The sequence below is a fragment of the Bubalus bubalis genome, chromosome 1 (assembly GCF_019923935.1).
Source record: "Bubalus bubalis isolate 160015118507 breed Murrah chromosome 1, NDDB_SH_1, whole genome shotgun sequence".
Classification (NCBI taxonomy): Eukaryota; Metazoa; Chordata; class Mammalia; order Artiodactyla; family Bovidae; genus Bubalus; species Bubalus bubalis.
The window spans coordinates 96,732,901-96,877,079 of record NC_059157.1 but is presented as its reverse complement, the minus strand read 5'-3'; positions in this window follow the sequence as shown (position 1 = coordinate 96,877,079).

The window sequence follows — 144,179 nt, the reverse complement described above, 5'->3', positions numbered from 1 at the left end:
TACATTCTTATCCTTCCTTTTAGAAAATTATGTATTTACTTTCACTCTGAAAGATGAGAATTGCACTTTGTTGTACATTCCCTATACTCAGTGCACTGTCTCTTCCTCCAGTGTAGGTAAGTGATCGTTGTGTAGTCGCTAAGTGGTGTCCGACTCTTTTGTGACCCCATGGACTGTACCCTGCCAGGCAACTCTGTTCCTGGGATTTCCCAGGCAAGAATACTGGAGTGGATTGCCACTTCCTTCTCCAGGGGACCGACCCAGGGATTGAGCCTGCACTTCCTACTTGGCAGGCAAATTCTTTACCACTGGGCCACCAGGGAAGCCCACAGTTAAGCACTAATTTTGTTCTGATCAGTACTATTTGCTGCTGCTGCTGCTGCTGCTAAGTCGCTTCAGTCGTGTCCGACTCTGTGCAACCCCATAGACGGCAGCCCACCAGGCTCCCCCGTCCCTGGGATTCTCCAGGCAAGAATACTGGAGTGGGTTGCCATTTCCTTCTCCAATGCATGAATGTGAAAAGTCAAAGTGAAGTTGCTCAGTTGTGTCCAACTCTTAGCAACCCCATGGACTGCAGCCTACCAGGCTCCTCCGTCCATGGGATTTTCCAGGCAAGAGTACTGTGTTATTATGCACATGTACATTTTATTTACAGCTGAACCATTCTGTTTTCATGGAGTTAGTCTCAATTTTTATTTGCTTGATTTTCTGAGTACTCATCACCAGTTCATTTACAAATGCTTTGTTAGAAATCTTAATCTCTTTTCAATGTTTAAACATCTCAGTATATCTCTTCAGCTCATTTCTTTTTCCTTAGAGGTATCCCTTTGGAGCTTTCTGACTCCCTGCTCCAATATGTACTGATTGCTCCATGGGCCTGCTGCACATCTGTTCTCATGGAATTGTTACTCAATGCAAGTTCATGTGGCCAACACACAGTGAGTCCCAACAAACAGAAATGTTTGAGTTTGGAGCAGAGAAAGGTTTATTGCAAGGCCATGCAAGGAGATGGGTGGTTTGTGACCCCAAACCCCCTGAACCCCTCAAAGGGATTTGTCAGAGCATTTTTTTTAAAGCAAGATGAGGGAGAGGTATAGTTAGCTGTTGGAAACTTCTTGGGGTCAGAACCCTTTGTTCTTGTAGCTGTCTATATAGGTCAGGACACGATGTTTTTGTAAACCTCCATCAAGACAAATGTTATTCTCTGTTCTGCAACTTTTCCTGTCTATATGAAGGAACACTTAAAGATCACAACCCTAAGAATAGGCTATCCTATATATTTCAGACTATAGGTAACATTTTTTTACAAAAGGTGCAGAGCCCCCTTTTACAAAAGGTCTAAGCCCAGGGAACACAGGGCAAGGGTTAAAGTAACAGGAACAGATTTAATATGAAGTCAGATTTGTTCTTCCCTATTCCAGGAGCTACCTTTACCCTCATCATTTGGATTCCCTTTTCCATTCTCCTCGGTTGAATCCCTTGCTTTCTTGATCCTATATCTTCATCTCTCTTGGTTTATTTTTGTTTAGTCAGTAAAGTGGTTTTGCAATTGTTTCCCAAAATATAGTGTACATATTTGAAATCTTAATTCTGTCATCACATTTGATTGATATTGCTGCTAAGTATAGAATGCCAATTTGAAAATCATTCAAATAGTTTTCTAGATTCCTAAAATATTTTAAAACATTTCTAACACATTTGAAAAGCTGAATGCCATTTTTATTTCCTTTCTTTTGTGTGTGACCTGTATCTTTCTCTCTGGATATATCAGTATCTTCTCTTTGTTGTGAATTTCCTGAGACATTGTGATATGTGTCTTGATGTATGTTATGGGAGTTCTTGGTTAGTACTTTTAACCTGGATTCTCTTGTTTTTTAATTCTAGAGAATCAATTGGAATCACGAATAGACCTTTTCTTGAAATTCCTTTCTCTGTGTAGAAAACTCCTATTTACATTGCAAAGTGAAATTTTAAAAACCATTCATTGAGATAGCTGACAACGCTCCCCACCTCAAAAACAAAACAAAGCAAAGAAAAATATCACTACTAACAACCTGGGGCTATTATTTTCCCTTGTACAGATATCTATTATACCCTTTTGTTATAATGATTGTTGCTGTTTGTTTTTCTGCTCAGACAATGGGTAGTTTGAGGGTGAAAGTGAAAGTGAAAATCGCTCAGTCGTGTCCGACTCTTTGCAACTCCATGGACTTTACAGTCCATGGAATTCTCCAGGCCAGAATACTGGAGTGGGCAGCCTTTCCCTTCTCTAGGGATCTTCCCAACCCAGGTCTCCCGCATCGCAGGCGGATTCTTTACCAGTTGAGCCACAAGGGAAGCCCAGTTTGAGGGTAGAGACTTTATTTTAAAAATAAATAATAAAAAAATGTATCCCTTATTCTTTTACGTATTTGTCTTATTGAAAGAAATTCAGTATTTTTGGGAAAAAGGAAATGCCTGTTATAAAACAGTAAGTACTACAAAAAAGGAAAGCACAAACTGCTCTGTTTCTTAGTGGAGTGGATAAGCTGTAGTGATGCTGTGGGTAGCCAAGTGGCTGTGAGCAACTGACAGGTTCCTGCTGCTGGATTAAAAGAGCAGAGGTTTGCTGGCTTCTATCTGCCTTCGCTTGAGTGCAGCAGAGATGGAAACCTGATTTCCCGAGGAGAACGTCTTTCCGGTGACACTAGCAGGAAGCAGATCTTTCCATTAAAATGGATAGGTTACTGAAGGACATAAATAAATAGCTCCTTATGTGAGTGAAAGAAAGCAAAGTGAAACTTGGAGACTAAAGGCAGGCAATCTAGAGGAATCCGCAGAGAAACTAGTGAGTATTTTAATACCTTGTTTCAGGAAGAATTGCTCGTTAGTAGTGTCAGAACTCTCTTACATATATTTAAAGGACTTAAAACATACCTGTCATTCTCCCAAGCCACACATATATATGAGCCCTAAAGACATCTTCAGTTTTTTGAGTTATATAACTTATTTACAAAATCTAGAAAGGAATTGTGCCCAATTCCAAAGGATACCTACATATTAAGTGATGACTAAACTTGTATCGATGCTGGGATTCCCAGTAGTCGACTTACCCTGTTTGTTCTCCTTAACACTATGAAAGAAAAAAGGGGGAGGAAGATGGGAAAAAACAAGTGACATCAATAAATTAATTTATTGATGTTTTACCAAGCAACCCAAGAACAAGCTCAATGAGTGATTCAAAACAAAAGGTTTACACATAAATTAATTGAGTTAATTCTCTCTTAAGACATGCATTTATTTTCATAACAGTTCAGTTCAGTTCAGTCTCTCAGTCGTGTCCGACTCTTTGCGACCCCATGGACTGCAGCACACCAGGCCTCCCTGTCCATCATTAACTCCCGGAGCTTACTTAAACTCATGTCCATTGAGTTGGTGATGCCATCAAATCATCTTATCGTCTGTTGTCCCCTTCTCCTGCCTTCGATCTTTCCCAGCATTAGGGTCTTTTCTAATGAGTCAGTTCTTTGCATCAGGTGGCCAAAGTATTGGAGTTTCAGCTTCACCATCCGTCCTTCCAATGAATATTCAGGACTGATTTCCTTTAGGATGGACTGGTTGGATCTCCTTGCTGTCCAAGGGACAGTGTATTCATTTTCATAACAGTGTATAATAATGGCCACAAACAAGTATTTTTAGAATATCACAGTTTATAAAACACTTTCATATATATCATCTCACTCAGCCCTTACTGGTTAAATAACACTTCAGATTATTTACAGATTCTGTTATTATCCTCCTTTCAATGACTATAAACTAAAGTCAGAGACATTAAGTGTTTTTCCATGTTCACACATCCAGTAAGTTGTTAATATTGGATCCAATTACTTTTCAAGCCTTTTCTACTAAACCATCACTGAGGTATAATTTGTGTTGTTTCATTTAATTCTTATATGCTGTCTCTGATTGAATAGTAAAAACAGTTTGTTTTGCCGAGAGTTGTAATAAGCATAGTCTCCTTCCTCTTCCTCTTTCTATTTTCACCTTTCATCTTCTGAAACATGACTGCTGCTGAGTGAATCTGACATTGGATTTCCCCATTGCAGTCCGTTCCCCACAAAGATCTCACGTGCTAGTGAGCCTGGGTGTGGGAACTACACTCTGGAAACTAGAGACATAGGTTATTCCCCTGAAGTTACTGGCAGAGTATTTCTGGGCTCTGCATTTGTACATTGGTGTGTAGATTAGTTCCTACTGTGGATTATAAGGGGAAGAAACAAGATTTACTAAACCAGCAAAGGAAGAAAAAGAGACAAAGGGGCATGGAGGTGTGGGAGCCAGGTGTTCCCTTTGTGAATCTTGTCATCACTGTCTCTTTCTCACCACATGTGAGAGAGGATCACAAGCTGACTTTTTAAAAATGTCAGTGTCATCATTAAATAAAATAAATTTGTTTCTCTTGGGCTTTTACATAAAGACTTCCATGTAATACAAATTAAATTACTCTTTTAATTTTCTTCATATCTAATAGAATATAGTACGTTAGTGGAGAAGGAAATGGCAACCCACTGCAGTGTTCTTGCCTGGAGAATCCCAGGGACGGGGGATCCTGGTGGGCTGCCGTCTATGGGATCTCACAGAGTGGGACATGACTGAAGTGACTTAGCAGCAGCAGCAGCAACAACAGTACATTAGTATATGTCCGCTGATACATTATTCAGATGATTTGCAGTGTATCATATGTGGTGTTTTTCTGTGTGCATGCTTGTGTTTCTGAATGTCCCCAGAGTCTGCCTCCTCGTTTCTCATACATGCTGCAGTTGGTTTGTTGTTCTTTCACACAGGGAATAATGAGTGAGCAAATTACAGGAGAGACATTAAACAGCTGTTTGGGTTAAACTTTCTTAGCCTAATTGGCAGAAAATGACTAGTCTCACAACATGCAGAAGACGAAGTGTTGTTAAGCGAAAAAATTCTGGAGGGATGTTTGGATAATCTGCATTTCTAGTTTGTAAATACAGTGGGTCACATATTACAGTTGGTGGCTACTGCTGTGTCTGTATACAGCAGCTTCCAGGTGTGGCTGTAGAAGGGTGTGCTTATTAGAGACCAATTATAACAGAGAGAAGATCTTAACCTTTCCTGCTGTTGCTCCCTGGTTCCTGGCATGAAGCACTGATAAATTAGTCTGCAAACTTAAGATTCTTAGAAGCAGACCCCACAGAATACCCACAGGCTTTGAGACTCTCCTATAGTGACCTTGTAATTTCCCTAGCCTTGCCTCTGTTTAAGGTCCAGAATTAACCCACATACTATAAGACTGAGCATCAAGGTTTTCTCACTGAGTTATCTGAAACATAACTGTGAAAATGCAAGACTGTGTGTCTCTTACAGAAGGGTGAGGTTTTTATTGTGGTATTTTAATACTCACCATAAGAGTGAAAAAGAAGGGTCTGCAGATGTCTAATGTATGTGCAACCTCCTGCAAATTCTAGTTTCCAAGGGCTTCTGAAATATTTCAAGGAAGAGTATGGAATGGAGGTTAAGAACACAGACTTTAGAGTCAGACTGCCTGAGTTTATAACCTTAGAAAAGTGTTTTCTCTCTCTTTTCTCATTTGTAAAATGTGGAGAAAAATAATTCATTCCTCATAGATGAAAATCATTACTTTGAACATATCTCATAGTTAAAATGCAGTATGAGTAGTACTTAGAAGTCTGGGCTTTGAACCTTCCACTGGGATTAAATGCAGGCTTCTCTGCTTGTTACTTCTGTGACCTTGGGCAAGTCGCTCAACCTTTCAGTGCCTCAGTTTTCTCATGTGTGAAATGAGAATAAAAATGTTATCTATTTCATGAGTGGTCGAGCATAAAAAGTGACAACTAAGTCAGAACTCTCCCCTCTCACTTTTACTAAGATATAATAATTGACATATAACACTCTTTTAGTTTAAGGTATATAACATGATGATTTGATATATGTATATACTGCAAAATGATTATTACAGTAAGATTAATATCCATAACTTAACATGTACAATTTTTTTCCTTGTAATGAGAACTTTTAAGATCTACTCTCTCGTTGTTTTCGTTCAGTTGCCCAGTCGTGTCCGACTCTTTGTGACCCCACGGACTGCAGCACACCAGGCCTCCCTGTCCCTCACCATCTCCCGGAGTTTGCCCAAGTTCATGTTCATTGCATAGGGGATGCCATCCAGCCATCTCATCCTCTGACACCCTCTTCTCCTTCTGCCCTCAGTCTTTTCCAGCATCAGGGACTTTTCCAATGAGTTATCTGTTTGAGTCAAATGACCAAAATACTGGAGCTTCAGCTTCACATCAGTCCTTCCAGTGAAAATTCAAGGTTGATCTCCCTTAAGATTGACTGGTTTGACTTTCAGGAGTCTTCTCCAGCACCACAGCTTGAAGTCATCAATTCTTTGGCGTTCTGCCTCCTTTATGCTCCAGCTCTCACAACCAAATGTGACCAGTGGGAAGACCATAGCCTTGACTATACAGACCTTTGTTGATAGTGTAACGTCTGCTTTTCAGCACACTGTCTAGGTTTGTCATTGTTTTCCTGCCAAGAAGCAGTTGTCTGTATAGTAGGCTCCATATATGGAATTTAGAAAGATGGTAACAATAACCCTGTGTACGAGACAGCAAAAGAGACACTGATGTATAGAACCGTCTTATGGACTCTGTGAGAGAGGGAGAGGGTGGGAAGATTTGGGAGAATGGCATTGAAACATGTAAAATATCATGTATGAAACGAGTTGCCAGTCCAGGTTCGATGCACGATACTGGATGCTTGGGGCTGGTGCACTGGGACGACCCAGAGGGATGGAATGGGGAGGGAGGAGGGAGGGGGGTTCAGGATGGGGAACACATGTATACCTGTGGTGGATTCATTTTGATATTTGGCAAAACTACTACAGTTATGTAAAGTTTAAAAATAAAATTAAAAAAAAAAAAAAGAAGCAGTTGTCTTCTGATTTCATGGCTGCGCTCACCATCTGCCATGATCTTGGAGCCCAAGAAGAGGAAATCTGTCACCACTACCACCTTTCCCCTTCTATTTGCCATGTAGTAACGGGGCCAGATGCCATGATCATAGTTTTTTTTTTTTTTTTAATATTTAGCCTTAAGCCAGCTCTTTTACTCTCCTCCTTCACCCTCATCAAGAGGCTCTTTAGTTCCTTTTCACTTTCTGCCATCAGAGTGGTATCATCTGCATATTTGAAATTGTTGATGTTTTTCTCGCCTATCTTGATTCCAGCTCGCAACTCATCTAGATGGTATTTCTCACGATGTGCTCGGCTTATAGGTTAAACAAACAGGGTGACAGCAGACAATCTTGTCATACTCCTTTCTCAATCTGGAAGCAGTCAGTTGTTCCAGGTAGAGTTCTAACTATTGCTTCTTGACCTGCATACATGTTCCTCAGGAAACAGGTAAGAAGATGGTCTTGTATTCGCATCTCTCTAAGAGCTTTCCACAGTTTGTCATGATCCACACAGTCAAACGGCTTTACAGTAGTTGATGAAAGAGAGATAAATGTTTTTCTGAAATTCCCTTGCTACTCTCTTAGAAATATTCAAATATATATTGCTAACAACCATCTCTGTATTTACATTGCATCCCTGACTTTATTTATCTTATAAGTGGAAAATTGTACCTATGACCATCTTCATCTAATTCCCCTAAATTCCAATACTCTCCTCTGGCAACCACAAATATGATTTATTTCTACAAGGTTTTTTGTTTGTTTGTTTTGTTTTATTCTGTTTTGTTTTTTAGATTACATGTATAACTGAAATCATATAGCATTTGACTTTCTCTGTTTGACTTATTTCACCTAGCAGAAAAAGAAAAATAAATACCGTATTCTAACACATATATACGGAATATAGAAAAATGGTCCTGAAGAATTCATTTGCAGGGCAACAATGGAGAAACAGACATAGAGAATAGACTTATGACATGGGGAGAGGGGAGGAGAGGGTGAGATGTATGGAAAGAGTAACATGGAAACTTACATTACCATATATAAAATATATAGCTAATAGGAATTTGCTGTATGGCTCAGGAAACTCAAACAGGGGCTCTGTATCAACCTAGAGGGGTGGGATGGGGAGGGAGATGGGAGGGAGGTTCAAAAGGGAAGGCATATATGTTTACCTATGGCTGATTAATGTTGAGGTTTGACAGGAAACAGCAAAATTCTGTAAAGCAATTATCCTTCAATAAAAAATAAATTAATAAAAAAAAATATCCTCTGAGTCCTCCATGTCATTGCAAATGGCAGGATTTTCTCCTTTCATATGGCTGAATAGTATTTCATTATATACAAGTATACCTTGTTTTGGGCTTCCCAGGTGGTGCTAGTGGTAAATAATCTACCTACAATACAGGAGACATAATGAGACGTGGGTTCAATCCCTAAGTTGGGAAGATCCCTTGGAGAAGGAAATGCAACCCACTCCAGTATTCTTGCCTAGAGAATGCCATGGACAGAAGAAACTGGTGGGCTGCAGTCCATGGGGTTGCAAAGAGTTGGACCACAAGTGAAGCGATTTAGCATACATGCATACCTTGTTTTGTTGAGCTTTACAGATGCTGTGTTTTTCACAAATTGAAGGTTTGTGGCAACCCTGCACTGAGTTAGTCTATAGGCACCGTTTTTACCAACAGCATTTGCTCATGTCGTTTCTGTGTCACATTTTGGTAATTTTTGAAATATTTCTAACTTTTCACTATTTTTTATAAAGGAATACTTCATTTCATTGGTCTTCACTTTATTATGCCTTACAAATGCTGCATTATTTACAAAAATGAAAGTTTGTGGCAACCCCCCATTGTCAGATGATGATTATAATTTTTTTTTGGAATTAAGTATTTTTAGTTAAGGTATGCATATTGCTTTTTTTTAAAAAAATATTTATTTGGCTGGACCAGGTCTTAGTTAAGGCACAGAGGATCTTTGATTTTCATTGTGACATACAGGATCTTTAGTTGTAGCATGCAAACTATTATTAACAGTTATGGCATGTGGGATCTAGTTCATACCTGACCCCCTGCATTGAGAGCATAGAGTCTGTCACTTGACGACCAGGGAAGTCCCTGTGTATTGCTTTTTAAAAGCTTAGTGCTATTGCACACTTAATAGACTATAGTGTAAGCATAACTTTTATATGCACTGATAAACCAAAAACGATTCATGTGACTCACTTTATTGCAATATTTGCTTTATTGTGCTTCTAGAACCAAACCTACAATATCTCCAAGATATCTGTATGTATACACCACTATTTCTTATTCCATTTATCTGTCAATAGACACCTAAGTTGTTTCTATATCTTGGTTACTGTAAATAGTGCTGTAATGAGCATGAGAATATAGATGTTTCTTTGGGGCATGTAGCTGAGCCAAAAATCATATAACAGCCCCTGGGACATTGGTGCTCAATGATTATTAGCCATTACTGTTAACTATTTATTCATAGAATGGCCATATAATTTATCATCCATGTTGGAACATCTCTGGAGGTTGAAAGGGGGCACTATGAATAATTATGCAGGAACAACAGAAATTAACAAGGACCGTCCCATGGCAAACAGAAATGTACCCTTTTTACTGAGCCATAAGTAAAGCACCCTGGTATCATCTTGGGATTCTTAGACTATTTCTAAGTAGCAAGTTGATCCCATTTACCTTTCTCCAAGTCTTTGACTCACTAAAAAGACAGCACTTCTCTGAGACGAATTTTGGCGCTCTTTCATTTTCCTTACTTTTCAGGAGCTTGGTGTCTATTGCCATTTATAGCTTCTCTTCTGAAAGTGAAAGTTGCTCAGTTGTATCCGACTCTTTGCAACCCCATTGACTATACAGTCCATGGAATTCTCCAGGCCAGAATACTGGAGTGAGTAGCCTTTCCCTTCTCTAGGAGAATCTTTCCAACCCAGGGATCGAACCCAGGTCTCCCGCATTATAGGTGGATTCTTTACTAGTTGAGCCACAGGGAAGCCCTGTCTTCTATATGTCTTTAATAATTGATAATGCTGTCCACATTTTATTTATAATTGTTGTCCTTGACTTGCTCAGTCACGTCCAACTTTTTGCAACCTCATGGACTGCAGTGCGCTAGGCTTCCCTGTCCTTCACCATCTCCCAGGGTATGCTCAGTCATGTCCACTGAGTCAGTGATGCCATCAATCCATCTCATCCTCTGTTGCCCCCTTCTCCTCCTGCCTTCAATCTTTCCCAGCATCAAGGTCTTTTCCAATGTGTTGGCTCTTCACAGCAGGTGGCCAAAGTATTGGAACTTCAGCATCAGTCCTTCCAATAAATATTTAGAGTTGGTTTCCTTTAGAATTGACTGGTTTTATAGTAGTGTATATATTTCAAGCCCGATCTCCCAATTTTCCCCATATGTACAGTACTATATATAAAATTAAATTTGTCTCATATATATAAGGTTGCTGTTCAGTTGCTAAGTAGTATTTGACTGTTTGTGACCCCATGGACTGTAGCATGCCAGGCTCTTCTGTCCTCCTCTATCTCCTGGAGTTTTCTCAAATTCATGTCATTTGAGTAGGTGGTGATGCTATCTAACCATCTCATCCTCTGCCGCCCTCTTCTTGTATTGCCTTACATCTTTCCCAGCATCAGAGTCTTTTCCAATGAGTTGGCTTTTTATATCAGGTGGCCAAAGTATTAGAGCTTCAACCTAAAATAGGTAACTATTGAGAACCTACTTTATAGCACCAGGAACTCTACTCAATGATATGTAGTGACCTAAATGGGAAGGGAATCTAAAAAAAGAGGGGCTATATATATAATTGATTCACTTTGCAGATTCAGTGTATAGCAGAAACTAACACAACATTGTAAAGCAACCATTGTTGTTGTTGTTCAGTCACTTAGTTGTGTCCAACTCTTTGTGACCACAGCACTCTAGGCTTCCCTGTCCTTCACCATCTCCTGGAGTTTGCTCAAACTCATGTCTATTGAGTCAGTGATGCCTTCCAACCATCTGATCCTCTATCATCCCCTTTCCCTCCCGCCTTCTGTATTTCCCAGCATCAAAAAGCAACCATACTCTGATTAAAAAAAAAAAAAATTAAAACCAGTGAATTTAGGGGAAAAAAAAAACTCACAGTCAAATCCTAAATAAGTTTATTCTTGCACATTTTTCTTCTTCCTTCAAAAATAACTTTCAAAGATATCAGAAGGGCAAAATAATACAACTTGCATTTGTGGTGTCCCCTCCATCTGCTATGCCCAGGGTAGTCCTCAGATGGCTCACCAGAGGAGGAGTGGGAGAGTGAAGTCAAGACAGCATGTGTGCACAGGCTCCATGCAGAGCTTTCTGAATCCTGTTAGAACCTTTCCCCATTTTAAAGGTGAATCAGTGAGGAGTGTGGGCTGGAATTAGACATGTCCCAGTTGATCTTCAACTTTACCTCTATGATGATGTCTTTAATAACTAATGCTGGCTTACCTGCTTATCTTCTGTATGAGTTTGAAATTTTTGGAGAAGGGGCTGAATAATCAATATCCAATCCATTATGAGGTTCTAGTATAGAACCCTCAGCACTTTCTCCAAATTGAGCAGAAGTTCCTAGTGAGCTTCAGGATTAAATTTGACTATTTGGAGCTAGAATCCACACATATTTTCTTAGAACAGCCTAGATCATAATATAATTAGTTAGAGATGCCTAGAGCCTGGTCCAAAATAGTGAAGAACAAGGAAGCCTGGTGTGCTGCAGTCCTTGGGGCTGCAAAGGGTTGGATATGACTTAGCAACTGAACAACAACAAAAGATCCTGGTCCACATGAGTAGATTAATAAATACATATTGTTACACAGAAATTCTTGATTAACCTGTTGGTGGCTTTCCAGGTGGCACTAGTGGTAAGGAACCTGCTGGCTAATGCAGGAGATTCAAGAGATATGGTTTCAATCCCTGTTTCAGGAAGATTCCCTAGAGGAGGAAATGGCACCCAGTTTCCTTGCCTGGACAATTCCATGGACAGAGGAGCCTGGTGGGCTACAGTCCATGGGGTTGCAAAAAGAGTCGACATGACTGAGCATGCACACACTGTGGTTGGTGTATGCTTTGGTCCTCCTAAATGTTTTTTAAAGTGTTGACTAAGGATATTCTGCATTATAGTTGTCTGGGTAGGTTTTTTCCTAGCTTATCACAAGACAGAAGAATCAGAATAACCAGAGATTAGTCCTGGAATTCTGCATTTTATCAAGACCCTCATGAAATTCTTATGCTAAATAGTGTTGAGAACCAACACAATAAGATGGTAATTTCCTCATACTTAAAAAATACACTGAATGACATCACTATTAATGGTAATAATAATAATGTCTAAATTTTATTGAATACTTGTTAGGTACTTAGTAATGGTAGTAAGATCTGTTACTATACTGTAATTTCACAGGTGTAATATTATGAGGATTAGAAATTGATGGACTTGACTGAAAGACACTACACAGCAATGCAGTACAATTATCCCTTTATGTCCATGATATTGTAGAGTGATTTAGTAGCAGAATTGAAAACTGAATCCAGGAAATTATTTTTCTTCCACCAAGGCTTAATAGAATGACTTCCATGAATAAAGATAAAACGTGATATTTAATACCCAGCTCCCAACATTATCTCATTTTTAACTGCTTTCTCCTCATTTTATGGGTCTTTCTCATACAAATGGCCAATTACTCCATGGCTTCTCATCTTTTTGTATTTCCCATGGAGAAGAAATGTATTTGCATGATTTTAAAAAAAACTCAATTTTTTGTCATCAACATACTCTCATCACTGCCACTTTCATGGCACAGAGGACTTATTCAATCATTAAAGTGTGAACCTTCCAATTCATTATTGTCTGATTCATAGTGAACAATTCATGAATGTGTGAACCAACCTAGACAGCATATTAGAAAGCAGAGATATTACTTTTCTGACAAAGGTCTAAGCAAAGCTATGGTTTTTCCAGTAGTCATGTATGGATGTAAGAGTTGGACTATAAAAAAATTGAGTACCAAAGAACTGATGCTTTAGAACTATGGTGTTAGAGAAGACTCCTGAGAGACCCTTGGACTGCAAGATCAAACCAGTCAATCCTAAAGGAAATCAGTCCTGAATATTCATTGGAAAGACTGATGCTGAAGCCAAAACTCCAATACTTTGGCCACCTGATGAGAAGAACTGACTCATTGGAAAAGACCCTGATGCTGGGAAAGATTGAAGGCAGGAGGAGAAGGGAACAGCAGAGGATGAGATGGTTGGATGGCATTACGGAATCAATGGACATGAGTTTGAGCAAGCCTTGGGAGTTGGTGATGGACAGGGAAGCCTGGTGCTCTGCAGTAGATGGAGTCGCAAGTGTTGGACATACCTGAGCGACTGAACTGACTGACTGAACCTTCCAAAGGTAATGAACCAACCAACTCACGATGGTGAAACTATCGAAGAGCTAGAACGTTGACGATAGATTTAATTTACTTAAATGTTCTTCCCTTTATGTATTTCCATAACTTAATTTTGTCTCTCTTATTTTTGTCAACTTTTATCCTAAATTTATATGCCTAAATAAGAAATTATTTAATTTTAACTATTTAAAAATCCAACAAAATTATTACAGACTCATAAAATATCTTATTTAATTAATATTAATGTACCGTGTTTCATCCCTGTTATTGTGGGTGCCTTCATTTTCTTTTCACTGCAGGATTAAACTGCATTATTGGAGTATATGAAAATTTTAATTTCATTCTTTCTGCAATAGGCATCTTTTTAATATTTATAGTTTTTCTCTATTACATACATTGTTTCCATAAATATACATGTATTTATCTCCTGTTATGCATGTGCACCAGAGTTCCTCAGGAACAGAAGTTCTGGGTCATAGTATATACATATATTCAAATTTATCTAAAAATACCACACTACTTTCTGCCAGCAATGTGTAAAAGACCTTGTTTATTTCATCTATTTATCTTAGTAATGTCTGATTTTAATTAGAGACTCTCTAATCTCTCCCAAAATGGTACAAGAAAATTGAAAAACTTTTCCCCTAGTCGTTCTCTCTATATTACATATTGTTATTATCTATATTTTTAATAATTTTCTCTTAAAGATATCTCTTGTATGCTGCTAATTCATAGTGGCAGTACAAGGTACAAATGAAGAGCATAGATTCCCTAGGTTCAAATTCTGGATCTTCTATTTGCCAGCTATGACTTCTTAGGCAAGTTGCTTATTCTACTTCAGCCTGGTTTTTCAATCTGTTAGTAAGTATTATACTAACTATCCCATAGATTTGTTATGAGAATTAAACTAATTAATATATATAAAACACATTAAAGAATTTGCTGTACATAGAAATACATTAGCTGTCACTTTTTTCATATTTGATTTGCTCCTAAATTTTTATCCTCAGATTAGTAATTATTGTTAGTTTTTGAACAATTAATGCTTGATTAGATTTATTCATGCTTGTTAATTTCTTTGCCTACCTCTGCTTTTTGCATCCGACAACTTCCTTTATTAACATAAATTTCTAACCTTCTCCTGAATTATGTCTTCTAATCATTTCTTTAATAAGTATGTATGAGTGATATTTTTAAAAATCTGAAAAAATATTTTGTCTTTGCTTCTGAATTGTAGTTTAGCTAAGCATAGAATTTTAGGTTGAATATTTTAACTCAGCATTCAGAAGATTCATTGTCTTCTTCCTCTATTACTGCTAATGAGCAGTATTCTAGCAGTCTGTTTTTGTTTGCCTGCAGATAACTTGTCTTTTTTCTTTGGGTGCTTAAAAAGGTGTTTTCTTGGTTTTAGTGTCTGGTTATTTCAAAATATTATGTTTATATATATATATACATATTATATATATATATTATACATATATATACACATATTTAAATATGACTCCATGTTTTCCATTAATTGTGGGTTATTTTTAGTCATTATGTCCCCCCTTTCCACAAACTAGTTTATCATATATTTCCTATAACATAACAAAGCATATAGTTGAATGATGTTAGTAGCTGAGGAAACTGAAACCCAGAAATAAATGCTTTTTCTAACAGCAGAACTAATTTAAAAACATGATTATTTAACATTAATCAATAAGTGAGTAACTTAGTAATCATGATACTGATAATTATTATCATCATAGAAATGAACTCATTTTTTTCTGAGCCAAAAAAATCCATGATTTAGTTTTATGTTATAAAATGACAAGCCAAAAAGAAAAAGTATTTGAAAGGGAGATTATCCTGAAAAAATAGATCTATTGAATGTTGTAAACAATTTTACTGTTTCTGGTGTCAGCATGCTGGAGTTATCTCGGGGAGAGATTGATTCCAGTGGCAGGTTGTGGGGAGGTTTTATAAGGTCCTAGGAGGGAAGTCCAGGCTTCCCTGGTAGCTCAGGTGGTAAAAATTCTGCCTATAATGAAGGAGACCCCAGTTCAATTCCTGGGTTGGGAAGAACCCCCAGAGATGGCTTGATGGCTCACACAATAAAGAATTTGCCTGCAATGCGGGAGACCTGAGTTTAATCCCTGCGTTGGGAAGATCCCCTGGAGGAGCGCATGGCAACCTATTCCAGTATTCTTACCCAGAGAATCCCCATGGACAGAGGAGGCTGATGGACTACAGTCCATGGGGTCGCACAGTTAGATATGACTGAGAGACTAAGCACGCACTGCATGCAGGGGCAGCAGCTCTAAGTTTTGTGTCTGAAGACTCTGGCTAGAGTTTTTTTGATGTTAGCTAACGATTTGACTTTAGGCATTCCAATGATTGTCCTCTACAATAAGCTGAATGATGGTTCCCCAAAAGACATATCCATATTCTAATCCCCAGAACCTGTCAATAATACCTGTTATGGCAAAAGACATGATTAAGAATTTTGAAGGTAGGAGCTAAGCCTAGATGATCCAGGTGAGCTCTAAATGCAGTCACATTAGTGATTAGTGTAACTAAGAGGCAGAAGACATTTTGAGACAAGAGGGTAAGGCAGGGTGACTATGGAGTGATGTGGTCATAAGCCAAGGAATGCCTGGATTCACCAGAAAGAAGAATGAATTTTCCCTTGGGGTCTTCAAAGGGAGAATGGCCCTGGAAGACACCTTGATTTCATAATTGTGAACTTCAGAACTGTGAGAGAATACATTTCTATCATTCTGTCATTTGAAGCCACCAAGTTTGAAGCAATGTGTATGGCAGCCATAGGAAACCAATATATCCCCTCTCTGAGACACTACGTATTAAATATTCTGGGTCTGGGGTTTGGCTATGGATTGAATGTTTCTGTTTCTCCTCCCCACCCCATTCATATATTGTGACCTAACACTCATTGTGGAGATTGAACCTTTGGGAGGTGATTATGTTATGAGGGTGGACTCCTCATGCATGGATTCATCCACTTATGAGATCCCAGAAAGCTTCCTTGTCTCTTCTGCCATGTGGGGTTACAGAGACAAGACAGCCATGTGTGAATCAGGTAGTGGCCCTCACTGGAAACTAGATCTGATAACACCATCATCTTGGACTTCCCAGCCTCTAGAACCATGAGAAATAAAAGTTTCCTTAAGCTATCCAGCCTATGTTTTTGTTATAGTAGCCTGCATGGAGTACTTTTTTATTCTGTATTTTCCAATGTTTCACCATTACTCCTGGTATTACTGCTGCAGCCTGGCACTGCTGAGCTTAGAGAAGGGGGTACAATATCAAATGGGGGGAATCCTCAACCAGGGAGCTTGACAGTAGGTCTGATATGAGGAGACTAGGTTGGTGTACATTGAGGTGTCTCTCACCCACATTCATACAAGGACAAAAAGGGTTATTCCATTGAGCAGCTATACATTGTGCTTAAAAGATGAGCAAAGATGAGCTGATTTTAGAACTAGAAAGGGTAGGATTATAGGTAAGAGGAATGGAACACAGGTCAGTAGAGACATATCTTGTTCTGTAGTTTGTACAAGGTCTTGGCTGCTTTTAATTGACTCAGTCTTGTGTTTGGAGACTGATATATCAGAGTGTACCTGCAAGGCACTTCTCAGACTCTCACAGTTATATCAGAGGAGAAAAAAAATGTCAGCTTCCTAAACTGGGGAGGTGGATTTATGAGTGTTATTGCATGGTTTTTGTGTCATATAAATTTTATAAATAATCGTATATGTCTTCTGATTATATATTTTTAAAATATTTTCTACTAGCCAAGGAGTTATAATAAAAATTGACAATAATTACTATTCCTTTAAAATAAAATAGCCCTTGCCTTTAACTGGACTGATCTGTATGCAGCATCATTTGCATGGTGCTTGCCAGCAAGTTTAAACGAATAATGTTAAATAATAATATCCTAGTTTGGCAAAACTAATACAATATTGTAAAGTTTAAAAATAAAATAAAATAAAATAAAAAAAAGAATAATAATATCCTCCATCCTCCATCACTGCAGACCCCAGATGTAGACTGACACTTTTACTTCAGTCTCTGATGTTGGAAGATCTCCCTGGCTCACCTCTGCAGTTATTAGGACAAGATCCCAGACTGACTTAAAACGAGCATCATGCAGAACTATCCACAAACCATGAGCATGATTTATCTACCTATGCAAGATGGTTTCATGGAGAGGCTGCACTGATTTTGTAGAAGGGTAGTATTGTATCTTGATCATGACACATGCAGTGAGCCACTCTGGAGCAAATGCACATGATTAAATATAACTCTAGTCATCACACGAAGTATGAAATAACACTAACAAAAACTATAGCATATACATAACTATTCATTTTGACAGCATTGTCAAAGATCTATGTCAAGGGGCTCAGAATGTTTTCAGAGTGAAAAGGATATAAACTACCAAGGCGTATGCCAGGATTTTGGGCATAACCTGTTGAACACTGGCATTTTGCTCTGAGATGTGACTAAGAAGACTTAGTATAGTAATTATATGGATTCTGCATATCTTTCATAGGGAAATTTGTGGACTGAGGCATCATTTTGGTGAGACATATCAAACTGTTACTAGAGAAATCAGTTCATTCCACTCTTACTATTCAAATCTTTTCCAGTATCCCCACTGAGTGATGATCCACTCTCTCTATGCATTGCCCATCTTCACAGTAGAGCTCTCAGCATTCATATTTCCATTAGTGGAGAGCTTGATGCATCTCCTTTCAGTGAAGTAAGTCCTTTGATACATCATCTCACGGTTTTTGAGAGTCAAGGGCACATCTTAGCTGTGTCCTCTGCCTGGGGACTCACAAGGCAGTAAACGAGGTGTTGTCCAAATGATATTCCTTTCTGGAGCGTGGGTTCCTTTGCAAACTTATACGATTGTTGTCAGAATCAGTTTCTGGTGACTGTGGACGGAGGTTCTTGTTTCCTTACTGATTGTTGGCGGTGACTGTCAGTTAGAGGTCACGCAATGATCCTTGCCGCAGGTTTTATCACAGCATGGCTGTTTACTTTCCCAGATATTTTTTTTTAGACAGTGCCTCTCCATCATTCTCTTGCCTTTCTTTTTTTTTGGTAGCACCTTTTAGGTGTATATTGAATTTTTTTATTGTGTTCTCCTTGTCTTTTGATTTTGTTCTATCCCTTTTTATCTCTGGTCTTCATTCTGGAAAATTTTTACTTATCTATTTCACAGGTAACTAATTCTGCCTTAGCTATGTTTAATCAGTTTTTTTTTTTTTTGTTAACCTATCCACCAAGTTTTTAATTTAAATGCCTATATTTTCCATTTACAAATATATTCTCCATTTGTTTTAAAAAGATCTATTATTTTTTCTTATGCCCCATTCTTTTTTTAAAATTTCCCCTAAATATTTATATATTTCTTACCTATAAGTATGCTTGTTAGTTTCTCCTATGATTATACATAATTTTAGACTTAGTTTTTAGGACAAGTAAATGTTAGTTATAAGGTCATTAAATTGTTTCCTACTTTAAAGCCCCAAACTAAATCTATTAAAGTAATAAATTTATCTTAAGTTAATGATTTATTTGAAATTGTATTTTATTTTGTCTAAATAAAAGCAAACTTACTATCTTCTGTATTTTCAAAAGCTCCTCTTTTTCCTAGATTTCCTATCTTGGTTAATGGCGATATTATGTACTCAGTAGCTCAGCTAGATATGTTTAAGTCATCCTTAACTCCTTCTCTATATTTCGTGTGACGTCCTTTGTTCTCAACCTTTCCTGAATCCTTGTCTATAAAAGATAAAGGACAAGCTCTTCAGCATAGCTTAAAACATCCTTCATAATATGGTCCCAAACATATTCCCAATTTGTTTTGTTAACACTAGCATATCTATGACCTCATATGGTAAATATTCTATGGTAAATATACTGTTCTGTATATCCATCATGCTTTTGAGCATCACTGTCTTTACACTTGCTATTCTCTTTGATTGAGATATTTTCCTTTCTTTTCCAAGTAGAGAACTATCGTTTACCCCTTTTTGACAATTTTTTTAAAATTGAAGTATAGTTGGTATACAATATGGGTCTTCCCAGGTGGAACTAGTTGTAAAGAACCCACCTGCCAATGCAGGAGGCGAAAGGGGTACAGGTTTGATCCCTGGGTCAGGAATATCCCCTGGAGGAGGGCACAGGAGCCCACTGCATTATTCTTGTCTGGAGAATCCCTTGGAAAGAGCAACCTGGTGAGCTACAGTCCATGGGATTGCAAAAAATTTGGACATGACTAAAGCGACTTAGCATGTATGCATGATGTACAGTGTAAGTTACAAAGTTACAATATAGTGACATAATTTTAAAAGGTTCTACTTCATTTGTAGTTATTATAGATATATTGGCCATATTCCCTGAGTTGTATGATATATCCTTGTAGTTTATTTTATACATAATAGTTGTACCTCTTAATCCCCATATCTCTATATTGCCTCTTCCCCTTTTGTTCATTCTCTAAGATCCAGCTTAAAAAAAAGTATCTCGTGAAGCTTTCCCTAGTGCCTATTCCATTCTGTACTCACATAGCACATATAAAGAACATTGTTTAACATTGTATATTAGTTGTTGATTGTCTATTTCTTCCATTAAACTGCAACACCACCATATCTTACTTTATTCACCTCTGTATCTCAACTTATTCATTTAGGGCTTCCCTCATGGCTCAGATGGTAAAGAATCTGCCTGCAATTCAGGAGATCCAGGTTCGATTCCTAAGGGGGGGAAGATCCCCTGGCAAAAGAAATGGCAATCCATCTAGTGTCCTTGCCTGGAGAATTCCAGGGACAGAGGAGCCTGGTAGGCTACAGTCCATGAGGTCGCAAAGAGTGGATGCAGTTGAGTGACTTTCAATTTCACATAGTAGACACTCCATGAGTATTTTTATTAAATGAAAACAAAATGATAACATTTAAATTAGCCTATGTTGTGTCCAACTATTGTGACCTCATGGATTATAGCCTACCAGGCTCCTCTGCCCATGGGATTACCCAGGCAAGAATACTGGATTGGGTTACCATTTTCTTTTCCAGAGGATCTTCATGACCCAGGGATCAAACCCATGTCTCCTGCATGGGCAGACTGATTCTTTACCACTGAGCCACCAGGAATGCCAATTCTACAAAGTATAAAGTACAATTAAATAGTTAATTTTATTCTGTACTCTGACACATTTCACATAGATAAATCTCTTGAGGAAAATTGTTTGTAAATGAAATTGGAAATTGGACCATAACTCCATATTTTCCAGTTTGCTAGATCTCTACTTTTGATAAATTCTCAATCATTCCTACCACAGTTGTATCTGATCCATGACAAAATAAAAAATAATCTTTAAGCAAATATTTAATGCACTGTGGGGTTTGCTATATTTAAAATAACCCTGCTATGAATCCCTTCATAAACTTCAAAATTATAATATGAATAATTACCTCAAATTGTAGCTTTAGAACTTTTTAGGCTATGGAATATAATAGCAAAATGGGCTGGGTTTACTTTTTTTTTCAGTCAGGACTGACTTGAAGCAATTTTTTGCAATGATTGATATATTGAGGACACTGAAACTCTATTCAGTACTTTAGAAATTTCTAACTTTATATCATAGAGTCTTTACTTATTGACAATAGTTTTTTTGTTTCTCACTGTTTTTTGTCTTGAAGGCAACTTATATTAAATTGGATGATTCAAAGTTCAGGTTGAAAAGTTTTGTACTTATGAAATATCTTCTCTTGTTTCAGTCTTATTTTCTTTCTTTTTCCCCCTCTCTTTTAATTCTCTTCCAAATTCAATACCAAATATGATGCCATTAAAGGGAGATTTTTTAAAACAATTGTTAGAAAATCAAAGCAGGCAATTATGTTGGAATATTAACTTCTACTGATACTTAAAATGTGAAATACCCATGTGTCTTTGTAGTCATTTGAAGAAAAGAAATATTTGAATATCAAATGAAGGATGATTTAGTACATTTTACATCAATGCAATAAATGTCAATTAGCAGATAATACTTAAAATGACTTCAAAATATGAACACTAATATTAGCTCTTAGAAACAACAGTAAAAGATGACTCATAAAATTAATCCTTAGGGTAACTGTTTTTATGTAAGTTCTTCTATATGTGTGAAAAATAGGGAACATTGCTTCCTAGCTAAAATCTAATAAAATGGTTAAAGGAAGACTTTTTGTGAAAGGGTAAACTCTTAGGTTGTTTAGGTTAAAAAAAAATCAAAAAAATGAACTCATTGCTACTGCTGCTTCTTGTAAAAATTTCATGGAAATGAATATAGTTCTCTTATGCAAATAAACATGAGATGAATTGCAAGGTTCACTATCCATTTGCTTGCTGTTGGACGTGCTGTTGTTGTTGTTGTTTTGTGCTGTAAATGATGCTAAAAGAATGCAGACTAGAAATAATGAATTTTATGCCAAGCAATCACAGAAGCAAGCAAACTTTCCCCTGTCATCCTATTTATGGAGGGATTTTTTTGAAGCTATTGATACAAAAAAGTCTGTAGAATTCATAATATTTGAATCAGTCTGCCAGGAAAAGTCTATGGTTTTGAGTATTACAGGCTCTAGTTTCTGTATCTGTGTTTATTTTGAAGATATTAGAAATTATAAACAAAGGGTACCTTTTAGGTGAGCTAATACTAGTACTAGATTATATTTAGGGGTATTTGCATAAGCACAGATCTACTGATGAAATCCCAAGTGACTTATCACTCAGTAAAAATATGCAGTAACAGCTTTTACTCTGAATGCACTGCTTCAATATGTGAAACAAATGGAACAAAATTTATCTTTTTAAGTGGGGGAAGGCGTTTTTATTTCCACAAAGAATGAAACCTAAAATACTAAGCTTACTTGTCTCAAAAAGGTCTCAAAGCTCCAAACAGCCTTTAGTCAAAAGTAATTGTTCAATACATAACCATGCCTCTGTGACTGTTCTGTGAAGGGCCAGTAACTTGATCGAATATTTTGTGCACTCATCTTAGAAACTGAAAGTTGCTTCAAAGATATTATTTTTGGATGCTTTAAACAAAGCCACAGACATGTTTTATCTGGTGGCCATAATGTGCCTGACAGAATATCTGTTTACATTCAGGGGTATTCTTTAAATGGATTAAATTTAGTGTATTTGCATATGGAAAAATTGAAGAGGAATGGAAGTAGAGTTCTACACAAATGTCGGTTCAATGCACTGTGTTAAGTTACAAGTTACAATAAAACTTTATCTGTTTTAGGTTTTTTTTTTTTTCCCCCAGTCAATCATATGTAGAGTATTTAGGTATGAGGCACTGCAGGGAAAGTAAAATAGGAAGAATATGGTCCTGCCTTTGAAAAGTTTGTGATCTAGTTGGGAAGAGTCCTGCAGAATTGACTACTTTGCTTGCTGTAAAACAAAGCTGGGCAGATGGTTTATAGGAGTACCGGTGGGTTTTGTAATGGCCACCAATTTATCAATCTCATTTGGTTTTTAATATTTGGAAAATCATTAGTCAAAGTACACATGAGATTACTATAACAACCAGCATCTTGAAATCTTAGTTGTGTGGATCTTAACTTACTCTTTTTTAGAAAAAAATTAAGTTCAGTTGATTTACAATATTGTGTTAGTTTTAGGTATGAAGCATAGTAATTCAGCATTTTGCAGATTATGTTCCATTATAGGTTGTTAAAAGATAATGGGTATAATTCCCTGTGCTGTGCAGTAAATCCTTATTGCTTATCTATTTTATGTAGAGCAGTTTGTATTTGTCAAACCCATACCCCTAATTTATCTCTCCCTCTTTCCCTTTCCCCTTTGATAACCACATCTGTTTTCTGTGTCTGTGGGTCTTTGCTGTTTTGCATATACTTTCATTCATATTATTTTTCTTTCTCTGTCTGACTTAGTTCACTAAGCATACTATTCTCTAAGTCCATCCACATTGCTGCAAATGGCAGTGAAATATTTGTCAACACTGCTGGAAGAAAGATTAATGCTATATCTATATTTTTAGATTGATTTTGGTGTAAGTAATGAGATGGCAAAATTTCAAAGAGACATAAGTGGGTTATGTTACTAAAATGCATTAGAGCGGAGAATATTATTTCTAAAAATCACTTTTGAATTAAGCACACTCGTTGGTATGTGTTCTTTTTTAAATTAATAGTTTGAAAACTAATATCCAGCATTTATGTGACCATATGCTGCTTTTGGAAGACTGATAAAAAAGCAGAAAACAAATAAGATACAATTGCATGTGTATATATTCTGCAAATGCTTACAAAACTGATTGGATGCCTAATGTTAGTGACTCATGAGTTTGCAACAAGAGAATCTACTTCAGTGTAGCATAAAGTCAGTGCAGTTTATGTGACCTAGTTGAGAAGAGTGCTGCAGAATTGACTACTTTATTTGTACTGGGAAATGGTGAGGGAGAGGGAAACCTGGCGTGCTGCAGTACATGAGGTTGCAAAGAGTCAGACACGACTTGGTGACTGAACAACGACAACAGTATTATGTGTACATATACTAACTAGGTTTATTTCTATGAACTAGATGTCATGTTATCTATCATAAGTGACTGGTCATTAATGAGGTTTGTATAACCCAAGAAAGTTTTAATAAACTAAAGGAATTCAGTTACTTTAACTAACATGATATCTAAATGAATAGATAAAATTTCCAGGAGTTGTATTAATATAAAAGAAGATTCAAATCTCATAGTAATAATATTTGATAACATAGGAAAATGCTTTGAATACAATGGAAGGAGGTAGGTATCATTTATCTCCTATCCTTGCTTTGATTTTGGCTTGTTTACAAGAATGGTTTTGGGGTTGAAGTGGATTTTATTTACATAGTTGAGGTTTTTTGAGATGAAAAATTTGGTCTGGAAAGAAAATACATGTTTGACGCCAGAACAGCAATAATAAAAAATGAAAAATACCAGTTATAGTTCACATTAGTCCTTTATTATTTTATACACATGTCACTTAAATAAATTGCTTTCTTTTTCCTTAGAGATAATTATTGCATGTTCATATAATATCTTATTTGTTGAGTTTATTTGCTCTATAAAATTATTTATTATTGAAAATGTTTTGAAATCAGCTCCTTATGGTCTATAAACTTCCTGTCTTGTAATATCAGAAGCAACTATATTGGTTAAAGAATATTTTAGCATGCATGTACATTTGAATGATTCATTATAAAGTAATGTGAAATTTTAATTTTATACAGTTAACATCATAATGCCTTAAAATCATCTTTGAATTATAGGATGAAAAGAAATGCTTTTATATTTTCTTACAAAGACTCTGAAGTTTAGCTTTTCACATTTAAACCATGAATTCATGCAAATTGTGTGTGGAAAACCATCACTGTAAACTGATGGCAATCTCATTTCCCCAGTGATGTGAAATGCCCCCTCTCTCATTTGTTGTTTCCATCCATATACGGATCTGCTTCTGGACTCTCTAGTTCATTCCATCAAGCAATTTGGTTTTCTCTTAACTTATATCACATTGTCCTAATTCATCTAACATTATAATAAGCTCTATTTTTGCTGAAAGCAAGCGTGCCTTCCTTTCTCTTTGAGTGTTCTAGGTATACTTGGCTCTTTGCTCTTCTATGAACATTTTAGAATTGACCTCAAAAAGGGATGGTATGGGGAGAGAGAAGGGAGGAGGGTTCAGGATGGGGAACACGTGTATACCTGTGGCGGATTCATGTTGATATTTGGCAAAACCAATACAATACTGTAAAGTTAAAAAATAAAATAAAAAAAAAATTACAACAAATCCTATGATGATTTTTATTGAGATTGCATTGAATCTTTGTGTCAATTAGGAGAGAATTGATATTTTTAAAACTGCCTGTTCATTCACACACTGTGTATGTTTTCATCAATTTATCGTCTATAATGTTTTTTGTACTTACATAATTTTTCTCTGTGAGTCATGAAACAATGTTTGTTAGATATATTCTAGGAACCTTACAGTATTTGCTGCTGTTGTACTATTTTTACATTTTATAAAATGTTATGTTTACAAGTAAGGCTCTTTCCTGTTTGTTCATGGGATATAAGAATGATTTTTTAATATTAATCTTATAATCAACCATGTGACTCTTTTCTCATTAATTCCTACAAATTTTGGATAGTTTTTTTAAGTTTTCTTGATTAAATTACTGACTAATGAATTTTGCCTCTTTCTTTCAAATCCCAGCTACTCATTCGTTTTCAAGCCTGATGCTGCCAGCTAGATATTCTCACTAAATGTTGAACTAAAGCAGTTGAATCTTTGTCAAATGTCTGACTTTGAAGGAGATGCCTCTTAAATTTCACTCTTAACAATAACATTTGCAATATGCTTTTGTTAGACAACAGGTTAAGTTCATTTTTTTTTTTTGCTGTTGCTAAGTTTTTATCTTGAATGAGTGTCTATTTTTCTCTCAAATGCTGTTTTTCTGCATTGATATGATCATGTTTTTCCTTTTCTATAATTTTATTTATAATGTTCAATCATTCTTGAATTTGGGATAAATCTAAATTGTTCTTAATAGATTACAGAGCTTATCCATTGTTTGATTTGGACTGCTAGTATTTTGTCCAGAATTATCATCTCTGTGTTTATAAATTGTTTTTTTTTTAAATAATATTTACTGAATCTCTATATCAAGGAGAAACTTCCAGACCAGTATACTGGTCTCACTAATTTGGGCAGTAAGCACCCCTCCTTTTTTCCATAATATGGAAGACTTTATGTAAGATTAGATAGATTTAGAATGCATATTAGAAACATATTAGAAACCATATTAGAAGTTGCATGGTAAATCACCCAGACCTGGAATTTTTTCTTTTTAGTTATTAATCAATTTTTATGATAATTCTAGACTTTGTACTTCATCTTAAAGAGTTTTCAGTTCTTGGACATCCTTCTGATTGGTTGGTGGTGAAGTAACTGGGTGATGTTTCAGGAATCTCAGTCATCAACCTTCTGTTCCAACGTCTCAGATCTACATGCTAGTAGTCAGCAGTTAACTTCTTCCAGCTGATGAGAATTTTGGTCTCTGCAAAACAGCTCAAGGATATGGCTCAGGATATTATCTATAGCCTTTGAAGAGGAACTAAAGGCCCTTGATTTGTTTTATGGCTAAACTTATTATTTTGTCTTGCTTGACTGTTTTCCTTTATTTGTATGTTTACTCATTTCTGTGATTAAATTATTTGCTCTTTATAACTTAGAAAAGGCCTAGGAAGTTAAAAATTTTCTACAAACAAGAGGCAGGGGACATAGGAGGTTGTGTCCTTGGGAAGATCTCCACAGGGTCCTGCTCAATTTCACTGACTCTAGTTAGAATTTATTGGATCTTATCATTCCATCCTCCCTGTCCAGGTAAACCTCATTACCTCAGAGATATTGCAGGTTCAACTCTGGACCACCACAGAAAAGTGGGTCACATAATCTTTTTGGTTTTCCAAAAGTTTACACTAAATGTATGAGAACATTATATCTTTAAAAAACCAATGTACATACCGTAATTAAAAATACTGTTAAAAAATGCTCATCATCATCTGAGCCTTCAACAAATTGTAATCATTTTTGCAATAGTAGTATTAAAGATCACTGACTACAATTCACTGTGATGAATATAATGATAATGAAAAAGCTTGAAATTTTGCAAGAATTACAAAAATGTGACACAGAGATACGCAGTGAACAAATGCTGTTGAAAAAATGATGCCCATAGACTTGCTTGATGCAGGGTTGTCACAAATGTTCAGTTTGTAAAAAAGGCAATATCTATGAAGCACAGTAAAGGAAAGCACATCAAAATGAGGTATGCCTGTATGTATTTCATTTTTATATTTTCTGTCCCTTTCTGTTTCTTTTTGTTGTGGAGAATTTTCAGATACACCTTTACTAATGTGTCTTTGGCTGTGTTTGTTCTGCTATTTAAGTTGTTTATTCACCTCTCACTGCTCTCACACCCAGCTCAGTTTGCTCCTTCTGAGGGAGGGATGCATGCAGTACTTTTGTGAGTACTGCATGCATCGAGAACTATGTTATCCATTATCTAGTTTATTTATTGTAGAAGAATCTCTCAGACAATTTAGTCTGCCACACTGCCAGACGGAGAATGCTCATACTCATTCTTGGAGGATGGTTGAACTAGTGGAGAATTCCTTCAGCTCTTTGCAGCTGTCATGTCACTTACTTCCTAGCATTAAGTTTTTGCTAATGAAAATTCTCCTGTTAATGCAATTATTATGCTTTGGTGAATAACCATCTTTTCTTTATGGTAGCTTTTAAAATTTGTATTCTGTTATGCCATTCAAATTGGTAGTCTTAAATTCTAGTTTGGTAATTAGAAGTCCTTTTGATTTGAGGTCTCTTTCCTTTCTTCATTTTGGGAAAAAACAATCAGCCTCTAATATTGCTTCTCTTTCACTTTTTTTTGAGGGGTGGATAAATTCCTTTTCAACCGGTCTTGGAGACTCTCAATTGTTTTCCATGTCTAGAAAGTTTCTCTCCTCCCTTTCTTTCGCCCATTGTTTTTCTTTCTTTTTTTAAATGTATTTTACCCTCTGCCCATGTTCATGGTGAATATCACTCTCTTCCAATTTAATAATTTATTAACTCAAAATATTATCTGACCAATCAAGTTTAATTTCAGTGACTATATTGTCAATTATTAAAAATGTTGATTAGTCAATTTTTATTTCTACCTGCACATGTTTTATGACATATTTTTTTAAAGTATTTGTTTTATTTATTTATTTATTTATTTTGGTATTTTTAGCATTAGTTACCTTCACATATTGTGGAGTTTTACTTAGCACCCTGTCTTCCATGAGATACTGTTTTCCTCTTTGCTCTTCTAGGCTAGTAGTTTTGTGGCTGCCACCACATGGCTCCTGGACCCTCTTCCACAAACGGGGTCTTACTTCAGCAATTCTTTTTTTTTTCTGTGAGGGCTTTTGGAGAGTTTCACAGACAATGCACCCTGTCCAGTGTGGCTTGGCTTAGGATCCAGTTTTGAAGCCATGACCTTCCTTCTTAAGTTGGTAGTTTTATGTAAGCTGTCCCCACATACACTGAAGCATGTGCTTGATGTACAGTGAGGTCCAACAATACCGAAACGTTGGAGTTAGGTACAGAGAAATAGCTTATTTTTTCAAGTTTATTTATTTTTCATTGGTGGATAATTGCTTTACAATACTGTGTAGGTTTCTGCCATACATCAACATGAATCAGCCATAGGTATACACATGTCTCTTCCCTCTTGAACCTCCCTCCACCTCCCGCCCTACCCCACACCTGGAACAGAGAAATGTTTATTGCAGAGCCAAACAAGGAAAATAGGGTTGGGGGGGTTCATGCCCCCTAAACCCCTGAAATCCCCAAAGGGTTTCAGCAAAGCAGTTAAAGGCCAGGTGAGGGAAGGGGGCCTCTTAGGATATGTGAGCATTCATGCACAGTTTTCTGATTATTTTGATCTTGAGCTAACAGGGCAGTTAACATCAATCCTTAGACCCCATTAAGTCCTGGGGGCAATGTGTTCATAATCATCAAATACTGTAGTTAATTTCTTCCATTTGGTGGTGGTCTTTAGCCTATGAAAAACTCAGGAAATATGCATGAGTTACTATTATCTGGGTCCTTCAGAGAGGAGCTAAAACAGAAGATATGGGGGAGGTAGTCTGTCTGGGGAAGGCCCCATAGGATCATGCCAGTTACATTTTCTGGAACAGTTTGTCTGCCTCCTTTAAGGCACCAAGAAGGCCAGTCCTGGCTCATTTCTAAGCAATAACTCTGGTTAAGTTTTCCCTTCTTTCCTTCACCATTTTTATTCCCTGGTGCTTGTTTCTGCTTCTGGACTCAGAGCAAGGAGGCTGCAGTTTGAGAACTATTTGCCACTTGATGTTCCTCTTCCATTTTCTGTTCACAGAAGTATTTTCTTAATTTCTGTGAAGGTATTGGGATTTAGTTATAGTTGATTTAAATATGTATATCCTGGGACATAGATAAACCATTTTTATGGCAATCTTTAATGCTTAATTTTATGATACTAATAAAATTATTTTGAAAGTGATGAAAATTAATTGACTGTACTTGCTGTGTTTAGTAAAAGTTTAAATTGCATGCTACTGTAAAAAATATTTTCAAATGTTCTTTTTCAACGTAATTACCCCTAGAGGTATCTCATTATACATCCTTGGATAACTTTATTTCGGGTGTTATCTAAATACTGCAATATGATGTAGTGAAAGCAAAAATGATTTTATTGCCAGGCAGAAGTAGGTTCTCATCTCAATTTCAATAGCCGAGGGATTGAGGAAGTTTCTAAATTGTATTTTCTTTCTGAAAAGAAAACGTCACTTCAAATATGAAAGAGGAATTAGATCAACATGCAATTTAATTTTTATTCAGCATTAGTTCATAAAAGACAGAAACTACTGTACTTGGCATTCAGATCTTCACTTATTTATTCCTCTTGTGGTCACGGCAGGAGTCACTAGTTAAGCTTTGTAGTTTCCACCTGAGCCAAGATTGACTGCAAAATTTTCAGCAAAGAGCATCTACTAGCTGATAAGAGATGACACTGCAGAAAACTGATATATGATTTTAGCGCTATCCGATCCCTTTCACCTTTATCACTTTTTTTCTAATATACTACTTTTATTTATTGCTGATATGCATCTAGCAAATAAATGTATTCATAAGGCCAGGGAAATGTTAATATCTCATATGATTTAATTTCAGATGTGTCACTTTTCTTAAACAGATTAGGCTACAGAATAAGTCATTTTACAGAATGCATTCTATTTGAGTGACAATAATTATCAACTGGTAGAAAAGATATGGATAAGAAATGGCTCAACAGAATAATAGTTTAGCATAAAAGCACTTGAGAGAGCATATTCTACAAATGGTGAATAGGTGTTGTCAGAAAAAAGTTTTTCATGAGAAAATAATTTTATGATAAAGGTCTGCATTTAATGATGTTGAGAAATTATATATATATATATATATATTTCCCTGATAAGAACTCCCAAGAGGAAGAAATAATTTTTTCCCAAAGCAGTTAGCCATGGAACACTTTTTCTTGGGATTTAAATATATACATGCCCACTATGCTGTGCTTGCCAATCCTTTCCAACTCCTGGGCAGTCAATCTTAATAGTTTTTGTCCGTTCCATACCAGTTGCTAAGCATTTTGTAAATCGCATTATATGGAATATATTTTAGAAAATGCTATTTGAAAGGTTGTGTCACTGATGAGTAAATATTATATAGGATTGGTGACATTCATTATATTTGTCTATTTTAAATAGTTTCATATTTGTTAATTTTTGCAAAATAAGTTTAACTTTGTATGTAGATTGCTATGTGACATATAAAGTGACATTCTAGGCATTTTGTTTGTAAAAATGCATTTATTTGAAACACAAACAATTCATGTTCAGTCAAGAAATTTTGGAAAACAGATAAAAAAGAATTTAAAAATTAAAATTAAAAAATCATTTTGGGATATTTTGCCCCTATTTCTTTCTTTCTTTCTTTCTTTCTTTATTTTTTTAATTTAATTTAATTTTATTTTTTAACTTTACAATATTATATTGGTTTTGCCATATATCAACATGAATCCGCCACAGGTATACATGTGTTCCCCATCCTGAACCCTCCTCCCACCTCCCTCCCCATACCATCCCCCTGGGTCGTCCCAGTGCACCAGCCCCAAGCATCCAGTATCGTGCATCGAACCTGGACTGGTGACTCGTTTCATATATGACATTATACATGTTTCAGTGCCATTCTCCCAAATCATCCCACCCTCTCCCTCTCCCACAGAGTCCAAAAGACTGTTCTATACATCAGTGTCTCTTTTGCTGTCTCGTATACAGGTAACAATAGCCCCTATTCCTTTTTGATTTTTGCTGTTGTTCGGTTGGTAAGTATGTCTGACTCTTTGGGACTCCATGGTCACTGTAGTTTGCCAGGCTCCTTCTGTCTATGGGATTTCTCAGACAAGAATACTGGAGTGGGTTGCTATTTCTTTCTCCATGGGATCTTTCCAACCCAAGGATTGAACCCTTGTTTCCTACACTGACAGGCAAATTCTTTACCACTGAGTCACCAGGGAAGCCCAGTACAACTATTAATAAAAACACTGAACATTGTATATTAAACAAACATAAGAAAACTTTGAAACATAGAAGGAAGAAGGCAGACTACCCAGGAATTTTGAGACCCAAGAAACAATATAGTGGTGAATTTCTTGGGTTTTTTCTTTCCTTTTATATCCCAGACTTAGAGCTGAAGAATACTGGAGTGGGTTGCCATTTCCTTCTCCAGGGGATCTTCCCGACCCAGGGATCGAACCCAGGTCTCCCACATTGCAGGCAGACACTTTAACCTCTTGCCACCAGGGAAGCCCACTTTATATCCCAGACTTGGAGCTGAAGAAGCAAGCCATCTGAAACTTCAAGGGCAGAGATCTAACTGAAGATCTAAAAAAACAAAACTTTTTAAAATCACTCAAAACACTGCAATCTCACAACTTTTCCGCTGAAGAGTACCCTTCTTTCAAAAGCCATCAGTGAATTCTATATTGCAAAATTTGACACGTAGTGCATTGGTTTCCCACTCATGTAACAAATTACCACAAAGTTAGTGGCTTATAGCAATGTAAATTTATTATTTTATAGTCTTAGAGGCCATAAGTATGAAATGAATCTGCAGGACCATATTCCCTTTCTCTAGGGGAGAATCCATTTCCTGGTGTCTTCCAGCTTCTGCAGGTCTTTAGTAATCCTTGGCTCATCTCTCTTTATCACCTCTCCCTCTTCACATCTCCTCTCTGACTCTGATGCTTCTGCTTCCCTTTTATAAGGACCCTTGTGATTGCATTGGGTTTGCCCAGATAATAATCCAATAAAATTTCCCATCTCAGGATCCTTAATCACAGTTATAAAATTCCTTTTGCCCTTTGTGAAGATATCATACTTAACAGTTTCTGAGAATTAATACCTGAATATTTTGGGGGGCCATCATTTTGCCTATCAAATATTACTTTCCTTGAATTCCATGACTCTATACTGCCTTAATTTATATTTCTTAAATAACTGGTCATTTCTTCTCAATTTTCTTTCCAGGATTTTATTCCCTATTCTTTCCTTATTGGATCTTTTCAGGTTCTCTTCTTCTTTTCAGGTTCTGATCTATCTTCTCCTGGACAATTTAGATCATCTTCTGTGTGAATCCTAACTATGTCTACATTTCTGACTCTGACATTGAAATTTCATACAAATGACATATCTCAAATATAGCCTATCTCAAACTGGAATCATTTTTGTACCATCAAGTTTTGTTGTTGTTGTTTAGTCACTAAGTCACCTCTGACTGATTTGCAACCCCATGAACCACCAGGCTCCTCTGTCCTTGGAATTTTCCAGGCAAGAATACTGGAGTGGGTTTCCATTTCCTTCTCTAGGGGATCTTCCTGACCCTGGTACTGACTCTGCGTCTCCTGCATTGGTAGGTGGATTCTTTGCCTCTGAGCCACCAGGGAAGACCCTATCCAAGTTTGTTTCCTTCTAATTTGTTCTCCGCATTATAGCCTATGACATTCCTGTTTAAAACCCTCCAGTGACTTCTCAATGATGTAGGATAGAGATGAAACCACGTGCTCAAACTTGGTGTAAAAACTGTATATTTAGTTCACTGGCTTTCTCTCCAGCCTCATCTCTCACTGTATTATTTCATTACAGGCGCTAATGTCTCTTTCTGTCTTTCTGCCACCATCTATCTTTCCACCTGAGGCTTCTATATGCAGTTTATGCTATGTCTTCTGTCTGAAAGATATTTTTCTCACCTGACACCTAACTGTTATTTTCTTCTCAATTTTCCAACTCTTCCGGGAAGCATTTTCGGCCCTGACTTCAGGTCACATGTATTTTCTTAAAGGCTCCTGTAACACGAGTACGCCTTGTACATTGTTCCCCTCATGCCCTTTCATAACTGCCCATCAGCAGCAGTAGACTGTAAACACTGTGAGGGCAGACTTATAGAGTTTGTAATAATTATGTATTAATTATCTGATGAAAGAAAAAACAAATTATAATATTTTGAAGTACTAATTGTGTATGAAGGATTATAAATCTTATATACTATGAAAAATAGTGGAAAGGCTCATGTTTTCTTAAAAAGAGAGGCAGAGAGGAAAACAACCAGGACGATCTTTAATATTACTTGAGATAAAGTATTAATGCAAATGTATCATTGGTCGGTTGATATTTTTGACATTTTTAACCTTGAGAAATTTAATCGTTTATGGTCTTTATCAAGGAACTTTAATACAACAAAGTATAAATAAAATTCCATGTTGTTTTTAGAGCTGACGAACCTCATTTTGAATTGCCAACTATGTAATTATGACTACCTGTAAAATGGGGATGAAATGCTTGCTGAATTTAATTGTAGAGGGCTGAAAATAAGAAACTAGTTTATCTGGGGAGAAGGCAATGGCACCCCACTCCAGTACTCTTGCCTGGAAAATCCCATGGACGGAGGAGCCTGGTAGGCTGCAGTCCATGGGGTCGCTAAGAGTCGGACACGACTGAGCAACTTCACTTTCACTTTCCATTTTCACACATTGGAGAAGGAAATGGCAACCCACTCTAGTATTCTTGCCTGGAGAATCCCAGGGACGGGGGAACCTGGTGGGCTGCTGTCTATGGGGTTGCACAGAGTCGGACACTACTGAAGTGACTTAGCAGCAGCAACATAAAGACAAAAAGCCAAAAGGTTGTTAAAGTTGTATGCTTAGTTGCTCAGTCGTGTCCTACTCTTTGTGACAAGAATACTGGAGTGGGTAGCCATTTCCTTCTCAAGGGCTCTTCCCGCCCCAGGGGATCCAATCCAGGTCTCCCACACTGCAAGCAGATTCTTTATGGTCTGAGCCACCAGGGAAGTCCAAGAATACTGGAGTGGGTAGCCTATCCTTTCTCCAGGGGATCTTCCCAACCCAGGATGCCTGGTCATAATTGTGATTGACTCTGACATAAGTCGGGAAATATTTGTCCTTAGTAATAACCATGAGTTATTTTGTAGTAAGGGCCCTGATAAGCATCTTGAGTTTCTGCCAGATATTCTGGATGCCTTTGTTAGGACAATAGTACTCAAAAGGTTTGATTCCATCCAGGCACAAAAGCCTTGTATGAGTCACACTTCCTCAGGGGCCTCCTGGTTCCATTTTAGAGAACTCTCTTGGCAATACTCCATTTTGATTTTCCTTTCATAAGACAAGATTCCATTGATTCTTATAATGATTAGAAAAAAAGTTAAGGTTCAGTATTTGCATCTTCTTTTCAGTTGTATCCTTTTCTGTAAGTCTTAGAGTGAAGGGAAGTCGCTCAGTCATGTCTGATTCTGGACCCCATGGACTGTAGCCTACCAGGCTCCTCAGTCCATGGAATTTTCCAGGCAAGAGTGGGTGGCCATTTCCTTCTCCAGGGGATCATCCCAACCCAGGGATTGAACCCGGGTCTCCCACATCGCAGGCAGACACTTAACCTTTTGAGCCACCAGGGAAGCCCAAACACATCTTAAACTGAACTTTTAAGTTTCATGAGCTTGACAGAGTTCTAAATTGTATGAAAATAGTCTGTATGTTAAAACTGCTAAGCCCTGAACATCGGTGTTCTTTGGTGCCCTATTTCCTTTGATTTGAAGTTCAGAATGAGAGATATTAAGTTCCAAATGTAAAACAAAAAGCTGCAAAAATATGCTCCAATATAAAAGCTGTTCAAAAAGAGTAATCATTCTTGAAACTCTGTAACTGTTTTGCAGATGATTTATTCACTTCCTTTCTCTAATCAGAGAATTTTCTACGCAGTCACAGAGTGAGATCGTTTCCTGAGGCAAGAAAGAAATACAGAGGTCCTGACAAATAAGATGTTGCCTTGGGGAAGGGAACTACAGTAAACACTCAGAAGTTCTTGCCTTAACAAGAAAACCTTTAAAAGTAAATGTAAAATGGCAAAAAGTAGTGTGGGTTACTGGATTTTAACCACCTGACTTAACATTTAATCTTTTATTATCTGGTCATTTAAAAAAATGTTTCATATATGTTAAAATATGTGGACAAAGAATATTGCCTGCCATATCAGCAAACAAAGAATATTGCTGCCTTCAAGTCATCAGCCACTGCAGCCACCCCTCATGGTGAATGGTGAGTGGACTCAGGATGCGAAATAGCAGGATACTGGGCCTAGATAGTAAAGGTGCATGTCAACAAGTCCAGTCTCTTGCATCTTCCCATATATAGAAAAGTGCTAAATTTATTAACTTAAGAAGTCTATGTTTTTTAATTAACAGTAATCATAAAAAAAAGTCATCTTTTGATGTTCCAACTGTCTGGTTTTTGTTGCAAAACTCCTAGTATCCAGGCACCTCCCCTACTTCTGTGAAGCAGTTCTTTAGAGCTATCTGAGAGGCTGTCTTCCCAGCCCAAGTCCTCAGAAAATCCACCGAATGAAACATAATTCTCAGTTTTTAGGTTGCACATTTTTTTTCCAGTTGACAAGTAATTATTCCTAATAATACTACTCCATTGTAGACAAAGATTATTCAGTCTTAAAATTTTATTCATAAATACACAAGCAAGAGTTAACTGAGTATTGAGAAAGTCACTGTAAGTAAATGTAGGAAAGAGCTATATTTAGAAAGGAATCATGGATACTAAGGGGCCTTTAAATTGAAAGAAATAATAAAGGCTATATAGAGGAAAAGACATTTTATTTTTAATCAAATCTTCATTACCAATGTTGGGCAAATAATTTCCATTTTTAAAAGTCAGTTTACATATCTGTAAAAGAGGTTTCTTCCTGGGAAGGCAGGAAGGATGCCTGTTTCAACTGGTGCAATAATCCCTTGTTGTCCACGGGGGTCGTTTCTAGGACCCTCACAACCCTCTCAAGTATTCTTGCCTGGAGAATCACCATGGACAGATGAACCTGGTAGGCTGTAGTCCATGGGGTCGCAAAGAGTCAAACACAACTGAGCGACTAAGCACAGCACACAGATGCCAACATCTGAGGATGCTCAAGTTCCTTATATAAAATGGTATAGTATTTTCATATAACCTACACACATCCTCCTGTATACTTTAAATCATCTCTAGATTACTTATAATTCCTGATACATTGTAAATGCTATGTAAATAGTTGTAAATACAATGCAAATACTATGTAAATAATTGCTGCTGCTGCTAAGTCGCTTCAGTCGTGTCAGACTCTGTGTGGTCGCATAGATGGCAGCCCACCAGGCTCCACTGTCCCTGGGATTCTCCAGGCAAGAACACTGGAGGGGGTTGTCATTTCCTTCTCCAATGCATGAAAGTGAAAAGTGAAAGTGAAGTCGCTCAGCCCTATCTGACTCTTCGCGACATGCAGCAAATCCAAGTTTTTCTTTTTGGAATGTCCTGAAAAATTTTTTTGAATATTTTCCATCGACAGTTCGTTGACTCCATGGATGTGAAAACTGTGGATACAGAAGACTGACTGTATTCCATTTCCTTGTTCTATTCCGAGTCAAAATATCAAGGGGACAAGGAGTGGGAGTGGAGCTTCTCTGTGAGAGGCAGTAAACATTTGCTAGATTCCAGTGGTAATAATCAAAGACATCAGTTCTAACATGTGTTTTTAACAGTTGTGAGAAAGCAGCAAAGTTAGTGTTAGCCCATATTAGCAAATGTGTATAGACTCAAGTCTGTCTTCAGCCCATCTTCAAAATCTGAACTAACTGGACCTGTGAGTACTGTGCATGTGAACAGGTGTTGGGAGGGGAAAAAAGTTACTAGTCTGGAGGGATAGCAAATAGAAAATAAATGCTTAGAGATATCTGAGATGTTTAAAAAAATAAAACTTAGATCAGGTTCCATTTGATGATATTTTAGTTAAATATCAAAGCTTTTTCATAGTTTGAAATTTCTCAGGACAAATCTCTTTAAAATGTCGTGGATGACAGGTTTGTAAAACTGTGTGAACCCATCATCCTTTTGAAATGCTAAACACTGATGATTCTAAAGAAAGTAAATGCAATTTTCTTGAATTTAATAGAAAATTTTGGTGTTTTGTTTTTGTTTGTTTTGTTTTAAGCTCAATACATTATCACATAGAGATTGAAAATTCTTAAAGGGAAAGGAAATATAGAATTATGCCAACTTATCTCAAAAGAGGATTAACTGGTATATGAAGAAAGATGTAAAAAATGGATGAATGAAGAATTAGATGTTTAAATGTGATCAGAAATATTGTGAAAAAGAACTGAGTATTGAACCAAGAGTGAATAGCTGTAGGTATTGTTTCTCAGACTGTGAATCCCTATCCTAAAACATGAATGTTTGTGTGATCACTTATTTCACAGCTTTGAAACCAACACATTCTTTAACCTAACATCATAGAAAAAGAATAAGAATTTCCTAATTTTATCATAATCAGGCCACTCTAATTCCAAATTTCTCTGGGGTTTTCTTCTTTTCTAATTGTGCTTGATGGTACCTTTAATTTTGGACTGAAACACACTGAAAATTTTCACATCTTTTTTCTCTTACTGTTGTCTTCAAGAATAGTCTTAGAGCTGTTTTTAAACTATGTAAATCGAAGACCTTGAACAATATCTGTCTCACACCTTCTCTTTGATCCTGTTTCCTATGCCCTCAGATGTGTCTGTCCATTTCAGAAAGAAAATGGGGTTTCAACTTTGTTTTCCAGTTTTCCAATATGACTTTCAAAGACATTAAGATAATCCTTTCCATTTCGCTGTTATTATTATCCTGTTTTTTCCTCCATTCTCAGTTATTATTATAAATATTCTGAATCATTAAAGTGTTTGTGTGTAATCTTACTTTGGGATTTAGCCTTACTTGTGAAAATGGTGAAAATCCTAAACTTTTTAGGAAATAAGGAATGAAGATTCCAGCCTTGAAGGGCATTGAGGTTTTCAGCATCATAACAGTTTCTAACTTCTTAATATACAGTAGTTAATTAAATCATCAGCTAGACATATCCTGTTTATTGCTCTTTTAGATTAAAATAAATTAAAGCAGAAAAGAAACACAATTTAATTGGCCTGAGATAAGTTGTTATAATGTTAGTACAACAGTTCTCTTGGAATTTAGTAATCATAATTATGCAAATCTTAATTAGGTAATTACTGTTGTGCAGTTTTTCTCAACTTAAGGGGGAAAATTCATTGGAACAATCAACCATATCATGCTGTGTCAGAAACTTTAAATCAGAAAAAATTTTAGAGTAAGTTGTAGAGTGCTTTATTATTTATAGAGTATAATGTAATTCCCTAATCAACTAACAGGAAAAGTCTGAAAATACTCCTTGCTTCGATATTTGTTCTGTTTTGTAGTTGCCAAAAGTGTTGTTCTGATTTGTCACTATAAGACCAATGGAAGGAAGACAAGTCATCATGCATGAGTGATTTTTCATTAAAGTAGACACCTGATAAAGAGGCGCATGAAGTCTTTGTTCTTTCACGAATAAATTGTGAATATAATTTGAATAAGTTTCTGTGTTAGCCCATCAGAAATTGAGTTCAGTCATTTTGTTTCTACTTTTGATATACACAAATCAAAGAAGGAGAAGGAACTGAGTGTTTATACGGTATCATTATATGCATTCCTGGAAATTTAGATATTTTGCAAAATAGAAGAATGTACAATTTTGGAAAAAGTAGAGTTAGTTAAAATAAAAATTTCTAAACAAAGTAGTAGCAAAAGCAGTGAGAGGTATTTCAGGAGATAACTTGAATAAGCCAGAAAGGCAGTTCAGCATGGAGAGAGACTTCAGTAGAGAGGGTAAAATGGCTTGTGACATTAAGACAGTAGATAGCAGCGGATGTCTGAGCCAGTAGAGCATTCATTGAGATGGTCAAAGAGGAAGAAAAACCTGCTTAGAGATTGGGTCTGACAAAGCTATAATAATGCCTTTTAGGAGATCTGTGTTTAGACATCACTGAATTTTTTTTTTCATATAGAATTAATGAATTTGCTTTATAGCCTCTTGGCTTCTTCATCAATGAGTTAAACATATTTTCTCGCTTATTCTAATTCATGTTTCTAAATTTTGAAAATCATACTTTGATTTTTTTGGAGATTGTACTAAAGATTTCCAAGTAAATACACATTGCAGAGCCCTTAAACTGCCTGGTGGCTCAGACGGTAAAGAATGTGCCTGCAATGCAGAGACCTGGGTTTGATCCCTGCCTTGGGAAGATCCTCTGGAGAAGGAAATGGAGACCCACTCCAGTATACATGCCTGGAGAATTCCATGGACAGAGGAGCCTGGTGGGCTACAGTCCATGCAGTTGTAAAGAGTCAGATATAACTGAGTTACTAACACTCAGCCCGAAAATAAACATATTTTCTTGGCTCCTGAAGCAGATCCCAAGGAGCAATGGGATTTTACTTTCATTGACTCTTTGTTTCTCCTTGCACCCCTGATTCTGTGCCTTTGTATTGTTTGCCTTTTTATTGTTCTGTTTCTGTTTTCTTACAACCTGGAAGTTATTCTTAATTTGCCATTTATGTATGTGAATTTGGTTTTGTGGGTCTATTTGTTGGTTTTTTATAGACAGAAACCTATCCTGTTGGGTGAGAGATGACAGAAAATTCTGTTTGTTTTATTCAGAATACATCAGCTTTCCACTGAAAAGATAAAGAGCATTCTGAGATCCACATTTGTGAACACTTTTGTTTGCCATGTTTATTTTAAGCGATGACTAAGGGTGTAGAATTAAAGCCACAAGACGTGTGTCTATGTGTCTGTAATTGCAAAAAGTTTTTATCCTTTATTTTGTGTTAGAAATATTCTCTTGTTGAAAAATAAATAGATTTAAAGATTTAATAAATTAAGAAGTTCTATAGTGATTGGTTTGTAGAAGCTAATAGTTCAGTTCAGTTCAGTCACTCAGTCATGTCCAACTCGTTGTGACCCCATGAATTGCAGCACGCCAGGCCTCCCTGTCCATCACCAACTCCCAGAGTTCACCCAGACTCATGTGCATCGAGTAGGTGATGCCATCCAGCTATCTCATCCTCTGTTGTCCCCTTCTCCTCTTGCCCCCAATCCCTCCCAGCATCAGCGTCTTTCCCAATGAGTCAACTCTTCGCATGAAGTGGCCAAAGTACTGGAGTTTCAGCTTTAGCATCATTCCTTCCAAAGAACACCCAGGACTGATCTCCTTTAGAATGGACTGGTTGGATCTCCTTGCAGTCCAAGGGACTCTCAAGAGTCTTCTCCAACACCACAGTTCAAAAGCATCAATTCTTCGGTGCTCAGCTTTCTTTACAGTCCAACTCTCACATCCATACATGACCACTGGAAAAACCATAGCCTTGACTAGATGGACCTTTGTTGGCAAAGTAATGGCTCTGCTTTTTAATATGCTGTCTAGGTTGGTCATAACTTTCCTTCCAAGGAGTAAGCATCTTTTAATTTCATGGCTGCAGTCACCATCTGCAGTGAGTTTGGAGCCCAAGAAAATAGTCTGTCACTGTTCCCACTGTTTCCCCATCTATTTGCCATGAAGTGATGGAACTGGATGCCATGATCTTAGTTTTCTGAATGTTGAGTTTTAAGCCAACTTTTTCACTCTCCTCTTTCACTTTCATCAAGAGGCTCTTTAGTTCTTCCTCTCTTTCTGCCATGAGGTTAGTGTCATCTGCGTATCTAAGGTTATTGATATTTCTCCCGGTAGTCTTGAAATTAAAAGACATTTGCTTCTTAGAAGGGAAGCTATCACAAAACTATATAGCATATTAAAGAGCAAAGACATCACTTTGCTGACAAAGTCCATATAGTCAAAGCTATGGTTTTTCCAGTAGTCATGCATATGGATGTGAGAGTTGGACTATAGAGAAGTCTGAATGAACAACTGATGCTTTCAAATTGGGGTACTGGAGAAGACTCTTGAAAATCCCCTGGACTGCAAGGAGATCAAATCAATCAATCCTAAAGGAAGTCAACTCTGAATATTCATTGGAAGGACTGATGCTGAAGCTGAAGATCCAATATTTGGTCACCTGATATGAAGAGCCAACCTATTGGAAAAGACTCTGGTGCTGGGAAAGATTGAGGGCAGGAGAAGAAGAGAATGACAGAGGATGGAATGGTTGGATGGCATCACCGATTCAATGGACATGAGTTTGAACAAACTCTGGGAAGTAGTAAAGGACAGGGAAGCCTGGTGTGCTACAATCCATGGGGTTGAAAAGAATCAGATGTGACTTAGTGACTGAACAGCAACACACATCAACGAAATAGCAGAAAACAAAAGTAAAAAAAAAAAATCCCATTTGAAATTGTATCAAAAAAAGATAAAAGAGTTAGGGAAAAAGCCTTACAAATGAGGTGAAAGACCTTTATGCTAAGAACCATAAAATACTGATAAAGGAAACTGAAGATGATTCCAAAAAATGGAAAGATATCCCTTGCTCTTGGATTGGGAGAATTAATATTTTTAAAATGGCCATACCACTTGAAATCTATAGAGTTAATGTGATCCCTATCAAATTACCCATGGCATTTTCATAGAACTTAAATCATTCTAAAATTATACGAAACCCTGTAAGACCCAGAATTGCCCAAACAATTCTGAGGAAAAAGAGCAATGCTGAAAGCCTAGCCCTCTACATGTAGGTCAACTAAACAAAACAGAAATTCTGGAAATGAACCCGCACACCTACAGTCAATTAATCTTTGACAAAGGGGATAAGAATCTACAGTCAAGGAAAGACAGATTCAGCAAGTGGTATTGTGAAAGCTGAAAAGCCACATCTAAGTCAATAGGTTAGAGCACTGCCTCACTTCATACCCCAAAATAAACTAAAAATGGCTTAAATACTTAAATATGAGATGACACCATAAAACTTCTAGATGAGAACATAGGCAAAACAGTCTCTGATATAAATTGTAGCAACGCTTTCTTAGGTGAGTCTCCCAAGACAAGGAAAAATAAAAGCAAGATTGAACAGTTAAGACCTAATCAAACTTAAAACCTTTTGTATAGCAAAGGAAACCATAAACAAACTGAAAAGACAACCTATGTACTGGGAGAAAATATTTGCAAACAATGTGACTGACAAGGGCTTAATGTCTGCTAAATACAAACAGCTCATACAATTTAACAACAAATAACCTATCCACAAAATGGCCAGAAGATGTAAATAGACATTTCTTCAAAGAAGACATAGAGATGGCAAATAGGCACATGAAAAGATGATCAACACTGTAATTACTAGAGAAATGCAAATCAAAAATGCAATGGGATACCACATCACATCAGTCAGAAGGCCATCATCAAAGAAATTACAATAAATGCTGGAGATGGTGTAGAAAAAAGGGAACACTCCTACAGTGTTGGAAGGCATGCCATTATGGAAAACATTATGGAGTTTCCTTAAAAAAGTTAAAGTATAGTCATTATATGATCTGTCAATCTCACTTCTGGCCCCGTATCTGGAGAAAACGTTAATTAAAAAAAATACAATTTTCTTTAAAAAGTCAATTTAAAAAACCACATAATTTTCATAGCAGCATTATTATTATTTTTTTAAATTTATTTATTATTTATTTTTTTTTAATTTTATTTTATTTTTAAACTTTACATAACTGTATTAGTTTTGCCAAATATCAAAATGAATCCGCCACAGGTATACATGTGTTCCCCATCCCGAACCCCCCTCCCTCCTCCCTCCCCATTCCATCCCTCTGGGTCGTCCCAGTGCACCAGCCCCAAGCATCCAGTATCGTGCATCGAACCTGGACTGGCAACTCGTTTCATACATGATATTTTACATGTTTCAATGCCATTCTCCCAAATCTTCCCACCCTCTCCCTCTCTCACAGAGTCCATAAGACTGTTCTATACATCAGTGTCTCTTTTGCTGTCTCGTACACAAGGTTATTGTTACCATCTTTCTAAATTCCATATATATGCGTTAGTATACTGTATTGGTGTTTTTCTTTCTGGCTTACTTCACTCAGTATAATAGGCTCCAGTTTCATCCACCTCATTAGAACTGATAGCAGCATTATTTACAAAAACCATGGCATGGAAAGAGCCTAAATGTCCATCAACAGATAAATGGATAAAGAAGATGTGGTATAGATATAAGATATACTATATCCTATATGCTATATCTTATATATATACTATAAGATATATATTAGAATACTACTCAGCCTTAAAAGAAGAATGAAATAATACCATTTACAGCAACATAGAGATTATTATATTAAATGAAGTCAGACAAAGACAAATATCATATTCATTTGTGAAATCTAAAATATGATACAAATGGGCTTCTAAAACAAAAACAAACTCATAGGCATAGAAAATGAATTTACATGTATCAAAGGGAAAAACGAGATGGGAAGGGATAAATAAGAAATTTGGAATTATATATGTTTATATATATATACAATAAACAACAAGTTATCACTGTATAATATAGGGAACCCAATTCAATATTCTGTGATAAAGCATATGGGCTTCCCTGGTGACTCAGTGGTGAAGAATCTGCCTGCCAATGCAAGAGACATAAGTTCAATCCCTGATCCAGGAGGATCCCACATGCCATGGAGCAACTAAACCCATATGTTGCAATTACTGAAGTCCGTGCTCCCTAGAGATAGTGCTCTCAACAGGAGAAGCCACCGTTATGAGAAGCCCATGCACCACAACTAAAGAGTAGTCCCCACTTGCTATAATTAGAGAAAAGCCTGCACAGCATCCACTGGAGCCCTAGCATAGCCAAAGATAAATAAATAAAATGATTTTTAAAAAAGCGTCATACAAAAGAATATGAGAAAAATATATATTTATGTATGTATAACTGATCTCTTTGCTGTAAACCAGAAACTAACACAACATTGTAAATCTACTATATTTCATTAAAAAATTAAAAAGAAATGTAGAAAAATGCCCTACATTAAATACTAATTATTTTTATGTCAATAGTACTTATCTTCTAGATACAACAGCTGAAACATAATTTTTCAGGATTTTTAATTTTAAAATATCAGATTTATATTGTTAGTAGTTGATAGCCTTTGGACTTGAATAAGCAACTTCTAAGTAGTATTCTAAAATACTGAAACATTCATCATCATGCATGGTTTTAGTGTATCAGTTCAGTTCAGTCACTCAGTCGTGTCCAACTCTTTGCAACCCTATGAACTGCAGCACGCCAGGCCTCCCTGTCCATCACCAACTCCTAGAGTTCACTCAGACTCACGTCCATCGAGTCGGTGATGCCATCCAGCCATCTCATCCTCTGTTGTCCCCTTCTCCTCCTGCCCCCAATCCCTCCCAGCATCAGAGTCTTTTCCAATGAGGCAACTCTTCGCATGAGGTGGCCAAAGTACTGGAGTTTCAGCTTTAGCATCATTTAGTGTATATACATTTTAAAATATACATATAATTATATATGTATATATATTTAATATATGTTTTATATATAAACAGTATAATTCTGTGCTTCTTAATTTTTTTATATGTCACAGAGTTGCTGTATGTTTATGTAAGAATACTGCGATATGCCATTCAGATCTTCCTTTAGGAATAAAATGCTCATCTAGGAACAGAGAGTGCTACCAATAAAAGGCTTACATGCAATTGCCCCTCCCCCTTCCCACTGGTAATTACTAGACTCAAGGATATATTGTACAACATGAGTGTATCTGTCACTCAATCATGACCGATAATGCTACCCCACAGACTGTAGCTACATCCACGCTTCTCTGTCCATGGAATTCTCCAGGAAAGAATACAGGAGTGGGTTGCCATGCCCTTCTCCAGGGGATCTCTCCAACCCAGGGCTTGAACTTGCATCTCCTGCATTTCAGGCAGATTCTTTAGTGTCTGAACCACCAGGGAAGCCCCAACAATATGGGGAATATAGCCAATATTTTGTAGTAACTATAAATGGAAAGCAACCTTTAAAATTGTGTGTGTGTGTGTGTGTATAAACTTAGCCCACTTGGAGAAGTGCCTCAGTTAAAGACACCTGACTTGTCCTTGGTCATACCTTCCAGAGGCAGCTTATATTCAATGACTAATCAAACATGAGTGTCAATCTGGGATGTCTCTCAATGACTATCCCAGTCTTGAGATGCGTGATCACCTGCAGCCCTCAGTATACCTGCATCCCGGCACTACTTCTCCTGCTGCTCAGTACTGCTTCTTTCCCTCTACTTCCACAGGACTTGATTCTAACAGCACTCCTTGATAATTGTTCTTCATGCTCATCTCTGAATCAGAATCTGTTTCCTGGGGAATCCAGACTAGGGTACCTTGGATCTATTGATATACCTACCTACTTATTATCTTTAACTTCATTATCTATTAATCTATATATGCAACTATCCACTCTAAGAAAGTGTAAAAAGGATGTGTGCCTTTATAACTTTTGACATGCTGAGTGTTTGTATGTGACAACACTCAATTACCTGTTGTCTGGTTCTCCTAAATAAAAACCAGTTACTTCATTAAATGTTGTAATGTACATGAGTTGATTACAGCCCTATGAGCAACAGTGCCAAAATTTTTTGACTGTGTATGTTGAATTATGAGATGTGTTTTTGTTTATCAAGAGAAACTAGGAGCTAATTTGTCTTATAGAAACATGTGTTGATGTAGAACAGTTTGTACCCAGTAGATCTTGAGAACGTAAAAGAAACTTTTACTGAGGAAATTGCAATCAGTAATGTAAAGACAATACTTGGCAGAAACTTCTGAAAACAAGAGTGGGGATAGACTTCTTTGGCACCTTAGCAACAGTTTATGAAGGAGGACCAATGTTAATTACAGCTGAACAGAACTTTCTTATTTCCCAGTCTCTGTCAAAGGAGGGCCATCGAGCAGTATTTATTTTTCAAAAGACAGAAAATAGATCCAGTTGGCTGAGGCTCCAACTCTGATTTATTTCTTCAGTTCAGTCACTCAATTGTGTCTGACTCTTTGAGACTCTGTGAACTGCAGCACTCCAGGCCTCCCTGTCCATGCCAACTCCCGGAGTTCACCCAAACTCATGTGCATCGAGTCGGTGACACCATCCAACCATCTCATCTTCTGTTGTCCCCTTCTCCTCCTGCCCTCAATCTTTCCCAGCATCAGGGTCTTTTCAAATGAGTCAGCTCTTTGCATTTATTTCTTACTGTTTTGCAAATATCACACAAATACAGATCTTATGACTTTCACCATTTTTATTGGAATCAATAATGATAGTTTTATAATTTATTTTAACTCAAGTTTCTTCATGGCCTGCTCTCTGTTTATCACCTTGCTATATCTCTTGCACTCTCCTTTCTGCCACGCCCTGCCACACGTACCCCAAACCACCTGCATCACTTCTGATAGTGAAATCCTCTGTGCTTTCACTCCAGTATGGTCGAGTGGTGAAGAGGGTAGACCCCTGCATTCACTCTTCCACTTCTAGTAAGTTACTTTCCCAGCTGTGCCTCAGTTTCCTCAACTGAGAATCATGTTAGAACCTCACTTGAATGTGGAAAAATTAAGTGCCGAGTGCTTGGTTCAGAGTAGCTTACATACTATTTGGTGCTACGTTATTTGATAGAAATTACATATTCTTGTTTAGGGTCTGTTCTGTTCCATTTTGCTCTTCAAACCTATTACTGTGATTGGGGGTATATTAACTGTGTGTGCTTAAACATTTCAAGTTCTACTTTATGAATATGTATGACAAAAGGAATGCATCTTGACAGAGTACTTGTACATGTAGATTAGTACATAACTGTTGAGAAATTAATGAGAATTTTATTAAAAATGTTCCTGTTGCCTAGAGACAACATAGAGGCTTGAACATATCTCTACAGATTTTGCATTGAAGGACTGAGGTTTATGTGTGGACTTGTTTCTCCCTATAAAAAAAAAACAATTAAATGTGTGGAAGGTCCCAGGACAAGTCTCTTTCTTTTTACCTTGACTGGTCTACTACAGGGAGATTTTGGAATTATCTGGCAGTCAGGTCTGAGTATGATTCCTGAAGAGGGACTGACCTGTGTGAGGAGACTGAAATGCTGGTTCACATTCAGTTCCTCACTCTGCTGTTGTTAACACTAATGGAATCACTGTATGTTCAGCCCAGGTGTTATGTCCATATCTCACACACTGCAGAAAGGCTACAGGAAGCCTTTAAAAAGCAGATATTTGTTTTTCCAGGGTTAGTGGCACCCTTCTTTGTCTAAGTAATGGATCTTACACTGTGTATTTTAAACTTATTGAGCATTACTTAAATCCTATAATACATACCAACAATGTGATTAAAGCTAATTTCTGTTAGATCGTTTGTCAGATTAATTGGTTAGCCTCCCCAGGGGCAGATTTCCTCTTCTAAGCACTAAAAATAGCATCCTTACAGAATCTTCAAAAATGCAGTATGTAAACCAGTTGCCACATCCAAAAATGGAATTATTTATTCAAATATTTCATTTGCAACTGAATGTTTGACAGTTGTGACAAATAGCAACATAAAAATATGAAGAAATGTTTTGGAAGTAATTTTTCCTCCTTTGGCCTTTAATTTGCTGTCATACATTGACTTCAAAGCCCTCAGTGTAATATACAGAATCCCCAAACATTCCTTTCATTTGTTTGTTTTCCGATTCCATGTTAGCTTTTCCTGACTTCTTACAGACACTGTATTTGATTTACATTTCTTCACATCAAATTTTTATTTTCCTAATTCCTGTGGGAAAAAGTGAACATGCAACATAGCATGCATAAGTTAACTAAAAGACCACTCAAATGTAAAAATATATACTTATATAAACATATAAATCCAAAGACTCCTCTTGTTTTTTTCTGCTCACTTAGCAAACCAGTCCCCATATTGATTATTTTCCTTTCATTCTCTCTTTACTGTCTTGGTCTGGGTCACATCTTTCCCTGCCCACAGTATTGCAATAGCTTCTTCTTTTTTTTTTTTTTTGCAATAGCTTCTTAATAGGTTTCTCTGTCTCTAGTTCATTCTCCTTCTCGGCTCATCTATTTAGTATGGTCAGTATAATTCTCCACTCTCATCTTTGTCATTTTTTCCCCTTAAAAACTGACAATGCCTAATATTTATTTGTCAAAGTGAAACTTATCAGCCTTTCTAATTAAATTCAAATACTGAGCTCTGGCCAGCAGAGTGTGGACAGAGGTGATGTTCCCACCTCCATGCCTGGACCACAAGACTTCTTACACCACTGACTTCATTCTTTCTCTCTTCCATCATCTCTTGACAGTGTCAGGAAAACAGCAGATAACTTTGAAATAATAGAGAATGAAGGAACTGATAGATTAAAAAGAGTAGGGTCTTTGAATAATTTCATGGTGCAAAGCTCCTTGTCCCTAAATCCCACTCCTGTAAGCAAGAAAGATAATTCCATTTTTTTTGGGGGGGGGGGGGTGGGTATTTGTTGCAGCAGTTAGCCAGTTATCCTAATGTGTTTCAGTTTTGCAGTAACAGTATTATTGGTACAAGCCAAGATGAATTAATTTGCTGGGGGATTATTATTTGGATTTGGGACCTTTTGTGCAGTCTTTTCATTAGTTTCTTGGATATGGCTTTTGAATGTAATTGTCTTTTTGTTTGACAAAAAGAATTATCTTGATATGGTACTTGCATATATTTTGCCCTAGGTACAAAGAGGAAGCAAAGAAAAGGTTATTTCTTCAATATACTTCTAAAAAGCTTATGGGTTATATTATAGTCTTACCTTGAGCCCATTTTCTACTAAATTTTTACACTCAGCATAGAACCTCAACAACATTATCACTCCTGTCAGAATCCCAAGTGATTAGAGTCATTTTCTGGCCTTATCTGAGACACCCAGAATTATTCTGTTGCCTGATTGTTCCTAGGGTTTGATGCTAATGGAAGCACTTTTGTTCATTTTTCCTTATTGCTTCTAAAAGAAAATTCTTTTACTGAATTCCCACTGTTGCACAAAATCAATGTGAGCTTTATTTTGCAAGCACCTGTTACTTTAGGCAGCCCTCTTCATAGCTTGAGAGCTTTGATGGCAGGACCTTGGTAAAGAAAGCACCTCCCATCGTTCCTAGAAGTTGAGTTTTTGTTGGGTAACTTGGCCTACGGACAGAAGAAGGAAGTCACATCTCGTGACGTGGTCCAGCACTGGAGTGTGTCATTTGTGGCCATTTCTCTTTCAACCATCCTTCTCTCTGCCATCTGAAAAAGTCTGTCTCTTATCTGAGGACTAGAAAATGACATTTACTAGATCACCACTTCAGAATTCACATCTTGGATAAATACAGGATGTCAAGAGGGTCTTGACACTTTATTTCAAAATCTTGTTTTGCTTCCTAATAGCATCAGTTGTTCATTCTTCACATTTTCTGCTATAGGAAAACATATATGCAAGAGCTTTGTTTACGCCTAGGTTATTTAACATAAAATTCTGAATTAACAGGTGACTTTGGCCAATGTCATTCTCAGATATGTGTAACAATCCCTGATAATATATTTTATAACCTTTCTGGGTGAGTAGGGATTGAGGCATGTCAGAAGGTCAAAAGAGGGGAGAAGAAGTTAAAAAGAAACCTGGTATTTGGTTTCTAAGCCTGTCCCTGGAACCAGACTTGAAAGCTTTAGGGACCAGCAACTGCAGAGACCACACTGCTAACCTTGTTTGTTTTCACTGTACATGTGTATTATTGGCTGTTTATGTTTGTCTTCCATGCATGAAGGAAAGGATCAATCATGTGTTACTTACCTTTGAATCTTGAAACAAACACATTCAATAAAAGTTTTGGTAACTAAGAGAGTGAATAACTAAAGTGACCTCTACATTCAACTATCATTGTAGTATAACAGGATATTAAAATCAAGCTATAGTCCTGATCATATATGAACCCTGATTTACCATTTAGGCTTTTTACAAGATAAAAGTAGTAAAGGAATAAATTAGTAGTGAGAAAGAGGAATGAAGGTCAGGATCATGTAGATGAGGAGGAATGGGTAAAGGTTAATCATTAGAAAACAGAAGAGATTTAAAGGTAAGAGGTGATAGGATTTATAGATAGGGATAGAGAAAGAGTTATGAAGAGATGAACATGGTGGAATCAGCAGGTGAGCATCCAGGATTACAGTCAAGTAGTTCTCTGACTCACTGAATAGGGAGTTGTGAAGATGTAGTACAGTAAACTGCAGAGTTTCTTAGAGGGAAGCTGTTCCATAGATAAGAAAGTCTTTTTATTTCGTATTATTATTTTCCTTTCATGTTGGGAGGATGTACCAGTGACAGTTGGTCTCCTTTCAGCCAAATAGCTCCCATATGCTACATAATGCTGCTGCTGATTAAAATCCTATGGAAGAGTCAGCCTGTGTCTGGAACAATAGCAGCCTGAATTCAATTTATCAGTCTTCTGGGGAAGCAGAGATAATCAAATTCCCCCCTTCAGCAACTTTGGGAACACACCATTTGACAAGATACAATGGATGTGAGTCACACACTTTCTGTTTGTACACCTGCTGCCTGTTAATCACAAGTTTCTGGCATTTTGTGAGTTTTTCTCTTCCCTATTCACATCGTATAGTCTTTGTCATTTAAAGGCAGGGGCACGTCTGTGAAAACTGTTACTGCAACATGTATGAAAACTTAGGGAGATCAGTAGGGAGACAAAGTTGTGGGTGATATGAGGAAAAAACCATCTTTAGTCAGAGAAATTTGGGTTTCAATATGCTTTTCACCTTTTTAGTATGTAACCTGGAAAAGTGATATAAGTCCTCTGAACTTTGATTCCTTTATCTGTAAAATGAGGATAAAGATATACACAACAGAGAATTGTTTTGTGGATTAAATTACATAATTTATGTTTGGCTATGCATTCTGGAAAAGTCTAGGTGATGAGAACTACAAGGAACCCTCGAACACTCCATTTAAAACCCTTCCCTCAGAGACTTGTCCAAACTTTAATGTGGCTTCTAGAAGCCTAAAGGCCTTGTATCCCTGGGACAACCAGCCCTCTTTGGAGTTCTCATTTGGAAAAACTCAGGGATGTTAGAAGAATGTACTGTTTGCTCTGCTGCTGCTGCTGCTAAGTTGTGTCCGACTCTGTGCAACCCCAGAGACGGCAGCCCACCAGGCTCCTCCGTCCCTGAGATTCTCCAGGCAAGAACACTGGAGTGGGTTGCCATTTCCTTCTCCAGTGCAGGAAAGTGAAAAGTGAAAGTGAAGTCGCTCAGTCGTGTCCAACTCTTTAGCGACCCCATGGACTGCAGCCCACCAGGCTCCTCCATCCATGGGATTCTCTAGGCAAGAGTACTGGAGCGGGGTGCCATCACCTTCTCCGACTGTTTGCTCTAGCCAACACCAAATCTCTTTTTAGAGGATTTACTAAGAAAGGCTTGCAATTGTGAATCCTCTCTCTGGACCTTTAAAATATAGATATATTTCCTATAACTTGGATGTATCTTTCTCAAGGACCTGAGAACTATTTCTTTGAAATGTAATAAACAGTAAGTCTGGGGTTTCTGTCTCCTAGACTTGGCAGCATAGAATCCTAACTTTAATAACTGTCAGGTAGCAGAGTCAGCTGGCGGCACTAATCATGTTTGGTAATTTTGCATTCCTGCCTACTTGCCTTTTCTCCACCCTCATTTTGCCTTTAAATCCCCCAGTCACACAGCTCTTTCTCCTACTATCTATCAGTATTTACTGAATAAAATCTGTTTTCATCAGTATTTACTGAATAAAATCTATTTTCATTTACTGAATACAATAAAATAAAATTTACTCTAATGCCTGGCTTTGTTTCTCTTTGTTTACAAAGACTGTCTTTCGAACCCCTGCCCCTAGATCTCTTAATGGTATGTGTGTGTTTTCTCCAAAGAAGAGGATGAGGTTCAGTCTTGTCAGGAAAGGTCATGGGAAGAAATTGGGAGAATGTGAGAAGGTTGTTGTATGGGTCCTGACTGTCTCTGGGGAATAGGCCCGAGGGTTAATTTCTGCTCATAAATTTTTCAAAGGTCAGAAATACAACTTAAATAAGCTTTCACTAGTTTAGCTTAAACCAAAATGGAATTTAAGGATGCGGATTAATTAAAGGATGGAATGCAGATATTTAAAGAATGCTTCAGCCACCTGAAATGTGGCTAATAGCAACTGAGGAAATGAATGTTTTAACTTAATTTTAATGAATTCAAGTATAAAAAGCCACGCATGGCTGATGGTTACTCTGTTACAGGGCACAACTCTAAATCATGCTATGTTGTTTCTCCTTGGCTTTATTCTTAGCCTGTCTCCCTGTGCTGTCAATGGCTCCTGGAAGCTGCAGAATTAGATCTTTCTCAAATAATATAATCTCACAGGAAGAGAGAAAACCGTCTCTTCGTCAGCCCTGTATGCCCCTGAAAAGGACTCAAGCTGGCCTTGATGAGGTAAGTCCTGAAGTGCATGAGGTTGGACACTGATGATCTACACTGAGTCACATCCTGTTTTGGGCCATTTAGTTCATTGCCTTCCAAAATTGCTTTGAGTTTTGGAACAATAATTATCAAATAGTGGTTAAAGCAGATGTTGACAGACTTTTTGAGAAGGGTAAAAGTAATGATACCTTGTAGCCTTGATGACAGCATGCGGCACAGGGTGAAGGAGTGGAACATTTCTTCTTTATCACAGAGAGGATTTGGCACCTTAAAGTCCTGGTCAAGCAGAAGCGGAAACTATACAATTTAGAAAGCAGTGTTCTCAAAACAGCAGCAGCAGCATCCACGACACATTCAAGAAATCTTATGTATCAGTTCAGTTCAGTTCAGTCGCTCGGTCGTGTCTGACTCTTTGTGACCCCATGAATCGCAGCACGCCAGGCCTCCCTGTCCATTACCAGCTCCCGGAGTTCACTCAAACTTACATCCGTTGAGTCGGTGATGCCATCCAGCCATCTCATCCTCTGTTGTCCCCTTCTCCTCCTGCCCCCAATCCCTCCCAGCATCAGAGTCTTTTCCAATCAGTCAGTTCTTCACATGAAGTGGCCAAAGTACTGGAGTTTCAGCTTTAGCATCATTCCTTCCAAAGAACACCCAGGGCTGATCTCCTTTAGAATGGACTGATCGGATGTCCTTGGAGTCCAAGGGACTCTCAAGAGTCTTCTCCAACAACATAGTTCAAAAGCATCAATTCTTCGGCGCTCAGCCTTCTTCACAGTCCAACTCTCATATCCATACATGACCACTGGAAAAACCATAGCCTTGACTAGACAAACCTTTGTTGGCAAAGTAATGTCTCTGCTTTTGAATATGCTGTCTAGGTTGGTCATAACTTTCCTTCCAAGGAGTAAGTGTCTTTTAATTTCATGGCTGCAGTCACCATCTGCAATCTTATGTATGCTGCTGCTGCTATGTCACATCAGTCGTGTCCGACTCTGTGCGACCCCATAGACGGCAGCCCACCAGGTTCCCCTGTCCCTGGGATTCTCCAGGCAAGAATACTGGAGTGGGTTGCCATTTCCTTCTCCAATGCATGAAAGTGAAAATGAAAGTGAAGTCACTCAGTTGTGTCCGACTCTTCGTGACCCCATGGACTGCAGACTACCAGGCTCCTCCATCCATGGGATTCTCCAGGCCAGAGTACTGGAGTGGGGTGCCATCGCCTTCTCCGAATCTTATGTATAGAGAACAATAAAAAGGTAGGAGAGTAAGGACAGTAAGAGCATGGCTGCTGTTCCATGGCTCAATAATGGGCATTTTAACAAACACTCTTTTGGAACTCTGAGAATACTAAAGATGATCTGATAGGGAGTTGGAATACCTGCAAGTAAAGGTGGAAGTTAAATATAGGAAATAAGGCTTGTATTCATATTTAAGCACTCAGAACTATCAGGTGCTCAGATTTTACCTACCATTACCATTGTATGTGCCCCCACACAGCCCACATTCATTCTTCCTTGAGTAAGTACATAGTTTTTCTGTGCTTTATTGATACTGGTGGTATGAAGAGTGATGCTAGAGTTCAGGATTTAGCATATCCTATAGAACTGTGAAGGTTCATTTTCTGAAACCCAAAGTTTTAGAAAAATCTGCTGTTGAGAATGTTGGAAGCAAATTTATAGATAAGGACTGACATTCAGCATTGAACAACATATAGACATATCATTTGTTAAATTATAAGTTATAAAATGACTTTGGATCAGATTTATCTAGCAACTTGTGTCAAGTTTTTCCCTATCCCTATTGCTTTGGCCCTTTCTGCATCTTGCCACAATTGAAGGGTTGATTACATAGGCAGGGGTCTCCAGGACCAAGACACTCTAAAACCAAGTTATGTTCAGATTGGTCAGTGTTGTTGCCAGTCATTTTTTTCTAAAATGTCAATTGCTATGCACCACCTTTGGCCTCCCAGGAAAACCCGACTATTACCTGTTCCTGTTCTACCAGCATTTTGCTTGTGTCTATTCATTCACCTACAGTGTTAATGATTTGTGTTTTTTTTCTCTTTTTAAAACATTTTTGTTTTTATTTATTTATTTTTGGTTGCACTGAGTCTTTGTTGCTGTGCGTGGGCTTCCTCTAGTTGGGGAGAACGGGCTGCTCTCTAGCTGTGGGGCGCAGGCTTCTCGCTGTGGTGGCTTCTCTTAATACAGAGCACAGGCCCTAGCTGTGGGCTTTGGTAGCTGCAGCACTGAAGTACTGTGGCTCACAAGCTGCAGAGAGCGGGCTGGGTAGTTATGGTGCATAGGCTTAGTTGTTCCTCAGCATGTAGAATCTTTTGAAACAGGGAACCAAACCCATGCTCCCTGAATTAACAGGCTGCTTCTTATCCACTGTACCATGAGAGAAGTCCTCTGATTTGTTGATTACATAGCTTTTACATCCTCTTGTGATCAAACAGGAACAGAATTTTTGATATGCTGCCTTGTTTTATGGAAGCTATGAAGCCTTTGCCTTATATCAGATGAATGGAATGAGAGAAAGGTGTTGAAATTTGATTTTGTAATGACGTAACCTACAGTGAGAATATGAAAAATATGTTGCAAGTATGTCAGGAGACCAAGTCTTTTCTGAAGAAAATTTGCCATTGGTAGCTATAAGTTAGTCATGATTTGAAACTTATGGGTGTATTGGGCTTCCCTGATAGGTCACTTGGTAAAGAATCCGCCTGCAATGCAGGAGACCCTTGTTCGATTCCTGGGTCCAGAAGGTCTGCTGGAGAAGGGATAGGCTACCCATTCCAGTTTTCTTGAGCTTCCCTGGTGGCTTAGCTGCTAAAGAATCCTCCTGCTAAGAGGGAAACCTGGGTTCGATCCCTGGGTTGGGAAGATGAGAATGGAAAGGCTACCCACTCCAGTATTCTGGCCTAGAGAATTCCCTAGACTGTATAGTCCATTGGGGTCATAAGGAGTCAGACACAACAGAGTGACTTTCACTTTAAGAATCTGCCTGCAGTGCAGGAGACCCGGGTTCATTACCCAGGTCAGGAAGCTCCCCTGGAGAAGGAAATGGCAACCCACTCCAGTATTCTTGCCAGGAAAATCCCATTGACAGAGGAGCCTGTCAGGCTACAGTCCATGGGGTCGCAAGAGTGGGACACAACTTAGCAACTAAATAACCACTACCATAGTGGGTACAAGCGACTGGGACAAAAGCTGTAATCAATAGGCTCAATCATTTGCAATATAATCACGTCAAGTCTTTGCCTACAGGTGAACATGTGGATCACAGGTAGAGAAATTTGTATTAGACTGGCCTAGGATACTCATCTTCTCTGTCAAGAACTTATATGTCAGTTGTTTAAGCTTTCCTTCAGGAAATAAATGTTCTCCTTCTTTACCACAAAGCCAATTTATGTCCATGGTTTTATTTTTATGATATATAGACCAATGTCTCATCAAATACACACACACATACACAAATTCCATTATAGTTATTGGCATACATAAGTTGGTTTAGCCAAGTCATGCTAAAATTATCTATGGAGATTTCTGTGGAGGCTAAGTAATTGAAAAGTTTGGAAAAATTTGTGGCCTTAATTCAAGGTAGATTGAATAAATAATTCTGAAGGAAAAACTATAGCTATTAATAAACCTAAAACCTTGAGAGAAACAGAATTTTTCAACTTTAGGCCACAGAGAATAAGAATATATTGTTTGGCTGTATTTTTATGGTTTAAATTTTAGAGAGCTTCTGCAGTGTAAGTTAAATCCCAACTCTTATTGGGTGATAAACTCATCATGCTAGAGATGAAGCAGTCACTTCAAATAGGTTTTTGACTTCTTTAAGCCATTGTCCCATTTGGCTCAGATATGGAACAAAACCTAGAAAAGTGAGTCTTGATTCCTCTGCCTCATTACCCTAAAACTGTGAAGAAAGTTTTAATTTTGTAAATTCCATATGTGAATATCACAGAGGTCAAGTCTAACTCAAAATCACATCACAGGACGATAATACATAAACGAGCAACTCATGAGATTAGTAAAATTTCTTTATTTAGATTTGTTTACTGAGGAAATTTTGGCATCTGTTATGACTTCTGAAAGTCCAACCTCAGCATTTGAGAGCATGTAGTGTTTAGCCAAGTAGCAGAGCAGCAAACTCATTTTGAGTAAGATATTTAAAGAAGGGAGAAATGTCATATGTCATCAGCTGGCATAATTTAACTTGCAAATCAGATGTTGGCAAGAGCTAGTTGGCAGCAGATGGCTGAACTCTTCTGTGTTTCAAACCCTGAACCTATCCTTTTGCATTTCTGTGTTGGAAATCTAATTAAAAGCCTTTTTATCACCATCAGATTAATTATAAACATGCCTTTTTATCTGGTAGGAAATTGACCTGGGCTTATCAAATTTCCCCCCAAACCCTCTATTTTCCAAGATTTTCAAGAAAAAATTTTTCTAATCCAACTTATTCCGACTAAATGCACCTAATATTTATCCCATTAGCTACTATTTAGACAAAATATGAAACACAACTGAATGAGTCACTTACTTACTATTTAGGACATAAACTGGTATTAAGAGTACTTGCTAATTTATTATTATTTTTTTGCTTATAGTTAAATTGATGAAATTAATTTAAAGACAACTTTTTTTCTAGATAAATAATTTTTCATGGCAAATAGAATCTTATAAAGCTTAATTTTAAGGTCTTTTATCATATGGTGATGCAATTAATATCAGGGGAAAGGACATGTGTTTCATTAACTTGTCTGTCACTCCATGAGTTTATGATGTGAGAACTGACACTTCTGCACCATCTGTTTACATATGTCCATAATAGAAGCCATACATACCAGCAGACTGAAGTATTTTGATAGAGTAAATCCACAGGTATGGGCTCAACATTTCAATAAATGTTAGGTTATTTCCCACAAATAATTTTGTCATTATTAGACTAATTCTTAAAATAATACATTAATTTCAAGAAAAGCTAATGCTATAAAAAGTGTCAGGAATTAGTATATTTCCTCAATATACCAAGGAACTGTGTATTTTTGTGGTTAAAAAAAGAGAAGAAGTGATCATCTGACATTTGCTTAGGATGTACAAAGATGGAAACTCCATCACTCCTACCCTTACAATAAAAAAAAGAGATTATCTTTGCACACTTGTCCTTGAATTTATCAGGGAGCTGAGGTTGTAATCAACCATCCAAAATCTGAAGAAAGCTATTTTCCAGGAAGGAGAAACAAAATATGAGCAATTTTTTCCCCTGGGATAAATGTTGAACCTCATACAAACTATTCATGAGAATTCAAATAAAATTTCTGACAAATTACTTAAGACTGACTTTGGACTAGCATGAGTTTCTAGAATATCTGGGAGTTGTAGTTGCAAGGAGAAATTGCACATATGTGCATGATCTTCATAGACCTCACCATGCACTTATAAGAGAGACCAGAGGGTGGGTGGGAGACCTGAGAAGGCCTCTGTATTGGTGAAAGTATAGGAGAGGAGAACAACTGCTCTTGTGGAAAGATGTAAAGCCTGACCTAGAATCTTCTCTCTTATCTTCTCTATGGGGTAAAAGCTTAAGTTGCTATGGGAAGGGCACAAACACTGCCACCTTCCAGCCCAAAGTGAATATTCATTGCAATTAGGTGAAGGAAAAAATGAAATAACCTCTGCCATTGGCGGAGAAACAGGAAAACACCCTGAGTCTAGACCACTTAGAGCTGGATATTTGGGGAAGGAGTATGACTACAGAAAAGATCCCATAATCAAGGAATCACAGTGCCTTCCTCAGAATGAAGTTAAATTGGAATAGGGAATGACTCCCTGTTCCCCTTTGTCCATCCTTCTTTAACAGTTATCAGCTTTAAAATACCAGCAGAAGGGTAAAGTGAAAAGAGAGATCATTTCCAGGCATAAAGGAAAAAATCTAAAATTGAGAGGTGAGTAGATCTTGAGGAAAAAATATGAAAAAGTCTTCCTCATTCTAAGTATTATACAAGTTAAAACCAGAAAATCTGAAGCTTGTGGTGCCCTGATGGTAACCGTAGAGACCAAAATAATAACAAATAGACTCAGCTCAATTCCTGACTAACCTGATGCAAAGTCTTATAATCTGAAGAGGAAAGGCACACACAGTTCCAGGTATAAACACTATTTACAGTCATCTCTACTCTTCTACATGAGAGATTCAACTTTCAGCTAAAATGCAGGGTAAAAAAAGAAGCAAGGGGGAAAAAGCCAACTATATGCTATCAAGAGATAACACAATCAACATAACCAGGTCAAATGACTCATTTTGGGGGATTTAAAATTACTCTGAATAACGGGACTAAGATTTTGGAGGAAAAAGTGGACAATGTGCATGAATAGATATGAAATTTCAGATGAGAGATGAAAACTATGATAACCAAATAGAAATGAAATAAGTTAAAGGCATGATTATAGAAGGGAGGAATGCCTTTAATGAATTCAGTACAGTCAATACAGTAAAAAACAAAACAAAACAACAACAAAACCAGTAAATTTGGAGATAGGTTAAGGGAAAATTTCCAAACTGACAAGCATGAAACAAGCAAACAAAAAAAGCATAATTCTTCTAAGACCTAAGGTACAATAGTAAATGGTATAAAATAAATGCAATTGGAATCGTAGAAAGAGAAGGGAGACAGCAGAAGAAATTTTTAAATAGATAATGACCAAGAATTTTTCTAAGTCAGTAAATTATAAAATATACAAATTTATGAAACTGAGAGAATGCTAGACAATAAATACTTCCAAACACACCAAGAAATATAACTATTCAAACTACTACAACCTGAAGACAAAGAGAAAAAATAATGTCAGCCCAGATTTCATACTCAAAGAAAATATTTTATAGAATTGAAGGAGAAAGAAAGACTCTTGCAAGAAAAGCAAGAACTGAGAGAATTTCTTACCAGCAGGCCCATTATTTATTCCTTAAAGGACATTCTTCAAAAATAAGGACTAAGATACTAAGATGTCTTAACACTATAATAGCATTAACTAGGATCTATCCAAAGAAGAGTGCTGGAAATGGCATTCAGGAAGAGAAATATAAAGTTTATTTTTCTTATTTTGAATTTCTGTAAAGAATAACTATGAAAGGCAAGCATTGTATCAAAGTATTGCATATTATGGTATGTATAAAGTAAACTGCATGAAAATAGCACAACAGACAGGAAAGGAGCTTAAGTTCTATTGTTATAAGTTCCTTATAGTGAGTGATTAATTAAACGTGGGTATTGTAAGCTCTAGGGCAGTCACTGAGATGTGTAAAACTTTTAAATAATAACACCAAATTGAAGATAGGTTAGTAGGTTTAAAAGCAATCATTTAAATAATTACATGAAATTGAAGCTGTGAAAACATACCAAATAAAAATTAGAGAAATTTTCAGATTGGATAAAAGTAATACCCAATTATATCCCGACAAGATTTACTTTAAATAGAATGAAATAGATTAAAGTAAAAATAGGAAAATGTGTGTGTATTAGTCACTCAGTCATGTCTGACTCTTTGTGACCCCATGGATTATAGCCCACCAGCCTCCTCTGTCCGTGGAATTCTTCAGGCAAGAATACTGGAGTGGGTTGCTGTTTCCTTCTCCAGGGGATCTTCCTGACTAAGGGATATGAAAATATGAAAATAAAATAATGTAAAACCCCTAACCAAAAGACAGCTAGAGTGTCTATATTAATATCAGGCAAAGTAGACTTCAGAATAGGGAATATTATTGGGGAGAGTATTCATTTGTTGTTGTGGTTCAGTCGATAAGTCATGTCCGACTCTTTGTGACCCCATGAACTGCAGCATGCCAGGCTTCCCTGTCCTTTGCTATCTTCCAGACTTTACTCAAATTCATGTCCACTGAGTCAGTGATGCAATCTAACCATCTTATCCTCTACTGCCCTCTTCTCCTTTTGCCTTCAATCTTTCCCAGCATAGCGAGGATAATTCAATAAAAGGATTGTAATCTTAAATATGTGTGCATCTAACAGCAGAGTTTAAAGTATATGGAAAAAAACTCATAGAACTGCTAAGAAAAATAAATCCATGAGCAGAGTTAGAGACTTGGTAAAGAAATAGATTGTTTCTTTATATAAAATTGGTAAATATATAAAGTTGGTAAAGAAACAGATTTTAACATTATTTACTTAATGAATCTGTTAGATACACACAAAACACTTCAAATCACAGTAGTATAATACACATTTTCTCAAGAGCATATAGGATGTTCACCAAGATACATATTATTCAATAGACCAATAAAGAATCAAAATCATTTAAGGTATGTTTTCAGTTCAAATGGATTTAAACTAGAAACTATTAACAGAAAGATGTCTTAAAGATTTCCAAATATTTGAAAATAAACACTTCTAAGTAGCCCATGATTCAAAGAGAATATCACAGGGGAAATTCAAACATATTTTGAATCGAATGAAAATAAAACTCAACCTGTCAAAATTTGTGGGATGTAGCTAAAAAACAGTTTATAGTTAAATTTATAACTTTTAATGCTTTTCATTTGAAAAGCAAAATTTAAAATCAACAATTTAAGATTCCACTTTAAGAGACTAGAAATAAAGGAGGAAATTAAACTCAAAGCAAATATCAAGGAGGAAATAATAACAGCAAGAATGAGTAGAATTAAAAACAGAAAATCACTGTAAGCAAAAGTCACTTTCTTAAAAATGTCAAAAGAATTGATGAACCTTTATTCTGGTTAACAAAGTAAAAGGAGAGAAGACAGTAATGGTAAATATTGGAATGAAAAGGGGTACATGGTACATCACCACAGACCTTATATACATTAAAAGAATAAGTAGCGACTACTTAAATAATTCATTCCACATGAGTTCAACAACTTATATAAAATGGACACATTTCTTAAATAATAAAAAATTCCAATTATCACTCAAGAAAAATAAACAATTTGAATAGGTCTATAGATCTCTGTAGATTCATGTCTATATATAGAATACATCTACATCTTTTAAACAGCCTGCCCTTTGCTTCAGAGACAGACACTGTCTCTTTCCTCCATGGCTGTTCATTATAAAAACATTCTTGAAAGATAATATGAAACAGACAGTGGATTCCTCTGCTTAGAAGATATGAATGAATACAAGAAAACCATGAAGAATTGCTGTTTCCTAAAAGGACTGAGCAGACTTAGGAATGGTTGAAATTCTGTAGACTCTGGCTCTCTTTTTACCTTATATGTAGCTCTCCAGAAATTCCAATGAGAGCCTGGGAATTTTCTAGGTCTCGTTTTTTGGCTGGTTTTGACAACAATTTCTGTCTCTTTAGCAGTGGAAGATTACAGAAAAATGAATTCTGCATTTCAACTGTTTTGTATCTAGCGTAATTTCTTGTTTCATCAAGTGTAACAAAGTGAAACCTTGCAGCATGTGGCTCAATTTTCTGGATGTCCTTTCTCTCCAGGATCTGGGATCCTTAACTCCTAGACACATTGGCAGCCATAAGTTTTTGGTGTCTGTTATCCCATGAGATTTTTCAAAGCTCTGTTGACTTCTCCGCCTCTTAACAGAAGTCATGAAACCTCTGGATCAGAGTCAAGGACAGATTCTTTTAATAACAGCAACGAGCACTGTGTCACAGCACAGTTTTCTAGATTTAGTTCTCCAGCCCCTGTCACTCAGAGGTGGACTTGAAGAAGGCCAGTTGACACCGGCACACACACATGGATGTGCAATCCCCTGACTTAATTCTTGGCATTTAGTCTCACTCCAAGAATTGCCTGAGAGAAGAAATGACCAACAAGATATCTGTGCACCTCTCTGTGGTTCCAATCAATGTCTGTGATTTTGGCTCCTCAAGCTTTTAATGCCTTAAATCAAAAGCTTCTTTATTTTTCTATTATTTGGGTCTACTTTTCCCTAGAAGACTGTTAGTTTCTGCAAGTAATTCCACCTGAGCTGCTTGCAAGACTTCTTCAATTTTGTCACACTTTGAATTCTATTACATATTAGTTTCTTGTTTATTTTCCATCCTCTTTAGAAATATGCTATGCTATGCTATGCTAAGTCATTTCAGTCGTGTCCGACTCTGTGCGACCCCATAGACGGCAGCCCACCAGGCTCCCCTGTCCCTGGGATTCTCCAGGCAAGAACACTGGAGTGAGCTGCCATTTCCTTCTCCAATGCATGAAAGTGAAAAGTGAAAGTGAAGTCGCTCAGTCGTGTCCGACTCTTAGCAACCTTTAGGAATATAGGCTCTGTAAAATTCTTCAAATGAATCCCCAGTGCCTTGAAGAGGATGTGGCAGCTGATAAGCATTCAATAATATTAAATAAGTAGACAGCTGGACCCATTAAGGTGAAAAATAATAAAATCATAATTTAAAAATTTCTAGCTGATATCTACTGACATACCTAGTAGTTTTTCCTTCTACCTGTATCTCTATTAGTATATATTTTCTCAGTAAAAACAGCTCATATTTTAGCATATAAATTTATTAATGCACAGATATGTCTTTAGCAGGGCTTCCCTGATAGCTCGGTTGGTAAAGAATCCACCTGCAATGCAGGAGACCCCAGTTTGATTCCTGGGTTGGGAAGATCTGCTGAAGAAGGGATAGGCTACCCACTCCAGTGTTCTTGGGCTTCCCCTGTGGCTCAGCTGGTAAAGAATCTGCCTGCAATGCGGGAGACCTGGGTTGGGAGACCCCAGTTCACTGCCTGGGTTGGGAAGATCCCCTGGAGAAGGGAAAGGCTACCCACTCCAGTATTCTGGCCTGGAGAATTCCATGGACTATATAGTCCATGGGTCACAAAGGGTCAGACACAACTGCGCTAATTTGGGCAAGATGCATAAATATTCTGTGAGTTTAGAAATAGTTATTTCCTTCTCTATGACCTAAAAGAAGGTGTAAATAGAGATTATTTTGCGCATGCATTCTGTTTCTTCTCCTACTTGCATCCTTTCAACTCTCAGCAGCTTCATGCTTGCTGTTTGTTTCCTCTGATCAAAATTGTACTCATTTTGGATCCATTTAAAAAGTCACCTTTTATAAGAGGTCTTCTGAGACTTTTTCACAGTGACTCAAACATTCTCATTTTCATGCTCCCACAACTCTGAATACGTTTTTCTGTTACAGTCTTTATTACAACCGTCTTTTAGTTAATTGCTTACATGGTCTAGGCTCCTATACTGAGCTCCTTTCATAAATATCTTCATATCCATAACACCTCGCACATGGTCAGGCAGAGAGAAGTATTTTAGAAAATGTTGGTTGGATGCTTTATTAAACTTAAAATTTTATCTTGCTTAGGAGCATGCACATTTAAAAAATTCAACAAAATGAAACTATTTTTGGAATTTTGGCTAGCAATCAACTATGTATGGAAGCCACTTAAGGAAAGAGGAGGCCTTCCTGGAGCCCCTTGACTCAATTATTCTGTTTATTCATGAACCTACACACTTTAAATCCTTTTTCCATGACTAATATTCTTGGAATCAGGTTTGATTTTGGGGGAAGGGTGGCAATAGGGTATCATCTATATGGTATAATTTTAAGAGAACCAGCAAACTTTTCCTCTTTCTAAGTATTTGTGTTTGGAATTCTTCATGTAGTAAACCACTGCCTTGTTTTAGTTTTGCAATCATGCCACAGACTCATCTTTAAAAATACTTTTATGTAGGGAAAGATATCAATTTATGAAATAGATAATTTCTCTTTGTGATAGAAGAAATCTGGTCAGGTGAGACCATGCATATCTGGAGAGTGGTACAAGCAGCAGAAAGGGTAGAATAGGGTTAGCAGGGATGACAAACGGGGAAACCAAAGACCAGTGGTGAGTAATTGGCACTTTTGTAAAAATTTAATCTTTTCTTGAGATGATATTTTTATATTGTATTTTCCTAATCTGCCAAAATAAGAAACAAATAGTGCTCTAAATATCTCCTTAGGTGTTTATTTAGTAGACTATTATGTGGCTCAGATTTTGAAAAAGAGCTTTGAAAAGCATATGAAGGCCATTAAATATGAGAACAAATTTACAGAGACATGAAAATATCCCAGTATTTTCTGTTTCTGACTTAACTATTCAAACCACATAAGAAAAAGGTATTTTTTTTCTGATTTTTACTCTTATTACCACTAAATGTTAAGGATTTAACATTTAAGGATAATAGCTTTAATGCAAATAATCTATTTTGGTTTGCTTTTTATAGGTTGATGACAGTTTAAGTATCTTGGACCATAGGTATTTCCATTTGGCATGATGCTGCTCTATACTTATAAAAGAATTTGCTTTTGTAAATAGACTGCTATGTCTCTCACCAGCAATATTTAGAGGCTATACAGTTACAGTTCAGTTCAGTCGCTCAGTCGTGTCCAACTCTTTGCGACCCCATGAATCGCAGCACGCCAGGCCTCCCTGTCCATCATCAACTCCCAGAGTTCACTCAGACTCACGCCATTGAGTCAGTGATGCCATCCATCCATCTCATCCTCTGTCGTCTCCTTCTCCTCCTGCCCCCAATCCCTCCCAGCATCAGCGTCTTTTCCAGTGAGTCAACTCTTCGCAAGAGGTGGCCAAAGTACTGGAGTTTCAGCTTTAGCATCATTCCTTCCAAAGAAATCCCAGGGCTGATCTCCTTCAGAATGGACTGGTTGGATCTCCTTGCAGTCCAAGGGACTCTCAAGAGTCTTCTCCAACACCACAGTTCAAAAGCATCAATTCTTCGGCACTCAGCCTTCTTCACAGTCCAATTCTCACATCCATACATGACCACAGGAAAAACCATAGCCTTGACTAGACGGACCTTTGTTGGCAAAGTAATGTCTCTGCTTTTGAATATGCTATCTAGGTTGGACATAACTTTCATAGCTAAAAGGATGGTAATGCTGAAAGTGAAAAGTGAAAGTTGCTCGGTTGTGTCTGACTCTTTGCGATCCCAAGGGCTGTAGTCCAAGGGATTCTCCAGGCCAGAATACTGGAATGGATAGCCTTTCCCTTCTCCTGGGGATCTTCCCAGCCCAAGGATTGAACCCAGGTCTCCTGCATTGCAGGCAGATTCTTTACTAGTTGAGCCACAACCAAAATTAATACTTATGAACTTTTTTCTTTACCTGTGCTTGTAATATGGAACCATGGTGGGCTACAATCCATGGGGTCACAAAGAATCAGACACAACTGAACACACAGCATGTGTTCCATACATATGATATGATTAAATAATCCTTGGCTTCTATGAAAAATACATCTATATATTTACACTGAAGAGTTTATCAACATAATGAGCTATCACATGACACCTGCTAGGATGGCTATTACAATAACAGAAAAGATAATATGTGTTGGTGAGGTTGTTGAGAAATTGGAACCTTTGTGCACTGTTGCTGCTGCTAAGTCACTTTAGTCTTGCCCGACTCTGTGCGACCCCAGAGACGGCAGCCCACCAGGCTCCCCTGTCCCTGGGATTCTCCAGGCAAGAACACTGGAGTGGGTTTCCATTTCCTTCTCCAATGCATGAAAGTGAAAAGTAGTGAATTCGCTCAGTCATGTCCGACTCCTAGCAACCCCATGGACTGCAGCCTACCAGGCTTCTCCGTCCATGGGATTTGCCAGGCAACAGTACTGGAGTGGGTTGCCATTGCCTTCTCCTTGTGCACTACTAACAGGAATATAAAATGAGGCAGCCAGTATGGAAAATAGTATGGAGGGTTCTCAAAAAAATCTCAAGTAGCTTACCATGTGATCCAGCAATTCTTCTTCTGGGTATATAGCCCAAATCATGGAAATTGAAATCTGGAAGTGATATTTACACTGCCATGTTCATTGCAGCATTATTCACGATAGCCAAGACATGGAAGCAACATAAGTGCCCAAATGGATAAAGAAAATGTAGTAAGCAAACTTAAAATGTTTTAACAGGGTAAATCTCATATTAAATGTTCTTACAAAGCACACATACATACACAAACAAAAAAGCAGAAGGACAAAAGAAAACTTTTGGAGGTGATGGATATGGTTATCACCTTAATTGTGATGGTGTCACAAGTGTTTGCCTATGTTCAGACTCATCAAATCATATACATTAAATATATGCAGTGTTTTGTATATTAATTATGCCTCAATAACATGTAGGGAAAAGAAGAAGATGCTTATATAAAAGAGTTTATCTAACAGTGGAACTAACTATTTGGGTGGAGATGGAGATTATAACTAAGCCAAGAGATTTTGTTAGTTCCTCTGCCCTCTGATAATACATGAGACTTGAGCTCATTTCCTTACCAGTTTCTTTACTTTCTCTTTTCTCCTTGGAGTTCAGAGGAGCGCACAGCCCTCACCTGCAGGAGGCAGAAGGCATTAGAGGTTGAAGCACAAACTCCAGACTTTGGCTCTTCATAACTATGTAACACTGGGCAGGAAACCAATCCTAAGAGTCTGCGTACTTCTCTGTGAAAGTGAGATTTAAAAACAACACCTATCTATAAGATAGAATGTGTGCATGCCAGTGCTCAATCATGTGTCTGATTCTTTGCAACCCCATGGTCTGTAGCTCTGCAGGTTCCTCTGTCCCTGGAATTTCCCAGGCAAGAATACTGGAGTGGGTTGCCATTTCCTACTCTATAAGGTTGTGATGAGGGTTTAATTAGATAATACACAAAGCATCATGCTGATAGACAACAAATGTATAATAAAATAATAGTTGCCATTATTATTAATAGTTAACAATAATATTTCCCCCTCATATTTCCACAAAGGATAGAAAATTAAAACTTCACTGTTCTAGAGGAAAAGTCTAGGTAGGTTTAGGCAAAGAGCCTCTGTCTTTTTTCTGTTCACTGATACCTGTAGATGAAAGACTAGATAACTTTATGTTAGGAACATTTAATTCCTAGTGTGTCCAGCCAAACTCCTTACCTTTTAGAGCCTGTTTGTCCACAGGTTATAAAATTCTGGTATTTTCTCTACCATGTCTGCCTCTGGCTTGCTGTTGTCCAGCTGTGCTAATGTCTAATATAAGATGAAGTCTAAGCAATATCATTTAACTTCAGATCTTGAGCCACATTATGTAATCAGATTTATCAGTACTAAGTGTGATGATTTTATGTCCATCTGTCTGAATTTCCTCTTTCTGTTTCGAAGATGAACACAGAAAGTGAAAGAGTTATTTACTTGCCCCTTAGCTGCAGCCCCCCTCCTCAAAGCTTTCACTCTCTAAATTGTTGCTGTGTCTTCAGTGCCATAAACTGCAGTTATCATTGTGGAATTTCTTTACATTTTTGAGCCATAGGCATTGTTTCTCCATCTGCTGGCTGCCCTCTTGCCAGGGAATAGCTATTGCCCCTGTTGGACGGCTTTCACAAATGCTTTTGGCCCTGGTCCCATCACAGCTGCAGGCTGATGTGCGGGACGGTGCTGCCTTAGACACTTTCTCAGTGTTTGCTGCTGCCCCTTCCACTATTGCCATCACAGAGATTTGGGCACAGCCAGCCTCAGGAAGGCACATTCCATACATTTTAAGAAACAGTATCTCTTAGTCTCAGGCACCACGAATTGGGTTTGGGAGCTCTCTTGTGCAAAGTATCTACCCACACTGTGAGAACGGTTGTTTCTCCGTATCCATGAAAATTTCCTGATTGAATATACAGATTTCCTCCTTAGAAGCACTCCCATCATTGTGTATCAACTCTTAATCCTTCTCTTTTAGGGTTCTTTTCCTCTATAGTGAGAAAAACTGTCCTCTCAAGGTTTAAAACAGCTGCTGAAATGAATGCCCAGTAAGAGATTGTGTGGCTGGAAGCAAAAGCATATTGTCAGTCATGCAGGAATTTCTTGGCCTATGTTTTAGACAAACAGCTGCTGCATTTTCAGTTTTGAACTTGGCAGACCTTATTTTAAATATGCATTGCCAAAAATTATGGCTCATTTACTGTATTTTCCTTCTGCCAATTGGAAAACAAAAAAGGGGTGAATAGAGATCTAAAATGGGGTCAATATGAAATTGAACCTTTAACAAATAATTCTATTTACTTATCAGTATCAGCAGTTTTGGGGGTATTCATGTGGCCCATTCCATTTATGTATGTACATGTGTGTGTGTGTGTGTGTCCAGTCGAGTCCTATTTTTGTGACCCTGTGGACTACAGCCTACCAGGCTCCTCTGTCCATGGAATTCTCCAGGCAAGAATACTGGAATAGGTAGCCATTTCCTTCTCCAGGGAATCTTCCCACTCCAAGGATCGAACCTGAGTCTCCTGCATTGCAGGTGGATTCCTTACTGTCTGAACCACTAGGGAAGATATACAAATGTTTGTATGCATATATTTGTATGTAGCACATCAGTCATAGGTTTTTACAGAGTAGACAATCACTAAACTAATGTTTTATGATGGTTTACTAATGCCTAGCAAGATTTATGGTCTAGTAAAGCATATGATCTCTTATAAGCTTGGAATAGTATTGATCTCCTTTACTAAATTTCTTATATCAGGTATTACTTTTACAATGATTACCCACCAATTGATGTGCATATGTTATATAAAAATAGGGATTCCCTGGTAGCTCAGATGGTAAAGAGTCTGCCTTCAATGAGGGAGACTTAGGTTCGAACCTGGGGTTGGGAAAATCCCCTGGAGAAGGAAATGGCAACCCACTCCAGTATTCTTGCCTGGAAAATCCCATGGATGGAGGAGCCTGGCAGGCTACATTCCGAGGATCACAAAGAGTCGGACATGACAGAGTGACTTCACTTTTTAAAAATAAGGGAGATAATTTTTGATACTTGGGACTCACAAATCCTCATCATTTTTATTGTCTTTCGTTTTTGATAACTGTAGCTGATATGGACGTGGTTCTGGTGGTCCACATTACTGAACCTCTTTCTATACCTCAGCCTCTCCCTTCCAGTGCATTTTCCGTATTACCACTGGTGATACAGATCAAAATTAAATCTGGCTATATCATACTCTCCTGTACTCAAACACTTGCTGGTTCCCTATTTCCTAGGGAATAAATCTCTTACTCTTTATCTTAACATAAAGGGAAGGTCATTCAATATCCAATGTGAAACTAGCCTTTCACCCTAGAGCTCTTCTTGCTAGCTTCTTCCCTGCTTCTTCCTCATCCATTCCTTCCCTGGTAACCCCAATTCAAATTAAATACTCTTTTGGAACATGCCATGCACTTCCATGCCTCTGAGAATTTCTTCATGATATTCAATTAAGATCTTAACTTCTAGATTCCTCTGCCTCCCTTGTCTGCTTTGGAAAAATTCATACCTGTCCTTCATACCTGTCCTTCAGGGCTTCCCTGGTGGCTCAGATGGTAAAGAATCTGCCTGAAATGCAGGGGACCCAGGTTCCATTTCTGGGTTGGGACGATCCCCTGAAGAAAGAAGTGGCTACTCACTCCAATATTCTTGCCGGCAGAATTCCATGGACAGAGGAGCCTGGCAGGTTACAGTCCATGGAGTCACATAGAGTATGACTGAGTGCCACAAAGGACACGACTGAGGGACTAACACTCACTTTTTTCCCTTCACTTAAGGACCGAACACAAGCAATACCTTTTATGAAATTCTCAAGTTAATTGTACAATATTTCTTCATTTCCATGTTTGTCTAAATAACTAACTATGAGGTCTATAAGTGTGGAGATAATACCTTATTCATTAAGTTTTTTCCCAAGATTTATGCCCACTGTATTGGAGCCGGAAGAAGGAAAGAAAAACATATGTCTATCTCCTTATAGAACTGCCTGATCTGTGGCCACAGTACTGGAAAAGGTCAGTTTTCATTCCAATCCCAAAGAAAGGCAATGCCAAAGAATCCTCAAATTACCACACAATTGAACTCACCTCACATGCTAGTAAAGTAATGCTCAAAATTCTTTAAGCCACACTTCAACAGTATGTGAACCATGAACTTCCAGATGTTCAAGCTGGATTTGGAAAAGGCATAGGAACCAGAGATCAAATTGCCAACATCTGTTGGAGCATCGAAAAAGCAAGAGAGTTCCAGAAAAACGTCTATTTCTGCTTTATTGACTATGCCAAAGCCTTTGACTGTGTGGATCACCACAAACTGTGGAAAATTCTGAAGGAGATGGTAATACCAGATCATCTAACCTGCCTCCTGAGAAATCTGTATGCAGGTCAGGAAGCAACAGTTAAAACTGGACATGGAACAACAGACTGGTTCCAAATCAGGAAAGGAGTATGTCAAGGCTGTATATTGTCACCCTGCTTATTTAACTTATATGCAGAGTACATCATGAGAAACACTGGACTGGATGAAACACAAGCTGGAATCAAGAATGCCAGAAGAAATATCAATAACCTCAGATATGTAGATGATACCACTCTTATGGCAGAAAGTGAAGAAGAAGTAAAGAGCCTCTTGATGAAAGTGAAAGAGAGTAAAAAAGTTGGCTTAAAACTCAACATTCAGAAAGCTAAGATCATGGCATCCGGTCCCATCACTTCATGGGAAATAGATGGGGAAACAGTGGAAACCGTGACAGACTTCATTTTTGGGGGCTCCAAAATCACTGCAGATGGTGACTGCAACCATGAAATTCAAAGATGCTTACTCCTTGGAAGAAAAGTTATGACCAACCTAGACAGCATATTAAAAAATACAGACATTACTTTACCAACAAAAGTCCATCTAGTCAAAGCTATGGTTTTTCCAGTAGATATGTATGGATATGCTGCTGCTGCTGCTAAGTCACTTCAGTCGTGTCCGACTCTGTGCAACCCCATAGACTGCAGCCCACCAGGCTCCCCCGTCCCTGGGATTCTCTAGGCAAGAACACTGGAGTGGGTTGTCATTTCCTTCTCCAAAGCATGAAATGAAAAGTGAAACTGAAGTCGTTCAGCCGTGTCTGACTCTTCTTGACCCCATGGACTGCAGCCTACCAGGCTCCTCCATCCATGGGATTTTCCAGGCAAGAGTACTGAAGTCGGGTGCCATTCCCTTCTCCGTGTATGGATATGAGAGTTGGACTATAAAGAAAGTTCAGCCCCGAAGAATTGATGCTTTTGAAGTGTGGTGTTGGAGAAGACTCTTGAGAGTCCCGTGGACTACAAGGAGATTCAACCAGTCCATCCTAAAGCAAATCAGTCCTGAATATTCATTGGAAGTATTGATGCTGAAGCTGAAACTCCAATACTTTGGCTACCTGATGCAAACAACACTCATTTGAAAAGACCCTGATGTTGGGAATGATTGAAGGCAGGAGGGGCAGGGGATGACAGAGGATGAGATGGTTGGATGGCGTCACCGACTCAATGGATATGAGTTTGAGTAAACTCCGGGAACTGTTGATGGACAGGGAGGCCTGGCATGCTGCAGTCCATGCGGTTGCAAAGAGTTGGACATGACTGAGCGACTGAACTGAACTGAGAAGACATTGTTTCTTCCTTCTCTTTGTCATCATAACAGGTCTAAATTATTGCCTGAGGGCCTAGCCTGTGTGGTATTGGTGGCCTCAACAGGCCCTACTGCTGAGGTACTGAGACCTAAGTGGCCTCCTCAAATATTGTTAGCCCTTGAGAGATGCTATGTCATCTTCTGACTGATGGTGTCCTCTCATGTTCTTTCCTCTGAGGCTAAGCTCTGGCCTGCTTAAACTTGTCTGTGATTAGCCTGGAGGTTCCAATCTCATCTTGTCTTTTAGGTCTCAACCATGTGGACTGAAGGCATTGTCTGTCTTTACTTAAGAGCTGGAACTCCATGCAGCTTCCTAACTTCCTTTCACATTGACTGATTTCCTAGATCCTTTCTCCTCAGTACAGATAAATTCAATCTACTGTCCTAACAATCCTATACAGTATATACTGTTATTAGCCCATTTTTATAGAAGACAAAACTGTGGAAAAATGACACAAAGTCAAAACACCCAAGTAGATGCCAGATTTGTGGTACCAGACTCCATGCTCCTAACTAGTATATATTTCAGTCTTTTATATTAAACTAAGTGCTTAAACTAAACCTCGATTATTCACAGAGATCTGCTGTCAAGCTTACTGTGAATGTTGTTCGTGCTGCAGGTATGAATGTTTACCTTTTGTGGTCTGTCATCATAACTAGCGTTTGCCTTTTAAATGAACCATCAAATTAACACATTAAAGCAACACCTCTGAGTCTCATTGAACATTTGAATTATGCACAGCAATATGTGTTTTAATCACTTATTTTAGTCATGTCCTCACCCTGCAGATTAAAATGAAAGTAACTGAAATCAAAAAGTGTGGCACTGAAAAAAGAAAGGAGCATGAAATCACTCTACTTGTTTTAGATAGATTATGGTTGTTAGCACCTAAATGGAAAGATGTTTCTGTAAAATTTTATTTATCTGTTCGTTTTGTGAGGCTTGCTCCTATAAATTTTTTTTCTGTTAAAATTTTTTTAGGTTACAACATCAGTTGGCACTAGAATATTTCTTTTTTATTTTCATTTATGTCTGGATACTGATTTTTCAGACTAATTGGCTTTCCTGGGAACTGTGACTCTGGCTACCACATGAAGAGTGAGAACTTTCCTTTCTCTGTTTCTGGAGATTTTAGTGCACCCATGGAGACAGAGCCAAGGACCAGACTTTTGGCCTAACTGGCTTTGATCCTGTGAATGAATGTTTCCCTAGCATTGGAAAGCTGGTGGCAAGATGGAAAGCTCATTTCCCACAAATGAGCTGTGGGAAAATGCATTCAATGAAGAAAACAGAATCTCTAAGAAGCCCCAACACATAACAGATAATCTTAGCATCTGTTGTGACTTATAAACCCAAATAAGGCACTTCTTTGGGTTCTGTGGCACCTTTGCAACTGATGACTTTGCTTGAATGAACATGTGGCAGTGGATACATTGACTGTACAAAAACAAACTGCTTATTCCTTATCTCAGTGCTGAAAGCTCATCTGGCTTGTGTGTCAGTTGAGACCTCAGGGATGTCAGCCAGTATCCTGTGGTGCATCCAGCCCAGTCACTGTGCCCTGTCAGTGAGTCATGCAGTTCCATTCAACAGAGGTAGAAGTTATTTTCACTTTAATTTTTGTATTTTTCAAACTTTCAAGGATGCAGCCAAATTGTATTGGCTTGTAAGAAACACATCTTGTATGCCTTGGGATGGACACCAGATATTTCTACTCTTAAGTTTTTATATAACTGTGTAAGTTTCAGCATTTTAGAATAACTGTGCACTTGATAACAGTGACTTCTCTAAAGTATTAGGGAGCCTCTTTTGTTTAGATGCTATCCAGTACTACAGATGACATAATGACTATAAGAAAAGTTAAAGTTTTGATTCATGGTTACACAGCTAATCTCTGGTAGATTTGTGATAGTATTTTGGCCTTCTGTGATAGTGTTTTTGATATCCTTTGACCTTTTGTCAGGTACTCTTTCCTTTATATTATGCTTTTAAAGGATGTTTATTGCATTTTAAAATTAAATTATTTTGGATATAAGATAGGCTACAAGGACGTATTTGAATCTTCTTAAATCAGTGGCAACTAACTGTTCTTAGCAAATCTGGAAAACTCAGCAGTGGCCACAGGACTGGAAAAGGTCAGTTTTCATTCCAATCCCAAAGAAAGGCAATGTCAAAGAATGCTTAAAGTACTGCACAAATGCACTCATCTTACATACTATTAAAGTAATGCTCAAAATTCTCCAAGCCAGGCTTCAACAGTATGTGAACATCCAGATGTTCAGGCTGGATTTAGAAAAGGCAGAGGAACCAGAGATTAAATTGTCAACATCTGTTGGATCATCGAAAAAGCAAGAGAGTTCCAGAATAATGTCTATTTCTGCTTTATTTTGGCTGTGCCAAAGCCTTTGACTGTGCGGATCACTATAAACATGGAAAATTCTGAAAGAGATGGGAATACCAGACCACCTGACCTGCCTCCTGGGAAATCTGTATGCAGGTCAAGAAGCAGTTAGAACTGGACATGGAACAACAGACTGGTTCCAAATTGGGAAAGGATTACATCAAGACTGTATATTGTCACCCTGCTTATTTAACTTATATGCAGAGTACATCATGAGAAATGCTGGACTGGATGAAGCACAAGCGGGAATCAAGATTGCTGGGAGAAATATTGATAACCTCAGATATACAGATGAAAGCATTCTTATGGCAGAAAGCAAAGAAGAACTAAAGAGCCTCTTGGTGAAAATAAAAGAGGAGAGTGAAAAAGTTGGCTTAAAACTCAACATTCAGAAAACTAAGATCATGGCATCTGGTCTCATCACTTCATGGCAAATAGATGGAAACAGTGGAAACAGTGGCTGACTTTATTTTTTGGGCTCCAACATCACTTCAAATGGTGACTGAAGCCATGAAATTCAAAACTTGATCCTTGGAAGAAAAGTTATGACCAACCTAGATGGCATATTAAAAAGCAGAGACATTACTTTGCCAACAAAGGTCTATCTAGTCAAGGCTATGGTTTTTCCAGTAGTCATGTATGGATGTGAGAGTTGGACTATAAAGAAAGCTGAGCCCCGAAGAATTGATGCTTTTGAACTGTGGTGTTGGAGAAGACTCTTGAGAGTCCCTTGGACTGCAAGGAGATCCAACCAGTCCATTCTAAAGGAAATCAGTCCTGAGCATTCTTTGGAAGGACTGATGCTGAAGTTGAAACTCCAATACTTTGGCCATCTGATGCGAAGAACTGATTCTTTGGAAAAGACCCTGATGCTGGGAAAGATTGAAGGCTGGAGGAGAAGGAAACAACAGAGGATGGGATGGTTGGATGGCATCACTGACTCAATGGACATGAGTTTGAGTAAACTCTGGGAGTTGGTGATGGACAAGGAAGGCCTGGCATGCTGCAGTCTATGAGGCTTCAAGGAGTCAGACATGAGTGAGCGACTGAACTGAATTGAACTTTTCTTAATATTCATTATCCTTTTCTTATCTAATAACAGTATTTCTAATTTTAACTTGGCACATGTTCGCTCAGAATAAAGACTGTCTGTCTCAGCCTCCCTTTCAGTTTTAGGTAACTGTGACTAAGTTGTCTCCAGTGGGGTTAGAGAAGAAATGATGTGTACAACTGCCTGGCCACACCTTTATAGGAAAGGTATAACCTTACATTTTTGTTTTTCTACTCATGAGAGTAGTGATGCAGTCATACTCCATTTTGGACCACATTTATAAGGGGAAAATCCTTAAGACAGGAAAGAAGTTAGGAACTTGGATCCCTGATACTAGGAACTGACTTACCATCCCTGGTTTGCTTATGCCTAGACTTTTATATGAGAGAGAGATACATATTTACTTTGCTGTAATCACTGATACTTAGATCTCAGTTATAGCAACTTAACATATAGTGCAATTTAATAATTTGCAAATTTAATGCCACACGTTAATATTTTATAACCACCAAATTTAAATGCAATATGTGGAGAGTATGCTTGTATAAATGTCTAGCAGTCTTGGAATTAAACTGCTGCATCACATGTTACAGGAGATGGCTTTCGATTTCACTCAGACTTCTTACAATAACATTCACAGTGTGATCCCTGACGTTACCTCTTTTACATTCTCTACAGCTCTCTCCTCTCAGTGGGCTCCAGCCATACTTAGTACTTTGCTGTTCCTAAGCATTTCAGGCATGCTTCGTATTCCTTCCTCAGGGTACATGTTGTTTTTTTTTTTTTTTCTTTTTTTTTTTTTTAAATTTTATTTTATTTTTGTTGCTATTAGCTTAGTATTCTTTTAAGCTCCCTTCTGCAGATCTCTTTGCCTAGTAATCTGTATATACCTCTGTTTCCACAGTTTTAGAATTTTGCTCAATTGTGACTTTTTCATGAAATTTTTCCTTGACTATTTCAATAAAGTTTCTTCTCAGTTGCTTAATATTTGCACCCTGTTTGCACACTTACTTTTTCTTCATTTATTTATTTCCATTTTTTCTTCTCCTTGCTGCAATACCAGCTCTCTGAGAGCAAGGACTTTGCCTATTTAGTCCATTGCTATGTTCCCAGCATACTATCTGGCATCTAGAAATTACTGGATAGATACTTGTTGAATGGGTATATGAATCAACCACTAAGTATGTGGATAGATAAAATTGATGTTACATCTATTTCAGGGTGATAATATTATCCTGATGACTCATGTTGTTTTCTGAAATATCTATAGTAGAAATATGTTGGCTTTCCTACAAATGCGTTATCTTTCAGTGGCACTATAAATGATGAAAATTTCATAGACTGATAGGAAAAGCTCATTCATTCACATATATTATTAAGTTTCCTTAACAGATTACTAACCTCTGTTGTTATTTAGTTGCTAAATCGTGTCAGACACTTTCAAGACCCCATGAACTATATTCCACCAGGTTTCTCTATTCATGGGATTTCCCAGGCAAGAGTGCTGGAATAGGTTGCCATTTCCTTCTCCAGGGGATCTTTCCTACCCAGGGATGGAACCTGCATCTCCTGCAATGGCAGGCAGATTCTTTATCACTGAGTCACCAGGGAAGCCTGTACTAAATTCTAATCTTGAAATAATTGGGAAAAAAAATCCTAAAATTGTAAGTCTTTTAGGGAACGGTTTATTATATGTACTCTACAATACAGTTACATGTTTTAATATTATATTTCCTATCTTTATTTTCCAAAGTATGAAATCTGTGCTAAATCAACCTTGAAAGTGAAAGTAAATGCTGAATAATCCTTTCTTGTAATGCCACTAACCAAAGGCTTAACATTATAGTGGGAATGGATTTATTATACTATATTTGAGTTTCAAAAGAGTCACATTATTCTACTTTTAAAAGTCAAATGAAGCCAGCTCTGAGTCCTGAGTCCTGTGGTTAGAATAAAATTTAGTATCAGGCTTTTAAGATACCTTCCTCCAATCAAGAACTCTGGGCTTACATAGATCTAGAAAGCTAGGAGTAGGGCTCATTTATAGGCTATGGGAGTTGCAATCCTGAGCAACCCAGCTCAGCTGCCGCATCAGCTGCTCTGCAGGAGTTAGTGCTTTCCCTCATAGCCATGCTCCCTGCCAACACAGCCCCACCTGTGCCCCTTTGACCTCTGCTTTCAAGTCATGGGGTTAACTTTCCCACTTCATCAACACTGATTACCTTTTCCCCTGTGAACATGTATCCACTCTTAGGGGCTGCTGCTGCTGCTAAGTCACTTCAGTCGTGTCCGACTCTGTGCGACCCCTTAGACCACAGCCCACCAGGCTCCCAGTCCCTGGGATTCTCCAGGCAAGAACACTGGAGTGGGTTGCCATTTCCTTCTCCAATGCACAGAAAAACATTGTGAAGGACTTTGAAATGGTTGAACAAGATTACTAGTTGTTCTGCTTAGTGGAGCCCTCTTGGTCATCTTTACCTTTTGTTTCCTTTGAACTGTTTTACATAGCTACTTTCAGAAAACTGATAATACACATAATTTTTGTCCCCAGAAATGCAAGTGAGATGTTTCAGGTTGAATTTAATTGATTATTGCCCTATAGATATTTGACCAGTTTTGCACCTATTTGTAAATTCAGAATTCCCCATTGCCTGCATGTGACAGTTTTGAGAATTCAAACATTACTGGTTCCCTTATTTGTGAAGGAGTTAAATAAAACATTGACATGCATTAGTTTTTTATTTGTATGAGAGCCATGATTTTATCTTTTAAAAAATCCTTTTGCCATAGAGGCACAAAGGTAATCTCTCTTTCTTATGATAGGGTCAAGGGAAGGAAATGCATGAATATTATTGTTTCTTAGAACATATGCTGCTGCTGCTGCTGCTGCTAAGTCCTTCTCCAATGCATGAAAGTGGAAAGTGAAAGTGAAGTTGCTCAGTCGTGTCCAACTCCTAGCAACCCCATGGACTGCAGCCTACCAGGCTCCTCCATCCATGGGATTTTCCAGGCAAGAGTACTGGAGTGGGGTGCCATTGCCTTCTCCATCTTAGAACATATAGTGTAGTCTAAAACAAACAGAGCAAAAAACATTAAATACAAAGAAGGACAGAAGTTAGTCAGATTTTTATCTTTAACTCACTATTATGCAGTCTTTTAATGTCTGCCAACTAAAGTATGGCTCTCACCACCTGGCTCTGCAAGGATTGAGTCCTTAGCCACTGTAGCCACTAACCTCCAACACATTCTGAGAGAAATTCAGGGTGGAGATTAGGAGTGGCGTTCTCTGTGCTCTGGTAAAACCTTACAGAACCAGACTTTCAGATGGATATTTTCAGGAGAAAAATTTTATGAACATAGATTCTTCTATCTTCCTACACTTGCTGCTGCTGCCAAGTTGCGTCAGTCGTGTTCGACTCTGTGCAACCCCATAGACGACAGCCCACCAGACTCTGCCGTCCCTGGGATTCTCCAGGCAAGAACACTGGAGTGGGTTTCCATTTCTTTCTCCAATGCATGAAAGTGAAAAGTGAAAATGAAGTCGCTCAGTCGTGTCTGACTCCTAGCGACCCCATGGATTGCAGTGCACCAGGCTCCTCCATCCATGGGATTTTCCAGACAAGAGTATTGGAGTGGGGTGCCATTGCCTTCCCCGATCTTCCTTCACTTAGAAAAGTTCTAAAACCATTAACGTAAATATCTGTTCCTTGTGACTAGCAGCAGCCTTCTACTGATAAGTATGCTTGGTTGCATGTAACCCTTTTGCCAAAATCATATATGTGCTGTGTTTCCCCCTTACCTCTTCAGAACAGTTTCTTAGAGCTCTCTGGGAGGCTGTCTCCTAGGCTATAGTCCTCTGTAAAAGACTGAATACACTCTACTCACAGATTTTACATTGTGTGTGTGTTTTTTTTTCAGTCAACATGTCAGAATTCTGAGCTTTAAGAATGCTCACGAAGACAATTGGATTAAGGTATTTTATGAAAAGAACAGTTATGTCTTGCTGAACCTTTGCCACATTCTAAGAAAAGTTTAGACTCTATCTAAATAAAATCTATAGTTAATTTGAGTTACATTAAAGAGGAACATGTGGAATTTCATTCTGAGTCTGTGCTAAATTTTACATTTGTATATAAAAGTTAACATATTTCAGTTCATTTCAGTTCAGTCGCTAAGTCGTGTCTGACTCTTGGCGACCCCATGAATCGCAGCACGCCAGGCCTCACTGCCCATCACCAACTCCCAGAATTCACTCAGACTCATGTCCATGGAGCTGGTGATGCCATCCAGCCATCTCATCCTCTGTTGTCCCCTTCTCCTCCTGCCCCCAATCCCTCCCAGCATCAGGGTCTTTTCCAATGAGTCAATTCTTCACATGAGGTGGCCAAAGTATTGGAGTTTCAGCTTCGGCATCAGTCCTTGCAATGAACACCCAGGACTGATCTCCTTTAGGATGGACTGGTTGCATGTCCTTACAGTCCAAGGGACTCTCAAGGATCTTCTCCAACACCACAGTTCAAAAGCATCAATTCTTCGGTGCTCAGCTTTCTTCACAGTCCAACTCTCACATCCATACATGACCACTGGAAAAACCATAGCCTTGACTAGATGGACCTTTGTTGGCAAAGTAATATCTCTGCTTTTTAATATGCTGTCTAGGTTGGTCATAACTTTCCTTCCAAGGAGTAAGCGTCTTTTAATTTCATGGCTGCAATCACCATCTGCAGTGATTTTGGAGCCCCAAAAATTAAAGTCAGCCACTGTTTCCACTGTTTCCCATCTATTTCCCATGAAGTAATGGGACCAGATGCCATGATCTTAGTTTTCTGAATGTTGAGCTTTAAGTCAACTTTTTCACTCTCCTCTTTCCCTTTTATCAAGAGACTTTTTAGTTCCTCTTCACTTTCTGCCATAAGAGTGGTGTCATCTGCATATCTGAGGTTATTGGTATTTCTCCTGGCAATCTTGATTCCAGCTTGTGCTTCTTCCAGCCCAGCGTTTCTCATGATGTATATTTAAAACATTTTTTAAAAGAAAATTCTTAAATATATTAATATAAAAATGGCTTTAGCTCCAAGGAGCTCTTAAAAGGTTGTTAAAGGCAGCTGGCGAAGGGAAAAGGACAGAGCAGGTAACCTCATCTTCCTTTGGTTGATGGCAAAGGACCTGTGTGGCACATTACCTCATTGTTGCTGATCAGAAGATTCCACGCTGAGCGGTCTACGTTCCTGGAGGTGGTTGTAATTGCAGATATTAGGTATTAAACCTTAGTCTGGTGATGTGTGCGTAGCACAAAGATTCCATTTTGGGATTGTTATCTCTTTTTACACAACACCATTAGGAATAGAATGGTGACTAGTATCCTAAGAAATCTCTCTTTAGTAATATGCTTGTATGAATAATGTCATATGTCATCCTGATCTGCTCATTAAATATGTTTCCAAAACTGAATGTTAATTGGTTTAATTTTAGTGGAAAGTAGAATTAAGGAATTATATGTTTTTTCTAACTTTTCTTAAAATTTTATTCTTTCTGTGTTAATGTTTATGCAGCCATGAATAACTAATACAACAATGTTTTAGTTGAGTATAATCATGACTGTAAATTCACTTAGAGTTTTTGCCATCATTTTATATAAAATCAGAATTGAATTGAAATATCTCTTATCACAATATAAAAACAAATAAAATTAAAATAGAGCATGCAGAGGTATATATGGTAAAAAAAATTATTTCTAAGGTATACCCTCCCTTTTAAAGTAAACAAAAATTAATGATGTTATATAGGGAGAATTTATATATTTTTAGTTTTTCCAAATGAAACTAAAACATATTCTCTTGACCATGTATCATTTTTTTTTTCATTTTCAGGAGTTATTTTCTAAATAGAATTCACTGATGTATTAAACATACAGGACAATGTATCCTTTACTTACACCAAAAAGTTTGTTTGCAGATCACAAAGATCAGAGGAACATAAGTACACTGTACTAAAATTAAGAATATTTGTTCATCAAAGGTATTTATTTTTTTTAATTTAGTTTTTTTATTGAAGGATAGTTGCTTCACAGAATTTGTTGTTTTCTGTCAAACTTCAACATGAATCAGCTATAGGTATACATATATCCCCTCTCCTTTGAATCTTCCTCTCCTCTCCCTCCCCATCCCACTCCTCTAGGTTGATACAGACCCCCTGTTTGAGTTTCCCGAGCCATACAGCAAATTCCCATTAGCTGTCTATTTTACATAAGGCAATGTAAGTTTCTATGTTACTCTTTCCATACATCTCACCCTCTCCTCCCCTTTCCCCATGTCCATAAGTCTATTCTCTATATCTGTTTCTCTGTTGCTGCCCTGTAAATAAGTTGTTCAGTACCATTTATCTAGATTGTGTATATGTGAGTTAGAATATGCTATCATTCTCTTTCTGACTCACTTCACTCTGTATAATAGGTTCTAGGTTCATCCATGTCATCAGAACTGACTCAAGCGTGCTCCTTTTTATGGCTGAGTAATATTCCATTGTGTATATATACCACAACTTCTTTATCCATTCATCTGTCAGTGGACATCTAGGTTGCTTCCATGTTCTAGCTATTGTAAATAGTGCTGAAATGAACAATGGGATACATGTGTCTTTTTCAGTTTTGGTTTCCTTGGGGTATATGACTAAGAGTGAGGTTGTTGGGTCATATGGTGGTTTTATTCCTGGTTTTTTAAAGAATCCATACCGTCTTCCATAGTGGCTGGATCAATTTACATTCTCACCAACAGTACAAGAACATTCCCTTTTCTCCACACCCTCTCCAGCATTTATTATTTGTAGACTTCTTGATGATGGCCATTCTGTCTGGTGTGAGGTGATATCTCATTGTGGTTTTGACTTGCTTTTCTCTAATAATGAGTGATGTTGAGCATCTTTCCATGTGTTTGTTAGCCATCTGTATGTCTTCTCTGGAGAAATGTCTGTTTAGCTCTTTTTTCTACTTTTTGATTGGGTTGTTTGTTTTTCTAGCACTGAGTTGTATGAGCTGGTTGTATATTTTGGCTATTAATGCTTTGTCAGTTGTTTCATTTGCTGTTATTTTTCTCCCATTCTAATGATTTTCATTTCACCTTGCTTATAGTTTCTTTTGCTGTGTAAAAGCTTTTAAGTTTCATCAGGTCCCATTTGTTTACTTCTGTTTTTATTTCTGTTATTCTAGGAGGTGGGTCATAGAGGATCTTGCTTTGATTTATGTCATCAAGTGTTCTGCCTATGTTTTCCTCTAAGAGTTTTTACTTTCTGGTCTTACATTTAGGTCTTTAATCCATTTTGAGTTTATCTTTGTGTATGGTGTTAGGAAGTGTTCTAATTTCATTCTTTTCCATGTAGCTGTCTAGTTTTCCCAGCACCATTTACTGAAGAGGCTGTCTTTGCCCCATTGTATATTCTACAATATAATATAGAATTTTTGTGTATTTGTCAAAAATAAGGCACCCATAGGTGCATGGGTTTATTTCTGGGCTTTCTATCTTGTTCCATTGGTCTATATTTCTGTTTTTGTGCCAGTACCATACTGTCTTATTGACTCTAGCTTTGTAGTATAATCTTAAGTCAGGAAGGTTGATTCCTCTAGCTCCATTCTTCTTTCTCAAGACTGCTTTGGCTATTCAGGGTCTTTTGTGTTTCCATATGAATTGTGAAATTTTTTGTTCTAGTTCTGCAGGAAATGCCATTGGTAATTAGATAGGGATTGCATTGAATCTGTGGATTGCATTTGGTAGCATAGTCATTTTCATAATATTGAGTCTTCCTACCCATGAACATGAAATATCTCTCCATCTGTTTATGTTGTCTTTGATTTCTTTCATTAGTGTCTTATAACTTTTGGTGTACAGTTCTTTTGTCTCCTTATGTAAGTTTATTCCTATATTCATTCTTTTTGTTGCAATGGTGAATGAGATTGATTCCTTAATTTCTCTTTCTGATTTTTCATTGTTAGTATATAGAAATGCAAGTGATTTCTGTGTATTGATTGTGTATCCTGCAAATTGTTAAATTCACTGATTAGCTCTAGTAATTTTCTGATAGTATTTTTAAGGTTTTCTATTTACAGTATCATGTTATCTGCAAACAGTGAGAACTTTACTTCTTTTCTGATATGGATTCCTTTTATTTCTTTTTCTTCTCTGATTGCTATAGCTAGGACTTCCAGAACTATGTTGAATAATAGTGGTGAAAGTGGACACCCTTGTCTTGTTCCTGATCTTAGGGGGAATGCTTTGTTTTTCACCATTGTGAATAATGTTTGCTGTAGGCTTATCATATATGGCCTTTACTATGTTGAGGTAGATTGCTTCTATGCCCATTTTTTGAAGAGTTTTAATCATAAATGGGTGCTGAATTTTGTCAAAGGCTTTTCCTGCATCTATTGAGATGATCATATGATTTTTATCTTTCAATTTGTTAATATGGTGTATCACACTGATTTGCATATATTGAAGAATCCTTGCATCACTAGAATAAACCCTACTTGATCATGGTGTATGAGCTTTTTGATGTGTTTCTGAATTCTGAATTTCTGAATGCAAAAAATTCTGAGGCTTTTTGCATCTATGTTCATCAGTGACCTGTAGTTTTGACCTGTAGTTTTCTTTTTTTGTTGTTGTCTTTGGTTTTGTTATCAGGGTGATGGGTGGCCTTGTAGAATGAGTTTGGAAGTGTTCCTTCCTTTTTTTTTTTTTTTTTAAAGGGTTTAGAAGGATAGTTTAGAAGGATGGCTTCCCTGGTGGCTCGGAAGGTAAAGTGTCTGCCTACAATGCGGGAGACCCGGGTTTGATCCCTGGGTTGGGAAGATCCTCTGGAGAAGGAAATGGCAACCCACTCCAGTACTCTTGCCTGGAAATTCCCATGGACAGAGGAGCATGGTAGGCTACAGTCCACAGGGTCGCAGAGTCAGACACGACTGAGTAACTTCACTTTCACTTTAGAAGGATAGGCATTAGCTCTTCTCTGTTGCTGCTGCTGCTAAGTCGCTTCAGTCGTGTCCAACTCTGTGCGACCCCATAGACGGCAGCCCACCAGGCTCCCCTGTCCCTGGGATTCTCCAGGCAAGAACACTGGAGTGGGTTGCCATTTCCTTCTCAATGCATGAAAGTGAAAAGTGAAAGTGAAGTCATTCAGTCGTGTCTGACTCCTAGCGACCCCATGGACTGCAGCCCACCAGGCCCCTCCATCCATGGGATTTTCCAGGCAAGAGTACTGGAGTGGGTTGCCATTGTCTTCTCTTCTCTAAATGTTTGATAGAATTCTCCTGTGAAGCCATCTGGTCCTGGGCTTTTGTTTTTTGGGATATCTTTGATCACAGCTTCAATTTCAGTGCTTGTAATTGGGTTGTTCATAATTTCTATTTCTTCCTGGTTCAGTCTTGGAAGATTGAACTTTTCTAAGAATCTGTCCATTTCTTCCAGGTTATCTATTTTATTGCCATATAGTTGCTCATAATAGTCTCTTATAATCCTTTATATTTCTGCATTATCTGCTGTAACCTCTCCTTTTTCATTTCTAATTTTGTTGGTTTGATTCTTCTCTCTTTTTCTCTTGATGAGCCTGGCAAAAGATTTGTCAATTTTGTTTATCTTCTCAAAGAACCAGCTTTTAGTTTTATTAATCTTTACTATTGTTTCTTTCATTTCTTTTTCATTTATTTCTGCTTGGATATTTATGATTTCTGTCCTTCTACTATTTTTTGTTGTTGTTCTTCTTTTTCCGGTTGCTTTAGGTGTAAAGTTAGGTTCTATTCAATGTTTTCCTTGTTTCTTGAGGTAGGATTGTATCACTATAAACTTCCCTCTTAGAACTGCTTTTGCTGCATCCCATAGGTTTTGAGATATTGTGTTTTCATTGTCATTTGTTTCTAGACATTTTTTGATTTCCCTTTTGATTTCTTTAGTTACCTGTTGGTCACTTAGAAACATGTTGTTTAATCTCCATGTGCTTGTGTTTCTTACTGTTTTTTTCTTGGAATTGAAATCTAGTCTCATAGCATGGTGGTCAGAGAAGATGCTTGATATGAATTCAGTTTTCTTAAAGTTACTGTGGTTTGATTTGTGACCCAAGATGTGGTATCCTGGAGAATGTCCCATGGGCACTTGAGAAGAAGGTGTATTCTTCTGCATTTGGATGAAATGTCCTGAAGATATCAATGAGATCCATCTCATCTAATGTATCATTTAAGACTTGTGTTTCCTTATTAATTTTTTGTTTTGATGATCTGTCCATTGGTGTGAGTGGGGTGTTAAAGCCTCCTACTGTTATTGTGTTACTGTCAATTTCTACTGTTATGTTTGTTAGTGTTTGTCTTATGTATTGAGATGCTCCTATGTTGAGTGCATAGATATTTACAATTTTTATGTTTTCCTCTTGGATTGATCCCTTGATCATTATACTCTATCCTTCCTTAGCTCTTGTAATCTTTATTTTAAGGTCTATTTTGTCTGATATGAAGATTGCTACTCCAGCTTTCTTTTGCTTCCCATTTGCATGGAATATATTTTTCCATCCTCTCACTTTCAGTCTATATGTGTCTTTATCTGAAATAGGTTTCTTGTAGACAGCATGTATATGGGTCTTGTTTGTATATCCATTCAGCCAGTCTGTGTCTTTTGATTGGCACATTTAATCCATTTACATTTAAAGTAATTACTGATATATATATTCCTTTGGGGTCAAAAATCACTGCAGATGCTGATTGCAGCCATGAAATTAAAAGACGCTTACTCCTTGGAAGGAAAGTTATGACCAACCTAGATAGCATATTGAAAAGCAGAGATATTACTTTGCCAACAAAGGTCTGTCTAGTCAAGGCTATGGTTTTTCCAATGGTCATGTATGAATGTGAGAGTTCGACTGTGAAGAAAGCTGAGCACTGAAGAATTGATGCTTTTGAACTGTGGTGTTGGAGAAGACTCTTGAGAGTCCCTTGGGTTGCAAGGAGATCCAACCAGTTCATCCTAAAGGAGATCAGTCCTGGGTGTTCATTGGAAGGACTGATGCCGAAGCTGAAACTCCAATACTTTGGCCACCTCATATGAAGAATTGACTCATTGGAAAAGACCCTGATGCTGGGAGGGATTGGGGGCAGGAGGAGAAGGGGACGACAGAGGATGAGATAGCTGGATGGCATCACCGACTCAATGGACATGGGTTTGGGTGGACTCTGGGAGTTGGTGATGGGCAGTGAGGCCTGGCGTGCTGTGGTTCATGGGGTCTCAAAGATTCGGACAAGATTGAGCGACTGAACTGAACTGAAAAATGCAGATTTATTCTATAAATGATCAAAAATTGCCCAAAAATAGAATGAAAAACTATGTTTAATCATTTTATTGATGGGGATATAAAAGGAATTATGTTGATTTCAAATATTCCAATAACTATTATGATAAGCAACATTATTAAGAGGAGACTTTCTCAATAGATAGAATTTTATGTTAAGTCCTTCAGTAGCTATTCAGTATAACTATTTGACAGTTCACAGTGGTTTAAAAATTAAAAATCTAATAAAACTGACTGAGATCTGAGCATTGTCATGAACCTTTAGAACTATTAAACAAAGCATAATAGATTGCAAAAATAATAGAGATGATTAAAATGCTTTTATTTGGGAGGAAAACTAAAGCAGAATAACTATAACTGATTAACTATTAAAGGAAAATGTCTTTCACTCAGATATATGGATTTATATGAATATGATAGAATAAATTTTTTCAGGCAACCACATAAATGAGTTTTATAATCTGCTCCAAATATATCCTGTGAAAACATGAATGCCAGCTCATTGGGATGAACTATTAGGGAATGCTTTCTATGGTACATTTTCTGAATAAAATAAATCTTTCTAAAAAAAGCTGTGTTATGTTTATTAGTATCTGTGTTTTGGAAAAAGTTGGGTGTGAATACAAGTAAATTCATTTTGAGCATTTATTGAGGATTTACTCAATTCCAGACATTAGTGAAATAATTTTTCATGTTGTACCTCATTTAATCCTTGCCATATCCCTAAGAAATGCCACTGAATCCCTCAGTCTCTTTTGATTACGCTAGTTAGTATTCTGCTTTAACTGCAGCAGCTTCTCTGGTCCATTATTCTTTTGTCCTCCATCCATCTCTCTCTTTGCTTGTGGATATCATGCATTAGATGACAATTAGAAAATAATTCAGTCTAAGTGAGATGCCACTATTTCCCCCTTTTTAAAAAAGAATTTCCTGCATCTTAATTGTAACAATTTTTACTACTCTTGAGCACATCTTATATACTAGTCACCATTCTAAAACTTTCCATACATTATATTACTTAATCTTCAGGATAACTCTATGTGATAGATGTGACTACCCCAGTTTTCTGCCTGGAGAGCACAGGGCCAGATGAGTTATGTAAATCATTGGGTGCTACAAAATGGAAGGTGGCAGACCTGAGATTACAATTCTCTTTGTCTGACTTCAAAGCTTATTCTCATAATTTTCTAAGTATACCACCTCCCTAGAAACTGGCATTATATGTCACTCCAGTTTTACACACATATGTATTTTCAGTAAAATTTACATATAGTGAGTGAACAGATCCTAAGTGTACAATTCAGTGAGTTTTGATAAATGAGTATCTGTCTAATCATCACACAGTGAAGATACAGAATATACATGTCACTTCAGAAAATTTCCTTCTAGAGAATCCAAAGTTAAATAGATAACATTGTTCTAATCTTTATTACCATGGAGTAGTTTTTCCTCCTCTTGAACTTCATGTAAATTGAATAATACAGTATATATTCTGTTATGGTTGGCTTCTTCCACTCACCATAATGTTTTTAAGATTCATCCATGTCATGTTCATGAGCAGTTCATTTTTTAAAATGTCATATTGCATATCTTTTGTTAATTTTATTATTTTCTGGTTTTACTGCTGTTTATAAATGAATTTTTCTGTCTTAAATTTTTTCTATTTGTTTATGCTGCTTGTGTTGAAATACCATTGATCGTACCCTTCAAAATTGGTAAACTCACTTATTAGTTCTGGTTATCTGTTCACTTATGGTTTTTCAAAATTATGTTGAAGCATAACCTCTCGGAACTCAAGATGACTGTATTTGGAGATAGGGCCTTGAAAAGAGTGGCTCAGTTAAAATGAGGCCATTAGAGTGGGTCCAAACCCAATTTGACTGGTGTCCTTGTAAGAAGAGGAAATTTGGACACACCAAGCGACACTCAGTAGGGACTTGCATTGTGATATGTTAGCCATCTACAAATCAAGGATAGAAGCCCCAGAAGAAACCAAACCTGTCCACACTTTGAGTTTAAATTCTAGCTTCCAGAATTTTGAGAAAATAAATTTCTGTTGTATACACAACTCAGACTGTGATATATTGTTAGGTCAACCAAGGAAAAACAATACAATTCTTGTGTATTTGGGGGTAGATTCCTTAGGACTTTGGAGACATAAGTGTTTATGCCCTCATCAAATATAGAAATTTTAGCCTATATGTTCCCTTTTCCATTTTTAAATTTTATGTAGATCTGATGTTTGATGGTGATGCATTCTTTCAACTTTGACTTATCTGAAAATAACTTTCTCACTAGTTTTTGAATTACATTTTTTTTGTGGAAAAAGGAATTCAGAATTTACATATTTTATAGGACATCAAAGATATAGTTCTCTTATCTTATGGGTTTAATTGCTTCAAGTGAAAGTCAGATTTCATATATATATTTATTCCACTGTGTTATCTGACTCTCTATGTCTATCTGCTTTCAAGATTTTGCCTTGTGTTTGATTATCAAAGGTATGGCAGTAATCTACACAGGTGTGGTTTTCTCTACATTAACTCAGATTGGATTTATTTAGGTTTATGAGTTTGCAGGTTGATACTTTAACAAGACTTGGTAAATGTTTGGCCAGTTTTTTTGAGCATAATTTTTTAAATTTCACTTTTCTTCTTTCTTTCCTTCTAATATTATTTCATATGTTAGACTGATAGATATTGCTGGACAGGTTACATAGTATCTGATGTTCATTACTCAGTCTTTTATTTTTCAGATCTTTTGATTATGTCATTTCTTTTAATCACTTTGGTTTTGCTGTCCAATTGTTTTTTATCTCCAATATGTTCTTATGCCATCAGGAAAATTTTCATATTATATACTGTAATTTTCCATTTTACAATTTCCAATTAGAATATTTATTTAGCCTCTTTTAAATAGTATCCATTTTCTATGCTTAGACTTCCTATTTTTTTATTCACTGTATGCCAAGATTTTTTTTTTTACTACATTGAGCCCAATTATAATAGCTACTTTAAATTCTTTTTCTGCTAATCCCAACATCTTAGTCATATTGTGTCCTTTTCTACTGACTACTTTTGTGTGTGAATGTGATAATTGGTTATGTTTTTCTACTTATTTAATTCTTTTTTTTTAATTTTATTTTTAAACTTTACAAAATTGTATTAGTTTTGCCAAATATCAAAATGAATCTGCCACAGGTATACATGTGTTCCCCATCCTGAACCCTCCTCCCTCCTCCCTCCCCATTCCATCCCTCTGGGTCGTCCCAGTGCACCAGCCCCAAGCATCCAGTATCGTGCATCGAACCTGGACTGGCAACTCGTTTCATACATGATATTTTACATGTTTCAATGCCATTCTCCCAAATCTTCCCACTCTCTCCCTCTCCCACAGAGTCCATAAGACTGTTCTATACATCAGTGTCTCTTTTGCTGTCTCGTACACAGGGTTATTTGTTAATATTTTTTCCTGGAAATCCTGATTTGTGTAGACTGTTGATTCTGTTATTTTCCTCTGAAAAGCATTACTTTTGTGCTATCAGGCAGTTAAATTAGTTGCCTGATCACTTTGAATTTATGGGGGCATATTTTTATATAAAAACCTTACTGTCAGATAAAAACCTGAGATGTTTACCAAGTCTCTCTAACATGGAAGGATTTGTACTCAAACTCTTATGTGATAGGAAATCCCTACGATCTCTGCTTAATTCTTTCAGCCCTCTAATTCTTGTTTTTTCTCTAAGGTTTTTCCAAGCCTTCCCTGTGTGTTTGCCATTTAGGGGACAACCAAATGTGTAAAGGAAGACTGTATAATAGTTTGGGTCTTCCTCCATTGTGAATCTCTTCTTTATGAGCTTTCTTTCCATGATTTTCACCTATTTTGATAGCCAAGAGTACTTCATTTGACACCTCAAGTAAGAAAACAAAACAATATAAAATGAAAGAAAAGTGAAAAAAAAAAAAAAAACTATAACTTTTTTGCTTGAGTTCTATTTACCAGTTTATACAGTCTTGAGAATGTACTCAGGGGAAAAGTAATATAATTGTGAGCTCTACCGTGTGTATTTCTTTTTCTTCAAGAATCAAATACCTTTTAGTTTTTGCCTTTTTTGTGACTCTCCAGTGTATTGTTGTTGTTATTATTTTATGTCATGTTCAGATATTATAGTTATTATCTGTTAGAAGAATAGTCTGCTAACAGGAAGCCACATTAATCTATTTAGACTAAATGGCTTAAGATTTGTGGTATTCAGTTATCTATGCTAGTTTGCTGTCTTTTTTCAGTCTCTCTTTTTGGTTACCTACCCTAAAGCTTAACCCTCAGGCCCACTGCTCTGCTAGGGAACCATATCTTTAAATGTCTGACTTATGGCATTTAAAGTGTTTCCAGGTCTAGTTCATCACAGTACAAAAAGGCGCAAAGGGAAACCTGGCCAATAATGCATAATTCTGGCCTTAAACATTTCTCTGAGTTTCTCTTCCTCTTTTATTTCTTTTTTTTTCTCTTTACCACAACCCAAACCCCTGAGCTATTACTGAAATATTTTTCTTACTACACTGATTTTCATTTTAAGCCCAAGTGCCACGAAGGAGACTCTTACCTACATACAAAATTCACTTTCCTATTTCTATCTTTAAACATTCTTATTTTTTCAATTAAAAAGTAATGGACAAAACAGACTTGCATGGTATGAAGAAGTGATGGTTTGCAGCCAAATTATTTCTGAACCAATAGGAAAAAAAGCAAAGCAAGCCAGACAAATGCTTTCAATATTTCTATTTTTCATTCTTATTCATTACAGAGAAGGCTGGTTTTGGTTGAAATTGTTTTTAAATCTTATTTAATATGCAGCTGTGACCTTTTACTCCATGATGAAACATCCATATTTTAAAAACTCAAACTCTCATTTAAAATGTCTAAATTGACAAGCATCCATAGGATATTTCAGGAAAAAAAAAAGAGAGAGACATATTAAAGAACTCTGGACCAGGGAATGAGGAGCCCAATATCTACATCTGATGCCATCACTAATATTCTCAGAGATTAAGGCTGGTTAGTTGGGTTCTGTTTCCTTAGTTATAAAATACAATGTGTGATGGTTAATTTTATTTGTGTACTTGACTGGCCATGAGGTGCCTGGTTTAAATATTATTTCTGGGTATGCTGGTAAGGGCATTTCTTACCAGCCTATTCTAGATTGGCATTTGAATTGGTGGACTCAGTAAAGTAGATTATGCTCCCCAAATTTTATAAGCATCATCTAATCCATTGAGGGTCTGAATAGAAAAAAAGGGAGAAAAGAAGGAATCTGCTCCTTTTTCCTGTCTCTGTTCAGCTGGGATATCTCATCCCATCTTCTCTTGCCCTCAGACAGGGATTGATGTCATCAGCTCCCCTCTTTCTCAGGCCTTTGGACTCAGACTGAATTATACCACCAGGTTTCCAGGGTCTCCAGCTTGCACCTTGTAGACTGTGAGACTACTCAGCTTCCATAATTACATGCACCAATTCCTCATAATAAATATCTGTTTTGAGAGACTGGTTTTATTTCTCTGGAGAATTATTACTTATACAGATGCACTGTATTATTTTATCTTTGAGATTCCATGACCAGAAATATACACAGGAAACAAACGTTTTAAACATCCCATTTCAATTTAAATATCATGTAGCTGAGCAAATATCAACATGTTTAGAAATAGTGTGGGGAACACCTAATGGCTGTAATATCTTTGATACAGAAAGACTGATATAATTTAAAACTTTAATTATCTTTTCATAATGAATGAGAATTGAAAATGAAAAAATTTCATTATATTTCCTAATGAGCTGGATCCACGTGTCTATTCTATTGTAGCCCTATGACCTCCAGAGAACATTTGTTTATCTTGCCATCCATTAAAAGTGTTACTGAGTCTAACTTTCAGAAAACTAAGAATCTTAACACATCAGGTGCCATCATTAGACTCACCTCCGTTGGGTTACTTCTAACCAAATGATCCTATCAGGGTGAAAATTATCATAGTTTTTGCCAGATTAGTTAGTAATCATATACATATTTCTTTAAAAATTATCTGCTGCTGCTAAGTCACTTCAGTCGTGTCCGACTCTGTGCGACCCCATAGACGGCAGCCCACCAGGCTCCCCCGTCCCTGGGATTCTCCTGGCAAGAACACTGGAGTGGGTTGCCATTTCCTTCTCCAATGCATGAAAGTGAATAGTGAAAGTGAAGTCACTCAGTCGTGTCCAACTCTTAGCGACCCCATGGACTGCAGCCTACTAGGCTCCTCTATCCATGGGATTTTCCAGGCAAGAGTACTGGAGTGGGATGCCATTGTCTCTTCCATAAAAAAATTATCTACTGCTACATTAATATAACAACATGAGTTTGAGTCTGGTTTTTCTGGGAATATTTATAATTACAATTCTGAAAACCCAGTTTTAATATTCTCAGCATCAAAGTGAGAGTGAGGGTACCTTCATTATATGGAATACACATGCATTTCACTGCAGCATCCTCTAACACTAATGGAAGAACTAGGGAAGATGGAGCCAAATTCACTTAGCTGAGAAGGCCTCAAGAAATAGGTGCACTTTCTTCTTTCAAAGCTACATGAATGGAAAACTAAATGTACTATTCTACAGAAAATGTCTGTACTTCATAAAAGGAAATTTATAGAAATTGAAAACCCAATTGCTGACGTCAAGAGATATAAGTAAAGAATAGGATGTTGGTTGTGTTAATATGCGTGGTGGGAAAGAACAAGCAGATAGGAATGTAAGGAATGTCTTGCTATGCTAGACTGTTTGCTGTGAATTCCATAACAAATGGAAGTTGACATTGCCCATTACCTAGAAATAAAACACATTTTTAGATCAAACAGCCATTTTTCAAGAGGTCACAAAAGCTCAGCCAGCAAAAAAAAGAAACAAGTAGGAGTGGAATGAGTGGGAGTACTCATATTTTAGGCTGATTATTCATTCATATCACTTGCAGTTCATAGACTAGTTAGTGGGTAAATATTGGACTAAATTATGAGAGCTTAATAATGTGTATCTAGATCAGTGAAATAAATGATACAAGCAGGAAGAATGTGTGCATCAATTCTGTTTCCCTGACTTATATCACAAGGTAAAGATGGAATGTCAGCAGCGCTAGTCATGGTGACTAGTACTTGTATCAGTTCAGTTCAGTTCAGTTCAGTCGCTCAGTCGTGTCCAACTCTTTGTGACCCCATGAACTGAAGCACACCAGGCCTTGCTGTCCACCACCAACACCCAGAGTCCACTGAAACCCATGTCCATTGAATCAGTGACACCATCCAACCATTTCATCCTCTGTTGTCCCCTTCTCCTCCTGCCCTCAATCTTTCCCAGCATCAGGGTCTTTTCCAGTGAGTCAGCTCTTCGCATCAGGTGGCCAAAGTATTGGAGTTTCAGTTCAGCATCAGTCCTTCCAATGAACACCCAGGACTGATCTCCTTTAGGATGGACTGGCTGGATCTCTTTGCAGTCCAAGGGACTCTCAAGAGTCTTCTCCAACACCACAGTTCAAAAACATCAATTCTCTGTGCTCAACTTTCTTTATAGTCCAACACTCACATTTATACATGACCACTGGAAAAACCATAGCCTTGACTAGATGGACCTTTGTTGGCAAAGTAATGTCTCTGCTTTTCAATATGCTGTCTAGGTTGGTCATAAGTTTCCTTCCAAGGAGTAAACATCTTTTAATTTCATGGCTGCAGTCACCATCTGCAGTGATTTTGGAGCTGAGAAAAATAAAGTCAGCCACTGTTTCTACCATTTCTCCATCTATCTGCCATGAAGTGATGGGACCAGATGCCATGATCTTAGTTTTCTGAATGTTGAGCTTTAAGCCAACTTTTTCACTCTCCACTTTCACTTTCATCAAGAGGCTTTTTAGTTCCTCTTCACTTTCTGCCATAAGGGTGGTGTCATCTGCATATCTGAGGTTATTGATATTTCTCCCAGCAATCTCGATTCCAGCTTGTGCCTCCTCCAGCCCAGCATTTCTCATGATGTACTCTGCATAGAAGTTAAATAAGCAGGATGACAATATACAGCCTTGACGTCCTCCTTTTCCTATTTGGAACCAGTCTGTTGTTCCATGTCCAGTTCCAATTGTTGCTTCCTGACCTGCATACAGGTTTCTCAAGAGGCAGGTCAGGTGGTCTGGTATGCCTATCTCTTTCAGAATTTTCCACACTTTACTGTATGACTGTGGATTGGATCATGAATTCCTTATTGCCAAATTCAGACTGAAATTGAAGAAAGTAGAGAAAACCACTAGACCATTCAGGTATGACCTAAATCAAATCCCTTATGACGATACAGTGGAAGTGAGAAATAGATTTAAGGGACTAGATCCCATAAACAGAGTGCCTGATGAACTATGGATGGAAGTTTGTGACATTGTACAGGAGACAGGAATCAAGACCATCACCAAGAAAAAGAAATGCAAAAAAGCAAAATGGCTGTCTGAAGAGGCCTTACAAATAGCTGTGAAAAGATGGGACATGAAAAGCAGAGGAGAAAAGGAAAGATATACCCAGTTGAATGCAGAGTTCCAAAGAATAGCAAGGAGAGATAAGAAAGCCTTCCTCAGTGATCAATGCAAAGAAATAGAGAAAAACAATAGAATGGTAAAGACTAGAGATCTCTTCAAGAAAATTAGAGATGCCAAGGGAACATTTCATGCAAAGATGGGCTCAATAAAGGACAGAAATGGTAGGGACCTAACAGAGGCAGAAGATATTAAGAAGAGGTGGCAAGAATACACAGAAGAACTGTACAAAAAAGATCTTCATGACCAAGATAATCACAATGGTGTGATCACTCACCTAGAGCCAGACATCCTGGAATGTGAATCAAGTGGGCCTTAGAAGACAGCTAGTGGAGGTGATGGAATTCCAGTCGTGCTATTTCAAATCCTGAAAGATGATGCTGTGAAAGTGCTGCACTTTATATGCCTGCAAATATGGAAAACTCAGCAGTGGCCACAGGACTGGAAAAGGTCAGTTTTCATTCCAATTGCTAAGAAAGGCAATGCCAAAGAATGCTCAAACTACCGCACAATTGCACTCATCTCACATGCTAGTAAAGTAATGCTTAATATTCTCCAAGCCAGGCTTCAGCAATACGTGAACCATGAACTTCCATATGTTCAAGCTGGATTTAGAAAAGACAGAGGAACCAGAGACCAAATTGCCAACATCCACTGGATCATTGAAAAAGCAAGAGAGTTCCAGAAAAGTGTCTATTTCTGCTTTATTGACTATGCCAAAGCCTTTGACTGTGTGGATCACAATAAACTGTGGAAAATTCTGAAAGATTGCAATAAGCATTAAATAAATTAAACATATAAATTGGTTAAGTAAATATGTGCGTACTCAGTCATGTCCAATATTTTGCAACCCTATAGACTGTAGCCTGCCAGGCTTCTCTGTTTATGGAATTTTCCAGGCAAGAATACTGGAATGGATTGCCATTTCCTAATCCAGTGGATCATCCCCACTCAGAGATTTAATCTGCATCTCTTGTGTCTCCTGCATTGAAAGTGGTTAGAACAGAGTAAATATTTAATACATTTTAGATATTGTTATTAGATGTGAAACATATTGTTTATTGAGCCTACAAAGGTTGTTCATAGCACAGCTTGTTTATGTCACAGCTTCTATACAGAATTTAGGAATGACAGTTTTTTAGATTCTGTTAATAAGTGATTTAATAGCGCATTGTCTTCATCTCTGCTAAGACATGTTTGGTCCTGTAAGTTTAAGGTGGGAGAACTAATAAATTGGACTTTTTCAGTAAAAGAGACAGAATACTTTAATCCTAAATGATTAGGAGCAAGATATAATATAGAGGATCATGAAAGATGAATGTTAACATGTAGATATACATGTAGGAAATCCCCACTGCCTTTAGTCAGGTTAATCATGTCTCCCTGGACTCTACTTCTAACCATTAACAAACTGCCTCATTGTCTCTTCTAGGGCTGACAGGCAATTTTAGTGATAAAGTTAAAGACTTTCAAAGTAAAGTTTGAATTACTTTGCATATATTTACACACATAAACAAAGCAACATTTGGCAATTTAGGATTTGTCAGGATAAAAGACATTTAATAAATTTATCACCACCTAGTTGTTCCAGAGGCAAACACTAATTTTATGCAATTAATCTAAGCATTCAAACAGTGAATTAATGAATTTCTAAGTAACTTATGGTGGCTCGCTGTTACCTTTGCAGACCTTATATCCACTTGTGTTGAAATCGCTTTCTCTCATTTAATTTCTCTCACCTCCCCTAAATTTGGGGGGATCAAAACAAACAAATAGTTAAAAACAGATGGGAAAAGGAATTTCTCACTGTTCTGAATGCAAATATACATGGAAAGGAAGAACAAAATGTTTTGATGGTGGCATATTTTTATTATTTACCCAAAGCCTAGGACAAAATAATAAATCACTTTCATGAGTCAGACATTGACAAAAGCTTCTCCCCTACTTTGTAGGGCACTATGTATGAAAAGTATTCAATAGAAAAGATGGGTAAGAACATTAAGAATAAGAGAGTTATAGGAAGGGAGTGGTAGTAGGGCACAGCTCTTTTAACAGACTGAATTTGGCAATATTCCTCTGGAGAGGCTGCCAGTAAATGAATTAATGTTATCAGCTACAAATAGAGAGTATTTAAGAGTATTAGAAAAGGCTAAGTTATCAAAACAAAGAACAGTTTGTTCTTGGAGACCAAGCATCGGACTGTCATTGAAGCAGTGATAACCTCAGGCAGTTTTAAATGTTTATTTAGCCAGCCACTTACCTTGGGTGCTCATCCTTTATAGTTTGTGGTTCCTAAATTGGTTTGGAAAACGTGAGGTCAAACAGTAGGTCATTATCTTCTAATTAGAGAAAGAAGAAACCTAGGATTGAATTGACTATTTTGGGTCTTTGAAGAACACACAAGGACTGTGCACTTAGAGATCCTCCCAGGCAGTCTGGTGTACTTACACAGGATGCTAAGACAAGCTCCAAGCTAACAGACACCTACCTGACTTGGGGAGAATTTGCAGGCAGTTGGAGGCTTTTCATTCCTAAAGCACTGGTAGGTGTGAAAAAATGTTTCCCTACCACCTTTCTAGGCTCTCTGCTGGGGCCCTGAAAATTAGACTTCCAAAACACAGGATAATAAGAGAAAAACAAACAAAAGATGATTAGCATGTGTTTTATGCTTTACACATAAAGTATCCAGAGATGAGTAACTCAAAGGAATGGTTAGAACCTGAGTGTGTAGAGCATCTTAGCAGAGGAACAATATGTTTTTAGATAAGTGAAAAGACAAAGACTGAGTTTCCAGGGGTAACAAATTATAGAGAAGCAAACATATGGGGAACTATTGGAAGATAAAGTCTAATAAATAAAGTTTGTTATGGAGAGTCCTCTGGTGCCATTGGGTTGATAAGGGTTTTAAGTTGTCTCTGGTGATTAAATTTTGTCCTTCTAGGTAGAGGGAAGAAAGGGGATACCTTTGCAAATTTATGTCCTGCTTTTAGGCAGAAAGAAGGAGGACAGAGAGCTTTCCTTGTACCTGCTTCTTTTCAATTGCCTTTAGCTAAGAATAATCTTGTTGTCAAAGTGGCATATTCAGGGGTGGCATATTCTGCTACTCTCAGTTCAGTTCAGTTCAGTCGCTCAGTCTTATCCGACTCTTTGTGACCCCATGAATCGCAGCACACCAGGCCTCCCTATCCATCACCATCTCCCAGAGTTCACTCAAACTCATGTCCACTGAGTCGGTGATGCCATCCAGCCATCTCATCCTCTGTCGTCCCCTTTTCCTCCTGCCCCCAATCCCTCCCAGCATCAGAGTCTTTTCCAATGAGTCAACTCTGCTACCCTACACAGTTAAAATTTCACTCCTATGTCTAAAAGTGAAAAATCCAAACTGCTTAGGATACAGAGAAAGCAGGCTCCCCCAAATCAAATGCTTAATAAGAAAGCTTGGATAACATTATCTATTTTCTGAAGTCTAGAAAAGAAAAGCTAGACAGTGATCAACAGTATAGTATTTTAATTTAGTAGGAGAAGGTTTTAAGTTCATGTACGTCTTGTTATATTTCTCTAAAATTCTCATTATTCACCTCTTACATTATATAAATCTTATACTATCAAAACATTTTGATAATGGGTTTGAAATGTAGAAGTGAGAATAAAATATTTGCAGTTCCTTTCTTATAACTTTCCATGTCTGAGTAGAGATGACTTTTTGCCTATATATCAGTTAAAAGGCACTACTCTATTTAGCAGCAACTAACAGAGAGTCATTCAAACTCTCCTCCTGTTTTAAGTGGCTTACATCAACATGACTGGTAGCAGTGTTTCAATATTTTGCTTTAAAATTATGCCCCAAATCATGATACCACCACTACCATCATAGTTAACAATAAAAATGTATTAAACATCCACTGTTTATCAGGTATTATGCTATTTTGTGTCCCAGTATCTACTATGATCCAGTAATTGTTCTAGTATTAGGAAAATAGCAATGAACAAAAAGTGACAAAATCTCTGTCCCGGTGGAGCTTATATTTTAGGGATGAAAAACCTGGGTTTAGACAGATAAAACGATTTTCTCAAGATCACAACAAACAATAACAGCCTGTGTGTAAATTGAGATTCCAAGTCATATCTTGATGATCTCATAGACAACAGTCTATTCATGTCAAACAATTAGTCTATTCTTATGAAACCAAAATATTTTGTCCTAAAAATATTACCTATGGTATTTATTTTTTGTTTTGAGTCATTTGTCCACATAACTTGTCTTCTTTTTAAAAAATATAGTTGATTTATGCATCATATTAGTTTTAGGTGTACTGCATAGTGATTCAGTATTTTTATAGATTATATTCCATTTAAAATTATTATAAAATGTTGGTTATATTCCTTGTGACATATACAACATATCCTTGTATCTTATTTATTTTCTATATAGTAGTTTGTACCTCTTAATTCCCTATCTCTGTCTTGTCATTCCACCCACGTCTCTCCCTACCAGTGACCGCAAGTTTGTTCTCTGTGAGTCTGTTTATGTTTTTTATATTCACTTGTTTGTCTTTTTTAAAATTCCACATATAATGATAACATAAATATTTCCAAATAATATGTCTAATAAGGGGTTCATATCCAAAATATATAAACAACTTATACGGCTCAATATCAAACAGGTTTTTTTTAAACTGTTTTTTAAATGAGCAGAAGACTTGAATAGACATTTTCCCAAAGAAGACACACAGATGGCCAACAAGCCCATGAAAATATACTCAATATCTATAATCATTAGGGAACTGCAAATCAAAATCACAGTAAGATATCACCTCGCAGTGGTCATAATGGCTGTCATTAAAAAGACCACAAACAGCAATTTTGGCAAGGATGTGAAAAAAATGTGTTAATTGCTCAGTTGTGTCCGACTTTTTGCGACTCCATGGACTGTAGCCTGCCAGGGTCATCTGTCTATGGAATTCTCCAGGCAAGAATACTGGAAAAAAATGAAATCCTAGTAAACTGTTCATGGGAATGTGGATTGATGCAGCCATCTTGGAAAACAGTATGGAGGTTCTCAAAAACCTAAAAACACAATTACCATGTGACCCAACAATATCCTCTCCTGGACATTTAGCTGAAGAAAATGAAAACACCAATTTTTTAAAGTTATTTTCCATGTGGCAATGAGGTGGATGTTTTAAAAAAAGGGGCTGACATTTAAAATGGCCTCTAGTCACTTGTTTATTGGGCATTCCAAGTGTGTGATTAAATTTCTTCTTTTTGCACTTTTGTCAGTACCCTTCAGCCAAGACCATCAGGAGCACCCTGTAGTTGAACAAATTTGGGTTAATTTACTCATCACAATGAGAGGAAACATGTACCATGGGGAACCATGAGATATCTTAGTAAGAGTGTTTCAGAAGGACTCCCTGCAGAATTTCAGCTTCTGTTAGTTGTTTTTTAGAAGGATTCAAGGAAGCAGAGCTTTGCTGTGTACTGGATGCCATTAGAAAGTAGGGGTAATTCTGTTTCTTAGTAATTCTTATCTAAAAATCAAAAAGAATGAAGCAAAGCTAAAGCTATGCTTGGTAAAGAAGCAACATTAACTAATGTTAGCCAGCATAGAAAGATGTTTGGCCATTTTTATTGTTGGAAATGTATGGGATATTGCCTGTGATCAGACATGATTTTCAGTGGTCTTGATTTTGTCTGGAGAAATCACTGATTCAGAGTGGCCTTCTCCAATGTTTGTGTTCTGTGAGACTGTTGATGTTCCACAAGAGAAGAACCTAACTAAGCTAGCAGGGAGTGCTAGTCTAGCTCTAGATTAATAGTGCTGTGCCAAACCTGACTGTCATGGGCTGCCTTTCTCTTTCTCACTATTAAGAACTTCTGAAATTTCAAGATCAGCTGTTGCTTTTAAAATATTGGTTGGTTTCACAGCAAAAGAGACACTGATGTACAGAACAGTCTTTGGGACTCTGTGGGAGAGGGAGAGGGTGGGATGATTTGGGAGAATGGCATTGAAACATGTATAATATCATATATGAAATGAGTCACCAGTCTAGGTTCAAAGCACGATACTGGATGCTTGGGGCTGGTGCACTGGGACGACCCAGAGGGATAGTATGGGGAGGGAGGAGGAGGAGGGTTCAGGATGGGGAACACATGTATACCTGTGGCAGATTCATTTTGATATATGGCAAACCCAATACAATATTGTAAATTTAAAAAATAAAATAAAAAAGAAGTAAAAAACCTTAAAAAATACAGTATTGTAATTAGCCTCTAATTAAAATAAATAAATTTAAATTAAAAAAAATAAAAAATAAAATGTTGGTTGGTTTCACTCTTGAGCACAAGAAATATTGGGAAATTAAGATTTCATGAGGTAAGATGAGCAACACATTTCTTCCTCAGACCCAATTTTTCATTTGGTGAAACAAGAAGCAAAGTGCACACATATTAAAGGGAAAACTCTGAAGCATTCTTGTGGGTGTGTCTTTGTGTAGCTGTGTATGTGTCATACATTTAAAACATGCGTTGATTACAGCTGAGGTCAGATGAAGACAGTCACAATCACGCTGCACACTGGTATCACGCTTGAGCATTTTATTACCCAGTTGACCCTGGAACACTTTTCAGTGTAAGGAGATCTCTGCAATAGTCTTAGTTACTACATTTTGGATGGACTTTGATAATAAGTTAGGATGTAGGCTGCAGAAAAAGAAAGTGCATTAGAATTAAGAGGCCCAGATTTTAGACTTTACCATCAAAACACTGTATGACCACAGGCACACATCTTTCCCTCACATTTTGTTTTTTAAAGTTGACATGCAGAAGTGGTTAAATTTTTGTTTTTTAGCCTTAGAATTATATATTTAAAAAAAATTCCATAGAGTCCCATTAGACAAAATAAAAGAAACTAAAGTGTTATCTGGTTGCAGTGGTTGAAAATGGGAAGAGGCTGGGTTACCAGAGAGTTGAGTAACACTCACGTGGCCTCCATCCTGTCTCTGAAGCAGTTGTCAGACTTCTTAGAGAACGTTCAAACTCAAACCATATTGATAACTTCTGAACCAAATAATCTGTCCGAGGTCTCCTATATTTCAACATGCTATAAATCCATGATTCTCTTCAGGAATGGAATTATGGACTAGAACTTGACAGTAATAATTTGAAAAGGGTTGATTGTGCCTTTTGTATATCAACAGGCCCATATAATGCTGAGATTAAAACAGTAGTGATAAATAACTACTACAGTTGATTTATCTGATTGCTTTAAGGAATAGCGCATAAAATGGATTCTAATTCTAAAATCTTTTGAGAAGAAATTGAGTTAGATGGCACTTAATCCAAATCGCATTATATATTTGGATGTTATTTTATAAAATCAATGCAATGCTTCTGTGTCTACTGATTTTCTCTTAGCTTCATGGCAACTTGACGAACACATAAATATAGTCCCTTCAGTGCAGGAGGTACTTTCATTAGGATCCTATTGTGCCTTTAGCTATGCTGTCTCTTTAGGCTCCTCCAGTCTGTGACAGTTTCTCTGATTTTTTGTACCTTTCATTATCTCAATACTTTTAAAGGTATTGGTCACTATTTTCTCCCTTAATTTGGATTAGTCTGAAATGTTATTATGACTAGATTGAGGTTACAAATTTTTGGTAAAACATCACTTCTCAGCAAACTATTATCAGGGATAACTTGTGATGTTACCCTTGAACACTTGGTTAAATGCTGTCTGTCAATTTTGTATATCACTTTTTTGAACAGTTCTGTTTTTTGGCAAATGCATAGAGATATATTTCTACCACCCCAATAATGTATAGAATCATTTCATCACTCAACATTTTTTCTCATGCTTCTCCTTTGTCCCTACCCCTCTTCCCACCTCTAATCTTTAGCAAACACTCATGTTTCCATCCTTATAGTCTTACCTTTTCCAGAATGTCATATAAAGAAAATCATATATTATGTAGCTTTCTGTGTCTAACTTCTTTCAGTTAAAAATGCATTAAAACAAATGCACTTCAGACTCATCCATGTTATTGCATGAATCAGTTGTTTATTTTTTATGCTAAATAATGTTCCTTTGCATGGGTATATCACAGTTTATTTATTAGATTTTGTCTTATAAACACAAGTAGATGAGAAGGAAGTAAAAACAAATGGGAAGTTTTTTTATATATTATCTTGTACATATATTTCTTTATGACTGTTCTTGTTTGGCACTTTAATAATGTAATTTTTCTTGGAATAAGTGTCAATTGAAGAGAATCCAAACTTAAATCTATGGAGAATTTAAAATACTCCACATGCATATCAAATAGAATCTTTGCTCTTCTTATAAAAAAGAGGGTTCTCAGTAATCTATGTTAATAGTTAGGCCAATAGACTGTTGACTAAATGTACCCTAATATGTCTCACCATTGCCTAGGGTCAGTTCTTTGCATCGGGTGGCCAAAGTATTGGAGCTTCAGCTTCAGAATCAGTCCTTCCAATGAATATTCAGGACTGGTTCCCTTTAGAATTGAATGGTTTGATCTCCTTGCAGTCCAAGGGACTCTCAAGAGTCTTCTACAACACCACAGTTCAAAAGTATCAATTTTCTGGTGCTCAAGTTTCTTTATGGCCCCAATCTCACATCCATACATGACTACTGGAAAAACCATAGCTTTGACTAGACAGACATTTGTCGACAAAGTAATGTCTCTGCTTTTTAATATGCTGCCTAGGTTGGTCATAGCTTTTCTTCCAAGGAGAAAGGGTCTTTTAATTTCATGGCTGCAGTCACCATCTGCAGTGATTTTCAGTTCAGTTCAGTTGCTCAGTCATGTCCAACTCTTTGCAACCCCAGGACTGCAACACACCAGGCCCCCCTGTTCATCACCAACTTGCTAAGTTTACAAACTCATGCCCATTGAGTCGGTGGTGCCATCCAACCATCTCATCCTCTGGTGTCCCCTTCTCCTCCCACCTTCAATCTTTCCCAGCATGAGTGTCTTTTCAAATGAGTCAGTTCTTTGCATCAGGTGGTCAAAGTATTGGAATTTCAGCTTTAACATCAGTCCTTCCGATGAATATTCAGGACTGATTTCCTTTAGGATGGACTGGTTGGATCTCCTTGCAGTCCAAGGGACTATCAAGAGTCTTCTCCAACACCACAATTCAAAAGCATCAATTCTTCGGTGCTCAGCTTTCTTCACAGTCCAACTCTTACATCCATACATGATTACTGAAAAACCATAGCCTTAACTAGATGGACTTTTGTTGGTAAAGTAATATCTCTGCTTTTTAATATGCTGTCTAGGTTGGTCATAACTTTTCTTCCAAGGAGTAAGTGTCTTTGAATTTCATGGCTGCAGCCACTATCTGCAGTGATTTTTGGGCCCCCCAAAATAAAGTCTGCCACTATTTCCACTGTTTCCCCATCTATTTCCCATGAAGTGATGGGACCAGATGCCATGATATTTGTTTTCTGAAAGTTGAGCTTTAAGCCAACTTTTTCACTCTCCTCTTTCACTTTCATCAAGAGGATCTTTAGTTCTTCTTCACTTTCTGCCAAAAGTGTGGTGTCATCTGCATACCTGAGGTTATTGATATTTCTCCTGGCAGTCTTGATTCCAGCTTGTGCTTCATCCAGCCCAGTGTTTCTCATGACATACTCTGCATATAAGTTAAATAAGCAGGGTGACAGTATACAGCCTTGACGTACTCCTTTTCCTATTTGGAACCAGTTTGTTGTTCCATGTCCAGTTCTGTTGCTTCCTGACCTGCCCCCAAGATAAAGTCTCTCACTGTTTCCATTGTTTCCCATCTATTTGCTATGAAGTGATGGGCCCAGATGCCATGGATCTTAGTTTTCTGAATGTTGAGCTTTAAGCCAACTTTTTCACTCTCCTCTTTTATTTCCATCAAGAGGCTCTTTAATTCCTCTCTGCTTTCTACCATAAGGGTGACATCATTTTCATATATGAGGTTATTGATATTTCTTCCAGCAATCTTGATTCCAGTTTATCCTTCATCCAGCCCAGCATTTCACATGATTTATCTGCTGAGATTATCTTAGACCTGTCTAATTTACTGAATATTCCACTTCCTAGTTATTCACCCTCAAATTAGTAACGTTTTTTACTGTTAAAATGGTCAAACAAAATTACCCATAGAGGTGGACAGAAAAAGTAGAAGAACTGAATATATCATTTAAGAATATACAGTTTAGGAAAAACTTAATATTAAAATGACCATGTAAACATAGATTGAAACTGGAGAAAACTTATGTTTTATGAATAGTTTTTGTAAGAAATCTTAGCAACGAGTTCTGTTCTTTTTTTAGTCCTCCTACTTATAATGTTAAGGGTTTGTCAGAAATTTCTTTTAAGGTAAGAAATTGGGCTATAGATTGTCTTATCAATAACCCTTGTATTAGTGTGCTGTGATAATATGCATTAACTTGATAGACAAGCAACCATTACAGTCTATCACTGCAGTGATCCATACAGTGAAGACTCCCTAAGTACATGTTGACACAATATTGCAGCAGTGATCCATGAATTAAATATTCTTTGGATCCGAGTCATTACAAGTTTAATGGGGAAATGCACCAATTCCCCTGAAAAATGCCAGTTTTGACGTTCTGATCAGTTCTTTCACAAACACTTTTCCATTGTTTCTCAGTAAAGAATTTTCTTCCTAAACCATTTGTGCTTATTGTTTAGTGTCTTCATCAGCATTTAAAGTCCCATTTTATATTTGCTATATTTGAAACTCCTTGAATGTCTTAGAAGAGATCTATGGAGTAATTGCACCATAGTATCCACACAAATGTAATTCTTTTTGTGAATAGTGGAAAGCACTATTTCATGCTTTTTAAGGACCAGGCATAAGTACTCAATAAGACTAAAATGAAAGAAAATTAAAATTTTATTTGGGCCATTATTCAGTCCAACCTTCATCATAAAGTGTTCATGAAGTTGCTTTCATGGCAGAGTGAGCACAAGAAATGTGACAGTATTCCCTGGTACTTAGCATTTATTCTTTTTATTCCATCATTTTTTACATATATTAAATTTTTCATAATACCTGTTATACAAGATAAGAGCAGTAGTTTTTCAAATATTTATAAAAGAGTTGTTATATGTATTAGACTTACAAACACCATTTACTCTGCTGAATATACTGGCCATTACTTCTAAAGAAAAAAGATGCCAATTATAAAAACAGAAATTGAAGAAAGGGAAAAGGACTGAAGAATGAAGAAAGTTTGAAAGCATAGTCCCCAGAAGAGCTGATCCAGATGTTCATCAGAAATGGGAGGAGGGAGTTAAAAAAAGAGGTAGAAGAGTAGAAAACAGTGAGAAGGAATTTAGGCAAGATAAAAATATGTTCAGTGGCCTCACTTTAATCAATGGGCCAGGGAATGGTTTATTGTGCCTTGAAGGTGTGTGCAGAAGCAGGGGCCTGAAGACCATGGAAAATAATTTAGATGTCTCATTGTGAGGTGCTTCCTAGTCTTTTCCCACTAGAAAGTCCATTTTCCAATCCTTCCCCAAGCAACTGTCACTCAGTTTCGTATTTTCTGCTCTCCTTTTAGGCTGACACTTTGCTCAGTTGGTAAAGAATCTGCCTGCAATGTAGGAGACCCTGGTTCGATTTCTGGGTTGGGAAGATCCACTGGAGAAGGAATAGGCTACCCACTCCAGTATCCTTGGGCTTCCCTTGTGACTCAGCTGGTAAAGAATCCACCTGCAGTGTGGGAGACCTGGCTTCCATCCCTGGGTTGGGAGGATCCCCTGGAGGAGGGAATGGCTACCCACTCCAGTATTCTGGCCTGGAGAACTCCATGGATTGTATAGTCCATGGGGTTGCAAAAAGTCAGACACAACCGAGTGACTTTCACTTTCCCTTCCAATCCTTGAGTTTTTGAAAGCAAAGCAGACCAAAAAGCTGTTACCTTTATTTTTAATTTAATTCCCATTTCATTTGCTTTCCTTGTACCTCTTCTGACTGTGTCATTTTTTTTTTTCCTATCCTTATCTCTGTCCTTCTTTGACTTTTCTTCTCTTTACATTTTCAGAATCATAATATCTGGGATATTTCTGTGGGCATTTGTTCAGGTGGAGGATGTGCCAGGGATCTGGCTGCCCCTCTAACAATCTATGAGTTCCAGGGACGATTCCACTATTATATCTCATCTGCCTTGCCTTTCTCAAGGCTGAGGTGTTGAGAGGAGTAGAAGAGAATCAAAACTGGGATGTGTGTGTGTGAGAGAGAGAGGGAGGCAGTGGGGCAAGAAGCAGATGTGGAGAGTGAGGGTATCAATGCTTCTGGTGCCATGGACCCAAGATGGGCATGCAGTTAGTTGTCAGCAGGTGTGGCACATTCCACAAAGGTGAGAGATGAGGGGGCTGACGACTAGAACAAGAAAGGGAGAAAAAGCAGGTGGCAGGGGTGGTAAGAAGGGTGAAATAATGCATAAAGGATTGGAATCACTTAAAAACGCATTTCTTACCTGCTCACTATTTTCCAGGGATTGTGCAATGTGCTTTCACATACATTATCTCAGTCATTTTTCAAAACAACCTTGTAAGATATGTGCTGAGTGTCTTGGCTATGAAATTTTCAATTTAGGTAATATTAGCAACTGAACCTCCAAATCTCCTTGGATGCCTGACACTAAATGAGAGCAGTGATGACTGAGCAGAGTCCCACGAAATCTCAGCAGTGAGAGGAGGAGGAGGAGAATATCACTAGGTTGGGGGATAGCTGGTAACCTAATCTTTGGTGAAAAAAACTAAAAACATAATGGTAGTCTCTGGGAGAAGTGGGGATTAGCTGGGAGGGAGCATATGGTAAATTTTTGGGGTGATAGTAATAATCCACCTCTTGATATTTCATATCAAAGTACTAAGAGGATATCTTTGAAAAATAGGTGATTAGGTCATACAGGTTACACGTCCGTCAAGACTTACTTAATGGTGCTGTTAAGATTTGTACATTTTGTGGCACTACATTTAACCCTAAAATGATTTTTTGAAGAGTTGTTTATTTTTGGTTGCGCTGGTTCTTTGTTACTGTGCAAGGGCTTTCCCTAGTTACAGAGAGTAACTGTAACTACTCTTCATTGTAGTGTGCACACTTCTCATTGAAGTGACTTCTCTTGCTGTGGAGTGCAGGCTGTAGGCTTGTGGACTTCAGTGGTTGTGGCTTTCAGGCTTAGTTGCTTCTGGGCATGTGAGATCTTCTTGGACTAGAGATTGAACCTGTGTCCCCTGCCTTGGCTGGCAGACACTCAACCACTACGCTACCAGAGAAACCCTTAACCTTAAACATTTGAAGATAAAAATGATATATTTGCTGAAGGTTTAGATGGGAAATATACTGGTGCCTGCAATGTGTTTTGAAATGTATTCAAAATATAGGTGGGTTGATGGATGCATAGAGGGTTGGATAGGTGACTAGATATATGATAAAGAAATCTGGAAAAATGTTAATTATGGAATTTTTGGTGACTAGAATAAGGCTATTCACTTAATTTTTCCCCAATTTTACTGTGTTTTTGGAAATTTTTATTAAAAGGTAGTTGAAAAAAAATGGAGGTGGTCAAAACCATCTTAGATTTTGTCTCTTAAAACTATTCAAACCATTCCCTGGCTTGCTGTGATGTCAAAGTGCCAGTTTTGTTTATTCATTGAAAGCTGAGGGTCTGTGTTGAGCTTGTACAGGCTCACTTGTAATACAGGGATTTTTCTAGTGCTAAAGACTGAGGAAAACTGACCAGCTTGAATTTACTATTATACCACCTCTCCTTTCTTGCAATCCATCATGGTCTGTTTAATGGCCTAAAATGTCTTTGTTTTATGTGATTAAGGCATGTGTGCTTTTATGAAGAAATATATTTGTATTCTGTAACCATTAAAGACTTAACCTGACTAAACCATACCACCTGGAACTAATGTATATCTATATATATATATATAATTTATCTATTGGCTTTTCATTTCATCCATGTGCACCCTGATTAAATTATAAATTCCTCAATGTAGGATCAATCTTCTATTTATTTTGCACTCTCTATCCAAAGAATATTGTACAGTGCCATAGACACAAGGGATACTTAAATGATGATGGTGTTAGTTATGTAGATCTATAAAACATTTTTGAAATATTTAAGTAAGGCCAGGACCATCACCAAATAGTATTAGTTCACACAGAGTCAATAGTACAACTAATTCACTCAAATACACAATCTTTGATGTTTTAAAAATTTATTGTAGAATGTACTAAATAGCTTTCACATTAGGCACTGGTTTTATTTTTATGCAGGAGAAAGAATCAGTGGCTAATGATGTCCATTTTGGACATAAGGTCCCCCTACACTCCCAACACAGAGAAGGCAATGGCACCCCACTCCAGTACTCTTGTCTGGAAAACCCCATGGACAGAGGAGCTTGGTAGGCTGCAGTCCATGGGGTCGCTAAGAGTCAGACACAACTGAGTAACTTCACTTTCTCTTTTTACCTTCATGCATTGGAGAAGGCAATGGCAACCCACTCCAGTGTTCTTGCCTGGAGAATCCCAGGGACGGGGATGCCTGGTGGGCTGCCGTCTATGGGGTTGCACTGAGTCGGACACAACTGAAGTGACTTAGCAGCAGCAGCAGCAACACTCCCAATATATCTACCATGAGCTTGCCCATGAAAGGTAATAGCCTCTGGGGAAACAACCATCTACTTACCAGTGAGCCCCAGGTAACAATGATGAGATGAAATTACAAGTTTTAAGTAGTCATAGACGAGAGGAAAGTATACATGGACTCATAGCCCTAAAATAATGATATTCTCTTAAACATGTGTTTATCTTTTTAATTGCTAGGGTAAATGCTTAAAATACACAAAAGGAGGCATTATTATCTATGAGTATAAGTCCTGAATGAACTTTTTGAACAATAATAATACTGTCTACCTTCTATATAAACTGTTAAGGACCAAATCTCAAATGAAAAGAAATTCCTTTACCAATAGGTAAAAATGACTATGGAATGTCACACATTTCTTCAAAAGTCAATAGGCCATGAATATATTTGAAGACCCCAAAGCATGCTTGAAAGTAAAATCAGAAAAACACCAGGGCACTTACCAAGAGCTCTCATGTTATTATTGCAAGCATTACAAATCCAAAAGGGTGAAGTCAGCTATCTTCAGAAAGTTTTCTGAGAAGGAATCAGTTCTGTACCAAGATATATAATTTGTAGACATTACTGTTGAGATTAATGAAGCTGGATGTTAAGCATCAGGAAATGACCAACAGAGAAGATGATCACTGAAAAATCTTTGTGACATGTGATGAAAATACACTGAAGTGACAGGGATATATGAAATCTAGAAAATTACACTAGAGGCAGATGGAGGAAATGAAAACTTGTTAATATTTAATTTTTATCAAATGTATTATCTAAAATATGTAAAAAGAAGTATGCATCCTGGTCTCTAGAAATTCAAAGGCACCCATCTGTTTTAACTTAGCTTAAAAGAAACAAAACATTCATTAGGACTGCAAGCATATTTTGCTCTCATGACATATTAACCAGAAAACATTGTAACTGTTAATTTGATTTTTCAGATATTGTGATACTGAGGAGGTAAAGTTGGTAGGAAATATGGACATTTGAGTCCTTTACTTTCAAATTAATCAAATTTCTAGTCCCAAACCATCTTAAGTTTGTACATTCCATGGCTATAATTTAAAATTTACATAACCCCTGGATGAAAAGATATGAAATTTCAGACTTGTGGAGTGTCAAAACTGAGCTATCACTGGCATTTACACAAGTGTTGTGTATTTATTTCTGAACTTCCCAAACAAATCAGTAAAACAAATGCCCATTTGTTAGGGTTTACTTAATATTTATGCCAATTCCAGTCATCCCCTAAAACACATAGTTTCACCTAAACCCTTTTGGGAGTGTGCACACCAATATAACTTTAATTTCCTGGCAAATAAACATATCCCTACCAATTATTTCAAATTATTTTCTACAATTGCATAAGACATGTAGTAAAATTTTTTGCTGTGAATGTAACCATAATTTTTAACTAAAAAAAAAACTAATATGAGAGAGTAATGGGATATTCTTTCCCCCAAAGCCTTCTTTACAATTTAAGGTACAGTGTGGAGATCTAACCAGTCCATTCTAAGGAGATCAGCCCTGGGTGTTCTTTGGAAGGAATGATGCTAAAGCTGAAACTCCAGTACTTTGGTCACTTCATGCGAAGATTTGACTCATTGGAAAAGACTCTGATGCTGGGAGGGATTGGGGGCAGGAGGAGAAGGGGACAACAGAGGATGAGATGGCTGGATGGCATCACCGACTCGATGGACCTGAGTCTGAGTGAACTCTGGGAGATGGTGATGGACAGGGAGGCCTGGCGTGCTGCGATTCATGGGGTCGCAAAGAGTCGGACACGACTGAGCGACTGAACTGAGGTTTGTTATTTGAAAAGACCCTGATGCTGGGAAAGAGTGAAGGCAGGAGGAGAAGGGGACAACAGAGGATAAGATGGTTGAATGGCATCACTGACTTGATAGACATGACTTTAAGCAAACTCTGGGAGTTGGTGATGGACAAGGAGGCCTGGCGTGCTGCAGTCCATGGGGTTGCAGAGTTGGACACGACTGAGCAACTGAACTGAGGTTTGTTAGTCTTACTTGTAATTTCCAGTACTTTTTCAGCAGTGAGAAGAATATAATATATAGTATCTATTGATAGTTAGACATGTGACTATTTGATTTTAATGTATCAATCATAAGCCAAGATCCTGAATTAAGTAGAACTTTATTTTTAGACTCTGGCCTTGATTGACCTATGACATGCCAGCTAGTTAAGAATCTGTAAATGAAGACTATTTAGCCCACATTGCTCAGGAAACATATTTCCCACTCCATAAATTCTATGTTTTACCTTATTTACACCAGTCACATGTGCATCCTTTATTCTGTTCATCTACTTGGAGTCTAATTTAATTTACTGAAGAGTGTGCATTACTCACTCGACCTTAACATGGACTTGATTCCTCTGTAACTATCGTAAGCTAATTGTGCTATGTTGGATTTGAAGCTGATAATGATGTGCAGTGACAGGTTTAACAAATTTTTGATTACCACATTCAATTACTTTTGGTGCATCCTACTTATCAGTGAGTAAAACACTTAATTCATTTATAGTTTGACAAAGAATATAAGATGAGATGATTCACTAGGGAGACTCCCAGGACAGGTCTTGCTCTCTAGATGTTATTAAACAACTCTTTCTATATAGCTTCAGAGGTAGATGTTAGAATCTAGTCACACTATAGAAAATATACTGTCTATTTGCCACATGTTCCTATCTGGAAATAGATTTTCCAAAATGCTGAAATTTGCATTAATATATATGTCAGCAAGTTAATGTTTGTGGCTTATGAATTCATAAGTAAAAATGAAGTTATTTTTATTTTTGATCAGTGATAATATGAGTAATTTATTATCAGTGATAATGAATGATACGAATAAATTATTTGTTTTATAATTGACTCATTTCTGAGTCTACATGTATCAACACTATCTTGTTAAAAAGAACAAGGATTTTAAAAATAAAATGATAATTTATTTTTATTATATATCTACAATTCTCCATAGGTAAGTTTAGCTAACAGGAAAATTAGAAAATTTCACCCTTTGAGCCCACAGAAAACAAAAATATTTATTAAAAGATATTTTAGGGTATATTTATAGAAGAAAAGTTCATTTTATTTTTATCTATCTAAAGATAGATAAAACAGTGGATAGTGACAGTTTGTTTTTAAAATGTATTAATGTTAGTTGCTTGGTCGTGTCTGACTTTTTGTGACCTTATGGACTGTAGCCCACCAGACTCCTCGGTCCAGGGAATCCTCCAGGCAAGGATGTTGGAATATGTTGCCATTCCTTTCTCCAGGGGATCTTTTTGACCCAGAGATTGAACCCAGGTCTCTTGCATTGCAGGCATATTCTTTACCATATGAGCCACCAGGGAAGCCCAAAACATATTAACCCATATATCAAATAGTTATATCTGCATTGGTTAGGGTCTGTTCTTGCCTTTGGAGAAGGCAATGGCACCCCACTCCAGTACTCTTGCCTGGAAAATCCCATGGACGGAGGAGCCTGGTGGGCTGCAGTCCATGGGGTCGCTGAGAGTCGGACATGACTGAGCGACTTCACTTTCACTCTTCACTTGCATGCATTGGAGAAGAAAATGGCAACCCACTCCAGTGTTCTTGCCTGGAGAATCCCAGGGACAGGGGAGCCTGGTGGGCTGCTGTCTATGGGGTCTCACAGAGTCGGACACGACTGAAGCGACTTAGCAGCAGCAGGAGTTCTTTCTTTTAACCTTCTTTATCAAGAAGTAGGTATTTGAATAATACTGACATTTATTATTTTGGTTTTTATATTTCTGAGTAATGAGATGTGTTGAAAGGGCTACTTCTTAGGTTTTGTGTGGGACACCTGGTTTGTCATGGGATATATATATCCAGCAGGACAATAGTTAAAAGTGATGCATAAAAGGTCTAAAAGTCTCTGAATAACTTTACTAAAAGGTGATTTTATTTATTTATTTGAAGCAATATAGTTGATTTAAAATGTAATTTACCATTACAAGGTGGTTTTAAAATCAACCCCACATTGGTCAGAGTGTCATGATTTATATTCCTTGAAAATATTGACTTATCCTAGAGGAACATGTAACTGATATAGTAACTAGTAATACAATGTTTCTGTCATAATTAGCAATGCATATTTTACTAGATTGTTTATTAGTTTGTTCTAAGGTTGTCCTTCTTCAAAAGTCTGCCTGCAGCCCCGACCTAGACTTTGAAACTGCTTATTTGCAAGATTTATGCATTTGTATTCTTCTAGGGAAAGTATGATTTAAAACTAATGTTATGTTCTAGACACTTGTGATTTAATGTTGTAATTTAAGATCTAGTTCTGATGCAGCATCTGGGATCATTCTCTGTGGAAGGTGCTATTGTGACTGTCCCCATCTCCTCGTCCCACAGGACCACCTCTAGCAGCTATACCTGCTGACTTTTAATAGTTCGTACGTGCCCTCTTTTGACTGACACAGGAATGCACTGATAACCCCTAGGGCTCAAGGTGGGTGCAACTCTGTGGTGCAGTTCATGCTTCCTAACTCCTCACAGCCCTTGGCTGAAATTTGTCTCTCAGACAGACCGCATTTATGCTTAGCTTTTCCTTTGCCCTATTCTGCTTTCTTCATTCCCCTTCTCCAGAGAGCACACCTCTAGTAAATCACTTTCACAAGAACCTTCATTTTATGCTGCACTTCTTCAGAATCCAATCTAGGACACTTCAGATAAGATATACAGTTTAAGAGTTAGTCAGTCAGAAGAACTTCATAATGTTCTTCATATGTATTTAGTATTGTGCAGTTGGCAGAAATAATTAACAGTGTTTTGTATATCTGGGACCCAGATTCTATGAGTGTTACAAAAATCTATCCTTAATATGAGCATGAAAATGTGTCGAACATGTATCTTTACGTTTGAAATGGTTATTTGAGAAACTCCCTCATGTAAGCCATGTTTGATCAATGGAGGCTATAAACAATAGTGAAAAAAATAGAGGCTGTCGAACAGGACTGAGCGACTTCACTTTCACTTTTCACTTTCATGCATTGGAGAAGGAAATGGCAACCCACTCCAGTGTTCTTGCCTGGAGAATCCCGGGGGCGGGGGAGCCTGGTGGGCTGCCATCTATGGGGTCACACAGAGTCGGACATGACTGAAGTGACTTAGCAGCAGCAGCATAGGCATTGAGATTGAGTCCTTATAATGGTTTTCTCTCTTTTTCTTGAATTAAAAAAATTTTATTAATCAAATTTATAGGTATATGTGGATCAGTTATATGTATACATAAATCCACTCTTCTTAAGATTCTTTTCCCATAAAGAATAGTGTGTATTTGTCAATCCCAATCTCCCAATTTGTCCATCTCCCTTTACCTCTCTGTGGTTTTCTTGATGAGAACTTTGGGCATCTAAGTTCTCTTTGGTTTATGTCACTCACCAGAAAATTTAACTATGATGATAAATAGTGAAAATTCACTCCTGATACACTATATATTGATCATTATTTAAATATTCACTAGAAATTATTTTGACAATTCTTTGGATGTATGTGTGTGTGCTTAGTCACTCAGTCATGTCTTACTCTTTGTAACCCTATGGACTGCTGCCCACCAGGCTCCTCTGTCCATGGGGATTCTCCAGGCAAAAGTGGGTTTCCATGCCCTCCTCCAGGGGATCATTTCAACCCAGGAATTGAACACACTGCAGGCAGATTCTTTACCGATTGAGCCACCAGGGAAGCCCCTTTTGGGCATAATTATCTTTAATCACAGGGATAAAGAAACTGAAGATCTAACTCTTTACTTATCACAGTGTCACAGATCTTCTAAGTGACAAAGTAGGAATTCAAACATAGATTTATTGGATTTCTCAGCCTAGGCATTCAGCATTGGAACATTTTACCTGTCTGTATGTTCTAAGTGTCCTGAGAGGGCAATTAACCTGATGGAGGTGTTGTAATAGACATAGGCTAGGACAGGAGGACAGAGCAATAATTGTCTTGCTTTTTCAATTCCTTATTTTCCACATAGTCTTTTGCTCCTCTGCTTAAATAACTGGTTTTTTTTTTTTTGCACTGAGTAGTGTTTGCAAGGAGAAGGCAATGGCACCCCACTCCAGTACTCTTGCCTGGAGAATCCCATGGATGGAGGAGCCTGGTAGGGCTGCAGTCCATGGGGTCACTAAGAGTTGGACACGACTGAGTGACTTCACTTTCACTTTTCACTTTCATGCATTGGAGAAGGAAATGGCAACCCACTCCACTGTTCTTGCCTGGAGAATCCCAGAGACGGGGGAGCCTGGTGGGCTGCTGTCTCTGGGGTCGCACAGAGTTGGACACGACTGAAGCGACTTAGCAGCAGCAGCAGCAGAGTGACTTCACTTTCACTTTTTACTTTCATGCATTGGAGAAGGAAATGGCAACCCACTCCAGTGTTCTTGCCTGGAGAATCCCAGGGATGGGGGAGCCTGATGGGCTGCCGTCTAATGGGTCGCGCAGAGTCGGATATGACTGAAGCGACTTAGCAGCAGTAGCAGCAGCAGTGTTTGCAAAATTTTCATTAGTGTTCGTAGTAATTTTTTGTTGTTCTTATAATCAGTTGCCACAGTTAGTGCCTAAAACCACCGAAATTTATTATCCTGAAATTTTGTATGTTAGAAGTCTGATACAGGCCTTATTGGGCTAAAGTTAGTGTTTACAGGGCTGGGTTTTTCTCTGGAGGATCTAAGAGAGAATTGGTTTGCTAGCTTGTTGCAGCTTTTAGAGGCTACACATATTCTTTGGCTGGTGGCTCCCTTCCTTTAGGTTCAAAGCAACATATCCCTCTGACTCTTCTTCATAATGTCTCTTTCTCTGACCATAGCCAAAAGGATTCCTGTTTTCAATGACTGATGTGGTGAGATTGATTACCACCCACATAGTGCAGAATAGGACCTTCTGATGGTCTTTTGTCTTAATCATGTCTGTGAAGTCCCATTTGCTATGAACAGTGACATAGTCAACAATTCCAGGGATTATGCCTTGGGCATCTTTGGGAAGAGGGCATTATTCTTCACAGCAATAGAAATGCATTAATATTTTTCATCAGTATATTTTTTTAGCATAATGAGACATCTAATTTTTAGAGGGATCTTTTTTCTTATCTGATTTTTTCCTAGTGTTTCCTATTCTACACCTACCTCTACCAGGCAGATATTGGGAACAAGTATGACAGTCCCAAGCTGGGTCATAATGGCATCCAATAGAATGTTCTCTTGTTTTTCTCAGGCCAAAGTCCTTTAAGGAAGCAAAGTCCAAGGGAAGAACCAATGAAACAATGTGAAATTAGACATAGTCCTCAGTATCTGCAAAGGATTGGTCCTATGAGCTCCTGTAAATATCAAAATCCACAGATGCTGAAGTCCCATATATAAAATGATGTAGTACAAGAAATCCAGTCAGCCCTCCGTATTGCGGGTTCTAATAGTACCGTTCCATCTGAGGCTGGTTGAATTTGGGGATGTGGAGCCCATGGATAGAGCTGATTCTAAGGGATTCCCTAGTAGGACTGCAGTTCTAATTGTACTCCCTGGTGAGAATCAGGTCCCTTGAATGTAGGTGAGAACTGTGAGTTAATGGGCTATTATTATATCAGTAATTAAGTTACTGTGCTTGGCAAAGGAGGAAGTATTTAGCAGGTGTAAGTAAGGTTCCTAATTGGATGGCTCTAAGTTAATCAAAAGGAGATTATCATGGGAGGGCCTGAGCTAATGAGATGAAATCTTTTAAAAAGGATCTAGAAGTCAGAGATGAAAGAAGTCAGGGAGAGGGAAGCAGCAGCAGATGTACTTCTGTCTGCTTTGAAGAAACAGATTGTGGCTGGGTTATGTGGCAGGGAACGCGGGCGGCCTTTAATTGCCAATGGTCTCAGTCTCCCAATCATGGAAACTGAATTCTGCCCAAAAAAGGTGAGCTTAGAAGATCCTGAGACCCAGGTGAGATTGCAGCTCCAACTAATATCTTGACTTCCCCTGGGGAGACACTGAGCAGAGGGTCTCGTTCGTCTGAGTCCAGACTACTGCTCCAAGGAACCCGTGAGAACATTTGCATTAAGCTACTAGGTTTGTGATGATTTACTATATAGCAATAAGAAACTAATACAGTAGCCAATATTTATTAAAGTCTTTTAATATACCAGGACACCTATGTAATATCCATTTCTGTGCAATGGATATCACATAGATAATTTTATTTAATACAGTAACCTTATGAAGCAAAATCTATTGTTTTTAAAATTTTACAGATGAGAAAATTAAGCATTAGAGAGGTCAAATCACTTGATGCAGGTCACAGAGTTGACTGATGAAGGAATTTGGATTTGACTTTGAGCTTTAATCACTTTGTTAGACTATGTTCTTTAATGTGAAACATTCCACACAATATGCAAGTCCATTTTGTCCTGATTACTGCCTTTTCAACTGTTGTCTTTATCTTGTACACATCCAACAAAATGTGATAAATACTATAGAATAAGTAGCCTTTGATGAAATCCATTTTTTTAGATGAATTCATGGGAAGATCTTTTTACAGACACTTCACCAATTATAGAAGAAAGTCTTCTGAAAATAAATCCTTTTTAAAAAAGTTACTTAATTGCTATTTTACCTAGAAGAAGAACAATCTATTTCCATCTATCAGGTGGTAATGAGAAGTCATTATCTTGCACTCTTCTTTAATTAACATCAATCCTGATTAGTCAGAATAAATTAGGCTCTTTGTCTTTTTCTGTAGTTGTGGTTCCTCTGGTACAGGAGCCATTCAATTATGTGTTATCATGTGTTATCACTTACAAAAGATGTCAGTATAATTAGATTACAGTATTTCAAATTCTAGTTCTAAACATATTTCAGTGTTAAAATGTAAGTTTTCTGTTTCCTTTTTTCCCCTTCATATATGCAGAAGTAATGTTCTATCAGTTTGTCTCATATTAAAAACAAAATACTCAAAGTTTAATAAGGCTTGGGGATTTTAATAGCTATCATTCGTTATAATATGCCTTGAACACAAGAGTAGAAATTGCAGGGGTATTAATTGACTGTTACTACAAATTGGAGGGGAGGGTTGCAGTGAAGGACAGAATTATTCTTAAAGATTTTGAACATTCAAATTTATAGTTTGGCATATCTACATGGATATTATGGCCATTATTTAAAACATTATTCTCCATTTTTTAGGGTTTTATGTATGCATTGATTTAGCCACTGTTTTGTTGGCTTTATGATTAAAATCATCCTCCCTCCCACTGATCACTAAAAAGGAAATGATGTAAATACAACTTTAGCTTTTTGGATGGGGATGGAAGTGGGTCTCAGGTCCTACATTACCTAAAATGGAAATAATTATTGGCTGCTACCCAGATACGCTAGAATGAGAACAAACACACATCATGCCCCTGCAACCTCATCTTAGAAGGATTTTCTGGCTTAGGAGTCTATCAGTTTGAACTGATTAGGTAGCGAATACATCAGTTTGAACAAAAATGAAATTGTACCATATCTAACAATCCACTGAAGATAAAACTTTACTCTCTAGACATATTTAGAAAACCCTTTAAGATTAAGAACTGTAGCAGGGGGAATTTCCAGGACTGTACAGCAGATATCAGGATAAAAATGATGCTGATATGCTGCTCTGGCAGCAATTACAAATCATACTTTTTCGTGTGGCTCTACTTTTCTTTCTATACTTCTTTTGCTTTCGCATTCTCAACAGCTTAGCATTTCTTCAATGTCTTATCAGTCACAACATCCAATCTGCCTTTCTTTAACTACAGAAATATACCTGAAATTGTTTTTGCTCTAAGAATTTCAGGTTGTGTTCTTTTCTGTGACATTTATTTGGTATTTTCAAGGTTAACTGATCATGTTGAAACATAAATGAAAGCAAAACAGTCTTCATCTTTCTTCAGCTAGCAGTGTTGCAGACCATAGACTTTTCCCAGGAGAAACCAGGCTCTTTTTGTAACTAAAATGATTTTTATTGGAATCATTTTCTCTGTGTCCAAAATATTTGACATGGCTGTCTGACAAAAAGAAATGTATGTTTGGTCATTTCAACATTATTAAATTTTAAATATTGTCTTCTCTGTTCTAATAGCAGTTATTTAGAAATAAAATCAGGGAGGGGAATGGAAGAATGCCTTGTAGATTTTGCATCCTTCTACTAATAATATGTTATTCTATTAACACAGAGAAGAAAATATCAGTGCTATTGTAGAAATTTGAATATCAGGAGTAAAACAGACCAGGTATTTAAAAGCAAAACTTACATTATAAAGCTTGAATCACAAATCTTAATCTTTAATAATTAATTCAGTGTAATAGCCATTTGAAATTTAGAAATTCAGTTTTTTTAAATAAAATCAAGATTTGTTGAGCATGTGCTTTTTACTTTGTGAACTGAGTGATTACAGTTTGGATGGGCAAAAGGATCTATATACGACACACATATTAAAAAAAAATCCCAGGATAATTTTGGAAAACATCATAGGAGACCCAAAAGAAAATTTCCTTAATTTTGTTATAGTTTCTAAACAAATGAGCCTACTTCCTGCAAGCCTGTGAGATGCCCCTGGACCTCGCACACAGCCTCATTCAGCATTCAGTCCATATTTGCTCAGTTGAAACAGCCTTATTTAAGAGGACATGGGTTTATTTTTCATAATCTTGTAACCCTAGCCTCTAGTAGAACACCTGAGACATTAATAATAAATGCTGACATATTTTTTCCAAACAAAGAAATTTGGCTATGTTTCCTGAATTCCATTTTAATTTTAAGTACAATGTGTTATTTTTCAGCCTGATTCTGAGTCTTCGTAAAATTACAAGGTACGTTAAAAAAAAAAAAAAAAATCCAGGTGGCAGGAATTAGAAAACATGTGTTAATCTTACAAGGAGACTGCTAATGAAGAAATTTTTATAAGCTCATAAATCAGTGCTTTATAAAAGTGTTGTCTGAATACCATCTGCATTGAAATTACTTGCATTACTGGCCCATTTTGGGACTGTTGAATCAGAATGTCTAGAGATAGGGCTGAAAACCAATAGTTTTTCCAGAGTCACTGGGTGAAGGTTTTGTACCCTAATGCTTTGCTATTCAAAGCATGGTCTGCAGAGACGTGGCATCTATAACAACTAGGAGCTTGCCACAAATGTTTAAGTCTCAGACCCCACACCACAGCTACTGCCTCAGAATCTGCATGTTAACAAGATCCCCAGGGTACTTAATTGCACTTGAGAATTTAGGAATCTGAAGTTTCAGAACCACCGTTTCCATCTTAAATTATAAATTGACTTACATGCTCAAGGATCCATTTATCAGTTTCTACTGTCAGAACTTGTGGATCACAACCTTGCCATGGTGAAGGGGCTTGCATAACTCAATGAAGCTATGAGCCATGCCAGGCAGGGCCATCCAGGATGTATGGGTCATAGTGAAGGGTTCTGATAAAATGTGGTTCACTGGAGGAGAAAATGGCAACACACTCCGATATTCTTGCCATGAGAACCCCATGAACAGGATACAAAGGCAAAAAGGTATGACACCAGAAGATGAGCCTCCAGGTTAGAAAGTATCCAATATGCTATTAGGGAAGGTCAGAGGGCAATTACTAATAGCTTCAGGAAGAATGAAGTGGTTGGGCCAAAGCAGAAATGACACTCAGTTGTGGATGTGTCAGATGGTGAAAGTAAAATTTCCGCTATAGACAACAATATTGCATAGGAACCTGGAATGCTAGGTTCATGAATCAGGGTAAATCAGGATGTGGTCAAGCAGGAGATGGCAAAAGTGAACATCAACATCTTAGGAATCAGTAACTAAAATGGGAATGGGAGAATTCAATTCAGATGACCATTATATCTACTACTGCAGGCAAGAATCCCTTAGAAGAAAAGGAGTAGCCCTGATAGTCAATAGAAGAGTCCGAAATTCAGTACTTGGGTACAACCTCAAAAAAGCCCAAATGATCTCAGGTAGTTTCCCAGACATACCATTCAACATCACAGCAACCCAAGTCTATGCCCCAACCACTGATGCCAAAGAAGCTGAAGCTGGCTGGATCTATGAAGACTTACAACACCTTCTAGAACTAACACCAAAAAAAGGTGTCCTTTTCATCATAGAGGATTGAAATACAAATGTAGGACGTCAAGAGATACCCAGAACAACAGAGAGTTTGGAATTGGAGTACAAAATGAAGCCATACAAAAGTTAAGAGTTCTGTAGAGAACATGCTGGTCATAGCAAGCACCTTTTTCCAACAACACGATAGATGACTTTACACATGGACATCACCAGATGGCCGATACCAAAATCAGACTGATTATGTTTCCTGCAGCCAAAGATGGAGAAGCTCTATATAGTTATCAAAAACAAGATGTGGAGCTGACTGTGGCTCAGATCATGAGCTGCTATAACAATTCAGGCTTCAGTTGAAGAAAGTAAGGAAAACCACTAGACAATTCAGTTCAGTTCAGTTGTGTCTGATTCTTTGTAACCACATGGACTGCAGCACACTAGGCCTCCCTGTCCATCAACAACTCCCAGAGTTTACTCACACTCATGCCTATTGAGTTGGTGATGCCATCCAATCATCTCATCCTCTGTCGTCCCTTTTCTCTTCCCGCCTTCAATCTTTTCCAGCATCAGGGTCTTTTCAAATGAGTCAGTTCTTCACATCAGGTGGCCAAAATATTGGGGTTTCAGCTTCAGCATCAGTCCTTCCAATGAACGCTCAGAACTGATTTCCTTTAAGATGGACTAGTTGTATCTCCTTGCAGTCCAAGGGGCTCCCAAGTGTCTTCTTCAACAACACAGTTCAAAAGCATCAATTCTTAAGTGCTCAGCTTTCTTTGTAGTCCAGCTCTCATATCCATCCATGACTACTGTAAAAACCATAGCTTTGACTAGATGAACTGTTGTTGGCAAAGTAATGTCTCTGCTTTTTAATATGCTATCTAGGTTGGTCATAAATTTCCTTCCAAGGAGTAAGCATCTTTTAATTTCATGGCTGCAATCACCATCTGCAGTGATTTTGGAGCCCCCCAAAATAAACTCTGTCACTGTTTCCAAGTTTCCCCAGCTATTTGCCATGAAGTGATGGGACCAGATGCCATGATCTTAGTTTTCTGAATGTTGAGTTTTAAACCCACTTTTTCACTCTCCACTTTCACTTTCATCAAGAGGCTCTTTAGTTCTTCCTAGCTTTCTGCCATAAGGGTGGTGTCATCTATATATCTGAAGTTATTGATATTTCTCCCAGAAATCTTGATTCCAGCTTGTGCTTCATCTAGCCTTGCGTTTCTCATGATGTACTCTGCATATAAGTTATATGAGCAGGGTGACAATACACAGTCTTGATGTACTCCTTTTCTTATTTGGAGCCAGTCTATTGTTCCATGTCCAGTTCTCACTGTTGCTTCCTGACTTGCATACAGATTTTCAAGAGGCAGGTCGGGTAATCTGGTATTCCCATCTCTTTCAGAATTTTCCACATTTTGTTGTGATCCACATATTCAAAGGCTTTGGCATAGTCAATAAAGCAGAAGTAGATGTTTTTCTGGAACTCTTTTACTTTTTTGATGATCCAATGGATGTTGGCAATTTGATCTCTGATTTCTCTGCCTTTTCTAAATCCAGCTTGAATATCTGGAAGTTCACGGTTCACGTATTGCTGAAGCCTGGCTTGGAGAATTTTAAGCATTACTTTACTAGCATGTGAGATGAGTGCAATTGTGCGGTAGTTTGAGCATTCTTTGGTATTGCCTTTCTTAGGGATTGGAATGAAAATGGACCTTTTCCAGTCCTGTGGCCACTGCTGAGTTTTCCAAATTTGCTGGCATATTGAGTGCAGCACTTTCACAGCATCACCTTTTAGGATTTGAAATAGCTCAGCTGGAATTCCATCACCTCCACTAGCTTTGTTTGTAGTGATGCTTTCTAAGGCCCACTTGATCTCACAGTCCAGGATGTCTTGGCTCTAAGTGAGCAATCACACCATCATGATTATCTGGGTCATGAAGTTCTTTTTTGTATAGGTCTTCTATGTATTCTTGCCACCTCTTCTTAACATCTTTTGCTTCTGTTAGGTCCATACCATTTATGTCCTTTATTGTGCCCATCTTTGCATGAAATGTTCCCTTGATATCTCTAATTTTCTTGAAGAGATCTCTAGTCTTTTCCATTCTATTGATTTCCTCTATTTCTTTGCACTGATCACTGAGGGAGGCTTTCTTGTCTCTCCTTGATATTCTTTGGAACTCTGCTTTCAAATAGGTATATCTTCCCTTTTCTCCTTTGCTTTTGCTTTGCTTCTTTTCTCAGCTATTTCTAAGGCCTCCTTAGACACCCATTTTGCTTTTTTGCATTTCTTTTGCATGGGGATGGTCTTGCTCCCTGTCTCCTGTACAATGTCACAAATCTCTGTCCATAGTTCTTCAGGCACTCTATCAGATCTAATCTCTTGAATCTATTTTTCACTGCCACTGTATAATCTTAAGGGATTTGACTTAGGTCATATCTAAATGATCTAGTGGTTTTCCCTACTTTCTTTAAGTCTGAATTTGGCAATAAGGAGTTTATGATCTGAGCCATAGTCAGCTCCTGGTCTTGTTTTTGCTGACTATATAGAGCTTCTCCATCTTTGGCTGCAAAGAATATAATCAATCTGATTTCAGTGTTGACCATCTGATGATGTCCATGTGTAGAGTCTTCTCTTGTGTTGTTGGAAGAGGGTGTTTGCTATGACCAGTGCGTTCTCTTGGCAGAACTCTATTAGCCTTTGCCCTGCTTCATTCCATACTCCAAGGCCAAATTTGCCTGTTACTCCAGGTGTTTCTTGACTTTCTACTTTTGCATTCTGTCCCCTATAATGAAAAGGACATCTTTCTGGGTGTTAGTTCTAGAAGGTCTTGTAGGTATTCATAGAACCATTCAGCTTCAGCTTCTTCAGCATTACTGGTTGGGGCATAGACTTGGATTACTGTATTGAATGGTTTGCCCTGGAAATGAACAGAGGTCATTCTGTCGTTTTTGGGATTGCATTCAAGTACTGCATTTCTGGACTCTTTTGTCGACTATGATGGCTATTCCATTTTTTTTCCAAGGGATTCTTGCCCACAGTCACAGATATAATGGTCATCTGAATTAAATTCACCCATTCCAGTCCATTTTAGTTTGCTGATTCCTAAAATGTTGACATTCACTCTACAGAAAAGTAACCAATCTGATCATATGGACCACAGCCTTGTCTAACTAAATGAAACTATGAGCCATGCCATCTAGGGCCACCCAAGATAGATGGGTCATGGTGAACAGTTCTGACAAAATATGGTCTGCTGGAGAAGGGGATGGCAAACCATTTCAGTATTCTTGCCTTGTGAACCCCATGAACAATAAAAAAAAGGGAAAGAGATAGGACACTGTAAGATGAACTCCCCAGGTTGGTAGGTGTGCAATATGGTACTGGAGATCAGTGGAGAAATAACTCCAGAAAGAATTAAGACAGTTTAGGTGTGACTTAAATCAAATCCCTTATGATTGTACAGTGGAGGTGATAGATTCATGAGATTAGATCTGGTAGACAGATTACCTGAAGAAATATGGATGTAGATTGGCAAGATCGTATAGGAGGCAGTGATCAAAACCATCCCAAAGAAAAAGAAATTCAAGAAGGCAAAGTGGTTGTCTGAGGAGGCAAATAAAAAAGGAAAAAAGTGGAAGCAGTGACAGATTTTATTTTCTTGGGCTCCAAATCACTGTGGACAGTAACTGCAGCTGTGAAATTAAAAGACATTTGCGCCTTGAAAGAAAAGCTATGAAAAACCTAGGCAGCATATTAAAAAACAGAGATGAAAACAGAGATGTCACTTTGTTGACAAAGTTCATGTAGTCAAAGCTATGAATTTTCCAGTAGTCATGTACAGATGTGAGAGTTGGACCATAAAGAAGGCTGAGCACCAAAGTATTGATGCTTTCAAATTGTGGTGCTGGAGAAGACTCTTGATTGTCCCTTCGACTGCAAAAAGATCAAACCAGTCAATCCTAGAGAAATTAACCCTGAATATTCATTGGAAGGACTGATGCTGAAGCTACTTTGGCCACCTGATGTGAAGAGCTGAAAGATCCTGATGCTGGGAAAGACTGAAGGCAAAAGGAGAAGGGGACAGTAGAGGACAAGATGGTTAGATAGGATCACCAACTCAATGGACATGAATTTGAGCAAACTCCAGGTGATAGTGGAGGACTGAGGATCCTGGAGTGCTGAAGTCTATGGGTTCACAAAGAGTCAAACATGACTTAGCGACTGAACAACAACTATCAGAACACACACTCTGTTCCCTGCTGTAACTAGAAAAAAAGATAACCTATTGTTCAACCTTACTCCCATTAGCATATGACATAATATCACAGTTTTTCTCACTGGCCTGTGGGTTCCAAGTGGACAACAACAGTATTTTTCCAACATCTAATGCTTACACAGAGTAAGTACTTAATAAATGTTGAATGGATAAATGGAAACTATGCTCAGATTTGAGGGGGTATGCATTTCTAAAGAGAAAGAAAAGCAAGATGATTTTTATTAAGTTAATGGCTGCAATTCTGATTTTTCTTGTTCCCTGTTGATGTGTAAATTGACTCTAATGGGAAGGTTACACATTTTTTTGTGAAATTCATAACATTGTCTAACCACATCACTAACCACCAAATTTTGCACGAAAATACACCATAAATTCACGCCAACAGTTTTTCCAGCTCTCCTTGCAGAGCTCCTTGCATTTACCATTACATTTAGCCAGGTCTTGCTTTTCTGTGCCTCTCAAATCACTACCCCAAAACTATGCAATTCCATTGCCGTACTTCTAATGCCCTAGTCAGCTACGGGGGCTTCCCAGGTGGTGCATTGTAAAGAATCTGCCTGCCAATGCAGGAGACACGGAGACATGGGTTTGATCCCTGGGTTGGCAAGATCCCCTGGAGGAGGAAATGGCAACCCATTCCAACCCATTCCAGTATTCTTGCCTGAAAAATTCCATGGACACTGAAGCCTGGTGGGCTTCAATCCATGGGGGTGCAAAGAGTTGTGCATGACTGAGTGCACACATACCACAGGTAAGGTCTTAGTAGCCAGGAATATGGAGGAGGGAGAGACAGAGGAAGTGACTACAGGCTGGGAGAAGCAGGGGGTCAACAAAACTGATATTTATAGACCTTTTCTCATTTTCATTCTCAAGGCCATGGTCCAGGTAACTGGAGCCAGGTAAATCTGAACTTTGAATAATTGATACATATTATTTTTCAACTATATCAAGTAATGTTTCTGATGCTCTTATTTATATTGTCTTACATATATATCACCCCAGGTAAATAGAATCTTTCTAAAAATCAAATACTGTCAGTTCTCATTATTTATGATAGTTAAATATTCTATAAAGTCACTGCAAATATTGAATTAGGGGATACTGAAGTATCGCTCAAGGGGAAATGGCAAGATTAGGTTCCTGGGAACCACTGTCAATATATAACCTTGTTTTATGTGACTTTCTGCTTAAAAACTCCTTTTTAAATATACTGATGATTCATCAAAATTTATTTCAAAGCCAATAATGCTATAACTCACGTTTGAGTGAAGCTTACCTAACATGGGTGCTTTTTCCATTAGGCATGTCACAACCTTCTTGCACTTAGGAACACTAGATAGCGATTTAGCACTACACTTGGGGGCTATTGTAAACAGCAAAACCACCTACAAAAAGCATTACAAAATGTGAGAAGCATGGCAAAGTAAACCTTCAAAAGGACACATGATTACACTGTGAGACTTGAAATATAAGACAGAGGTTGCATTTAACTGGGAATGTACATCTGGTGGCTCAAAATTTTCCATCTTTTGTGTAACCAGGAATAAGTTTTAGCAAGTAAACCATCTAAAACATGTGAAATTTGCAAATAATGTGAACCAACTATACCATGTTTCTGTGCTCAGGGACTTTCCATACTGTTAAATACTATATGTAGAAAGGTACATATTGAATTTAAATAGTGAGTCTATCTTTTTCATGGATGGAAAAGTTTTTGAGCCTATGATTGACAAGTGAGGATTAGGTGATACATGTTTTAATGTATAAATCTAAAACATTATGTAAACACACAAAAATATCTGGCCTTGCTGCAAGCAAATATAACTAAAATTTGTGCTAGAATTCTGCTGAGAACTTCACATATATAGTCTTTGTGGTGGCTTAAGGTGGTGAAGTCCTATATTCAAACTCATACCTATAATGCGTCACTTATTTTCTTTACTAGAATGAATTAAATTCTATTGCTTCTTTGTTTAAAACAACTCTTGACCTTATTTATTGTGGTACTAGTATAATTTAGTGATGATGAGAGCACTGGTTAAATGTATGTATGAGAGAGAGTCAGTGTTTTGTTTGGTTTATACAACCATGTTATTCAATCACTGGTTTCTGCATCTATTTTTCATTATATTTTTATGTACTGTAGCTCCCATGTCTGTCCTATATTTTCTGACATATAAATTGTTAATATATGTCTATTTTTATACTTATGCACAAATTCTGAATGTAATACTTTTCTCATGTTTTTCTAACACATAAAGCCTAAAGTACTTTTTGTGTCTTTGAAAAATTACTTAAATGTTAAAGATAACAATGAGGCTTATAATTGCAGTCATTGTCTCTTTCCTGTAAATGTGCTTCCACAAATTAGCTTCTAGACAATCTAGTTGTTTGAAGCATACTCCTCCACTTTCAGCTTTTATCTTTCCCAGTTCCACCTTTCTCCTTCCTCCTCACCTTCACCTACTTCTCTATCCTTGTTCCTCCCCTACTTCTCTCTCCCTTCCTCTCTCTTTTTCTCTCTACACACAACACACACACACACACACACACACACACATTTAGGTAATTTTGGCCCTTTGAAGTATTATAGACATCCTGTTTACAGAAGATCATTTGAGATACAATCATGCTTTTATTTCAGCCCTTTATCGCTATTTGTCTGCCTCACTGAACTAAAATAAAATACTACAGGGTTCAGCATTGTTAGTAGTCTTGCTTTTGGTAAAGCCCCAGACTGGAACTCCATAATGTGAACAGAGAATCAGATTAGTAACTGATTTGAAAATCAGTGATTTGTCTTATTTCCATGCTGCACATGAAGTCCTCTTAATTCTATGCCCATAAAGTCTTAATTTTCTCTGGCATCTGCCATCATGTTTTACCATATCATGCTAATTCATCCTGCTGTAAAAGTTATAAAATGCAGGAAGCTTACATAAGTCTAGAAAGAGCTATTCATCACTTTTTAAAATGAAACAGAATATCTTTATTTTGCTTTATTTACAGTAATGGCATCATGCCAATAAAATATATGAACTAGCATTGCATCAGCAGGTTGTAACTGGCATTTCTTGCTGATACTAAATTTTTTTTTAATTTAATTTTATTTTTAAACTTTACATAATTGTATTAGTTTTGCCAAATATCAAAATGAATCCGCCACAGGTATACATGTGTTCCCCATCCTGAACCCTCCTCCCTCCTCCCTCCCCAAACCATCCCTCTGGGTCGTCCCAGTGCACCAGCCCCAAGCATCCAGTATCGTGCATCAAACCTGGACTGGCAACTCGTTTCATACATGATATTTTACATGTTTCAATGCCATTCTCCCAAATCTTCCAACCCTCTCCCTCTCCCACAGAGTTCATAAGACTGTTCTATACATCAGTGTCTCTTACACTGTCTTACTGCTGTCTCGTACACTGGGTTATTGTTACTGATACTAAATTTATCATTAGGAAACCAAGACAAGTGAGAGAGCTGTAGTCTGTAGTCCCGATTTGCTAGATAATCCCTGTCATTGTGCTAGTACTTTTGTGAGTTAAAAGTCATGATTTTGGTTAGGTCTAGTAATTTTCTGGTGGAGTCTTAGGATTTTCTATGTAGAAAGGGATGGTACGGGGAGGGAGGAGGGAGGAGGGTTCAGGATGGGGAACACGTGTATACCTGTGGTGGATTCATGTTGATATATGCCAAAACCAATAAAATATTGTAAAGTTAAAAAATAAAATTAAAAAAAAATAAAAATAAAAAAAAGAAATAATGAAAAAAAAAAGAAAAAGTTATGATTTTGATCCTGTTTATACTATCAGTTCCAGGACTGCACACATATCCATATTCTATTAATTTTCGAAAAGTTTGATTTTATTAATCAGCATACAGTAGGGCAAAGGGCATCACTGTAGCTGTAAGTGAGACATATATTGTCTAAACTGTTTGGTGAAGATCTGGCCTAGCTCTTCTAGGGGCACTAGTTGAGCATGAACTCTGGGCTCAGCAGCCTGGGTTCCAATTCTGCACCCCCACCCCCAATAGTGAGTAAAGCCAAGGTACTATGGACACTGTTAATCAACGAGGAAGCTATAACGAGGCATAAGACCCAACTCTTGAGCTGACAAAGATTTTAGGTAAGGTCTTTGATCAATAGATATTGAAAATGTGAAAGTGTAACCTTTACCTACACTACCCAGAGCAATACTTAGGTAAGTTAGAATGGGTTGTGCTATACATATAATCTGGGTTTTTAATTTAAGAGAACCACTTAATTAGCTAATCACTTATAAGTACTGGATTCAGTTAAAAGTTTGTGATTATTTCAAAGTGAAATACCTTGGAATGGGAGCAAACAAAGTATTCAGAAAAAAATGAAGATGTCAAGGTGTAACCAAGAACAGCTTCTTTGGCCTCAAATATCAGTAATGCCAGAACGCCTACACTATTAAAGGTGGAAGGCACTTTGGAGTCAGTAAAGTCAATTTCTTTATTTTGTAAAGTAGAGGAGGTTGAGGTCTTAGGAAGCATTGTGGTATACTGGGTAGTCAGTATATATTTTCTGAATGAAAGAATGAAACCTAGAAAATTGAGTATCTTGCCCAGTGTTCACACATCTACAATCAACATTAACCTTGGTGTGCTAAGTTGTTATTCAATATCACTAATGTGGCTTCTTAGTAGAAACATGTAACTGTCAATGATACCCAAGGGGAGTGTATTAGGAGCAGATCAAGATAATGACTATAACTTATGATAATCAAATTCAGATTTTAAGTTGTTGAGTTAATTTCCAGGGGTACTAAGAACTTAATACTGTGTTTTTGAAATGTCCCCTTTTGTTTTATTCTATACTTCTCCATCTTCCCTCCCCATCCTCATTCCTGTAGGTTACATTTATATAAAACCTATAAAGATGTTATCTTGCATAAGGAAGAGTAGCAGAAAACTTCAGTATGGAAAAGCGCATTTGGTTCATCGCAGATGAGTGAGAACAGCCCAATGTATAAGAGGCTGTACTTCAAGAGGACACCAAAAAGGTCGTCAAACAGACTGTACCCAAAGATTTAGAAATAAGTATAAGGGGTCACTTTCTTTGGTTCAGGATTATAAGGATTGAAAGTGAAAGAATGAGGCCTCATGAGTCCCCATCTATTATGTAATGAAGATTATTAGCTTTCTGGCTTGCTGAATAAAATGGTATTCCTAATAGAATCGCAAACTTTCCTGAAGGTCAGACTTGCTATATTTATTGCTTCCTCCTTGTCTATAAGCCAGAACATTCTGTCAGTGTTGTAATACAGGCCAACAAGAGCCAAATAAATCTTTGATTCTTTTGGCTCACTCTACCATTAAACACAGGCTGTTGTAAAGTCATGAAAATTATCTGAGAAGGATATGGAGAAATTGGTTGGTTCAGGAAAGACCTACCTCAGTGATTATAGGGATGAAAAATGCAACTTGTCTGAAAACTCTAAAGAAGCCTGTGATATTTAGCTGAAACCAGAAGAGGCTGAATGGTAACTTAATAGCTATCTTAAAATTTCAAAAGGATTACTACTTGTTTTTATCCATGTCTGCAGAGTTTGAACCATCAAGAAATTATTCTGAAATTTTCCTATAACCAACATATATGACTCATTTTATATTTTTTTTCATTAAAAAAATATGACCTTGTATTTGGCATTTTTATTTTCATTTGAAAGACTAAATGGTGAGAAGTGACAATCAAGTGAAGAGTATTGTTCTCTTCTGCTGCTTCTTACATCTGAGGGAATAGCATTTTTTTCTTCATATAAACAAGTTTTGACAAGTTCTTTCCATTTATCAAACTTATTCTACAGAGTAAACTCTTCTGTTACTTAACTCCAGCTATGCTTAGAGTTATTATTGTCAAACCTTAATAATGATGACAAAAAAGTAGAAATAAACATGTTAGAAGTTAAATTACATTCCTTGTTACTTTATAAAGTGAAATAACAAGACCTGGAATTATAACCTTGCATATTTCTGGATAAAGATTAATTTATAGGGTCTTAAAGTTGTTTTGAATCAGTTAGTGTACATTTACTAAGTGTCAAATTTTGTTTAGTAGTGGGTGTTTGGGTGAAAGAGAACAGAGAAAGAGAAATAATACATGGCCTCTGAGCTGGGGATGCTTATAATCTGGAGGTAAAAATAAGGTAAAGAAAGATTAGTGAGCAGTACTTATTCACGTATGTGTGCATGGCCTCAGATCAGATCAGATCAGATCAGTCGTGTCCGACTCTTTGCGACCCCATGAATTACAGCATGCCAGGCCTCCCTGGCCATCACCAACTCCCGGAGTTCACTGAGACTCACATTCATTGAGTCAGTGATGCCATCCAGCCATCTCATCCTCTGTCGTCCCCTTCTCCTCTTGTCCCCAATCCCTCCCAGCATCAGAGTCTTTTCCAATGAGTCAACTCTTCGCATGAGGTGGCCAAAGTACTGGAGATTCAGCTTTAGCTTCATTCCTTCCAAAGAAATCCCAGGGCTGATCTCCCTCAGAAGGGACTGGTTGGATCTCCTTGCAGTCCAAGGGACTCTCAAGAGTCTTCTCCAATACCACAGTTCAAAAGCATCAATTCTTCGGCACTCAGCCTTCTTCACAGTCCAACTCTCACATCCATACATGACCACAGGAAAAACCATAGCCTTGACTAGACGAACCTTTGTGGGCAAAGTAATGTCTCTGCTTTTGAATATGATATCTAGGTTGGTCATAACTTTCCTTCCAAGGAGTAAGTGTCTTTTAATTTCATGGCTGCAATCACCATCTGCAGTGATTTTGGAGCCCCCAAAAATAAAGTCTGACACTGTTTCCACTGTTTCCCCATCTATTTCCCATGAAGGGATGGGACCAGATGCCATGATCTTCGTTTTCTGAATGTTGAGCTTTAAGCCAACTTTTCACTCTCCACTTTCACTTTCATCAAGAGGCGTTTGAGTTCCTCTTCACTTTCTGCCATAAGGGTGGTGTCATCTGCATATCTGAGGTGATTGATATTTCTCTTGGCAATCTTGATTCCAGCTTATGTTTCTTCCAGTCCAGTGTTTCTCATGATGTACTCTGCATATAGGTTAAATAAACAGGGTGACAATATACAGCCTTGACATACTCCTTTTCCTATTTGGAACCAGTCTGTTGCATGGCCTCAAGGGGAGCACAAATCCTGAGCCAAAATACACAGAGCTAAGAGTCTAAATAGAAGCCTTCTTTGACAATTAACCCTAGTGACCCACATTCTTATCGCTCTTTTCCTTTTAGTGCCCCCACATTGAGTATATTTCCACCAGACTATCCTTTCTCTCTGCTTGCTTGGGTTTTGTTTTGTCTGTTCATTGCATCTGAGATTCTTCTTGCTCCTGTTTTCTTTATAATTTTGTGCCTGTCAAAGCCTTACTCTTTTCCTTCTGATATTTACATTCTTTAATTTCCTGTATCTATGAGCCACCTTCTTCTGTTTCTTAATGCAAATTCTGGAGAAAGAACTTCTGATGATCCCCACTTATTTGCACACCAGGTCATTTCATAGGTCATAAGCCAACCCTTGGGTCAGGAGCCATGGTACGTCAAACTCACATTCTCTCTATAAAAGGTGCTGTGGGCTGGGCGGTTTCCTTTGGCAAAAGATAGGAGCATAGCAGCATAATTTACATTTAAATTTTTAAGAAAACATAAATTTGGAAAGTTGAAAAAATATAAGTTTGAGGTAACATCTAGAGAAGGCCCAGGTATGCAGAAGAACACAGTGATTAGAGGGCTCAGAGAGATGACCTACTTATCTGGGGAGAAGATATGTTCAGAGCAATAATGTAAATAAATACATCTGGTTAGGAGGGTAAGAATTGGAAGCAGAATCTATCTAATGCAGGATAAGATTTTAGACTGATTGTTTTTGAGTCAAGCATTTAACATGTAAGCAATAGTTAAAGGGATATGGTTGTCCCATGTTCAAATTAAATCCCTGAAGAGGATTTCTAAAATCAATGAAGGAAAAAAAATAAAAACCTTTTAATTTTGATTAGGAAGGGCATCTGTTAGAGAGGGACTTGGGCATGTTTCACTAAAGGAAGATTGTATTTTCTTTTCTTAGAGAAATACATAACAGTAGAAGAACTAGAATGTGGTAAACAGGGAAATAAAATATCATTGTAAATGTTGACAGAGGAAATGTACATTTCCGCTTGACTCTTTCTCTAACCCAAACACTAACTCTAATTCTAATCCTAAGAGGGTCACCTTTGAAGTGGCTTTTAATCCTGGAGGACATGGAAAGCTAAAGTTTTCTAAGTTTTAGTCTTAAAAAGATAATGCTATTTAGAATTTAATGGAAATTTATATGTATATACACACATGCAATATACATATTGTGACTGTTTTGAACTTTTTTCCTTTCAAGTAGATAGGAGACTATATTATTTTCCCCTCTATTTAGAGAGATATATGTCACTGATGCTTATTTTATCACATGCTAACCCTAGTTTAAATTTTTAGTTTATGTTCAAGTTAAAGGAGAAAAAGGACAAATGACAATAAAGAAAATTAAGAAACATACTGTAGAAGGCAATGGCAACTCACTCCAGTACTTTTGCCTGGAAAATCCCATGGACGGAGGAGCCTGGTAGGCTGCAGTCCATGGGGTCGCTAGAGTTGGGCACGACTGAGTGACTTCACTTTCACTTTTGACTTTCATGCATTGGAGAAGGAAATGGCAACCCACTCCAGTGTTCTTTCCTGGAGAATCCCAGGGATGGGGAAGCCTGGTGGGCTGCCGTCTATGGGGTGGCACAGAGTCGGACACGACGGAAGTGACTTAGCAGTGTACATATAACTGAATCATTTTGCTATGCATAAAACAAATATATTGTAAATCAAATATGCTTGAATTTAAAAATAAAAACTTAAAATATAAGCTTAATGTTCTAATTACAGAGTGCTTGTGGGTTCTAATTTGTCTATTTATAGATGAGTGTTTGTATCAATCAACAAATCAATTTACAATATCAAAAATCTTCCCAGTGCTATGATATTTATCAAATGGTACATTAAAATATAAGATATGACTGCTGTCCACAAAGAATTCATGAATGAGACATTTGTGTATCATGTGTAGACAGATCTTACTTTCACTGTGTTTGCAAAGATCCAACTTTATATTATTGCAGGGTAAATTTTCATTTGTAGGTATGCTATATTCTGATATTATCTTTGTCATTTAGTGCATATTTGACTTAGCTACTAGTTATAAGATAGCAGTTAAAAGTTTTGTTAAATTCAAATTTACCAAACATATGTTATTTGTTATATATAAAATGTATCCTTTTTAATAGATACCTTATTTAAAAGGGTTTCTCTGATGGCTCAGATGGTAAAGAATCTACTTGCAATGCAGGAAACCTGGGTTCTGTCACTAGATGGGGAAGATGCCCTGGAGAAGGAAATGGCAACCTACTCTAGTATTCTTGCCAGGAGAATCCCATGGATAGATGAGCCTGGCAGGCTATATAGCTCATGGGGTCGCAAAGAATTGGGCATGACTCAGCGACTAACACTTCAGTCAGCACAAAATTTTGGTCCAGTACGTGTTCCTTATTTTCAGATAGGAAATGGCTCAGAGAAGTTAAGTTCTATCACTAAAGTTATATATATACTAAGTGTTGACACTGAGATTTGAAAATTGGTTTTTCTTATTCCAACTTCAATAGTCTTTCTGCTATCAGTAGTCTTTCTGCTGTCTATCCTCTGGTCTTCATTCCATGATTGTGCGGGTTAGGGATTTAGAATAGATTACAAGTATTTTCTAGGCATTACCAATGATTAAACCTCTAAAATGCAAAACAGAGAGGTAGATACTACTTGCCTAGATATAATAAATTTTATTATGATTTGTGACAAGTACTATTATATACAAGATACTAATTGAGGGATATTCACATACACCAATTAAAAAAAATTAAAGAAAATATGACCCTTGTGGATTAACATCACTAGGAAAACTTCATGGGGAATTTGACTAATTTTGGCAAGTTTCATAGCAATAATCTGAATAAGTATCTGTTTCACATCTTTCCTCCTCTGTCCTTTCCGTCCTTTCTTTTTTCCTGTTTGCTGGGTAATTACAGTATGTAGTTTTGGGGATTTTCTATGTAAACCAACTTCATATATAATAAATATATCATGCTATTCTCATAAGAATCTTTGATGTTAAGCATAGCAAGTATCACCTCCTCTTTCTGATGGGGAAAAATGTACACTTGTTTCCCTAGTTTTTGCCTTACATATTAATATAGCTCCCAACATGATACAAGTCCCATAAAAAGTTGCCTGAGCCCCCAGGGAGTGTCTTGTTCATGGGCCAGTCTGCAGCTCGCTAGATTTTCTGGGCCCTGATAGGGTTTCTTCCCAATGGTGCTTCATCTGTCACACCGCGTTCACTTGATGCTACCTCCCAAAAATGTCATTGCTGCCGCTTTTACTGGTCTTACCGCTAGTGCGATGTGCCCGCGGGGAGCCAAAACTGGACAGAGCTCTCTGGCACAGTTGAGAGACTGCTTTTTCTCTTTCTATGTATTATGCTTTTAAAGGTTCCAAATATCTCACAATTAAAAAAAATCATCTTTCAGTCACAGTTCATTTTCAAAATCCAAGATAAATGTTCACAGGGAGCTCAGGCAAGAACTCACTCTAGCACTTAGTCTCGCCTCTTAGAATCTGGCCGTGAAGACTCTGTTATTCATCAAACTTCTGTTTAAATTGCCTTTTTTGCTTTAGGAATAGTTTCTTCAGTCCCTCTTGTAAACAGATTCATGACAGACTGACTTCATCAGCTGGCCTGGCATGCCTTGATTTTTCTGACTCCTGCTGATGGTAAATCAAGGTGGAACATAAAAATAATAGGCAGATCAGACTTGAATTTTCTTGTTATAGAACTAAAAATCTTCAATTTAAAAAACTAATTAAAATTAAATATTAAAATTTACATAATTTATCTGTTAAAATTTTATTTTTACTACTTTAATCAAGGGTAGAATATAGATGTGTAAACAATGGAAACTCAAACATAAACAACTTTGACAAAGCTACAGACATGAGAGTGAGCTCATTTGTAAAGGGAAAAGCAGGGGTTCCCATATGCCATAAAATGTTACTGATGGGTACAAAAATGTGTAGACCTTTAAGGGATAGACAAAGAAATTTCCAAATCTCCTTTAATTTCTTTTAATATACTATTAAGCTTTTTCATGTCATGGTTATTTGTATCCTCTTATGATATAACAACATAGAGTTTTCTCTAATTTCCCATGGTTTCAATCCTTTCATTGCTATAAATACAAATAGAATTTCTGTATTAAATTGCCTCTTAGTAAGATAAATGCCATTGGTTAATATTATTTTAAGAATATAGAAAGCACACCTTAAATTCAATTTTTATAATAGAAGTTGGTTTACTCATAATGTATTCATATCTTCTCACAACCATCTGCTGCATTAGGAGCCTCAATACTGGCTTTTTCTGCAAAGAAAAAAAGGAACATGAAGGAAATATTCTAGAGCTACTTTCAGATCCAAATTCAAAATCTTGGCTTGAACTGAGGACTCAGTGGGACTTCATTAGAATTGCTACAGAGGATTTGATTGAAAACTCTAAAGAGTTTCTGAATTCCTTCTGCAGAGACAGGTCTGCAGAATTTAGAATAACACCCCTGAGAAGCATTAAGCAACAAGTCATGATTTCTCACTTTCCTGTCTCATTTGTTTGAGAAAGTAGTTTTTCTTTCATGAGAGAGGGTAAAAATGAGGCCATTAGTTTCAGTTTTCACTGTCTTCTAGTATTGTGCCAAGCTTAGGTCTCAAGTTTTCAGCTGTGTCTCTGCCTCAGTAGATAAAGAAGTGAGGCTCTTGTAAATAAGATTGGTATTGGGAATTGACATATTAGCAGATAGCAGTGTAAATTGATAGATTCCCTATTTAAATTGGGAATACATTGTATCCATGTAAATTGATAGATCAAGTTAACCTATGATCCACAAATCAAATTCTATTACAGTTTCCTCATATCACATTAGTGATGAGGAGCTTGCACAACAAATGCAAAATAGCCTGGCTACCACCCACCTTGCCTTTCCCTTTGTTGGATTCACTGCATCATGCAAAGCTTTTTGTTCTTCTCCTTCAATATTGTGTTGGCTATTCTGAGTCTTTTGCCTCTCTACTTGAACTGTAGAATCATTTTGTTGATATCCATAAATGTGTTTCTCAGACAATCTAAAACATATTTATTTGAATACTTATGTAGCATTAGTTTTTAATATATTGGTAGAATGAGCTATAATATTACTTTAAAAATAAAACAGAAAATAGTAGTGGTTAATGGTTACTTTTTTCTCTTTCCAACAATTTTATGATTCTAAAAAATTTCTGCTATAAACAGGGAAGTTTGTATAGGTGAAATAGAAGGTTACTTGGAGTCTGTGATTTGAGGGGCAGGAATCAAGATCATCTTTGAAATAACAGCCTCTGGTTTATCAATCAGAACCCCTGGAATTCTCTCCTTAGAGGTCCATTTTCTTTGGGAGTTAAGGAGGGAACACTATTAATTTTCACTATTATTAACACTATTATTAATTTAATTAGTCCTTCAAAGAGGTGAGAGAGGATGTTCTCCAGATTCTTTGAAATCTTTAAAATTATTCTTTTAAATTATTTTAAATAATATTGACAGCTTTTAAAATTATTATTATTAAGACTTGTTATTAAGAGCAGTTTTTGATTCCCTGCAAAAATGAGGAGAAGATATATAGATTTCTCATACATGCCCTGTTCTCATACATGTATAACTTCCTGGGTTATCAACATTCAAACTATTATCAACCTATCAATGAATCGCACATTTGTTACAACTGATGGCCGTACATTGACACATTGTACTCGCCCAAAGTCCATAGTTGGCATTATAACCACTTTTGGCATTGTGCAATCTATGGGTTTTGACAAATGCAGAATGAGATGTATCCATCATGATGGTATCCTATATTTTTATTGTCTTGATAGGTCAGGAAACAACAGTTAGAACTGGATATGGAACAACAGACTGGTTCCAAATAGGAAAAGGAGTTTGTCAAGGCTGTATATTGTCACCCTGCTTATTTAACTTATATGCAGAATACATCATGAGAAACGCTGGCCTGGGAGAAACACAAGCTGGAATCAAGATTGCCGGGAGAAATATCAATCGCCTCAGATATGCAGATGACACCACCCTTATGGCAGAAAGTGAAGAGGAACTCAAACGCCTCTTGATGAAAGTGAAAGTGGAGAGTGAAAAAGTTGACTTAAAGCTCAACATTCAGAAAACGAAGATCATGGCATCCAGTCCCACCAACTCATGGGAAATAGATGGGGAAACAGTGGAAACAGTGTCAAACTTTATTTTTTTGAGCTCCAAAATCACTGCAGATGGTGACTGCAGCCATGAAATTAAAAGACGCTTACTCCTTGGAAGGAAAGTTATGACCAACCTAGATAGCATATTCAAAAGCAGAGAGACATTACTTTGCCAACAAAGGTTCATCTAGTCAAGGCTATGGTTTTTCCTGTGGTCATGTATGGATGTGAGAGTTGGACTGTGAAGAAGGCTGAGCACCGAAGAATTGATGCTTTTGAACTGTGGTGTTGGAGAAGACTCTGGAGAGTCCCTTGGACTGCAAGGAGATCCAACCAGTCCATTCTGAAGGAGATCAGCCCTGGGATTTCTTTGGAAGGAATGATGCTAAAGCTGAATCTCCAGTACTTTGGCCACGTCATGCGAAGAGTTGACTCATTGGAAAAGACTGTGATGCTGGGAGGGATTGGGGGCAGGAGGAGAAGGGGATGACAGAGGATGAGATGGCTGGATGGCATCACCGACTCGATGGACGTGAGTCTCAGTGAACTCCGGGAGTTGGTGATGGCCAGGGAGGCCTGGCGTGCTGCGATTCATGGGGTTGCAAAGAGTCGGACACGACTGAGCGACTGATCTGATCTGATAGTTTTGGCTTTTCCAGAATGCCATTTGTTGGAACTACACAGCATATACCCTTCTCAGACTGGCTTCTTTCTCTAAGTAATGTGAATTCAAGGTTCCTCCCCTCGATGGTTTTCATGGCTTCATAGCTCTTTTATTTATTTATTTTTAAAGCACTGTATAGTAGTTCATGGTCGAATATACCATGGTTTATTTACTTATTCATTTACCTACTGAAGGACATCTTTGTTGCTTCCAAGTTTTGACAGTTATGAATACAGTTACTATAAATAGCCTTGTGCAGGTTTTTGTGGGGACATAATTTTTCAACTCCTTTGGGTAATACCAAAATACTTGATTGCTGAATCACATGGTGAAAGTATGTTTAGTTTTGTAAGAAGACACCAAACTATCTTTTAAAGTGGCTGTATCAATTTGCATTCCAACTAGCAATGTATGAGAGTTTCTGTTGCTTTATACCATTGCCAGGGTTTGTTGTTATCTGTGTTTCAGATTTTGGCCATTATAATAAGTGTGTAGTGGTATCTCAATGTTTACATACATGTAAACATACATATGTATCACTCATGGCATACATATGATGCAAAGCATCTTTTTATATACTTTATTTGCCATCTGTTAAATTTTCTTTGGTTGATGTATAAAAGGGCATTAGCATCGCCAAGGTCCTCTAGGTTTTCTCCTATGTCATCTCCTAGGAGTTTTATAGTTTTACATTTAGGTCTATGATCCATTTTCTATTAATTCTTGTGAGGAGTATGAGGACTGTGTCAAGAGTCTTTTTCTTTTTTAGAATGTGTCTGTCTCAGCATCATTTGTTAAAGAGACTGTCTTTGCTCCATTCTCTTGCCTTTGCTCCTATGTCTAACATCAGTTAATTATATTTATGTGGGTCTGTTTCTGCGGAGAAGGCAGTGGCACTCCACTCCAGTACTCTTGCTTTGAAAATCCCATGGACGGAGGACCCTGGTGGGCCGCAGTCCATGGGGTCGCTAAGAATCGGACACGACTAAGTGACTTCACTTTCACTTTTCACTTTTATACACTGGGGAAGGAAATGGCAACCCACTCCAGTGTTCTTGCCTGGAGAATCCCAGGGACAGGAGCCTGGTGGGCTGCTGTCTCTGGGGTCACACAGAGTCGGACATGACTGAAGCGACTTAGCAGCAGCAGCAGCATTTCTGAGTTCTGTTTTCTCTTTCACAAATCTATCTGTCTATTCATTCACCAATACCATGCTGTCTTGATTACTATAGCTTTGCAGTAAGTATAGAAGTCAGGAAGGGTTAGTCCTCCGATTTTGTTCTTCTCCTACAATACTGTTAGGGTTTTCTGAGTCTTAGCCCCTCTCTATAAACTTTAGAATCGGTTTGTCAATATCCATAAAATAAAGAGCTCAGATTTTGATTGGGATTGCATCCAATTTATAGATCAAATTGAGAAGAACTGACTTCTTGACAACATTGAGTCTTCCTGTCCATGAACATGGAGTATCTCTCCACTTATGTATTTCTTCTTTTACTTTATTCATCAGTTTTATAGTTTTCTACACAGAGATTTAATATATACTTTGTAATATTTATAACTAAGTATTTCATTAAGGGGGTTATGAATATAAATAGAATTGTGTTTGTTAATTTAAAATTCCTCTTGTTCATTAACTGGTTTATAAGACAGCTGTTGACTATATTATATTAACATTGTATTCTACAGCCATGCTTTAATTGCTATAAGTTCCGTGATTTTTTGTTTTTTTATTTTGGATTTTCTTCAAAGATGATCATGTCATCTGCAAAGACAGTTTTATGTCTTTCTTACCAGTCTATATACCTTTTATTTTATTTTCTTGTCTTACTGCATTAGCTGGAACTTCTAGTATGATGTTGAGAAGGAATGATGAGAGCAGACACCCTTACCTTACATCTGAACTCTGTGGTAAAGCTTCAGGTTTCTACCATTAATGTGATTTTAGCTGTAGGGTTTTTGTACAGTGTTTATCAAGTTAAACAATTTTTGTTTTCCTAACTTACTGTGAGTCTTTACCATGAATGGTGTTGTATTTCAGCAATGGTTTTTATGCACATATTAATATGATCATGTGATTTTTCTTTTTTAGTCTATTGAAGTTCATTAATTTATTCTCACATATTGTGCCGGCCTTGCTGGCTAAGAATAAACCCCACTTGGTTGTGGTATGAATTTATTCTTATATGTACAAATTAAAATTATAGTTGGATTAAATTTACTAATATTTTGTTTTGGATTTTTGCATCTATTTTCAGGAAATATATTTCATGGGTTTTCTTTTATTGTATTGTCTTGATCTGGTTTTGATATTAAGGTAATTATGGCCATAGAATTGTTAAATTCAAAGAATGGGTTAGAAAGTATTCCCTACGCTTTTAATTTCCGAATAATATAGATAATAGGTATAATTTCCTTCTCAAGTTTTTGGTAGACTTCACCGGTGAACACATCTGGGCCTGGTGAGTAAATTTATTTATTAGTTATATGCTTATTTTCTTTAATATATTTATATTATTATGTATCACAGGCCTTCATTGTTCAGTGTTGCATGAGGTCCTTTAATTTCCACATCAAACTATTAGCTGCTTAATCCAGGGAATGAGGATATCATTGGCATACGGAAATGAAAGGTACAACATAGGGAGATTAAGAAAAGTAAATGGCCCTTAAATTTCAGGAAAGACGATGATATTGTAAAACAAAGTTAGTGTTATATACAAAGACATTTAGCAGAATAGTTAAGAAGGTAGAGTTACTAAGAGACAACAACGGCTAGTGCCACCATTGACCCAGGCAAATAGGCCCCTGGACTAGTCCCCCTGATCTGAAAAACCCAGTGCTTATTCTTCTCTGACTGTACCCCTCATCTCAATATGAAGATTTTCTGGGTGTAAAGGTATGTGTTCATCCTGAACCCATGCCCCTCATTCTAAACCATGCTACAGCAAACTCAGAATTCATCAGCTCATATCCAGTGCCTAAATAGACTTCTTTTCTGTATCCATTTTCCAAGCCAGACACATGTACGTTTCCCTAGATCCTAGCAGGACATCTCTTCGTGCTCTTGCCTAGGTTCAGAACATGTTAGGGGCAATATGACTATGTTGGCTCATAATGAGATTTAAACCAGAAATATGTGTGTGTGTGTGTGTGTTGATTATTAAAGGATTAAAGGGGAGAAAAATCTAACCAACTCTCTAATCAGCTTAGGTAGGCCTGGATTTTCTCCCACCTGTCAGCAAATTCACATAGAAAAGATCAGCGGTGTGTACATGAAAATCTGAGA